This window comes from Vipera ursinii, assembly GCF_947247035.1.
Source record: "Vipera ursinii genome assembly, chromosome: 6".
Lineage (NCBI taxonomy): Eukaryota > Metazoa > Chordata > Lepidosauria > Squamata > Viperidae > Vipera > Vipera ursinii.
Genome location: NC_139515.1, coordinates 52,075,842 through 52,220,020, shown reverse-complemented (window position 1 = coordinate 52,220,020; position 144,179 = coordinate 52,075,842). Strand labels below are relative to the sequence as shown.

The following is a 144,179-nucleotide window of genomic DNA, read 5'->3' as shown; positions in this document are numbered from 1 at the left end:
AGATATGTATTTAAAATAGTACATGCTAGAGCAGGGGTGTCAAACTCAATTTCATTGAGGGCCGCATCAGCATTGTGGTCGCCCTCAGGGGGCCAGGGGGGAGTGGCCTACTGGGTGGGCGTGGCTAGAGTGCATATGGCCTACTGGGTGGGCATGGCCAGCTCTACATCGTTCGCATCAAGGGTGCCTATGGGGGCCTGGGCAGGAGTGGGACAGATCTGAGGGTCTCTGGCAGAAGGAGGGTCTCTGGGCCAGGGCCAAGGCAGTGGGGGCCATTCCCTCACTGTTTCCAGGATGGCTTCGCGGGCCCCATGAAACCACTTCGTGGGCCGGATCCGGCCCCTGGGCCTTGTGTTTGACATGTCTGTGCTAGAGGGAAAAAAATCATTCCAAATAAACTTACCTGTGGACTTTTCCACAACAAATTGTGGAGAAAGGAATAACAGAAGTCCAGACAGTTGAAGACTGACTTTTTGAAGTATGTGTGAGAAAAGATCTTTTGAAATAGCTTTTGATTATGGTTTAGCTTTTCATTAAAATACCCATTAAAGAGCTCAAGGTCAAGGTTAACATCTGAACAGGTTGATTGTGTTGTTTTAAAGACAAGCTGTAAAAAGTGGCTGCAAACCACTGGAGAGATGATTATAAGATGAAAGTTTAATTTCACACATACTTCTTAACTAAAGCAATAACCCACACTTCACTTCGGGGGAAAAATGATTTTTTAAAAAATTCTGGATTGAATAAAAATGATTGGAAAAAAATTCTGAACAAATTTTTTACACAGCTCTAATGTAGCTTTATAATAATATAGCCAGCTACAGCATCAGCATCCATTTTAGTTACTCATATCTATTTTGGCCCAAACTGAGATTTTGGCACTTACATTTAAAACATCAAATGGTCTGTCAAGCACCTGGAGTCTTAAAGGAGCATTTCTCTCAATACCAGCCAGCTTTTATTAATTGATTTCATTGGAGGCCTGATGAATGCCAATCAAACCCTTCCTTGACTTTTGTGATGTCCAAATGTGACATGTCTTGCCTTTAGATGCTAACTAGACAAAATGTGTTTGTAGTTAAACTACAGAACAGAGCTTTTTGTTATTCATTATTGAAAAAGAATACAACACCACAAACAAAGAGGAAATAACATTTTAAAAATATATTTTCTTATTTATAGTACCATGTAATTTTTACAAGCTGTTACAGCTGGATTGTAATATTAAAGAGTCTTTAATATTACAATGGTACCAAATGACTAGTCATCTTTGGAGGCTAAAATCTGTCTCTCACCGATACTTCTCACACAGGATTGCTATGGCTTTTAAATGGCATGTCATCAAACTCAATTTGATAAAAATGTCATTTGTCCAAGATAAACACCCTTAAATTTAAGATGTAGATGTAAAAAAAAGAAAAGAAAAAACATGCTATTATAAAACCTCTGAGAAATAGTGTGTAATGGTGTATACAATTTTGCATGTGGTCAGCTGGCTGCACTGATTCCTGCATACAGAAATCCCTGGGGCTTTCTCTCACAATTCCTAGACTTGAAACTTCACACAATTGGGAGAGAGGTCTGTTCATAGGTGGCTACCATCACTTTACAGGGTAAAATTTCCTGTTGGCAAACTTTACTGATTAATCTTGTAGAAACTGGCATATATAAAGATGTATTTATTTATTTATTGCATTCTGAAGGATACATAGTCAATGCAAAATTCCAGTAAAGTACAGTAATTCCGTAACAAACCCATCCTAAGATAGTACCACCAGTCAGCTTCAGCTCAGCCCCCAAACTGATGGAATAGTACTCCCTTTGCTTGCTTTCAGAATGCAAGGAGAGTTAGAACTACATGGGCTCAGAGAGAGAGGGGTACTACTAGTGAGAACTGCCAGTTGTCTATCCCCCCCTGCCCTGTCCCCCCTCAATCTCTGAAATAGGAAGATATTCTTATGAGGGTCTCTCTAGATCAGACATGTCAAACTCGCGATGTCATGTGATGTCGCACAATGTATCAGGATGGTTTTGCTATTGCCGGCAATGGGATGGGTGCAGCTTCCGGATGACACGTCCGGCCCACAGGCCAGCAGTTTGACATCCCTGTTCTAGATGGTGTGTGTGTGTGTGCGCGCGCGTACGTGTGTGTATATGAAAGAGAGAGAGAGAGAGAGAGAGAGAGAGAGAGAGAGAGATTGCATTTACTGATAAAGTGAAATGCTGTGTAGTTTATGCCCTGTAACTTGGCTGGTAGCAAGAAGTAAGTTGCACAAGAAGAATTTGATTAAATATAATTGTTATTAGTTAAACTGAATTAATGTTTAAAGCATTCCCCTTCTACTGCATAAAACTTTACAGTTTTTACAGTCAAAACATTTTTAAAGTAGTTTTTACAGTGTCACAGGTTGTTTTCCTTTATCATTTATTAGGCCATATTTAGAAAGATTTACTATGTCAAGAGTAATTCAACAATGAAGGGAAAGGAAGGATGGTTGCATTGATTCAACACTTTCCCACAGATGCTTGGCAACAGTGTATAACTCTAGCAGACAATGCTAATTTCTATACATTTATGTAGATGGGGAGACAAGATTCTCAATAATGACAATTCTGACAAAATGTACATGCAAAATTGGATTCATTTTGGGGCAAATGAAAATCTTTTAGCTTTTGTACAGAAAAATAATATGAAATGCAAATATTTAATCACAATTAATTTTAAAACTTGTAAATGTGAGAGATTGGAAAGTGAAGATCTGCAGAATTTACAAAACAAGAAAATGATATTCATGTTTCTAATAAAATTATATTTGGAACACAATATAATACTTGGCATGTAAGAAAAAGAAAACAATGAACAAATTTGAAGTAGTTGGGAAAACTAACAAATATAATTGTCTTGCTTGAGGCAGAATTGATTTTTTGAAAGTAGATTTAAATATATAGTTTGTTCAAAAGTTGGTTACATGAGGATACAAAAAGATTAAGGGATGGCTTAGGGATTGTTTTGTATGCTAGGATTAGGAGAGTTTGTTGTGTAGACAAAAACTGAGTTCCGTTACAAAAAAAACCCCTCTAGCAATATAAGGAAAGCAATTTAAAAACTCTTTCAAGTTCACAATTTTAATAGAAGTACAGAAAGCAGTTGGGGAAGTAAGAAGCCATCTGGACACATAAGAACAATAAAAATGATTAGAAGGGGGGGGGGAAAGAAAAGTAATTGTGTCTAGTTTAAGGAAACTCAAAATGTTGGGTAGAGAGTGACCTGAAGCTCTTCACTAAAATATTAGGGTGAAGTATTTTTACCCTCTTAGTCACTACTTCCTATTATCATCTTCTGTCAGCATATTTATTTGATTTTATTTTGCTTATTAATTTGTTTGTTTTTCAAGAAGCTCTAAGTGGGACAAGACCCAAGATTGGGATTGAAACAACAACTCAAATAACCAGGAGAATGAAGACTGCACTGAAAAGCAAAGTTCTCCTCTGCTAACCTTGCAGTCTACTGCTACCTCTTTCTGAACAGAAGTTTTTGTGTGTGTGTTTAGGACAAATGTGAAAAGCAGGATTAATCAACATTAAATGGGGTAATAAAAGCAGAAGAAAGTGGTACCAGAGAGAGGGTTTGTGGCCTTTAATGGCTTCAGCTCCAAAGGAATCTCAGCATGTTCAGCCAAAACAGAATACGTAGCCAGTTTCTGAGTGGACCAAAGATTGTTTGGATGCCTGCAGTGTCAACATCCTGGCATCCAGCAGACGTCTTTGACACCTGATTTTCCTTTTCCTGTATATGTGTTAAGCAAGATGTTCTTTTTTTTATTGAAAAGTTTTAACATACATTTTATCGTTAACAATCCCCCCTCCCCCTCCCATACCCATCCCTCCCTACCCCTCCCCCCTCCCCCCCGACTTCCCAGAGCTAAGTACAAGGTATAAAAACAAAAAAAAACAATCATAAACATCCATATGCTAACAACCATAAACTCTAAAATCTATCACTCTCTAGCTCATATAGGATAACTACAAACACTATTACTATTAAATATATATAAAAAAAGGAAAAAAGAAAAAGAAAGGAAGACTTATTCAAATGCTACATGAAACTTTTTAGTCCCATATTTGTTCTGGATATACTCAATCCATTTTCTCCACTCCATAATATAACGTTCTTGCGAGTGATCTTTCAAGTAAGCCGAGATCTTTGCCATCTCTGCCAGGTCAGAAACCTTTAAAGTCCATTCTTCTATAGTCGGCAGTTCCTCCTTCTTCCAATATTGACCTATTAAGAATCTTGCTGCCGTAATTAAATTCAACATCAGCTTAGTGTCCACAACCGTAGCATCTGTAATTACACCTAACAAAAAAAGTTGCAGACAAAACTTTATCCTTTGCTTGAAAATCTTCTGCATGTTCCACCAAACTTTTATCCAAAAGGCCTTAACCTTTTTACAAGTCCACCATATGTGAAAATATGTTGCATCTTCATCGCCACACCTTCAACACTTGGGCTGATAATTCGGATACATACTTGCAAGCTTCTTAGGATCTAGATGCCATCTATAAAACATTTTATAAAAGTTCTCTCTTAAGTTTTGAGCTTGTGTAAATTTTACGTTCCTCACCCAAATCTTTTCCCACGTATCCATTGTAATAACTTCTTGGATGTTTTGGGCCCATTTTATCATACAATCTTTCACAAGTTCTGTTTCTGAGTCAATTTCTATCAATGCAAGATATATCCGTTTGATATGTGCTGGACCCTGCTTTCTAATTTGTTTTATCAGATTTTCATCAGTCATTGTAAAACCAGTTTTCTGATCTTCTTTCCACCTGGCCAGTAGCTGAATATATTGGAACCAAGTTTGAACAATCTTCTCATCTCGCAAGAGACTGTACGGTTTCAGACACCAGACATTTCTTTCCAAACTTAAAATCTCCTTATACGTAGTCACATCATGTTTAAAACCAACTTAAGCAAGATGTTCTTAATGTATTGCGAACTTCCTCTCATAGATGCTCCAGCAAAGTTTACATGGCTTTATGTTGCTTTCAATATCTTTTAATATTTGCTTTCTGATTCATCCTAGGGAAAATCTTTGTTCTTGTTTTTAGTTGATAGTTTAAATGTATTGTGTTTTACTGAGTTTCTTACTGTTCTTTTATCTAAATTGCATATTTCTTACTACTAATAAAGGACAGTTGATAACTATGCCTAATAATAAATAAGCTAATGGAAGGCTAAGGTCAAGAAATTTTAATCTTTTCCTTCAGGGCCCTTATTTGTACTATCTAATGTTATAACAAAATGCTCTTGATAGCTTATGATTTTCAATAGCATTTTAAAAGAGTTTCTACTATTAGGGGTATTTTGCCTGTCTAACAGTTTTCTTCAGAGAAAATGCCTTCTTATATTTCCTGAAAGTGATATTAATTATTGCATACATTTCAGAATGCTGATCCTCTTGATGTATCAGAGATCTAACAGCAGTCTTAAAAAGGAACACAGTACACAAGGGAGGCAGATTACTTTTTCTTTGTAATGCATTTGCATCTTGTTATTCTGCTGTTCAATACCAAGGCTAGATTTATCCCTGCCAAAATACTGTATTGTCCCAGAATCTCCTGTAAAAGGTTTACCTGGATAAGTATTTTACTTCAAATAATAATCTTGTTAAGGTATTGAATGTCTGTGAATGATGATTTGGATTCCTAATGGAAGCTGTGAGATCAGTAGTTTAACAATTCATTTATATAATTTCTACATACAGATATTTCTTAGATTTTCATATAATAAAGATGAAGAATTCTGCCTCACTGCTTAAGCCATTATCTAAACATTAATTAAATGTTTTCTGTACTCTATTCCAATTAAACTCTATGATTTTTATGGCATTTAAAATACTGGGCAATTTATATAGTGTTACCTACTTAAGCAAGGAGTTGGATTAGAAGACCTCCAAGGTCTGTTCTAACTCTATTATGTATTCTGTAAAACTAATAAACACTACTTTATGTTAAATTTTCATATTACTTTAACTTTTCCTGGATCGCTCACTGTGCTCAATTTTTTAAATTCTAAATATTTATTTCAGGGGTCTTCAAACTTGGCCCTTTTATGACCTGTGGACTTCAACTCCCAGAATTACTCAGCCAGCATGCCTAAAGGAATCAAATACCTGGTTTCATTTTCCTCATTAGCATCAATGAGACCTTGCCCAAATGATATTCAATGTCTGTATACATAGCTTTACAAATTACTGTGATATGCTTACCATATGCTAAGCCAAAACTAAACCCGTCATACAATATTGTACAATAATCCATGAACATAGCCATTATGTTCTTGTACACTATTGGAATTTCAGAGAAATAATTTTGTTACATTAGATGATATTCACTGGATGACATTCATAACTGTCAACATAAATACAGTAGATTTTTCTGGACAACCAAGAATAGTTTCTACTGCATGCCAATGCAAAGAATGTTCTTTTGAATTAACACCCAAATTAATGCCAGACATAGAAAATCTGCATTTCTTTTATCAGTTGTCAATCAGTCTGACAGGTACTATTTTAGAAATTATTTCAAAGAAGGGAATTTAATTTAGTGAACTCTCTAGTGATCTGTAGCATTCCTAAGTTTCAATTTCATTTGAAGAAATCATGATGGAATTCTTCCTATAGGGCTTTTCAGTAATGCTACTATTCTCACAAAGGAGGAATCTGATTTCTCTAGTCATAAATGTAACGGAGACTATTAAAAGACCACTTATATTAATTTTGGGTTTGTGTAATATTTAATGTCTACCCAAAGGTAAATTCAAGTGAATTTACTAAGATTTGTGTTTAATAGTAGAACACAGTACCAGCCTTAGCTAAGTTATCTGATATTAATATAATATTAGAGAAATTTATTTATTATTAGATTTATTATTAGATTTATATACTGCCCTATCCCGAAGGACCCAGGGTGGTTTACAGGGCATTTTAAAATCACACCAATACAAAATACAAAGTTAAAAGACAATTAAAAGATTAAATTATCCCTGAAAATAAAACCCCAGTTAAAATTCTTAGCCTGGGCCAGAGAGCTCAAAGAGCCAAGTCTTCAGGTCCCGGTGGAATGAACGTAGGTCAGGGGCAGTCCTGAGCTCCACGGGCAGCTGGTTCCAGAGGGCAGGCACAACCACAGAAAAGGCCCTCCCCCTGGGTGTTATCCGCCAGCAATCTTTTACCGGCGGCACCCTGAGAAGACCCTCCTTCTGCGAGCGCACTGGACGAAGGGAACTTGATGCTGGCAGCAGGTGTTCCCTCAAATATCCCGGACCCAAGCCATTTAGCCCGGACCCAAGCCATCACCAGCACCTTGAATCTCACCCGGAGGGCAACCGGAAGCCAATGCAGCTCACGGAGTAGAGGTGTTACATGGGAGTATCAGGAAAACTCCATCACAACTCATGCGGCCGCATTCTGCACCAGTTGAAGCCTCCAAGTGGTCCTCAAGGGCAGCCCCATGTAGAGAGCATTGCAGTAGTCTAAACGGGAGGTCACGAGCACATGAATGACTGTGTGTAGAGCATCTCGGTCCAGGTAGGGTCGCAACTGGTGCACCAGGCGAACCTGGGCAAAAGCTCCCCTGGTCACGGCTCCTATATGATCTTCAAAATTGAGCTGTGAGTCCAGGAGGACGCCCAAGTTGCGAGCCCTATCAACGGGGGGTAACACCTCACCCCCCATCATTAAAGGTGGAATAGTTTGGTTAGCCAGAGATGCCGATACGCAAAGCCACTCAGTCTTGGTAGGATTGAGACGAAGCCTGTTTCTCCCCATCCAGACCTGGACCGCCTCCAGGCAACGGGACATCATGGCGAGGGCATCACTGGGTTGGTTTGAGGTAGAGAGAAAAAGTTGGGTATCATCAGCGTACTGATGATACCCCACCCCGAAACCATGAATGACCTCACCCAGCGGCTTCATATAGATGTTGAACAGGAGGGGTGAGAGAACCGACCCCTGAGGGACTCCACAAGTGAGAAGCCTCGGGGTGGATCTCTGCCCTCCCATCAACACCGACTGCGAGCAGCCCAGGAGATAGGAGGAGAACCACCGTAAAACGGTGCCTCCCACTCCCAGCCCCCTGAGATATCGCAGTAGGATACCATGGTCGATGGTATCGAAAGCTGCTGAGAGATCTAATAGGACTAGGACAGTCCTGAGCCCGCCAGAGATCATTCACCAGCGCGATCAGTGCGGTCTCCGTGCTGTGACTGGGCCTGAAACCCGATTGGTACGGGTCCAGATAATCAGTTTCCTCCAGGAATTTCTAATTTCCTCTTACTGCAATATTATAGATTGCTTTTACCAATTTAAGAAATTTCAAACAGGTTTCCCATTAATATTATATCCTTCCATTTGTTGACATGCAGTAGGAAAATCATCAGCATTCGGGTGTTCATTTGATAGAAAAATCTCCTTGTTTACCTGCTTTCTTCTATAGACTTCTTCTAAGCCTTCTCTAGTCCTCTGTATGATACAACATAAAATCTAATTTACAGTCATATTATTCAATGGTTGCATTATATGTTCACTACAGCCTTCAAAAGTGTTCTTATATTGAGATAGTAGGGAAAATTCCACCAGATACTACAGTGCAGTAAGATTAGAGGATGCACACCTGATGTAATTTTCCTTTCTCAGGATCCCTCAAAGATATGGAAATATAATTATGGCTTCAGAAGAACAAAAATAGCTCTGCTGTCTTATTACTGTTTTCCTGAACCTGACATTTGAAGATCTGCTGCACTAATCCAAAAGTACTGAGTCCTTAAGACCAATAAGTATCAATACTCTAGTTCTACATGAATTTGGTCAATCTACTTTGAAAGTCATCCAACCCCTCTTCTTAATGTTTTAAGAAAGGGAGGAAAAATTCTCTGTGTCATGCATGATTTCAGATATCTTGATCATCCCCTAACATTTTTCCCCCAAGGTAAAAAAAATCCCAAATATTATAAAGTTTTCTTGTAAGAAAGTCTTTTTAGTTCCTAATCATTTTGGTTGATCTCTTCTGCACTTTTTCCAGTTGTATTGTTCCAATTTTAAATTGATAACAATGTGAACATATCTGTTTTTTTACAACAGTATAATATTCTTGGTGACTGTATTTTTTATTTTCTTTTTTAAAAATGATATTTCATTATGCATTTTTGAGAAAGGGAAAAATAAATATGAAGATTTAAAAAACAGAACACAAAGTAAAAAAAACCAAGATATTTACAAGCATCATAGAATTAGGTTAAAAAATAGTATTTCATTAATTCATTTTAAATAACCAAATTTATTGTATTATTTAAATAAAAACCTTCAGATCATTATTAAAAATCTAAGTAATATAAATGGCAGTAGCAATAATCATCCCAATGTCAATCATAAAATGAATTTAGGAGTTAAATTGATATCCAAGCAGGTGAAGTTTTATTCTCATTTAACAGGTAAATTAAGGTTATAATAAGATATGTTAAGAAAACCCAAATTTTAGATGATTTCCAGTGCCACTTTGGATAGTGGGATAGGCAGCATATAAATTTAATAAATATATACTTTGAGTTAAATTCTGAGTCAGAATTCTTTGGACATCAAGCTGTAGAACTTAAATAGCTATTCCTCTGCAGAAGAAACTATATGTACTTTTTAATACAAAGTATAGAATATTCTTGCAGCAGTCGTTAATCCCTTTATTAATTATTCCTAGCATTGAATTTGATTTTTTTCACAGCTGCAACACACTAAATTAACATCTTCATTATAACTCCAAGATCTTTTTACCTGGCAAACTGAGGCATCCAATACTTGTTAAGATTATTCTATAATTATTATTGTGATCCTGATTCACATAAAGACAGTGATGATTATACTTCACTGTTTTATTCTTCCTTCTTGCTTATTCCACTACTTTCACTTAGAATTAATCCTTACTTATTTTTGCTGGATCACAAGGAACTTTTCTTTTTCACTGACATGATTTCAAGAATATAATCTATACTAACAAACCAAGGTACAACTCAATGAGTTTGATCCTTGTTTTGTTCATATTATGCTAGCTACCATAGATATTATTTTTCTAAAAAGGAACAGCAAATGTTTTCATTTTTTTAGTCACCACAGTTTTTCCCCCAGAATTGGAATAAGAAAAGGAAAAGGTTCTACTGTAGTTTTAAACCTGATGGGTAGTAACTTCCTCATCTACTCTTTAACTGGAGACTTAAAACAAGTATGTCATTGCCTTATTTCCTTCCTCTGTGAAGAAGGATCTGAGGTCATTCCTTAGACAGGCATATTTATAATCACAGAATACAACCATTTTTCCAGGGCATAATCAAACGATTCTGAACAGCTACTCTGCCAAAATACATAATTTGATAGTCAGTTGAATATAAATAAAAATATGCTGTTTGATAGGACTTAGCTTTTTTTAAAAGACAATATCACAATAGTACATAAATGTCTTTTCCAATAGAATGTTTTCTAATGCATTGAGCCTATAAATCTCAGAATTCAGTGGAGACTGAATTAGGATACACAGAAAGAAATAAGTAGAATATGCAAGAATCCTGTACAAATGAAGCATGTGGAGCAGTATTTAGGAAAGGAATGGGAAAATTCTCCTGTGGTACACATATCAAAATCTAAAGTAATTTACATAGATTTAGAACATACTGTACAACATATGTCAATGCAGTAATACAGTATTGGGCATTTAAAAAAAAACTTGTTACAATTCTCTTTTCACACGTGTGGATAGGCTGGTAAATAAATAGAGGAAACACTAATTGATAATACCTGAACCAGTATTTAAACATATACCTTATCTAGCAAACTTCACTGCAACTTTATTTTTTACAAAAATGATTGAGTCCAGTTAACTGAAGATTTTATTTGCTACCTTTATTTTTTTTAAAAGAACATAATACCATGCTGCATATAAAATCCTTAGAAATCTAAAATTGTATACAATAATTTTAAGTAAATTTAAAATTACTTAAAATCACAGTTGGTCTTTGTAGACATTGCATAATGATCAACTAAAATAATTTTAGATCTGATTTGAAATGTTATCTTCCTTTTCCAATTTCACATCCCAAAAATAAAAATAAAACCATTAGAATAATTAAGAACATGTGTGATTTGTAGCTTTGACATTACCAGCTATGAAAATAATTCCTGAAATGCAAAATGTGTGGAGCTCATATAGGCAGGACAATGTTCATATCCCTTTACCGTGGCTCAGGTTTTAAACATGAAGCAGGAGGGCAAAAGAGGAAAGTTATGTATTAAACAAGCAAGAACATTTTTAGAGCACTAGGTCCTTTTTCTACATTATCACATTATTGTGCTAGCTGGCACTCTCATTGGGCAGAATGAAGCAACCAGTTCAGTTGGCAGAGACTGTTTAGAAAGAAAGAGGTAGGGGAAGTTAAGGTTGACCTGTTTGAATCTCCTAAAACACGGTGCTGTTAAATGATGTGTTGCATAGAAAATATATTTTACATTTGCATTCTTGTCCTGCCTGACAGCTCAAGACGGAGGCTCCTTCTCATTTTCTCCTCACACCAACCTTATAAAGGAGGCTGTACTGAGATACAGTGATTGGCCCAAAATCACTAAGCTACATGATCAAGTGAGAACTTGAATCTGGGCCTTACAGTTCAGAATTATGCATTCATATCTACAAGCAAACAGGTCTATATTTATCCCTGAAGATACTTCAATGAAACACATAAGAAACAGACTGTCATACATATGCACAGTGTTCTGCAAAGAAGTTCTAGTCCCTTTGCCCAACTCTTGTACAGATAGTAAACATTACTGCATGACAGTACTGGTAACAACATGAAAGAGAAAGAAAAAAAGAAAGAAGAAAGAAAGAAAGAAAGAAAGAAAGGAAGGAAGGAAGGAAGGAAGGAAGGAAGGAAGGAAGGAAAGAAAGAAAGAAAGAAAGAAAGAAAGAAAGAAAGAAAGAAAGAAAGAAAGAAAGAAAGAAAGAAATCCCTCACACTGATAGCCAGTGATAGCAGAAGCTGAGAAACCCTTATTGCCAACCCATTTTCACAAGGTATATCTAGAATTAGGATCTCCCACCGTTTTTGTTTTCCTAATTAGCAGCAGCAGGGGGTAGGGGAGGTCATTTTCATTAGAATAAGAGAGAACTTCCTGCCCTCTGAGTGGGTGCCATATTGCTTATTCTCAGATCCCCCCCACTAAGCTGCTAATTAGTAAAACAAAAAGTCTGTTCTACCCAGTCTGTTCCTAAGAAATGTGTGAATTATATCACTAGGTGCATACAGAGATGAAAATTAAAAGAAAATATTGGTTAAAAATCCAGGGGCTGTATGTGAGTTTTGACATTTACAGAGGAAATAATATATGTACCATCTTTATTTCTTTAAGACTATTGTCAGTGAGTTATCACAAATAAGTGCCAGGAGAACAGGCAAATGACCGGGTTTAAACAATGAAATTTTCCCCACACAAGAATGCAGAGAAATGTTACTACTATAGTCAACATCAACATTCAAATAAATGTTTGGGACAAGAAATGGAACCCTAATCTTTAGTAAACACCAAAGTGCTACTATGCACCAGAGAATTTGATTCACAAGTATTTCAAAGTCTTCAAGGGTAAGAACAAACAAATTTCTGTAAGAAATCTTAGAAAATTAGTTATCAAAATATCTGTTTCTCATATTGTTTGGAAGATTAAAGCAAGTTTCAGCCAAATATGTAGATGTGGTTGGAATCCAGTTTCACCATCTTCCCTGGCAAGGCTATAAAGAGAGATGGGAAATGTCTGAGAGTGCATATATTTGCCATATAGGCATTCAGAAGCAAGTATTCATGTGATTTGGAATCTTTATGAGCATGAAAAAGAATAACATTTTAAAAATGTGGCTAATTTTAAAAAATGATTTAAGTGAAGTAAACAAAGCAAGTGAAAAATGAAAAATATCTAGAATTTTAAAAAATGAAAAATAAAAACAAATCCCTGGAATATGCATTTATATGAATTGGTATGTAATATGTGATTTTAAGAAAGTAAATATATGTTCCATTATTAGTCAGAAAGATGTTTGTACAGATGTATATTATCTTAGGAAAAATGTTGATATATCAAATAAATGGTGATATGATCTATATAAACCTGTATTTTATTCCTCAAGAATCTTTTTATCCCACTGTCAATGCTGTGACAAACTGAACTGAAGCCATTTTTCATTTTGTCTTTGTCGTCACATTTTAGTTTAGAGATTTTAGATGAAGGAGGGGGAGGGGGGATGTTAAGTTTCTCAGTTAACCATAACAATACATCTGTGTGAGAACCAAGGTCAGTCCTGATAAGAGTTTTAGTAAGTTAAGCTGGGAGGAGAGCCAAGTTTTGAAATAATTGGTGAATGTGATTTAATGCAGCAATTTGGGGTGGGAATTGCAGCTCGTTACTTTGTAGCCTTAGGGAGGGGATTTTAGTCTTGGGTTCACCTTTGTATGTGCCAATATCTTGTTTACTAAATAAAATGTTCTTTAAGGAAGAAATCCTTGCCTTGAAGTTCTTTTAAATGGTTTCATCTATCAGAACCATGACACCCACACTTCTGAATTCAAGGAATGATGGACTTTACAGAAATTTGCAATAACAAAGTGTAACTTCAGGATGTTTAAATTTCAGGCATAACATCATCATAATGTCTTAGGAAAAATAGACAATAAGCCAACAGCAGCAAACATTGTTAAAGATAGTTGGGAAGAATAACAGAATAACAGAGTTGAAAGGGGCCTTGGGGGCTTTCTAGTACAATTCCCTGCTCAGAGAGGAAATTATATCATTTTAGACAAATACAGTATTTGAATAATACCATAGGTGAACATTGTGTCTTTTTCATTATTGTCCACAAACCTATTTGTAGCTTAAATGGTGTGAAATGTCCTACGGCTTGACTCCCTTCAATTTTTATAGTTTACCTTTCTTGAAAATGGATGACCATGTGAATTATACTCGGCAGTAACCTCACATTGTTATCCTTATCTTATTTTAGATATGTAGAGGGTCAGCAAACTTCAAGGTATATTTTAGTTATGCATTATCAAAAGCTCTGCTTTGAAGTCAAAGCATCTTCACTTCATTTTGGAAACCTGAGGATTGTAGTATTTCAAGTTTTTGAAGTTTCAGGTTTGACACATACAATGCTGTCTATTTTTTTAACTTTTCACCCTAATTTTATATTGACAATTATTTTGAATCAAAGACAGTTTTTATGCAAGAATGCAAAATTGTTTTCCCAATAAAGTTGCTAAAATATTAGTTTGCAAAAAAGGTACTTGTATATATCAATAACTCTGATTAGTTTTTCTAGTCTAAAGGAGACATAGAGACATATAATTCTGAAAAATCATTAAAAGAGCCACAAGAATTTTTTTTGAGCCTTGGAGCAGTTATTTCTTTAGTCATTTTAATAATTTATGGCTGAATAGTTATTTCCTAATGTCAAACCTATGTTATATAAAGTAGGTTACTACAGTACAGAGCAAACTGACATTTAAATTGAAAGATGATATTTTCATTTCCAAAATAGGGCTAAAATTGAGTAAGAATTTAGCATTTATTGATAATCCCTAGATTTCTTTTATTTAAAAAATAGAGTTAAAAATAAGAACTCAGTAACATTAAAGTTGCTTGCTTTATAAGATTAAATCTGGCTACTCAGATTGATGTAAGTGCCATAAAAATAATACAAAATTGTAGATAATAAAATTCAACCAATCTGCAAATAATTGACATTTCTTTTTTAAAACAATAAAACAAGTTTCCCAGACCACAAATATATTATTAAAGTCAAGAATGTGTACTTATAATACAATTGTGCATTACAGAAAATATTATGTATATATTCTCTAGTCAAGTTGTAGCAGAAAGAAATGGTATAGTGCACAAAAGTTAGACATTTCAAAATGGATAGTAGTTTAATAGTTAAAGCATGAAATTAGTTCAGACTGTAGGTTGTTTGATGTTTCAATACCTGGCTCAGTTCATTAACCTGCAGATGAATGGAGTTTTAACTCATGGTGAAAATTGGTCCCCCTATGAAACCAATGCTATCAATAATCCAAACAAATAAAATGTATCACCAATAGAAGAAAAGATGGAAGTAGTTTATTAATTATTTAATCTTGATTCCCTTCAAGAGTCAACAATATGAAAAACAGTAAATATGGAAGCAGGCTCCCCTATATATTACTAGAAACCGTCGAATAATAAAAGCTGTTGAACAAATTGCTTTAGAATAGGTCTGTTTTGCTGCAGATATCTTAGCAGATATTAAATAATTATCAAATTATCATTGTATCATGCATGGTAGGTATTGCATTGAACTGAGAGATGGACTATATGATTTCAAATATCTTCCAACACATTCTCTGGATCTTCATATTCCCAGAAAAGACATTCCATTCAAAAACATATGTGACTATGTTGTTTATTGTAAAAAATTAAGTACATATTTCATCTTCAATCTCATCACTGACAACCACAAGAACAAACATTTTGCTATAAGTTCTTTTTCACTTAAAGCCTTTTTATAGGTATATAACTGATTGAATAGAAACAGAATACTCAGCTCTATGTGCCTGCTCTTCTAAAATTCTTATGCTTACCACATACTGTATTTTGGTAAACGTTGAGTCAGCTTTTCTTATAGAACTTATACTTAACTTGACCTGTAATGTGTTAGTTTAATGGAATCTAAAATGTGCCATATGGAACATTTTTCAGATACACAGAGGGAGAGAGGGAGATACAAAATGTGAATATACAAATAGAAGAAAGAAAACAAATTAGGCAATTTACCTAGCAGCTTTGATGAAAAGGAAGATAACTAGAACTTAAGCTTTCAAACTATCTATTTACTAGGCATACCTAAGTCTACTAGATTTCAGCTCACTCTCTCTTCCAACTTTGGTAATCTGTTGTGCCCATAGTGTTATCTGTGACCTTTATCTAGAGACCTCAGATGTTCTAGTCTTACCTACAAAGGGTCATCCAGTACAAATTATATTTAAAAGTGAGAAGAGGAAGGAGGAATACAGCTCATCTGACTATAGTTTTGCACAGATGATTCTACCTAATTGAAAAATGAAATGTCTGTAAACAAACAATTAAGCTCAGAGAGCACCAAGAACTATGTAGTTCAACCATGACATACATATATTCTCTTTTAATTTTTCATTTAAATTATAATTAATATTATTGGAAGACCTAAAGGACAAGGATGTAGATCAGTTTTCCTGGAAAACATCTATCTGTATGGCCACTTAGTATCCATACCAACTTGATGGTACATAATCAATTATTTTTAATTTCTGCACAGGCATAAAATTAACATATGAAAGGTTTGTACAGATTTGTGTATTTGTTGTGATTTTGTTCATCGGGATGATAATTTTGGGGTGGAATACATCAATGCCTTTGCTGTTTTATTTAAGCAACCTGATCTCCTCCCACAAAATAAAACTATTCTTAGGAATATTTCTGTTTCCCCTCAAGGATTGTGAAATGCATCAAAGCTAGAATCACAGTTTTAATTACTGAAGATACATAAATGTCTGCAGAAATTAAGATCTGGAACTGAACAGATGGCAATTATGAAGGATAATGAAGAATAAAGTATCGAGAGCCCTACTGAATGGCACGTTGTTACAGTGTTATAGCTTCAAATTATCACAGAATAATTATGTGATAAAATAAAAGTCCAATGTGGTGCAAAACACAGGACAGTTGCAAAGGAAATAATATCTGCTTTCAACAGAGTAATCTATATTAAACTTTTATCTGTGCATAAGATTTGTCTGGATTTAAAAAAAATAGCCTGAAAAGCAAACAGGTTTGCTGTTGTGTAACCAAATATGCTTTTCGCCGTTCACTTGGTTTCTTTTAACAGCAGGAACAAGTTAAAAAAAAAAAGTGGACATCCCCAGTCATCTTTTCTGTATTATATCCAGAAACAGATGATCTCTCTGGCTTACCTACGAGCAGTCAGAATGAATGAATCATCTGTTTGGTGATTTTTTATTTTTTTTTGTCAGGGACCTCCACTGTTTAAATGTTGCTTCTACTTTTTGGATTTGAGGAGAATTCCATTCAGGTTTTGCTACTATCAAATTGCATTATGAGTCATAATAAATTAAAGTTCTTAACTTTGCTAATCATATGGGGAATCACTTAGGGTTTTAATATTTATATATATTTTTATTGTTTTTATTGTGGGCAATAATTTAATTCTTTTTTAATTTTTGTATTTTTGTAGTTTTAAGATATGCCCTGTTCACCGCCCTGAGTCCTTCGGGAGAAGGGCGGTATAAAAATTTAATTAATAATAATAATAATAATAATAATAATAATAATAATAATAATAATAATAATAATAATAATAATAATAATAGTTGAAACTGGTTCTTTATATCCCTCCTGAAAGGATAATTTGACTTAAACAATTCCTTTGTTCTGTCTGCATTGCAGTTGCTCAGCGGGACATCTTTGACAGTCTCTGGTTTTGTTTTTGTGTGGTTTTTTCTCTGCTTTTCTTGGATGCCAAGAATTATAAATTGACATCCAGTTGAAATGCTGAGTGAGTGAAGGGATATGAAACACTGCTTTAAAATAGTATAAGTACATGCAGGTGTATGCTGTATTATTGTTTTATTTATACTTGTATTTCTTCTTCCTTTTTTCATTTGATCTTCTTTTTCTCTTGATTTGTCCTGTTCATTAGTTTGCTTATTTATGTCTGATGCTTGGCATAAATTTACATTACTGTAAAAGTAGGATTTCCATATGATTATGATGTTGTGTCAGAGCACCTATTGCTTAGATCAGCATAAATTGAGCTATTTAATATATTTGCTAATCAGTTCTAACAAGGCTTGTCAAACCTATCATCAAATGGCTTTCTTGGATGTGAGACTAAAAGACATTTTAGAAGAATGTGAAGTCTATTTTTACTGAAACCAGAGTAGAAAAAAAATGCTGTAGGTTGACTAATCTAACACAATCCCTCAAATTATCATATCTCTGTGTGTATTTTTGGGTTCACCTTTCTAATTAATTGACCAATAAAATTAATCTAAAATTGCATTTCAGATTTTAATGTAGTTCAGTCAAATGAGGAAATGACTACCTTTGTGGAAAAGATTATTTTTATGCTGTCAGAAGAGGGGAAAAAATGCTGAAACATTTAAATACATATCGGAAATATCAGCACCATATTAACTAGATACCCTGAATATTCACTGCCTAGAGTTACTGTTCTGATATGGGCAGTTGTTGATGTTATATAAATAAATAATTAAATCAATAAATAATATATTTATTATCAATAAATTTGAACTAGATACATTTTATGTTGACTTAGTTAAAATGATCAATATGTTTTAAAGTACTTTTGAGATACTCACTAGCAGAAGACTACTGCTAAGCTTGTAAGCCGCCCTGAGTCTTCGGAGAAGGGCGGGATATAAATGGAATTAAAATAAAATAAATAAAATAAGATGGAGACATGACAAATCCCACCATATTTCCCTACAATTGGTATTTGAAGCATGAGGGTAATGCTGCCCTAAAGATAATACTGATTTTTAAAGACGAATATTCTGTTTTTAGAATTTATCTAGACTTTCAAAGGGAATTAGAATTTATATAATTCTCTTTGAAAGTCATCAAAATTCATTATAAGTACTGGTTGTGGTAATGATTGTTATCCTTCAGTCAGATGACTGGATTAGCCTGGTCATATTGTTTTCTCCTATCTTATTTTTGTCTTCTATTTCTCCATGCAATATGTAATTTTAGATTCCCTTAGATACATTACTCAGTTGTCTCCTACTAGTCTTCCTCATAAGGAATATATCTGAGCCCTCTGATAATTTTGGTTGACTTCTGCTTTGTTCTCAGCTAGATTTGTCAAGTGCAATAATCAGAACCATCCAGTGTTCTAAATATCATGGATTTATATAAGGAAATAAATAGATTAGCAGTCTTAGAATAGAATATGCCATTTCACCAATGATGTACACGGAGAGTGCATTTCTTCATTGAACTAACCGCTATGATTGTCTATTTTTTTCCTGATTAATTTCAAACATCTTAGAAATGTCAGGGAGAAAAGAAATTAAACATATTTTGCTCCAATTGGTAACATTTTATACTTACTTAAATTGAACTATATTTGCCATTTGACTGACCATTCATAATCATAATAATCATAATAGTAAAGTTGGAAGGTACTTTGGAGGTCATCTAGTCCAACCCCCTGCTCAGGCAGGAAACCCTATACCATTTCAGACAAATGGCTGTCCAGTCTCTTCTTAAAAACTTCCAGTGTTGGAGCATTCACCGCTTCTGGAGGCAGGTTATTCCACTGGTTAATTGTTCTAACTGTCAGGAAGTTTCTCCTAAGTTCTAGGTTACTTCTCTCCTTGATTAGTTTCCATCTGTTGCTTCTTGTCCTGCCTTCAGGTGCTTTGGAAAGTAGCTTGACTCCCTCTTCTTTGTGGCAGCCCCTGAGATATTGGAACACTGCTATCATATCTCCCCTTGTCCTTCTCTTCATTAAACTAGACATACCCAATTCCAGCAGCCATTCCTTATATGTTTTAGCCTCCAGACCTCTAATCATCTTTGTTGCTCTTCTCTGTACTCTTTCCAGAGTCTCAACATCTTTTTTTACATTGTGGTGACCAAAACTGGATGCAGTATTCCAAGTGTGGCCTTACCAAGGCATTGCAGAGTGGTATTAATACTTCACGTGATCTTGATTCTATCCCTCTGTTAATGCAGCCTAGCACTGTTTTGGCTTTTTTGGCAGCTGCAGCACACTGCTGGCTCATATTTAAGTGATTGTCCACTAGGACTCCGAGATCCCTCTCACAGTTACTACTATTGAGCAAGGTACCCCCTATACTATACCTGTACATTTGGTTTTTCTTGCCTAAATGTAGAACCTTACTTTCAGGGGGAGGATGATTTGATGACATACTGTATTAAGGTATGAAATCAGTCTTGCTTAAGGCAAAATATGGTAATAAGCCCTGAAGCATGCATAGCAGTACAACAAAGGAAGATTACATTTGGATTATTGTTCTCTGTGACCCCAGGGTTTCACTTTATCTGCTGTACTACACACATCTCTGCCCTTTAGCAAACACACAGTTTTCTGTTAGTATTTCAAACATCATAAAAAACTTTTTTACATTTTTCTAATGAGTGGCCACTGCTAAATCATACCAATGCTACTTTGAAACCATCTCATTACAGTTACATTCAGCTTTCTATATCCTGGCACCCTCCCAGCTAAATATGGCAATTAGATATTCTTCTGGAATGATTTTTTTTATCCTGACCAAAGAGTGCTTTAAATCAAACTTACTTCATTATGAGTATTTTCCCACATCAAACATTTAGTGGAAGAAGAGAGGTACTCTAATTCCAAAGGAAGAGGAAATGTAATTGTGCTTGCATTCAAACTCCCATAGGTCCCTTTCCCCATAATAAATAAGACCTAGTGACTATGATTAGTAGTGCATTAGTAGTTCATTTTTGTCTTGTGGATAGTGGAAGGGGCTCTTATTTGTGCTTATTTCTCAAGAACATAGCATGTGTCTTCAACTTTCCCTATGTACCATCTTACACATAATAGAACAGAACAGAACAGAACATTTTATTGGCCAAGTGTGATAGACACATAAGGGATTTGTCTTCAGTACATAAGCTCTCAGTGCACATTCAAAACAACAAAGTAATAATAATGATGATATCAAGTAATAATCATCACCATAATATGCTTTAGATGGATGTCAATTTCCCAAATTTTATTTTTATTATTTTAGCTTCCAATAATTAACTCAGTGGGCACTCTAGCAGTTATTTATGCATTATGAAGAAGAAAAGAATAAATAATCACCAAATACAAGTCAAAAGAGAATGCTTGACTGCAGGGGAGATGGGCCTATAGGTTGGTATGCCTCCAAATGGTTTCTAGAGGGTGCTTGGATAATTTTCCAGCAGGTTAGCAGATACCTCCATGGTGGTACTTACTTGAGTTCTGAACTACTGAAGCAGCAAACACTATATGGTTGCTACGGTTGCTCCTGGGTAGTATGTCCTTGGGTGATAATTTCAGGAGATTCCTTGGTTTAATAAGAAAATAAAACATCTGGAATATACCTGGAGCAATGCTGAGAGAAGAAGAGTGAAAATGATTGGATGCAGGTATGAACTAAAATTTGAACCGACTGTTAGTAAAAGGGGCAACACATCCTTGTACATTACATCGACAGAGTGTCAGGTAGCAGCATTATTTAAGGTGACCTCTTGCCTTTTGGGCTGTTCACTGGAAAAAAAACTGGTGACATTAAGGATCAAATTGCTCATCTCTTCACTGAGTTAACTGCTGGGTGGATATGATCTTATGAAATGACGGAAGTAATATCCTGTGGGGCCATTTAACATTCTTATAGCCTGTGATGCCTCAGGAAGATCCTCTGTGGGATGAGCCAAGGCACCAGTAAATTAGAATCACACTTCTTCTGGATGATATGTGCAGGCAGGAGGACATGATAGTATGGGTACAGAAAGCAGCTGTATGCTGATGTCCATCAAACTATCCACAGTACACCCTTTTTTAAAAAAATGATCACTCAACCCAGATGCCCAGAACAATTATCTCACTTTTTTTTAGGTAAGATTGTTGAGATGGTGGTTGGGTTGTAACTACAAAAAATCCTGGATGAAATGGATTATCTGGATCCTTTCCAGTCAGAGTTCAGGACTGGATATGGGATGAAAACCAAACTTGTCACTTTTGTGGGTGACCTGTAGCAGGACCTGGATGAGCATGGGGGAACCCTCCTTGATTTTTTAGATTTCATAGCAGCAGTCAATGCCACTATTGTTGTTTCTTTAGCTGACTTAAGAGCTGGCATGAAAAAAGATTATTCTGTTTCCACTCTACCTGAATAGATGATTCTACTTGATACTGATTGGGGTAGAGAGATCAAGCCCGTAATAGAAATGAATTGTGTGTTTGTTAGATGTTGAGATGCTCATTTGGAGAAATCAAGGTTTGACTTTTTAAAAAAAATATCTTTAAATAAAAATTGGAATGGAAGACCCTTTAAACAGAGGATAGACATCAAATGAACCTATGTAGCTCACCAGTTTAGTACTTAAAAGTCTAGTTGGGACATTTTTGTTTTTTTAAAAAATTATTACCTAAAAATTCAATCAGTTTGCACATAAAAGTTCAGGTTATCTGTTGAAAATTATTAGCCCAGATTAATTCTCAGGACAGATCACTCTCACACATTTTTCCCCAGGATCTCCCTCCCTCCCTCCCTTCTTTCCCCTAAATAAAAATTTATTTTCATGGAATGAAAAATCTATTTCAATTATACATTTTATAAAAATAGAATCAAGTCATCATTCATTCAAGGTAATTCAGCAGATGTTTGTTGGTTTTAGTGGGAGATATATTGGAGGCAGCAGCTTTACGCTTGCCATGCTCTTTTCTGTTTCAGTAAACATGATGGCCTGTGTGATGACTGCCATCCATTTCCATAAAAGATTTTTCAGAATTCGAAAGAACTATACTATAGGAGATTTTGGAAAGCTCAATTAGTTTCTTTACTTCTATAAAATAGTATACTATGATAAATTTGTTGGATTTTAAAGTCTTACAAAAGAATCTTAAGATATTTAAGAACAAGATATCCTGGACTTCAATGTATAAAAAAATCAAAATCAAATTGCTTTTGCACTCAGAATTCATTACTCTTTAAGATAAAGATTCCCCCAAGTTCAGGTTGATTCCTAATGACCAATGGGCACACCCACACAGTTTTTATGACAACATGGTTACTGGAATAATAACCTTCCTGAGTTTTAGACTGATTTTGAATGTATGGAATTCAGCTTTTGCCAGGGCAAATCAGGCTTTATTAAAAATGAAAAATTATGGTATTCTTGAGTACCTCCTCACTGTTGGGGAGTATTTAATGATCCGTAGTGGCAGTTGTCAGGCAGGAATAATATACTATATGAATAATTGCAAGTTTCCTATAGAGACATGTTATTGTTTTTTATTATAGCTGAGTAAAAATATCAAAATCCAAAAGTACCATCTAGCAGTTATTTATATTTCTTTTTTTCTTGGAAAACATACATTCTCTTTCTCAAGAAGGTAGATAAGATTTTACAATTATATTGTGCTAAAGACTTACAGCCAAACATCCCATAACCTGATTCCTGCCCATCTGGATTCAAGTCTGTACTTGTAGAAATGAGAAATAAAAATGGCCAGAGCTCTTTTGGCAACACTGTAAACCTATGTAAAATGTTCCATTCTGCTTCAGATTCCAGATAAAATGGAATCTGTACATGGCATATCAAGAGGCTACAGTAGGTCTCATGTGTTTTTTATAACTCTTTGCACGTTCATAAATGAACCCCTGATGAGGGCATCTAAAGATCCACTACGTAGATGTGATGGAAACTTTGACTTTGATGTTGTACAACTTCAACGACCTTTGAAAGATATGAACATAGTCAAGAAATCTTATACACATTGTTCTTTATGTTGCACGGCTACTGGGAGAGTTGGAAAACTGTGTGATGGAACTTCTACATTCATGGAAAGCAACATTTTTAGAATCCTCGTTTGCCAACATGCAAATATAAACTAAATAAAAGTGAAGTATCTAAAACACAACATATATTATACAATACATAAATAGAACTCTTTAACCTTCCACAAAATTACACTGTGTTAACAAAGACCATATTTTCCTGAGAAGCAGCTGATTGTTAGGATAACACACTTTCAGCACAATAAAGGATCAGAACAAGTCTGTTTGATCTTTTTTTACAACATTATTTAACTGAGTTTGCGCTACACAATTATTCATCTTTTGATCTTTTTGTAAATAAGGGTGACCTTTTTTCCCAACAAGCATAGCTTTGCCTCAGGGTCAGAGAAGATCATTATAGCTTAAGACTAGGTGAAGAGCTTAAGCACTTCTTTTCCATAAAGGCTATGTCCATCTCTTTATCTTGGAATATGCTTACTTGGTAGAAAGCTCCAATGAAAGCAAGCATTTTAGTGAGAATATTTTCTGATTATATACTGTGTATCAATTTAAGTCTGAACTTTTAATTAATATTTCTTTAGCTTTATTGTTCTATAAAATTTGTCATTATTAAAATGATAGATTAAGTTGTTCTTATCACATATCCTTCCTTGGTCCTCTTAGATAAGCTATTCTAAAAATAATGAATTGGTGAAAGGTACACTGTTAATAATGAAGAGAAGAGAAGAGAAGAGAAGAGAAGAGAAGAGAAGAGAAGAGAAGAGAAGAGAAGAGAAGAATTCTTTATTGGCCAAGTGTGAGTGGACACACAAGAAATTTGTCTCTGATGCATAAGCTCTCAGTGTACAGTTTAGTAAAGACAGTGTAAATTGGTTTACTAAAATTATCTTCTAATCCAATTTGAAGACAGCTTAAATTGATGAGATCCATGCAATTTGCACTTTTCCACATGAAATGATTTAGTTAGGTAACATCTTATGTGATCTTATGTGTTACTTTTGAGCTTAAATGATAATGCAAAGAGCTGGGAGACCAGAGCAGTACAGGCATGAGCAATAAATATGATTTTTTTTAAGATAAAAGGTATTAGCTCTAACATGAAATCACAGGGTATCCTATGCTAAGTCATTTTCTGATTCTATCATCTGCAGTATGAGAATAGTAATCTTGATCTATATTATAGTGGAACTGGATACAGGACATACTTGACTTATCACATCTGAGCCCAAAATTTCCATTGCTAAGCAGAACAGTTCTTGAGTGCCTATTTTATGACCTTTCTTGCCACAGTTGTTAAATGAGTCATTGCAGTTGTTAAATTAGTACACAGTTGTTAAGTAAATTTGTGTTCCTTATTGATTCTGTCAGAAGTTTGCAAAGATGATCACATGAGTCAAGGACACATCATAAATACAAGACACCTTAGGTAATGATTAAAGATTGTGATTTATTGCTCAAAAATAAGCAATAGTATATTCAGTGGGGATTTTTGTACACAAATGGAAAGCAACAAATCATACTGTAGCTTAGCAAAATGTTTGAATCCATAATTACTCTAAGAACACCTAACTTCAAAATCTGGTCTTGAGTCTAATGACTAAAATGAGGTCATATAGTACACAATTCCCTCTACATTCCTATCATTTGACAATGCTAAAAAGCTCTTTGCAATTAATTATGATAGTCATCAGCCTAAAAGGGCAATTGGTGTGAAGCAAGGAGGACTTTTTTTGCAGTTCTCTTACTCTGGATTATATGCCAGGAAGAGAACAGAGAGGAAGATTCATTATAGGACTTTAAAGGTGAATTGAACTGCTCTTCTCAAGTTCTTTTAGAATTATTTTTTTTCTTAGTCTGTAGCACAAATAGTACAAAACAATCACGTTTTTTTTATTCTTTTTTAGGAAGAAGTCAAAGCTATTTCTGTTTCAACCAAATTACTTTCTCCATTTGACTTCACTGCTCTGGGTTTTGTTGCTCAAGATTTTTGAAGGAGAGAAAATTGGGAAACTGGATTTTGTTTAAAAGTGGGGAATAATAATAAACATTTTTTCTTTAGTTTTTCCTACCAGTTTGTCGCCACAAGGATTACTGGACACAAGAATAAAAGGTGTTTTTTTTTAAAAGCAGGCTATGCATGCTTTATTTATGATCGAAGATTTTCCTGAAAAATAATGGTCAGAAGTAATGGAAGTGCAGTAATTATACAGGGAAAAATGACCAATCCTAAATCTATTATTGTGCTATTGCATGAACTGAATTGCCACTTAGAATGTGTACATACTATTTATAATCAAGATTTTCTAATAATCAGAAACATATTTTAGGAGATGGGCCGATGACAGCTTTTCTGAAGCTAATCTTCATTGTTTGTTTAAATGAACTTGAAAGCTTTTTCTTTTGTTTGTTTGAAATCTTGGAATTCATCTTAGGTGATTCATGTTTCCTGCTTTCCTTGCCCTGCTTACCTTTTCCATGAAACTATTATTAAAAGTTTTGTGTAGCAGACCTTTTTAAAAAAAATTATAGGAGGATATTAAATTTTATAAACAATTAGCAATAAGCTGTAATAATATTATAAGCTATTGACATATCTGTCTCAATACATTCAACTTATCCCAGATCATTTTCATAACCAGTCCACTGCATGCTGAAACAGAGGTGACATATTTTTAGATGTGTGAGATTCCAAATTTCAGTTATTTTGGGAACCTGACAGATTAAGGAGGCCCACTTTGAATTTCCATGGCATCTGAAATCTCTAGTGCAGGGGTGTCAAACTCAATTTCATTGAGGGCCGCATCAGCATTGCGGTTGCCCTCAGGGGGCCGGGTGGGTATGGCCAGGGTGGGCATGGCCTACTGGGTGGGCGTGGCCAGCTCTACATTGTTCGCATCAAGGGTGCCTATGGGGGGGCGAGGCAGGAGTGGGACAGATCTGAGGGTCTCTGGCAGAAGGAGGGTCTCTGGGCCAGGGCCAAGGCAGTGGGGACCGTTCCCTCATTGTTTCCAGGATGGCTTCACGGGCCGCATGAAACCACTTCACGGGCCGGATCTGGCCCCCGGGCCTTGTGTTTGACATGTCTGCTCTAGTGTCTTCTAAACTCAGTGGAAAGAGGAATAGGTTGAGATGCTTAAAATAAATAAATAAATAAATAAATAAATAAATAAATAAATAAATAAATAAATAAATAAATAAATAAAGGTATTCCATTTGGATCAAGGCTGTGGAAACTTTTATTTTTTCCTGATGTTCAGACTGCATGGGGCATGTGACCAAAAAGGGGAAAGTCAGAAAATCCTTTTTATCTCTTTTTAATAACTAGAATCTTTTGGCTTCCTTATTCCTGTTCCACTTTTTGATCTTCTCCCAATCCAAATGAAATTAGGTCAAGGACTGAGAAAAGTCTTTTGCCATAAATTCCCCATTCAAAACATATATAATTCTTAATGATTCAAGTACAGAATCTTACATCCTGATATCTAAAGAGGATATACAAAAGAATAAAGCTAATACCTCACACTTCTATTACAATTTTATTATCTTATGATCCCTCAAATACTTTCATCAAATTCTTGTACCCCTGCATAGAAGGGCACCTACACTGGAATTTTGCCTTTGATGGAGAAATTAAGTAATTTCCCTAGCAAGGTCATTTATGAATATGTTGATACTGAACTTGAATCTGCTGTAGAAGGTTGGATATAATCTCCACTCTAACCACATACTATTTATTTGGTCTCAGCAGGCAACTGTGTATTTCTTACTAAATGTTCAGTATTCTGAAGTGGCTAATGTTTGCGTTGTAACAATGTCTTTTAGAAGTTACTATATCTGAACAAAATTTAGTTTGTACTTACTTTCTGTTATGAACATATTGTTTTCATTTTGGATGCTTTGTTGTCTTATGATCAAATATGGTCAGTTTAATATTTAAAGTTCATTCTGGTCACATCAGACTGCACTACCTTTCTCCCGAAGCTTGATCAAATGGGTCACAAGATTTTCTCCATCTTTTCTAAAAATACATTGTGTTTTCTCCCTAAAGTGTATCTTTGTCAGCTTGTGTTGAACTGAGCACTAGTAGTCGAGAACAGAAACTAGATAGAGCTATAGGCTGTTTTTTGTATGATTTCTATACAGGTTAATCTCCAATAAATAGCCACAGAATTGCTAAAAATAACCTTCCTATATAATATACAGCAGAATTTTTCATGACCCAGAAGAGAAGGTATAAGGAGTTGAACAAAAGTAATGTCCCTTAATTCAAATTTGATTCCAATTGTAATGTAAATCTAGATAAACTTGTGTAGGGTGATTAGTATAGCTAGTCAAGATTAGTGTTCTACGTGATTACAATATAATCAGAATTTTTCAGGCATTGACTCAACCTCTCCCTCCAAATCCTAATCTCTTTATGCATAATGATTTCAGCTCAGTGTGTATAGAGAGTTAATGTGGACCTGGATCTCCCCATTTCCAGTATAATACAACACCATGACCTTTTCTGCACCACAGTTTTCAGATATTTGTCTCCTTTGCATAAACTGAATAGAAATAAAAGCAGTTTATGAAATCCCTTTCTGAATTTCAAGCCCTTCCTTTGCCTTGGTCATGGTGATGACTTAATGTGCTGTCTGGAACATGTGTCAAAACCTCGTCTACGCCGAGAAACGCAAGCAAGCAGGAAAAACCACGACGTAGTACGGATGACTGCGAGAGTATCTTTACTAGCAAGATCTCCAAGCAATAACAAAGTCAGCGTTGGGAACCACTCGTCCCAACGCTTCTTTTAAACGTTGCCAATAATTGAATAACAGCCCCACCCGTTGCTCCACCCCTTCCCCGTGCAGACCAGCATCCGCCTGAACTGCGTAAAACCCCACCCCCCTATCCCGTCGCCCCACGCCCTGCTTCTTCCCCTGACGCCGAGGTCCATACAGCGTGAAGAAAGGTGTAAGTCCAGCATCCCCCTCTCCCGTACTCTAAAGTCCCTTTTGTGCTCCCCTCCACCAACTCAGTATTCTGTGCCACACCCGCAGTTCCCTGGCAGACTCCGTTGTCCGGGCGCAGCTGTAGAGCGCCCTACCCCGCCGCCGGTATGCAAGCGGCTGAAACATCCGACTGTAGCGGGTGCGGCTCTACAGGTCTTATGCGGCTGCAGACACTCGCTTTTGGCCACCGCACAGCTGACCGGGCTGGCGCGGCTCCAGTGTGTTCGCCTGAGGTCGCTGGGGCCCGCCGCACAGCTGATCGGGCTGGCACGGCCCCGGCGTGTTCGCTCGCAGACGCTGTCGGCCGCCGCACAGCTGATCGGGCTGGCGCAGCCCCGGCGTGTTCACTCGCAGACGCTGTCGGCCGCCGCACAGCTGATCGGGCTGGCGCGGCCCCGGCGTGTTCGCTCGTAAACGCTGTCGGCCGCCGCACAGCTGAGCGGGCTGGCGCGGCTCCAGCGTGCGCACTCGGGATGGCTGCTGGCCGCCTTGCAGCTGCTGGCCGTGGGCATGGCTGGCTCTCCTCCCGTCTGCTCCAAGTGCTCCCCCGTATCCCAGTGTGTTGTCGAGCCCGAGGGGCTCGACAGTCGGCCCCTCCTACCAAGGCTCCTCCTGGAAGGCAAGACACAGCAGTTATACATGCACCAAGTGGAGCAGCAGCTTCTTTTCGACTTCTCCCCAAGGGCTTACCAGGGTGCTTCCGGTGAAACACCTTAATTAGCCTAGGGGCTTGAACATTCGACTCCGCCACCCAGGATGCCTCTGTAACCGGGTATCCCTTCCAAAGCACTAGGTATTGCAGCCGCCCTCTTCGCACCCTGGAGTCAAGAACCTCCTGTATCTCATATTGTCCATCACCCACGGGCCCCGGCCCTACTGACTCCCCCCGGACAGGAACGGGGGCTGGTTTTAGCAAGCTGCCGTGGAACACGGGATGCACCTTGCCCAGGAATTTAGGCTGCCGGAGGCGCACCGTGACTGGGTTGATGATATGGGTGACCTGGAAGGGGCCTATGTACTTAGGGCCCAGCTTCTTGCTAGGTATTTGCAACCTCAAGTATTTTGTAGTTAAGTATACCCAGTCCCCAACCCCTGGGGTGTAGAACGGTTGGCGCTTCTTGTCTGCTTGGGCCTTTACGATACTGGCTTGCTTGTTCAGGGCCTCCTTGGTTGCCGCCCATGCCTTTCTGATTTGCAGCATCCACTCCTGGGGTTGACAGGGGGAGGCCGATCCTTGGTTGCACTCGGGAACGGGAGGGAAATCGTAGCCGGACACCACTGTGTACGGTGGAAGGCCAGTGCTACTGTGCACAGCATTGTTGTGGGCGATTTCCGCAAATGCCAGTAGGTCGGCCCAATCTGCCTGCCGATACGAGATGTAACTGCGTAGATATTGCTCCACTGCGGCGTTGGCCCGTTCAGCAGCACCGTTCGTGCAGGGATGGTACCCCGAGCTTAATCCCTGGGATGACCCAATAAACCGGAGGAACTCACGCCAAAACCTGGTGGTAAACTGCACTCCCCGGTCCGAGATAATGCGTCTAGGCGCCCCGTGTAAGCGGTACACGTGGGTTATAAATAGCCAGGCCAGACGCCGGGCCGAAGGCAAGCCCCTCACTGGGACAAAATGGGCCTGTTTAGAAAACAGGTCAACAACGGTCCAGATAACAGTGTACCCCCGGCTCTCTGGTAGGTCCACGATGAAATCCATCCCGATGTCCTGCCATGGCCGGCTCGGGTCCGCCACTGTCTGTAAAAGCCCCGCTGGCTTCCCGAGCTGGGGTTTGGCCATAGCACACGTGCGGCAACGCTGGACATAATCTTTGACCTGCCGCCTCATTCCGGGCCACCAGAACTGACGTCTGGCAAGGTGCAGGGTTTTCAGGAACCCGAGGTGTCCGGCCTGCTTGGCATCATGACACCTATAAAGCACAGTCTCTCGCAGGGTTTGCGGCACATACATCTTACTCCCATACCATGCCAGGTCACCCCGTCGAGTTCGCTGGCTTACAATGACCTCTGGCTGGTAGATTACTTAGATTACTTAGCTTCTTTATTCCTTCTGGACCAGTGAAATTTGTAAAAAAGAACTTTACCCACCCACTTTTTTTAAATTAGTGAGCAAGAAGAGGTAAATGGCAGAATTCTTAAACATTCCAAAAACACAAACAAAATCCTTCATTTCTTGGTTCCCGTAATGAATAGTGTAAAAAAAAAGGCACATACGTTTTATCATTGTTCCACTGTTGAAAATGTACAAAATAAGAAAAACAAAACAAAACTTGCAGTCACTAGGGATTTCAATGGAGAAGGCATTCACACCACAGTAGCCAACTGGAGTGGAAGAGTTTGTGTAGATGAAACTAAGGTATAATTTGTAAACCCAGTGCAAGATAGAAAACACAATTTTTTGATGCATAACCAGAGAGGAAAGACAGACAAGAAGAAGAAGAAGAAGAAGAAGAAGAAGAAGAAGAAGAAGAAGAAGAAGAAGAAGAAGAAGAAGAAGAAGAAGAAGAAGAAGAAGAAGAAGAAGAAGAAGAAGAAGAAGAAGTAGTTGGAAGGGACCTTGGAGGTCATCTAGTCCAACCCCCTGCTAAGGTAGGAAACCCTATGCCATTTCAGACAAATGGCTGTCCAGTCTCTTCTTAAAAACCTCCAGTGTTCGAGCATTCACCACTTCTGGAGGCAGGTTGTTCCACTGGTTAGATGTTCTAACTGTCAGGAAGTTTCTCCTTACCGTAGTTCTAGGTTGCTTCTCTCCTTGACTAGTTTCCATCCGTTGCTTCTTGTCCTGCTTTCAGGTGCTTTAGAGAATAGCTTGACTCCCTCTTCTTTGTGGTAGCCCCTGAGATATTGGAACACTGCTATCATGTCACCCCTCACCCTTCTCTTCATTAAACTACACATACCCAATTCCAGCAACCATTCCCTATATGTTTTAGCCTCCAGTCCCCTAATCATCTTTGTTGCTCTTCTCTGTACTCTTTCTAGTGTCTCGACATCTTTTTTACATCGTGGTGACCAAAACTGGATGCAGTATTCCAGGTGTGGCCTTACCAAGGCATTGTAAAGTGGTATTAGTACTTCACGTGATCTTGATTCTATCCCTCTGTTAATGCAGCCTAGCACTGTGTTGACTTTTTTGGCAGCTGCAGCACACTGCTGGCTCATATTTAAGTGATTGTCCACTAGGACTCCGAGATCTCTCTCACAGTTAATACTATTGAGCAAGGTACCACCTATACTATACCTGTGCATTTGATTTTTCCTGCCTAAATGTAGAACCTTACTTTTTTCATAATTGCATTTTGCTAGATAGTGCCCAGTGTTCGAGTCTGTCCAGATCCTCCTGTATGTTAAGCCTAACTTCTGGAGCAGACATGTCAAACACAAGGCCCGGGGGCCAGATCTGGCCCACAAAGTGGTTTCATGTGGCCTGCAAAGCCACCCTGGAAACAGTGAGGGAATGGTCCCCACTGCCTTGGCCCTGGCCCAGAGATCCTCCTTCTGCCAGAGACCGTCAGATCTGTCCCACTCCTGCCCAGGCCCTCATAGGCACCCTTGATGTGAACAATGTAGGGCTGGCCATACCCACCCAGTAGGCCATACACACTCTAGCCACGCCCACCCAGTAGGCCATGCCCACCCTGGCCATACCTACCCGGCCCCCTGAGGGCAACCGCAATGCTGATGCGGCCCTCAATGAAATTGAGTTTGACACCCCTGTTCTGGAGTATTGCCTATTCCTGCCAGCTTGGTGTCGTCTGCAAATTTGATGAGTTCCCCATCTATTCCCTCATCCAAATTGTTGATGAAGATGTTGAAGAGCACTGGGCCCAGAACAGAGCCCTGGGGCACCCCATTACACACTTCCTTCCATGTAGATGCAGTTCCATTGAGGACCACACGCTGAGTACGGCCTGTCAGCCAGCTACGAATCCATCTGGTGGAGATGCTATATAACCCACATTTTTCTATCTTATCAAGTAGTAGGTTGTGAACTACTTTATCAAATGCCTTACTGAAGTCCAAGTAAATTATATCTACAGCATTCCTCTGGTCCACTAGTTTTGTCACTTGATCAAAGAATGCAATAATATTTGTCTGGCATGATATGTTTTTGACAAACCCATGTTGACTTTTAGTGATGACTTTGTTTGCATCAAGGTGTTCGCTGATTTGTTGTTTGATTATCTTTTCCAGAATCTTCCCAGGTATTGAGGTCAGGCTGATAGGTCTATAGTTTCCTGGATCTATTTTTTCCCTTTTTTGAAGATGGGAACTTCATCAGCTCTTTTCCAGTCCTCTGGTAGTTCCCCAGTGCTCCAGGATCTTTGAAAAATATAGTTCAGTGGTTCTGAGATCATGTCTGCCAGTTCCTTGAGAACCTTGGGGTATACCATCTGGTCCTGGTGATTTGAACTTGTCTAGGCTGGACAGGTGTTCACTTGCCATTTTTTTGCCTATCTTAACTTGCGTTTCTATTCTGTTTTTTATGGCACTGGTTTTGGTAAGGTTGGACTGTTTTTTCCCTTTGTGTAAAGACAGATGCAAAAAACGAGTTAAATAGTTCTGCTTTCTCCCTATTGCTTGTCACCTTCTTGCCACTTTCCCCCACTAATGGACCAATCATTTCCTTAATTTTTTTCTTGTTTTTTATATGTTGAAAGAAGCATTTTTTGTTATTTTTGACTTTGGTCGCAAGCCTTAGTTCATTTTGAGCCTTAGCTTTCCTCACTTCATCTTTGCAGGCACGGGCTATTTGCTGATATTCTGACTTAGTTATGTGCCCCTCTTTCCAATTCTTATACTTGTCCTTTTTATCTTTCAATTTATCAGAGAGTTCTTTATGCAGCCATGCTGGTTTCTTTTGAGAGGTGTTATTTTTCTTCTTTGTTGGTATTGTACTAGACTGGGCCTTTATTATCTCACTTTTCAAAATTTCCCAAGCTTCTTGAGTTGTTTTCCCCTTTAGGATTCTCATCCACGGAATTCTTCCCATGGTCTCTCTAAGTTTATTGAAATTAGCTCTTTTAAAGTCCAAGACTCTAGTCTGGCTTTGTTCTATTGCTTGTGCTTCCAGAATGTTGAATTCCAATATTGCATGATCACTTCCCCCCAAGGTTCCTGTGGCTTCGACACTTTCTATCATTTCATCTCTGTTAGTGAGAATTAAATCCAATATGGCTAATCCCCTAGTTCCCCTCTACTTTTTGGGAGAGAAAGTTCTCTGCTAGGTTTGTCAGGAATCTGTTAGATCTTCCACTTGGTGCAGAATTTGTCTCCCAGTTGATATCAGGGTAATTAAAGTCCCCCATTACTATTGTGATGCGCTTCCTACATACCTTAGTTAACTGACTAGCAAAAAGTTCATCTATTTCCTCTGCTTGGTTGGGCAGCCTATAGTATACACCTATGGCAATGTCATTTTCCCCCCTTTTATATTGACCCAAATACATTCAAGTTTACAGTTTTCATCAGACAGACTTATTATAAGATATAACTGAAGTGGATTGAGAATAAAGTCATGCATTCTGGTCTTCCAGTACTGGTAGATAGTTCATGCTCATGGTGGGGGAAGCTGAACTGCGGATATGCTCCATATTGATTTAGAAATAGCTGTGGTCTAAATAGTTTTGGAAAGTTTCTCCCAAAATATGCCAGGTCAGTCTTTGAGAACTCTAGTCTAGAGGATTTGCATGTGGTGCTGAGATAATAGGTGACCTTATTTTAGAATTCCTGCTTTTAAAGTTATGTGCTATACAAAGATATCATTGGAAGTTTCTACATTCAGTGTCTACTTAAAATGGCTTCTGCCAGATTTTAGTTCCATTTGATATATTGGCTCCTGCTGATTTTAAATATTCTGTGTTTTAGTGTGGTTAAAGTGATTTGTAATATAATAAATTAATCATTTAATACTTTGGCATATTTATATTATAAATTCTTAGCTTTAGATTTAAGTTACACCTGAGACACAGATTCACTAGTGTAGAGATATTAGAAAACATTTCTCACTTAAGACTGAGACCCCTTCTATGTTAACGAATGACTCATATTTATTTATTTATTTATTAGAGCTATAACCTTCTCAAACTCTAGGTAGTATACACAGTACTCCCTTTTCCCTTTGGCAATGCCTATCAAAGTTTGTGATAAGACTGTTGTAGGATAATATATTTGGAAAATTTTCAGTACTAAAAAGCACTCTGAATTTAGTTCTTTAAAGATCAGGATTTATCTTTGGGCTTCTTCAGAACATTAAACAAACAAACAAACAAACAAATTATAAAATATAAACAGTGTTCAAAATGATCATAGACGCAAAAACCTTTATATTTATCAATGCAAATGAGATTAAAGAAAGAAAGATAGAATAAATCAATGCTATTGGGCTCTGAACTTTATTGTTATATTATATTAAGGTAATGCTGAAAGACTGTGGAACAATATCTAATTCTAAGAATCCATTTCAACCAACTTTAGTTCCAGTAACTTCAATGGGAAAGATTAAGTATCACTCTTTCTCGCAGTCCTGATGTGGCAGAACTTTGTACTTCATTAAACAAAAAGAATGACAGGATAATGACACTGATCTAAACTGTCTGCAGAATGCAGTTACTGTTCATTGTTTGAATGTCCTACATGCGTCATTTAAGTATTTGTGAGAACAGAAATATAGACAAGTGATGTATAATGTGACAAAGATTACATGGATTGGCTGGGCATCAGCACCTACCCCAGGCACTTCCATATGGACATTCCGCAGGCCTCACATTCAGTCAAGACCTGACACAGAGTGACACAACTCCTTGCTAGCTTTATTCTTCTAACTTGTTGCACCTGAATTTAATCACTGTGACAACACAGGATATTAGCAAAAGAGCACAAAAAGTCTCTGAGGTCACATACCCTTTTTTTAAAAAAAATCCCTTTTGATAGAAATCAATGCCACATTAGGAAAGATTTCCAGAGAGATAATAGTTTCCAACAAATACAGCAGAGAGACTTGTAATAATACCTAAAGAACTAATAAAATTATTTTTGCATAAGGTTATTTTGTTTGTTCACTCCATTGTTATGCCATTAAATCAATTATTGACTCATGGCAGTTTATTTTTTTCAGCAAAAAAAAAATCACGAAAGGCAACTATGAAAAGTGAATAAAAATCAGTATGAACAATAAATACAAAAAATGTACAATATAAAAACCCATAATAAAAATATCCTAAAAGTGAAAATATAAATCACAGAAAAGGGAGGATATAAAATAGTTACCTCAACAATAGAGCAGGGCTTTTCAACTTTTTCACCCATTGTACTACTTTTAGGATAAGGCAATATCCGAGTACCACCAGTCACCCAGCAAGGTGTCAAAAACTTGACCAAAAAAAAATAAAAATAAAGTACAAGTAGTCCTCGACTTACAACAATTCACTTAGTGACTGTTCGAAGTTACAATGGCACTGAAAAGTGAATTATGACCATTTTTCACACTTATGACTGTTGCAGCATCCCCAGGGTCATGTGATTTATATTTGGATGCTTGGCAACTGATTCATACTTACAACATTCAGTGTCCCACGGTCATGTGATCAATGGCCAGGTCATCACTCTGATTGTGGAATGCCTGTGTTGGGGATCCATGGGTCTCTGGTGGAGGGGAGTGGGACTGGGACTGGGATGGGTGCCTTCCCTCTCTCCCATTGTCCCTCCCTCCCTCCCTTCCTTCTTTCCTTCCTTCCCTCTCTCCCATTGTCCTGTGCTACGCCGCCCAGATCCCAGCCTGGTTTTGGCAGGTAGCGGCGCATTCTCATCCACACAGAGTGGCCGGGCAAAGTAAAACCACTGACATCATGGCCCTGCCTGTGCATGCACAAAGGCAGAGGAGAGCGCATGCGCCTCAGCCTCTGCACGTGCACACAGGCAGGATGGGGATGTCACCTGTTCACCTCCTGTTTTCAGGCACGTACATTACGAACCCGCTACTTCTCCCAGTCATTTTTCCCCTACCAGAGCCCAGCGTTTGAGCCAGTTCCCCAATCCTCTCCATGTACATCGTTCTTCCCATAGCTCTCCCCAGCGCTGTCAAGAGATACCCATTTCTGGCCACATTGCTACCGTTCTTAAGTTACATTTGCACCCGCCCGAAGGAAGAGAGAGACACTTTTCTCCCTCCTCCAAAGGAAACAAACCCGCATCGCCACCAAGTCACCCTTCCTTCGGGCGAAGTAATCTCTGGACCCAACGTTGAGACTGTTTTAGCCTGAAGCAGAGAATCGGAGAGCTGTGACACTCTCACCGTTTGGATTCTACTTTTACGCCCTGGGAGCAGCTTGCCTTTCAAACCTCCGATATATAACAGAAGGGGAAACCCGCTGCAAAGGCACGTCTCGCAGAGTCTTTCCCAAGCGATGCCTGCGCTGCACCACTGCAGAAAAAGATGTGCTGCATTTCTCACCAGTGCAGGCAGCCTGGGTCCTGTGAGAGGCCGAGTGAGAATATTTTATTTTTTATTTTATTTATTTTTTTATTTTTATTGCATTTATATCCCGCCCTTCTCCGAAGACTCAGGGCGGCTTACAAGCTTAGCAGTAGCCTTCATTCCATGTATATGCCTGCTTATTAGGGCTTTCACACACCCCCAAGCGGCATTATTACAAAGTCAGCTTAATTGCCCCCAACAATCTGGGTCCTCATTTTACCTACCTCGGAAGGATGGAAGGCTAAGTCAACCTTGAGCCTGGTGGGATGCGAACCTGCAATAATTGCAGGCAGCTGGTGTTACTTAAGGAGGCGTTAGCCCACTGCTCCACCAAGCAGCCCTTGGGTTTTTGCTGTGGAAAAGTCGCAAGCACTGGTGTCGCCTGGGCTCCTGCCTGGCTCACTTGCTTGCGGAAAAGAGGCTGCTTGCTAAATGAGCTGGGCAGCAGCCCGGGATCAGCAGTTCTGAGCGTGATTCCTGAGCACAACTCAGCTGATCCCGGGCTTCTGCCCGGCTCACTTGCTTGTGGAAAAGAGGCTGCTTGCTAAGTGAGCTTTTCAGCAGGAGCGGCTGTGAAGCCCTGGGCTCCCAGCTGACTGGCAGCCCCAAGAGAAGGTTGCTGATGCTTCTGGCTGTTCGGTGGCGTGGGGTCACCCACCGGGACTTCCAGCTGGCTGGCGGCATCGGATCCAGAGTCTCAGTCTCCCAGCTGATTGGCAGAGCAAAGAGTGGCTGGCAGGCCAGGTAGCCAGGTTGCTGCATGGATTCCCCCCCCTTGGTTGATTGTCGAGCCCGGGGCTTGACAGCCGCTCCTGCTCGAAAGGCAGGGTTCGGCAGCCGGCAAGGCCCTTGCGCAGGGCTCTCCCGGGGGTGGCGGGCCAAACGGGGACTGGCCTCACCTTCTCCATGCTAGAATGGCACCCATGGAGGCAGCCAAGAGCAAACAGGGAAAGGCCACTCCTGCTCGAAAGGCAGGGTTCAGTGGTCGGTGAGGCGCTCACACGTGGCTCTCCCAGGGCTGGCGAGTGATGGGGGAGGAACAGGCCGATCGCCTTACAGGTACCTGGGACTCCGACGCGCCTTCCCGGACATGTGTGCCCCGAAGAAGCACCGATCAGAAGTCAATCTGGTTGCTGCACAAGAAGTCCCTGGGGAGGGCGGGGCCTCGCTCTGCGCCTACGCATGCCCTCTATAAGGCTTCTGCAGGCCACTGCCAAGCAGCATGTTTTCTGGCAGCAAGTGAGCTGGGAAGGAGCAGAGTGTGGGGGGGAGGAGGAGGCAGGGGGAGTCGGGGGGGAGGAAGGCGTGTACCACCAGCCAGGTCCTTGCATACCACCAGTGGTACACGTACCACTGGTTGAAAAGCCCTGCAATAGAGCCATCTGATCAGGTCCCTGGTCACCTGGAGACCCAGATGTGACAATGTAGCAAAGACCTGAGAGTTTTTCAGAATACCAAAGGGATATAGCTAGTCTAATTTTGGGTGGAAAAATGTTGCATAAGGCGGTGCACTGCAGCAGTGAAGGCACACCTCCTAAGATCATCAAATGAAGTTCCCTGGCCAATGGTATCCGCAACATGCCTACTCTAGTGGGGTGGATGTATAATAAGGAAGAAGTGGTCCCTCAGATAATCTGGTCTCATGCTATGAAGGGCATTAAAAGTTAAAACCAGCACCTTGAATTGAATCCAGAAGCAACCAATGCAGGTTTCAACCAATGAAGAGCTCTACTCTAGAGGTACATATAACTACTTGTATACTGTCTACTGCATTTTTACAACAATAATCAACAATAAAACATTTAAATTCACCATCAACATTTTAAACATCTATTGTAAGACTATAATAGAAGTCCCTTGGGCAAACTTAATCAACTAACAAAAATAGTACCTATCAAGTGGTGAATAAAGAGAGAACATTTAGAAGTGGCTCTGATAGATACCTGCCTAATTTATTGGTATATAAAAATGTGGACTAGGTGTAGCACAATTAGACTTGAAATATTTTGTAATTTCATCCAATCTCAACAAAATAGTTTAAGTCTTCATGTGGTGTTTATTTTCTGATAGGACTGACAGTAAGGCACTTTAGCTGAATTTGTACCACCCTCTCCACAACATTTTCTAAAAAGGGAAGGTTGATCCAAGGAGGGTTTCTTCAGATAAGATCATACCATAGCTTCTTTCAAGGCTGCCAACAAAGGGGCATTAACAATTTCCTGGATTCAACCAATCATGTCTCCATCTGTTCTCCAAAGCTTGTGTGAATCATCAGTTGCACTAGGGGGAAAAATGCCATTTCAGTGAATACTGTCCACAAAACTGATATGAAAGCAGTTTGATTTAAAATCTGATTCAGTTACTTAAACAGGAAGGAACTTGCATTACATACCTACCCTACTTCGAAGCAATTTCAGATGATACCTGGAAATCTATTGTCCTTGGAAGGAAAACATGGAAATGAAAAAAACACTGTTTAATAAAAGATTATGCAAACTGAACCCAGGTGAGAGTTCATGAGTTCACTTCAAAAGTTTCCTGCACCTATTATGTTTCTAAGAAAATCCTTTTGACCATAGAATTTCTCAGAGGGCAGAAAGTAGGCTCTCTATTTCGTTTTCAGACCCAGTTTAGCACAGATTATTCTTTGTTGCACATACTGGAGTGGGGTGAATATGTGCAGGAGAGATCATACATTCCAGCATCACAGCTTCCAAAATGGACTGAGAATTATTTGAACTACAATCCCTGGTTCTATAACCCTGAGCTATGTCCTCAGGGACTATGTGAATCCTATTCAAATACATCATCAAAATGCTAATGGCTGTTAAGTGCCTTATGTCAGCCTTCAAAAGGTATTGTTTCAAGGATCCCAGAAATCTCTGTAAATCTATGTCAAGAAGGACTGATAATTGGGACTGAAACAGATCTGGTGAAGTCATCTTGACCAACTCCTCGGCTTGTTACAAAATACTTCCAAGACTGAAGTTCTTAAGACAACACATACATGCTTTTTTCCTTTTTGCTTTTGGTCATCCCTGAAATACAAATGGGAAAAACCAACAAAGAAAGAAATCATGCTTTTCGAATAACATACCAAATAGATAAAATAAAATGGATTAAATAGATATGTCAGTAATGAAACTGATAAAAGCCAGGGGATGCTTCAGGAAAATTAGTTAAATTTTTGATATGCACAATATGAAAGGGTCATATTACGTTCATATATAGAGGAAGCAAAGAAGGGTGAAGAGCAAAAAGGTAAGGCAATACGATACTGAAGGCGAAGCAAAGGGATTACTTATTTCAGAAGCAAAGGTTAAAGAATTGTCAGAATCCAAATGAATAATAAATTCATTTCTTCTGATCTGAAACTGTTCCTCCCAGAAGTATGATCACTTCCCACCATCTTTTTCATCAGGAATGCATCTAAAACTAACATAATTTTTGGATCTGATTCTGGGTTCTGATTTTTCATGTTGGTTTTGTACATTGCACACAGTCACATTAGGGCAGTTTATAAATGTTGCTAGGCAAATAAATATTTTTGCATGCTTTGAAGTACTTTATTTAATTTAAAAATATTTAATATTTAAATAGCAACCAGGGAGAAGTAGTGATAAATAGAAAAGTTTTTAAAATGTACGCTTCCATCTCATCTAGAGGCAATTCTGAGCAGCTTACGAACATTAAAAGGTAAAGGTTCCCCCGCACATGCGTGCTAGTCGTTTCCAACTCTAGGGGTCGGTGATCATCTCCGTTTCAAAGCCGAAGAGCCAGCACTTGTTCAAGGATGTCTCCGTGGTCATGTGGCCAGCATGATTGGATGCCAAAGGCGCACAGAACGCTGTTACTTTCCCACTGTAGTGGTCCCTATTTTTCTACTTGCATTTTTACGTGCTTTCGAACTGCTAGGTTGGCAGAAGCTGGGACGAGTAACAGGCGCTCACTCTGTTACGCGGCACTCGGGATTCAACCCATCCTAACCCACTGAGCCACCGCGTCCCTTTATACGCTAAGAACGGAGTTCCGGCACCTTTTTTGGATGGAACCTTGTAGGGTAGGCAACGTGGTTTGTATGACATGTGTGAGTTCCGGCACCTTTTTCTTTTACAAAAAAAGCACTGTATATATATATATATATATATATATATATATATATATATATATATATATATATATATATATATATATATATATATATATATATATATATATATATATATATATATGAGGCCCCAAACATGGGGCAAATCTTTATTTCCTGTTTTCAGCCTATCTTGAAGGCTATCGAACAGGCAGTAGTCACACCGGACAATTCATATATTTGTGTAAATTACTAACAAAGAATTAAAGGGAAACTGAGATGCATTTCTGACTCCTTAGTCGTCCTCAGCCAGCCATACCCTTCTGAGATTCGAACCAGGGCTGATTGCATATGAGGCAGTGTTATTTGCCTCTAAGCCACAAGGTCTCTCTCGCTCTGTTAGCTTTTTTTTTCTGCAAGGGAATATATGTTTCAAATGTTAACTATTTAGATTACCTTGCTAGGCTTACTGATCATTCAGTAAGAATACTTCAATCTCCTTATTATGAATGGAATATATCAGTGCAATTCCAGAAGACACTTTAAAAGGATATGTGAAAAATACTCTATATCCATGTATTCATTCCATTCATATGAAAGGTTGACATATCAGGTAGCTGTCACCCTAATAGGAAGAATGATCCAGGCTAGGGAGAATAACTTTCTATTTAAGGGATACAGAAATTTATAGTAGTGATTGAAGAGTCTCCATGGGCAGAGAGCAATTTGTCTGTATGATACATGGGAAGGTTTCATTCTTGAATGTCTATGGTTAAGTTCTTCTAGGATTTTTTCTAGACTGAAAGCAAGTTGGCATGGTAGTGCCTGTCCATACTGTTTCAGATCTTGGATGATTTTTGCTGCTACTTATTTCTTTCCAAAAATAGCCACGTGCTAGGAAAAGTCTCCATTATCAGAAGAATTGGCAAGATGGACTATAAACTCTTTGGAGTTCCCAGATCTCTAGATTTTGCCCAAGCATGCCTTCAAGCAATTTGTCAATTAATACTTGCTTGATTCAGTTAGTTAGGCAGAGAAATACAAAAAGATTTTATTTTTTATATGTGCTAGTTTAGGCTGGCTGACTGCCTTAAAATTATACGAAGTTTAAAAATATTTTGAAGAACTGTGCACTATATTGCACTGCACTGCATTAGTATTAGCTTTAACAGTTTTACTCCTGAGATAGCTGCCATGAAAGAGAATAGGAATGAAAAAATGAAAACAAGTCAGATTTTCTAAAGAAATTCATAGAATTAAGTCACTTCTAGGAAACTGAATCGGGAGTATGCTGAATAACCTGTATCGTCAGTGGCCCAACTGAAGTGCAGGGGGGAAAAACAGATATCAAACACAGTTGCCCCAATAAGTGTTCTAAACCTGTTTCAAAAGTGTAGGATTGAGAATGAGTATATCAGCTTATCTAGTTCCACTCATGTTCTTGCTGAGAACCTGTAATCTAAAGAAGATGGTATTTTCAGTCTGCAAATACTCTGATGGTGAAAACCCAAGAGAATAAATGTCCCCAATATTACATTTATACTTAAAACTCATAAGAATCATAAGATAATAAAATGTCAGCCAGTAACTTGATTAATAGTATAACAGCAGGCAGACAAGATATTCAACCAGTCTCCTTCACTAATTTGTTTGCATGTATGTTTCTGCATATGTGGTGTGTACGAGTGTGTGTGTTTTAAGTACATAAATTATTTTCAAATCTGTGCATCTTGAGTATGTGCCAATATACTGCGGAAATCTCTTAATTGGTAGAATGCACACAACAGCATTTCACCATACAAAATACTCTCTAGATTAATGGTCCAGCTTGCACAGAATAGTGTAACAGAATAACAGATGGAAGGGACCTTGGAGGTCTTCTAGTCCAACTGTCTGCACAAGCAGGAAGCCCTCTGCCACTCCAGACATGTGGCTGTCCAGTCTCTTCTTAAAAGCCTCTGGTGATAGTGCACCCACAACTTCTGAAGGCAAGCTGTTCTGAAAGCAAGCAGTATGTATAAATATACTGAGGATAAAACTGGGATTGGTTGTACTTATGATGAAGTACCAGTGGGTCAATAATGGGTGGTAGAGCCCCATTATTGGAAGATTGCAACTTGAACTGCAAGAGAAATAAATGATAAAGGAAGTAAATGAATGAATGAAAAAAAAATGAAAGAAAAATAGTAATGCTGGATGTCTGTAACACAAAGGAGAAGTTTATAAGAGGTTTGAATGAAAGTAGTCCGAGTTTGAGGAATGGAATTGATAAAACATGCAGGGAAGTGAAGCCTTTGTTTTAGGTATGAATGAAAAAGGCAACACATTGCTTGTCAGAAAGTATAAACTGATGTCATCTAGATAGTTGTGGGTTTGCATGAAGGAAGGCAACATAGCTTGGCGACAGTTGCATGTTCAACTCCAATGAATGGTGATGATGGAAGAACCAGAAAAAAGTTTTTTTTGGGGGGGGGAGGGGAATGTGTCACATTTTGAATTAATGTGATTTGAGGGGAAAATGAATCTGCTACTGTATGAATGGGAATCAGATGTGAGAATACAGAAAAATTAATCATGTCATTCAGAAACTGAAGAATATACAAGACTGGTGCTTTAGCTAAGAAGCAGGCGAGACAGCGAGTTAAACGGGTTAACTTTTATTCCGAACCAGGCAAACAACAGAAGAACATGACTCTTATTTATACTGGCAGCTGTCAGTAGGTTAGCCAATCAGGGCTGAGCTGGTTCCCGCGCTGTTCGTCTCCTCCAATCGGAGCCGGCAGATTTTGACAGCTCGGAGCTGTCAGTGGAGGCGCGTGCAGAACTGTCAGTCGGTTGCGCCTGCGTAGTTCTGTCCGGCAGCTTTTGACAGCTGTCAAAAGCTGCCGCGGCTTTTACCTCAGCCCTGTTAAACTCTATTACAATAATACCTAACAATGTAAATAATGAATACATAACGATGTGAATTATAAGTGAATACATAACACCCCTTACCCCTCCCTCTGATTGTGTTGATTTTTCCCCAACTGTTTCTTTTTTGGGTTTCCCCATTCGAAGTCTTGTAAGTAGGCGGGGGGTCTTTTTATCCTTTCGGAGCGCAGGGGGGTCATCTCAGCTGGTTGTCCCTTTTTCCCAGGCAACTCGAAGACTGGTTCAGGGGTCAAGGGGCATGGTTCCGTCGTTTCAGCGTCGTTTGGTGTGGGGTCTTGAAGTGGTACATTCTGATCGGGGGGGTTGCGGCGTGAAAGTGTTTGCGGTGGGGCTTCTGCCTGCATTTCGTCGTTCCCCCTTTCCCCCATATTTTGCGGGCTGCGCTGCCGGAGTTGGTCGATGTGTCTGTGGATGTGGGAATTGTGTCCTGTGTCTATGATGTATGATAGGGGGCCCGTTTGTTCAATGACAACCCCCTGTGTCCATTTGTTGCCCCCCCGTAGTTTCTTGCCCAGACAGCTTGCCCTGTGCTGAGAGTTCTATGCTGGAGGGGCAGTTCTGGGTCTGGAGGGGATCTGTCAGGATGTAGACGGTCTAGTCTGGTAGTTAATCTTTTGCCCCAGCGAAGCTCTGCTGGAGACTTTCCAGTAGTTGTGCATGGGGTGGTGTGTTGTGATAAAAGGAATTGAGCCAGTCTACGGTGCCAGTTGCCGGAGATGATTTTCCGCAGTGCCTCTTTGGTTGATTTCACCATCACCTCTGCCAAGCCGTTCGTGGATGGGTGAAATGGAGCCGTGGTGGTGTGCCTAATAGAGTTCGCCGTTGTGAAACTCTGGAATTCGTAGGAAGTAAATTGGGGGCCGTTATCGGAAACTATAACATCTGGAAGTCCATGTGTTGTGAACAACCCCCTTAGAACTTGTACTGTGGCTGCTGAAGTTGTGCTAGTCACTGGTGCCACCTCCAGCCATCTCGAATAGCTATCCATGACTATTAGGAATGATTGTCCCTGGAATGGACCTGCATAGTCTATGTGGATACGAGACCAGGGTGTCTTTGTAGTTTCCCATCTGTGTATGGGAGCCTGTGGCTGGGCGGCTCTAACAAGTTGGCAGGAATAGCAGCTGGCTACATGTGTTTCAATGTGTTTGTCTAATCCTGGCCACTAGACATAGCTTCTGGCCAGAGCCTTCATTTTGACGGTCCCAGGGTGACCTTCGTGGAGGCTCTCTAACACCTTGAGTCTGTGTTTGGTGGGTATGATTACCCTGCTGCCCCATAATAGACACCCCTGATGGGTGGATAATTCCTTTTGCTTTAATATATAAGGTTGGAATTCTGGGTCTGGGGGTGTGCATTGCCAGCCAGACGTGACATAGCCTAAGACTCTGCCTAAAATTTTGTCTGCAGCAGTGGCTGCAGAGATGTCTTTAACAGATAATGGGCATTCTGGCAGGTCTGAGATAGCCAGTATCCTTCCAGCTGGTGCTGGGTCTGGGTCAACTATCGGTTGGGGCAGTCTGCTAAGGCCATCCGCATGGCCCATGGATTTCCCTGGCTTGTATTCTAAGTTGTATGAATAGGCTGACAGAAAGGTAGACCATCTCAGGATGCGGGGAGATAATATTTGTGGGGTTAGTTTGTTTACTGTAAAAAGTCCTAATAGGGGCTTATGGTCCGTAAAAATGGTAAAGGGTCGGCCGTATAGGTAGTCATGAAACTTTTTTATGCTAGCCACTATAGCTAAAGCCTCTTTGTCAATCTGAGCATAATTACGCTCCGGTTTTGACAGCGTTCTGGAATAGAACGCTACAGGGGTCTGCATTCCTTCCTTAGTTAAGTGGCTTAGGACCGCTCCGATGCCGTAGGGGGAGGCATCACAAGCCAGACATAAGGGCAGCTGTTCGTTAAACAGGGCTACTGTTGCATTGCTGGTGAGTAAGTTTTTTAGTAGATTAAAACTTTTATCATGCTCAGATGACCAGTTCCAGGGTTTGCCTTTATCTAATAGCCTGTGTAAGGGTTCAGCAATGGAGGCTTTATGAGGCAGGAAGGTATGATAAAAATTAACTAACCCTAGGAAGGCTTGAAGTTCTTGTTTATTTTTAGGGGTTGGTGCTGTTTTAATGGCTTTAATTTTTGTTTCAGTGGGGTGAATTCCCTTAGCATCAATTTTAAATCCTAAAAACTCTGTTGAAGGCACCCCGATGGAGCATTTGTCTCATTTTAATTTGAGACCAGCCTCCCTGAATCTAAGGAGCACCTTTGTTAATTTGTCAGCTAGGTCTTTCTCTATTCCCCTGCAATTAGGATGTCGTCAAAATATGGACAGACCCCGGGGATCCCTTTAAGTGTTTTTTCCATGATTTCTTGAAAGATCCCCGGGGCTGCAGAGATGCCGAATTGAAGGCGGTTAATTTTAAATGCTCCTTTGTGGGTGACGATTGTCTGAGCTAAGGCGGTGTCAGGGGTGACAGGCAGCTGTAAATACGCCTGCGCCAAGTCTAACTTGGCAAAAATGGCGCCTGACTTAATGGCCGCGAGGATGTCTTTGACAGCCGGGACCGGGTAGGCATGGGCATTTAATGCGAGGTTGAGGGTCGCTTTATAATCGGCACATAATCTTATTTGGCCATTTGGCTTAATTGGGGTCACTATGGGTGTCTCCCACTCTGCCCCTTCTACTGGTTCTAGGACTCCTAAGTTAGTTAATCGGTCTAGCTCAGTTTCTATTTTTTCTCTCAAGGCGAAGGGAACTCTTCTTGCCTTGATCCTGACAGGCATTACATTAGGGTTTAGTTTTAGCGATACGGGCGGTCCAGTGTACTTCCCTAGCGAGCTGTCAAAGACGTCCGCGAATTGAAGGCAGACGGATTCTAAGTTTGACAGCTGAATGGCGTTGACGCCTGTCAACGCTATCCCTAGTGCCTCGAACCAGTCTAGTCCTAGCAGGCTGATTCTGTTTTCCTGGGTCACTAGTATAGGGAGGGATCCTTTAAATTGTTTGAACTCCACGGGGACGGAAGCCTTTCCCCGGAGTTTAATGGGCGTTTTCTGAAAGTCAGCTAGGCAGAGTTTGGTGGGTCGAAGGGCGGGCCGTTTTCTACTTTGGTTACAAATGTCCCTGTAGGTTTGCCACGAAATGAGTGAGTTGGAGGACCCAGAGTCCACTTCCATCTCACAGGGGATTCCATGAATCAGAACGTCCACCTTGACTTTGGGCTTAAGAGTGCTGTGGACTGTGTATTCCCCCGCCCTTCCCCTTACATTAAGCACTAGGGGTTTGGAACTGTGCCTGGCTCTGGGTGTGTGTTGGCTCATACTTGCGGGTGTCACCTCCAGTTCATGCAGATTTTCTCGGCTCCGGCTGCGGCACACGGCTTTGAGGTGACCTGTCTTTCCGCACCCATGGCATTTGGCACTGCGGAACCGGCACGTTGCTCTCGGGTGGCTTCCGCCGCAGCTGGCACACTTAGCCCTGTTTGTCTGGAAGTTAGCGCCCCTCTGATTGTTGGCAGGCCCCCCTCTATAGTTGCGTTGCAGCCTGAGCTTTTTGAACCGCCGCTGTACCGCATCGATGTCCATGGAGACATCGTCATCTTCGGGACCGCTGAACCCGCCGTCCTCCTGGTGCACGGACCCACTGGGCCCGCTGTCAGGTGAACGCCGGTTGTCACTGTGGCTGTCCTCGTATGCAATGACTTCCCTCGCTACATCGGTCATTGTCATTTCTGGCTTGCCGATCAGCTTCTTCCTCAGCCGCTCGTCTTTGAGCCCTATGACGATCTGGTCCCGGATTCGGTCTTCTAAGTCCGGGAACCGACACTGCCGTGCGGCGTGTCTGACCTGGGTTATGAAGTCATTTGCTGGCTCGTCAGGAAGCTGTAGTTTTCGGGTGAAATTTACCCTCCAGAAGAGTTCTGACTTGATGGGCATGAAGTATTTACTCAGCCCCTCGGTAAGATCGGCGTAGGAGATAGTGGCGATAGGTTCAGGAGTGAAGATTCCCACAGCGGCATCATAGACAGTGGGCCCGCTGAGCCAGAGGAGGGCGGCTGCCTTGGCCCGGTCGTCCGTAATCTTCTTTACCACCAGGTATCCTTCTACCTGGCCCAGATGAGATTCCCAGCCTTCTGGGTGGCGGGTATTGAACTCTCGAATGTGGCCATGGTTCGTCATGCTGTCTGTGAGCCGTGGGTGCAGCTGCTTGCGTTAAATGGAAGTTTGGCTTCCGAGTGACTTCAGCGAGTGACTAGCTCGGGCTAAGGGAAAATATCTCTTCTCCCCTTAGGTAGTGACTTCAGCTTAGGCAAGCAGGCATCCCATCCTCGTCGCCAGTGCTTTAGCTAAGAAGCAGGCGAGACAGCGAGTTAAACGGGTTAACTTTTATTCCGAACCAGGCAAACAACAGAAGAACATGACTCTTATTTATACTGGCAGCTGTCAGTAGGTTAGCCAATCAGGGCTGAGCTGGTTCCCGCGCCGTTCGTCTCCTCCAATCGGAGCCGGCAGATTTTGACAGCTCGGAGCTGTCAGTGGAGGCATGTGCAGAACTGTCAGTCGGTTGCGCCTGCGTAGTTCTGTCCGGCAGCTTTTGACAGCTGTCAAAAGCTGCCGCAGCTTTTACCTCAGCCCTGTTAAACTCTATTACAATAATACCTAACAATGTAAATAATGAATACATAACGATGTGAATTATAAGTGAATACATAACAACTAGTAAGTGGTCAGAATCTGTTCAGAAAAAATGTCAGTTCTGAATTTGAATATAATGAATTAAATATGATGAATATTTAAGCATAAGTGTATTCATGCATATACATGGCAAAGGAATCAATAAACATCTAGGCCGAGTGTGTATTATAAGCATGATGAGAGGTTCTAAATGTGGGACATATCATTTTTAAAAAATAATTTCAGGAGTGGACCTTGGGGGGAAAGGGCATGGGGGGATAAGGAAAGAAGTGAAAGTAAGTATTGAAAGTAAAATTTCTGCAAGAAACCTTGAGTTCTGCCTAAAAAAAATAATTAGAAGGGAGATTATTTCCCAACAAACTGAATGAAAAGTGAATATAAGGAAAGAAGAACGTTACAGAACATGTTTTTGTGGAATTACACTTACAATATGGGAATTGTGGAAAAATATTTTACGGACTGATGAAGAAAATGAGGATGAATGCATACAAAGAATGATTATTGCAAAAAAATGAGAATGAGGGAAAGATTCTATTTATTATGTGGATGGAGAAAAAAAAGTGCAAAGACTGTAAACAGATCGAAGGATGGTTCGTATTTAAAGAAGAAAAAATGCAGCCTGATTCAGATGTGACTAAAAATATGATTCAGATGTACTGTAAGTAAAAAGGATTTTATGATTTATTTTAGAGCACTAAACAAGAAGCGTCCAGCAGAGTAAATGGAACTGAAAAATAAAAATGTTGAAATGGTTTGCAATAAATCTTAGGGGAGAGAATGCTAGAAGAAGCATTTTAGAGATTTATACTGAAATGATAATGATAATTTATACTGAAATGATAATGATACATCAGAGTAGAATTGAAGAAACCACTAAGAATTAGTACTGGTAAACCACTAGTACTGGGGGGGGGATGGATAAAATGGAGAAAAATATTATGAGAGCATAAAAATGTTAAACAATGTTAAGGCAAGTTCTAATGCAAACTTTTATTTATTATGAATGCTTTTATGTAGCTTCAGTCATCCAGCTCCACACATATAGGTTTAGGTTTAGGTTTATTCAATTTCTATACCGCCCTTCTCCCGAAGGACTCAGGGCGGTTAACAGGGCATATATAAATAACAGTACAAAAATTAAAAAGAAATTAAACCAATGCCCAATTAAAATACAATGACAATAAAATAGTAAAAAACCCATTAAAAACCCCTAATATTCCCCATCAGGCCAGACCAGCTAGTTCAAATAAGTGGGTCTTCAGCCCGCGCCGGAAGGAGCGAAGGTCCGATGCCATCCAGAGCTCAACCGGCAGTTGGTTCCATAGTGCCGGAGCACCCACAGAGAAGGCCCTCCCCCTGGGGGCCACCAGTCGACATTCCCTGACCGGAGGCACCCTGAGGAGGCCCTCTCTGTGGGCACGCACAGGGCGGAGGGGAGTTGACGCCGGCAGCAGGTGGTCCTCGAGGTATCCCGGACCCATGCCATGTAAGGACTTAAAGATCATAACCAAAACCTTGAACCTCACCTATGCTACACATAACACTGGAATAATTGAAAATCTCTACAGTATGGATAGATAAATAGTATATAATACAGCATATGCTAAAAATATACTTTGACCTTCATTATAATAGTTGAAAAAAGTTTTGTCACTTTTCCAAACTTGAGATTTAAACTGAATGTGATGGATTGTTTTCATGTTAAGAGGCTATTCACTATTTTACATTTTGAACAGTATCCGTTTTGCTATATTATTTATTGTATGGAGATTTGCTCTATAACTGTGAACATAAGCAAACAGATATGTTACAGGATCCAATCTGGGTCAGTCACCAGGACCAGAGCTTTAGTCTTCCAAGCTTTCAGACTTGTGCTGGAGCCGATGCTGCATCTCCGGTCCCAGTGACCGATCCAGATTGGATCATGCAACATTATCCTGGAACATGTATATTTGCCTTCATTCAAAACAGTCATGTTATTTAAGGCTAGTGATATAGGTGATATAACAAGAGAAACATTAGAATAAATGCTCTATGATTTATAGTTTTCAATAAGTGAAGATAACATCTCTGCCCAGTAAGAATCATTACTGTTCTCCATACAGATGGAAAAGTAGTAAGAATGACTGACTAAACTACAAGGATTTATTTCACATGCCTGGAAGTTGATTTGTAAATTTCTGATTGAAAGCATTCAAGAGGTAATGCTGAACACAATTTTAAAAATGCAGTGCCACTGTATTCCAGGCAGGAATACACAGACCAGTTTTTTGCTCTTCCACAAACCCCCGAAAGGTTGAGTGTTAGAATATGCACCATGCTTATTGCTGCATATCCCATAAAGGCAAAGCCTCATGGGTATGTTTATAGGTGTCCCTGTTTACAAGTATATTAATTTCTATCCAAATTCATGTCATATTTTTGTGAAGATTTATTCTTTTTGAACCACTTTATATGTTCTCTAAGTCCTGAGCTGATGGAGGAAAGCATCTCATACAGCAGTGACAAAGGAAAAAAGTGTTGTCTTAAAAAAATAAATCTCCTGGTGCATTTTTCCAGGACTATTATGCTTTTATCAAGGAAGATTAAAAAAGGAGGCAAAAATGCAGCTACTTTAAAATGTGAAACTGCTATTGCAGTTAAGTTTAACAATCAAATTGTGTCTGATGAATGACAAAACATTCATCTAACATTCATTCATTTTATCTAATAAAGAAACATTAAGGAATCTTATCGGTATAAGAAACATCATTTGTGATTTTGAAATGAAGTGCTTCACTTCTGAAGCTTCACTGTGCTTCATTGCTGAATATCTCTCCATATAAGAAGAGAAGTTAGGGAGAAGTGTCAGAAAAAGAGGTCTTAGGAACAGAATCACCAATTTGGAACTGTGCTGATAACAGTTTTCAGTTTTATGATAATGCAGAATTTACATTCATGTTTTTTCCTGGTGACATGAGCGAATCACTGAAATAGAAGGGTCTATTTGTAATTGTCTGTTCCTGTACTAGATCCAGGGTGGTATAAAGTGGTGCATTGCATGGACATAACCTGAATGTGGGGAAAATTACAATTAACTACCATTAGCATCCACCTGACCTACCAGAACGGGAGGGCAGGGTATGTTACAGGTCCCCTCTATTGAGGAAGTCCATCTCCTGGGACCAAGAAGAAGGGCCTTCTCCATGTTGGTTCCCTCCCAGTAGAACATCATCCTGATAAAGATAAGGTTGATCCCCACCTTTTGAAAAGCCCTGAAGACATGATTTTGCCAATGCACCTAAGCCCCGCAGGGTGATACAGAGCTCATCAATTCATTTGTTTGCTTGTTGTCAGCAGGGGGACAGGGTTTAATAGGTTTTGTATCTGGAGTTTTACTTTGTAAGCTACTTAGAATCACTGTGAGTTGATCGACCATATAATTTTTTTCTTAATAAATAAAATAATATTTAAAGAAATATAGAGTCCTTGACTTATGACCATAAGGAAAGCTGCTTATCATGGTCATGATAGTCATGAATCATGTCACCTACATGACTGGCCCTATTTATGACCTTTTTTTTGCTTCTTTTAACTACTGAATGCCACAGTAGTTAAGCAAACCACTGGTTTGCCAAAGGCTGTAAGAAAATGCCACGTTTTGACAATACCATTATTGTAAGCACAGCATGTGACTGAGGGTCATTGTAAATGGCCATAAATGCTGGCCAGTTGTCAAGTGTCTTGACAGGTGGCCGCATAACTACTGGGGGGGGAGCTATTTGGAATGTTGCAGGTACTTTGAACATTTGTTAAGTGAATGGTCATAAGTCAAGAATTGCCTGTAGTCTCATGGGATATTCTTATATTCCCTCAGATGGCTCTATACTCTTTGGATATATGTTCCCTGGTGGAACAGCTCCATTCACAATGTGTCTCAGACAATTCCACTAGCATAGTCTTCAGTGGGATAAACAATCCATTTGGGTTATGAAACTTCTATCAGATCCTTAATTAGTAAAACAAGAATACAGCACTGAGCTGTTCCAAAAGGATCAAGAATGTTCCAAAAGGATCAAGAATATTGCAACAATTAAAAAAAAGCTTGCGAAGAACCCAAGACAATGGTAATGGAATTTGAAACCCATTCTACATTTATTTCCATAATAACATAATAACATAAAGTAAAATCTTCCTCAAGTCCATCTCAAGTGCTAATGGCTTCATGGAGCCTTCGCACATTTTGCTTTCTTGGATATTTTTCAATGTCCTAATACAGCCAACATACCTGAATCTCCCCCATCCACATAACTATGGACAACTCTGCTTAGTTTCCAAGATTAGCTAGATGCTACAATCTCTTGTGGCATTGTGGGCTTCCCCCCCACCTTTCTATAACCGTGACAGAACCGTGCTCTGATAACACTTTTTTTCTGGTGCGTCCTTGTGATGTTGGCTTTATCCCATCAACAGCCCCATGGTGACACACTTTAAGGCGTCCTTCACTATAAGGTAAAGGTAAAGGTTCCCCTGCACATGTGTGCTAGTCGTTTCCAACTCTAGGGGCCTGGTGCTCATCTCCGTTTGAAAGCCGAAGAGCCAGTGCTTGTCTGAGGACGTCTCTGTGGTCACGTGGCCGGCATGACTAAATGCCAAAGGCGCACAGAGCGCTGTTACCTTCCCACCGTAGTGGTCCCTATTTTTCTACTTGCATTTTTACATGCTTTCGAACTGCTAGGTTGGCAGAAGCTGGGACAAGTAACAGGCGCTCACTCTGTTACATGGCACTCAGGATATGACCCGCCAAACTGCCGACCTTCTGATCAACAAGCTCAGCGTCCTAACCCACTGAGCCACCGCGTTCCCTGTCCTTCACTATACCAGTGTTAAATTTGCATTTTCCCTTGGACAGCGTCCAAAGTTTGCCTTAAGTAAGGTGTGTAAAATGCTAGGAGGAAGGTCAGGTGACTCGAGCGACTGGGAACAGGGGAGGAAGAGGGTGGGGACAGCAAACAGCACGCGGCATAGTTTTCTGCCTACTCAGTGATGCGTGGATACCAGTTCAAAGCAGGCAGTGGAGAAAGGCTGGGACTCTTTCTTTCTTTCGCTTTCCCTGTCGGCGTTTATATACCGCAATTGTCTGTCTGGTCCTGCTTGATTTCGTTCTCCTCTTTCTCCGGGCTCCTCCAGCGCTCCACTTTCCCCGTCCCCTGACAAGAACTCACACAGAAGGCGTGTCCTCTCGGGGCGGTTGCTGCCGCTGCGGAAGGCAGCTTAAAGCTATAAAAGAAGTGATCGAGTGCCGGCTTGAGCAGCATTTCCCGCCTCTGCTTTCCTCCGAAGGACTCGGAGCCGGTGCCGAATAAAGCAGCTGGAGCGCCGCCCGCGGTGCTTGGGGGCGAAGAGAGGGCCAGTGCACGGCAAAGCCATAGAGGGCGCTAGGCAAGCCTCAATGCGTGGTCTAGCTGCCTTTGCAACATGCTGGAACTACAGATCAGCTAAAAGGAGTTTGCACACGACTGTTAGAGCTGGATTGCAGCGCTCTCTTTCCTTATGAAGAAGACACAAGTGAGTATCCAGTGAAGAAGTTTTACATCCTGGTAGGGACTTGGTGGTGCTCGTGATGGTGGTGGGGATGATACCCCATGATAAGTGGATAGACTTATACAAGGCGGGCAGGCGGACGGGATGTGCGCTCCGCGGGGAAGGATGAAGGCACCGAGTGTCCAGGCAAGTGGAAGTTTGGCGGAGAGAAAAGAGCGGGTTGCCTTCCATAAGAGCCGGGCGAGAGATCACCTTCTGCCTGGTGCGGGTTGCCTTATAGCAACGAGGCTGCCGAGTTTCTTGCAGAAGAGTCGCTAACTTTTCCTCTCCTCTTGCGCGTGGATTGGCGTGGCGAAGCGTGGCAAGCCTTCTTGAACCACCCTCACGCTTCTATTCCACGGGACGAGGCATCCTGGTAACGACGGCCCACTCTATGGCAGAGGGCAAAAGCATTCTTGAAGGCCATTGGGGCTGGTGATGGTTTGTCAAATCTCTCCTTTCCTTCCCTGTGAATACTTGGTCGTTTCCACCTGATAGGATTCTAAATAAGAAATAATTCTTTACAGATAGGATGAAACGTGCAAATATTAGATCAATAGGTAAATTTAAAATTGCTCAACACCAGACAGAACTAAGGGGTAGAACTATTGCTTCTTTTAATAATCATGCAAAGAGTGCATGTTTGGGGTACCCTTTCCCCTCTGCTTTTATCTATCGTTGACCCCTCCCCCCTTTTTTCATTCCATATCTAACCCGCTCCTTTCTCTACAATCTATTTTGTGCCATAATTTCTTTCCATAACAGGATTGGTTGTAGAGTAGAAGAGGAGTAGCAGTTGAAAGATGATTGCCCAGAATAACAAGGAATTGCTGACGAGAGTGAGCTAAATGTGTTTGGGACCCTAAAAGAATGTTTAACCGGTCTCCCTTGCAATAGATAGATGATAAATTGATACATAATAGATAGATGGAATCTCTGAGTGTTGTTGCCTTGCCAGTTTTAACACAGCAATGCCTTTTTCATCCCACCAATGTTTTCCTAGCTACTTTCTTTGGAATCTCCTGCTGTCTTGGCTCATAAGCCATTTTGGGTTCTTCCAGATATAAGGAATGAAATGAAGGGATTCAAGCAATGAGATCTAGGTGGGATCTCCTTGCTTGAATTCATTTGGTGTCATTCAAACAGAAACAATGAAATTAGATTGTTTAAATGGGAAAAGTTGTGAAACAGAAAGTTCCTATATTTGGGGATCAGTGAGGTGTACAGAAGTATTAATATATCTTTCTCATAATTTGAGATCTTGCTACATCTGGAATTTTAAGATGTGATAGCTCAGGTAGATTGAAGAACATCATACCAGAGTCCTGAGGGGGAAAATTGCTTGGTGTAGTCAATATATATTTCGTACAAATTATAGTGGTGGCAGTTGCTACTTAATTTTGCTTAGTTTGTGTATGCTAATGTCTGCTCAGAATGGAAAGTACCGAGCTGTACTTGGTATGATGGAAAGGGTTTCTTTAAAAGGCAAAAATGTTACTTAAAAAGGAAGGCGAATACAGTTCAATTTGCAAGTTGTTGTTTCACCCTACAGTTCCATTTTGCACATGTAAATATGACTTTGAAAGTTACCCACTGCAGAGCAGATTACTGAAGCTGGGATACTGATTTACCCTAAAAACTGATGCGGTAGTCTTTGGTGGGTTCAAGAATTCTTTTCTGTGGCTTATGAATCACCTTCTGACCTACCAGTTTTCTTCTAGTCAGAATTCAGAGATGTAATTAAACAGAGAACATTTTTTAGGAAAGAAAGAAAGGTAGATAGTTGCAGACAAATTTTTCTGATCTTTCTATATTGTGTTAGCTGATGGGGAAAAAGGTCAGGTCTCTGGTGGGGAAAAAGATCAGGTTTAATGCACTTTCAGAAGTTAAAATACAAGAAACCAAGATAATGGTTTATAACAGGATAACATTTCACATTTAAGACAAGTGGAAACAATCTTGTCAACAGTGTATTTCTCCTTGTTCTTTTCCTATGATGCACTGTGAAGAAGTTTTCTTGCGGATTTAGGTTGTCATCAGGTTCTCTGTATTGGACTATCTTGGGGCCTCTTCAGCCTTTGAGGGAAACAGCCACTGCTCCATGCTACCTTAGCCATTGTTTTGTACCTATCAATCTACTCTATTATTCAGACTTCTGTACTGCTGAAAGCTGGGGGTGGGGGTGGCAGGAATGGGGTGGGAAGCAAGTTGAATCTTCTTGTGTAGGAATTTTTCATTAGAGTTGGTATTAGATATTTAAATTCAGATTTTTCTTCTAGAAGTTTTGGTTTACTGCAAGTCCATCTATATTTCTGCTTAGTAGCATAAATTATGGCTATAGCAGCATGCATACTTACTATGTGTTAACTCTTAGATTTAATCATTAGCAATGCATTGGATGACCTGACAGAAAAATACTTACGTATGTAAATGTATTTTCAACTGGATATTTGATTGCAGTTAGAGATTATATAATTACCAACATTTAGAATTTGATTGTACCAATTCTCATTGGGATAATTGTGATGATGTAATCTTGTTGAAGGATTGTTCTGAGGAGGGGATTTGCACAGTTATATGCAACAGTAAATGAATACTAATATAAGAACCAAATCTGTGTAATTGTTGCACTAGAGAAGGATTTCAAAGTAATAATGACTATAAACATGCATTTAATTTTTTAAAAAAGCAACCCAATTGATAGACATTTTTTACTGTCACTTAAAGGCAATATTTCATAATATATGGGGAAAAGTACTTTTTAGAAGTGTGGGGTTGATGGCAACAAGTTTGGAGATCACCAGGCAGACTTAGAAATTTGACCTGCTGGCTAGACATGCAAACTTTAGGAGACCTTAGCAGTGGAAAAGAGCTAGAGGCAGAAAGAATACAGCTTTCTTTTGCTGAATGGGTACATTCATTGCCAGCAGTTATATGACCTTCAGGGCTTCTCTGGGAGGACAGTCCGAGTAGTACAGCATTTTTGCTGTTGGAAGAGACTTTTGGAAATAATGAAATAGATGGTGCACAAAATCCTGGGAGAAGCCAGCAATTTATGGAGGCATAATTGTATCCTATTCTCAAAACATATGTTGCAAGGGGCCAGTATCCATTTAGCTTAGACTTAGAGCCATTCAAAGTAGGCTTTTGTGGAGTAGATTAAATGAGGCTATTTTTTTGAAAAGAACTATGTCCCTATGCATAGGGACTGATAAGCCTATATAAATTCAATTCACAGGTTTATAAGCATAGCCCTCATTTGTTAGAAACAGCAAACACAACAATCTACTAATCAGTGTTGCTAAGAGAGTTTAGAAAATAAAATGAATACATACAAAGAAAGACACAGGTGAAGGACTGGTAAAAGTTGCTGTAGAAATCAAAAGGGCTAAATTGAAAATATAAAGAATTTTAGTTTGATTTTTGTCTGAAGCTGATGTTTGCATGCATACCCAATTTTTCAGTCATCCTTTTAAATTTCACAAACCATGGTTTACATGTTGATTACTGTAAGTCTTGTTAATAGCTTTATATCTGGATGTGTTTGCAGAACTCAGTTCAGATAGGTATTGTTGTTGCTATAAGTACTTAACTGTAGGACGTACAGCATAATAATACACATATAGAATTATTTGTTGTTTTATTTATATCTTACCTTTATTATTTTTAAAAACAGTTCAGGGCAATGAACATATCTTATACTCCTTTCTTCCTCCTGTTTTCCCTACAACAACAACCTTTTGATGTGAATTGGGCTGAGAGAAAGTGACTGGCCCAAGATCACCAGCTGGCTTTCATGACTAAGGCAGAATTAGAACTCATGGTCTCCCACTTTCTAACCACTAGACAAAACTGGCTCTCAGTATTGATGTATGCAAAGTGAAGTTTCCTTGGGACAAATGGATCTTAACTAGACTTTTGTAAGAGTTGGGGTTGAGGAAGGGATTCTGTGTAAATTGGCACTTCCCTTACATATTGCTTTGTTTCAAAACTGAAACTATTTCATGGACTGTATCTTTTATAACATTGACAGTAGTGTTAGTTTGGTATTTTTGGCACACTATTCTTAGTGTTTAAAACAAACATCAACCATTTTGGTTGCTGAAAGACTTGAGCTTCCTGTATTTACTAGCATGTAAATGATTCAGCTCTGTGATATGAACTTATACTTCTACAGTTTAAGTAGAGAAATTTGGTAGTTGAAGTTGAACAACCTGCTTCAGTAAAAATGAAGTTGAGATTTAAAAATGACACCCATTTCAAATAAAGCATATTGATTCACTTCACCTATCTTCAGTTGTGTTTTGTTGGGAAGCTCCATATTGCTAGTGGGTGTTCTGTAATTTGCAAAATGCCAAATCAGTAAATTTAAAGGCACCTAATGAGAGATGGAATAAAGGTTATATTAACAGGGAGTTTTATTCCCACACTTTTCTTCCTTGAACTCAAAGTATACTTTATTTAGTTAGTCTAATGAAACTAATAATAATCTATTTTAATATAGCATTTCCTGGGAATATTTATCCAAAAATCTTTGCATTGCCCACTTAAAGATTGTTAAGTGTAAATATTAATATTATTATGTTTAGATTAAAAAATGAAAATGAATCCAAGAGGGATGGTGATCAGCAGGACAATTGCCAGAATTGCAAAATGCCATGCATACAGTTATCACAGAGGAAAAAGTATGCAGGGACAGTAGATTTCAGCAACAACTGCTGTCTTTTGACAGATGCATGCTTCAGTACAAAGTACATAATATATAAACTATGAATGTGCAGACAGGGAAAATAGTTTAGCCAAGATACGGTACATTGCATATTAAAAGCATATTGAAATGTTCTGACAAACTCTTTTCTGAATTTGTCTGACATATTCAGAAAGGAGGATTAAGAAAGTAATAAATCTATTACTGTTTCTGCAAATTAAGCAGGTTTTTTTAAAAAAAGACTATCATATAAGATTTTCTGATCATCTGTTTTCTTAAACATATTGATTGCAATATTGGTAATAAAATGCCAAGTAGATAAATGTTTGTTCATTGTAATTTTCTAATGGTTTAGATTTTGTCATCTATTTGCCTCCCTGCCTATCTATCTATCTATCCATCCATCCATCCATCCATCCGTCCATCCATCCATCCATCCATCCATCCATCCATCCATCCATCCATATCTTCTGTCTGTCTGTCTGTCTGTATATGTATATGTATATCTGTCTGTCTGGCCATCCATCCATCCATCCATCCATCCATCCATCCATCCATATCTTCTATCTGTCTGTATATGTATATGTACATGTACATGTATATGTATATATATATGTCTGTCTGTCTATCTATCTATCTATCTATCTATCTATCTGTATATATCTATAGATATAGATATAATCTAGCTAGCTATCTCAGGTAAGAAAGTAAATACTTTATCAAAACCTTTCCTCACATTTTAACCTGGTAAGCTGCTTCTTGCAATGTAGATAATACTACAGCACCTCCTAAGAATTGTTCCTGCTGATCTTGTTTATGCTTTAAAAATCCCTGAATATCTCTTTTTAAGGGCTAGGGTATTAGGAATTATAAATTACATTATATATGTGAAAACAGCAATTTCTTATGGTGTAAAGGTTTGATTTTGAAGTATAGGGAAGGGAACTGAGTATAGTAAAGACATGGTCCAATTTCTCAAATAGAGTTCAAGAGAATTTAAAGAAAGCACAATAAGTAAACAAGGTTGAAATGAAAATAATTATAGAATTGTGTAAAATAAACATCTACCAAGAATATGGAAGGATTTCAGAATGCAAGCTTCCTTCTGTACCATTTCCCCCCCCAAGAGAGATCTTTAAGATCTGCTAATATGTTATTTTTGTCATGTCATTTGGTGTGTATCAGCAATAATTTAAGCATATTCATTATATTTGTATCCTTTTTCTTGAAGAATAGCAATTCTCTCCACAATAATTATGTTATACTCTACCAAAGATTATTTGGCATTAATTTGTTAATTTCATTGCATTATCTATCTATACTTCTGTTTGTTTTCTTTCAATGTAACACTTCCTTTTATTCCCATGTAGATCCCACTACTTTTTCTTTGCCTTCGGTTTAAATGTTTGCCCTCTGCATCTGGAGGGCTGTTCATGGAAAAACAGTGATATAAAAATAGCTAATATATGTTTCTAGTTAACTTAAATAACATGAAAGGGGGTAAGATGGCTGCACAGACCTCAAATTGCCAAATAATTGGAACTTGGAGGTCTCTGAACAATGAAGTTCTAGTTAGTCAACAATGAAATTCTAATTAACCATTGTAGAGTAAAATATTGTTCATTGCTCTGGACTGTTTATACTCACAATCTCATGCATGCATATTTTGATCCAAAGAGACATGATACATTCTCCTCCAGCAACACTCATATTTAGGGAGAAAGGAGGTTTCTCTTTCAGCCAAATTGTCTGACCTCTGTCCAAGCTTCAGAGGTAAGAGGTTATTGATCTCATCTTGTCCTTCTCAAAGGGACCTAATGTATGCTTACTGTTCTTCAGTGGCTCTGATAACCCTTTGCCACTCTCCTTGAATAAAGCAACTTTATAGAATTAATGTATTATAGGACTCATAAATCAAATTCTTGGCAACAGCCCAGAATGATTCGACATTGCCTTCTTCCACATAGCAGCATTACAATTTCCAGATAGTCTCCCATCCAAGCTTTAGTGACGTTGGGCCCTCTTAATCTTTCTGAGATTAGCAAAATGGCTGCATCTGAACTAATGCATAGGTCTATATTCCCATCTCCTTTTTTACTTATGGTTGTTACAGCGAAATATTATTTTATGATGATGATATTAAACTATCTAACTTTTATAACTGTAATTAATGTTGATGTTAAAATAACGACATTAATTAGTTTGCCTTACAAGTAATGTTACAGGCAGAAATATATTCTTACCCACAATTTAAAAATTCTTCTATATAAAGCTGTGATTTATATGTGGATGTATGTTTTTAATAGAATAAGGTTTAACACCCAGAAAATGGAGAACAAAGCAGTTCAATTAGATTGCCATAGCTTTCATTCATGAGCAACTAGGAGTAAAAGTTAATAATGTTGCAATCTTAACAAACAGCCATAAGGCAGCATAACTACTGACTATATGGTTTCTGCAGGCAGAATTGCATAAGCTCATATATAATCATGAACCACACTGAATAGCAGAGAGGGAGGAAGCTGCAAAATATTTCCTCTTCTTTAACCACAAGTTATGCAAACTAATTTAATTAAACCCATTTGCATTTCTATGCCAGAAATTTTTAATTTGCTTTTAACTTCAAAGTGCATAAGAGTAGAGATCAGTTAAGCAATGCTAACACTACATTTTCTTTTTCTTTTTGGTATTCTAAGTAAAATATTTCAGCTGGCGAACTGTGTGTTACCAGCTTATTGCATCAGAAGACCTCATAATAGAACTTTTTAATATTTAAATTACCAAATGTATCCTACTGACTGGACGGGGGCTCCCCTGGCCCACAGACAGGCCTACTCACATTAATGCTGGTTTTGTGGAGTGTAATAGGCTGCTGGCTAGGTTTTTGTTTGACTCTTTTAGGAGTTTGGACTTTTATTAGTGTTTGGGAGCTTTGATATTTGGAAACATCATGTGGCTGCATTGTGGCTGCAACAGAGATTGGTGCAGTGCAACAGGATTTGGGGTTACTGGTTTGATTAATTTTTAAGCTGCTCTGTTTATGATCTGACTTTGGGAGGAGTTGTGGAGGAGAAAATTGGGGAGAGCCAGATGATTATGGTTGTTCTTTTCCCCTGGGTGAGAGCTGGTGTGTGTGTGTGTGTGAGTGAGTGTAAGTGGCTCCCTGCCTGGTGGGTGAGAATGACCCCGGAGGATGGTGTTTGAAGGTTGTATGGATAGAGGGTGAGTATAGAGGAGATGAGAAGGTGTTTGATGTGACCTCTCTTATGTTGCAGTAAGGAAATGGTAGTGACTTCAAGATGCTGAGAATACATGTCATAGCACCTGTTGGGTTCACCTTATCCCTGGATGTTCCTTAGTTGAAGGGGGTTCCCCTTTCAGATTAGATATAAAAGAGTTTTGAGGATGGAGGATGGCATGACTGGTGAGGAAGGCAAGGTAGGGCAGTTTATTTGGTGGTGTCAGATAAATGTGGCACATGCCTTTGTGGGGAACACATCCTCAGTATTAAGTACTGGTCTCGTGTTCCAGCCCCTTGCACTCAACCCATTTCCCTAGTCAGGAAATCTGTGGATACTTGGATTTTATGCTGCTTCTTTTAAATGCCAGTTCAGCCTATAATAAGGCTTGCCTTAGTGCTGATCTGATCCTTGTGAAGAAGGCTGGGGTCCAGCTGGTGGGGTTAGCTGGGTCTAGCTGGTTATTGAGTGTGATGCCAACTTAGACTACAGAGACAGGAAGGGGTCTGGCTGTTGTCATCAGAGAATGTCTGTTGGCCTTCAGGGACATTGCTGCCCAAATGCCTGATTGTGAGACCCTTTTAAAAAGTTGGGCTTGAGTGATCAGGTGAGACTACAGTTGCTGTATGAGCCTCCCTACTACATACTAGCAGTTATCCTGCCTGAACTCCTGGTCCTCACTATGTAGCTGGTGTTGCAGTTCCCTGGGCTTATACCTGTAGTTTTGGGGAACTTTTCGATCTGTCATTCCAGGAGGGTGGGGGTGGAGATATCTGTCTGAGGGTCAGGTCATCCAGTGTTGAACTAGCTTGTCTAGACTCATATCCCTCTATAGGTTCCTCCTCCCAGTGACTGATGGGCCTAGATGAGCTTCATAAGGAACTGTAGATTATAATTGAAGTACTGGTGTGTAATTCTGCTGATTCCTAGTCACTTCTTGGAATAGAAATGTGACTGAGGCTTTGGACAGGATTATGCCCCTGTGACCTCTCCTGACCTGTGGACAGGCAAAGATGTCCACAGGTCAGGAGAGGTCACAGGGGAATAATGTTATATGGTGGAATTGAGAGGGATGAAACAGATTAAGAAATAACTAGGGTACCATTGGCAGAAGACAGAATGAACTCAACTGGACATGGGTAAGAGCTGGTATTATCGACTACTTCAAGGTGATCTGTGCAGCAAAGTGTAAATACTTATCCATGCTAATTGCATCTGCAGTTAATCACCCAGTTACCCTCTTTAAAGAAATTCATTTTCTTCTGGGGAAGGCATATATAGAGGTCTACCTGCTGGGGCATGCAGAGGCTGCCTAGTTTCTGGAAGACAAAGTTGCTTGAATTAATTTCCAATTAAATATCGATGCGGCTGCTGATCCAGTGGAAGTGTCTATTGCAGATTCTTGCCCATTTGTCTGGGAATGGTTTAACCCTATTGCTCTTGAGGAAGTGGACAGGACCTTAGAGAGTATGACTGCAACCATCTGTGTCTTACATCTGTGTCCCTCCTGGCTTGTAAAAGTTTCCTGGGAGGTGGCATGTGAGTGGATTCTGGCAGCGATTAATGCATCTGTGTGGGAGGGGGTTGTTCCCCAGCCTTTTATGAGGCTGTGGTCTCCCCTCTTCTTAAGAGACCATAGCTAGACTCCATCTTATTTGACAATTTTTGTCCTGTCTCCAACCTTCCCTTTTTAAGGAAGGTTCTGGAGAAAGTGGTTGTGTTGCAGCTCCAGATGTTCCTGTATGAAACAGAGTATTTGGACCCCTTTCAGTTGGCATTCAGGCCTGGATATTGCTTGGAAATGTCATTGGTTCTACTTTTTGTTGATCTCTGATGGGAGTGGGATGGGGGTAGTGTGTCTATCCTCACTCTACTTCACCCCTGGTGGTCTTCAACACCATTCATATTTTTCTGAAGTAGCTTCAGGGGTTGAGAATGGGAGGCACTGTGTTGTCTTAATTCACTTCCTTCCTTTAGCCATTCTCAGTCAGTGTTGATAGGAAGGGAAAAGTCTGACACTCCCCTTCTCCCGGGTTTGATACTTTCTCTGCTTCTGTTTAACATCTACATGAAACCGTTGAGTGAAATCATCATCATTGCCTGAGATGTCATCAGTATGCTGATGATACTGTGATGGAATATAGTAGGGAGATGAATTCCCAGGAAGGAGGAGGTGAATTCCAGATGATATTTATGAAAGAAAGTGGATGAAGACAGCCCCTCCCTACCCCATATATGTATGTACCCAAAGAGCAAGACCAATGAAAACTTGTTACTTTTAGAAGAAAGCAACAATCAAGAGCAAAGCCTCATCATCATTGCCTGAGATGTCATCAGTATGCTGATGATACTGTAATGGAATATAGTAGGGAGATGAATTCCCAGGAAGGAAGAGGTGAATTCCAGATTATATTTATGAAAGAAAGTGGATGAAGACAGCCCCTCCCTACCCCATATATGTATGTACCCAAAGAGCAAGACCAATGAAAACTTGTTACTTTTAGAAGAAAGCAACAATCAAGAGCAAAGCCTCGCCTATCTATCCTAGCAACTCCAATGAAGCCCCTCTAGAACTGAACAATCACTTTCATAGCCTTCCCCTGCAAGAAAATATGCAGATACCCACAAACCCACAAAAGAGCATTCAGCAATAGTTTCAAAAAAGGAGGCATAAGCCAGCATTCCTGCGACAGGATGAAAAGTATCCCAGACTTTCCTAAGGAAAAAAAGGTGAATATTGATGATAGGAGATTCAATTCTTAGAGGAACAGAAACTATAGTCTGCAGATCAGGCAGTCAATCTAGGGAGCAAAAATCAAAGATGTAACTGAGTACCTCACTGATTGCTACCCTTTTGTTTTCCTACATGTGAGGACCATTGGTACAACAATGAAACAATAACAAGATATTACAAACATCTAGGGAAGAATGTTAAAAGAATTAGGAGTACAAGTGGTGCTTTCATCTATACTTCCAACAAAAGTCCAGTGAAGGAGCAAAGGATTTTAGAAACCATTGGCTTAAACCGGTGTGAACAGAACTTCGACTTCCTAGACCATGGTCTGCATTACCTACATGAAGGGCTACTGGAAAGAGTTGCACTGCACCTCACAAGAACTGGAAAGAATATATGCAGAAAACAACTGGCTCATCTTATCAAAAGGGCTTTAAACTAAAATTAGGAGGAGGGGGTAATCTTCATGATCTTTAGAATTTAATTCCAAGGAAAAACCAATCACATAAGGAGGTAGGGAGTAAAGTGAAAGAAGAAATAAAAAAAGAAAAACATAAGGAAGTAGAAAGAAAAACATAAGGAAGTAGAAAGTAATGGAAAGGATGGAAATTACAGTTACAAAGTAGGAGATACAAGAAACATACGCAAGACCCATAAAGGACTCAAATGCCTATACATGAATGCTCAAAGTTTAGAGAACAAACAGGATGAAACTTGGTGGGATGAAACTCATGACTGGAATGAACAGATGGAAGGATACAAACTATTCAAAAAAAACCCCAACCCTAACAAAAGAGGAGGTGTAGTTGCATTGCATTATATATAAAAGATTGCTACATCTTTACAGAAATCCACAAAACCAAGGATAAAAACCTCCTAGAATCCAAATGGGCCAATATAAAAGAAAAAATAACATTGCTATAGGTATATACTACAGGCCAAGGAAAAGAAATAGATGAACTCTTTGCTAATCAATTAACAAATGTATGTAGGAAACATGCCACCGTAATAATGGGAGACTTTAACTACTCTGATATCAACTGGGAGACAAACTGTAGCAAGCGGAAGATTCCTAAACAACTTAGCTGACAACTTTGTCATCCGAAAGTTAGAGGAGGAAACTAGAGGAAAAGCTATACTGGACCTAATTCTTACTGATTGAGAAAAATAATAAAGAGAGTTGAAGTTGCCGGAACCTTGGGCGAGAGTGACCATGTCATATTGGAATTCAATATAATGCAAATACAAGCAATAGATACAGTCTTAAACTTTAAAAGAGCTGATTTTAACAAACCGCCGAGTCCTTCGGGAGAAGGGTGGTATAGAAATTCAAATAAATAAATAAATAAATAAATAAATAAATAAATAAATAAATAAATAAATAAATAAATAAATAAATAAATAAACTCAGAGAGAGTCTAAGAAAAATTCCATGGATAAAAAATCCTAAAGGTGAGATTGATTGGTTGAATGATCCAAGGACACAGGTATAGGAACAGAATGTGAATACCCACCAAATACCCACCAAAAAGGCACCAAACTTAGAACTGTTACCAAAACAACTAATTTGAACTTTATTGGACACTAGCAAGATGACCAAGGAGGGAGGGACAAGGAGGCCCAAGGAGAAGGGGAAAATATCACCTTTGCACAGGAATCTTCAAATCTGGCTTGTCCTACACTGTAACCGCTTGGCTTAATAAAAGTATGCCTTTCACTACAAATGGATTGAAATGGACCTGTACCAGGTCCAAGCTGGGACAGGTATGACAGGTTCTGTTTTAGGGGTTTTTGGTCCACAGAGGGTTACCTAGTTTGGCCCTGGATGGGGTTGCATTGCTCCAGATGGACTTGCAACTCCTGCTGAAGGAGCAGGTGGCACTTGTGACCGGGAAGGCCTTTGTGCAACTGTGGTGGTGAATCAGCTACACCCTTTCCAGAACCAAAAAAGCTCCTCACAGTCATCTATGCCCTAGTCATCTCTCACCTTGACTACTGCAATGTGCTTATAAATGGGACTGCCATTGAAAGGTATCTAGAAATTTCATTTGGTTCAACATGTGGCAGCCTACATGGTTTTGTGCAGATCTAGCTTGGCACATGTGTCAACTCACTTGCGGGAACTGCATTGGTTGCCAATTTGCTTCTGGGTCCAATTCAAGGTTTTGGTTGCCATCGTTAAGGTCCTACATGACTTGGTGCCAGATTAGTTGAAGGATTGTTTTTTTCCCAATTATATCTATCCAATCCACCAGAGTGGGGAGGTACGGTATGTTATGGGACCTCTCTATTAATGAGGCCCATCTAGTGGGACCAATAAGGGCCTTTTCCATTGCTCCCTCCCTGTGGAACATCATCCCCACAGAGATAAGATTGCCCTCCACCTTGACACTCTTTTGAAAAGCCCTGAAGACATGGTTTTGCTAGTTGGCCTGGGGACCCCAGACTGATACAGACCCCATCAAGTGGTTTGTTTGAGTGCTGTCACTCAGTGGGGGAAGGGTTTATTAGGGTTTTGTATGTAGGGTTTTACTTCTATAAGATAATTGGAGTCTCCATGAGTAAGTTGGGCAGTCATATAAATTTTCTTAATAAAAATAAATAAATCTACTGCTGTAGTTTTAGACTCAATAAGTTTATTTTAAATTAAACGTAGTTATACACATTAATAAAGGAAGAATGCTAGCTTGATTTTAGTTCATCCTTCTGCCCTTTCCTTCATCTCCAAGGAGAGCCACAAGAAGTGATAATTTTGTATTGTGCGCAGCTGCTGAATTGCAGTCTTTCCCTATAATTTTACTGACTACTGTATATGTTGCCTACTGTTACTTCTCTGATTTGACTTTACTCCTGGTGATTTCAAGGACACACATCGGTTTTATTTATTTTTGTGTTGAACATATCAACTGTCTCAACACATTGTCTCTAAAAATATTAAAGTGCATGTGTGTGTCTCTCTCTCTCTCGGTTTGTCTCTCTGTGTGTAGTATATATGTGTGCTTCAGGAGCAAAAGACCAGGGCTACACTTCAAGTTCTAATTAAACTGATTTACTATTCTTGGCTATGTACAACAATCTAGTCAACTAACAGTTCTCTGTGTGGCTGCCACTTCTGGAAGTCCATTCTGGGCCTGGGCAACAAAAAATTAGCTACCGGTTCTGCCGAAGTGGTGCGAACTAGTTGAATCCCACCACTGGTTAGCACTATTTTGTCAGTAGATAAGTTTAATGGAATTCAAGAGGGGTTGCACTTGTGATAATATAGAAACTCTAGACTAGGGGTGTCAAACTGCCGGCTCGCGTCACCAGGAAACCACGCCCACCCCATTGCCGGCAGTGGCGAGCAAGCTGCGAGTTTGACATGTCTGCTCTAGTCTAGACTGATTCCTTTTTTGACTCCTCCCCCAGGCCTTGCCACTCTTTATCTCTCTCTCACACACACACCAAAAACCAAAGAATAAAATCTCAATATCAAACTGAGATCACAAGTTGCTCTTCTCCAAAGGCTCATTTTAAGAGTTTTCCTAAATGACAGCAAAGCCAGGTCCTGTGGATTTTGAAGGGAGCATGTATTATCTCACAGCACACAGGCAGCCTCAGAAAAGTGACATTTCCAAGAACTTATAAGATAATATAATTTTAACAATGGAATCTGGAGTATGCTATACTGGATTTAATAGGACTATCAAAATAACTGGAAAGAGATAAACTTACACAAAACCGTGCTCTGAGCCTAAAGAGATCTTATGGATGACAATCACCCCTTGAATTTCATCCCACAGGTGGCTGGCAACCAGTACATATCAAATTGAATTAGAGAGCACACATAATCAGTTGTACTATTGTTGCGGTGGTTGTCCCTTTTGAAAAGTCTTCAAGATTAGCCCATATAAAGTGAACTATAATAGTCCAACTCTGTGATAACTAAAGCAGGAGTGACTGTAAGTAGTGTATATATATTGTAGTTAAAAATTTGTTTGCCCATGTGGCAATCTGGAAACCCTATTTGGCTGCTTAAAATGTGTATTTCACAACCTAGTGCCCTTTGGAAACCTTGGGTTACAACTCTCATTCCCACACCCTGATTGTCAATATTGTTTAAGTATAATGGGAGTTCTGATCCAATATTTCTGAAAGACACCATGTTGGGGGAAATCCTTGAGATTGTTTCTCATTATTCTATGGCATGTGCCTTCTATGTACAGTAAGAGAGATTCCAGACTATGCTAAGTACTTTGGAGGGTTATGTCAGGTGGAGGCAATCAGATCCACACTTGAAGAGGAGTTCAATTAGCTACTTTATTACTTATGCCTATTTCACAGGAATCTTTCCAGACTGGCAGTTTGCACCTGGGCCTGACTAGATAAGGTTCAATGGCATTGGGGTGGTGGTGGTGGAAGGTGTTAGACCTTGCCCTCTTGTGCCCTCTTGTGTTAGTCTTTCAGACTAACTCCCGACTTGACTCCTTCCACCACTCAACCAGTCTCTTTCTGATAGGTTAGTTTAAAATATTTTGGATTAAAATGCAATACCCTCAGATAAACGTTTTCACTTTTTAGATGTCTCAAAATTGTTGCTACAGTTTTTCTCTCTTACACCTGTTGGGTTTTCAAGGACATTTACCAAATATCAATTATTTTAAGACATCATGTTCATTTTAAATGAACCTTATCTGTTCATTTTAAAGTATTTACTTCCTTAGGACACATTCAGAGAGATGAAACTAGTTGTCCCTTGTTCTTGAATTTCTTTCCTGTGTTCCACCAGCAAAGTCAGCCTTTGTTAAACTCTGTATCTATAACTTCTTGCTCTAAGAATACCTTATATTCCAATTCCAGTTATCCAAATTAAGATCCACTTTAATTCTTATACCCAGAGCTCCTATACTTTTTAAAGAATAATTTTATTAGGAATTTTAATTAGAATAGTATAAACTAATATAAAATAACTTTAGAGAAGAGAATTAAAAAAATAATATAATAAAAAGTGCAATAAAAGATAAAAAGAAATTAGAAAAAGAATATAAAGAAAAAGAGGAAGAGATTTATAAAGAAGTGACTTCCAATTGTGGTTCCAAATGTCTTAGATAGCTTTAGAACAGGGCTTTTCAACCTTTTCACCCATTGTACCACTTTTAGGATATGGCAAAATCTGAGTACCACCTGTCGTCTAGCAAGGTGTCTTCTGGGTGGTTGCAGTAGGTTTTGGTCACTTCACATGACCCTGGGACACTGTGACCATCATAAATATGAATCATTTGCCAAGCATCTGAATGTAAATCACAAGACCTTGGAGATGCTGCAATATTCCAGCTTATGGGCGCTTCTTCTGGGCTCAGAAGCACCAGGATCAGCACCGAGCTCTAGCTGTAGCCTGGCACTGATCCTGGCACTTCGGCTGAGCCCTGACAGCCCCGAAGAAATGCTGATCCTGGCACTTTCATTGAGTCCTGACAGCCCTGCAGCTCCAGCCGTCTCTCGCTCAGGCTTGTCCGGTGCTGCCACCAGTTCAGCTCATTCCCCTCCCCTGCTACCACTTTTCTAGGATGGTTGCATACCACCTGCTAGTTGCCAATGTACCACAGGTGGTACCCATACCACTGGTTGAAAAGCCCTGGCTTTAGAATACTTAATAGTGATTAAAAAAGTGAAGTTTGTGAAATTAGTGTCCTTTAAAAGTTTTCACTGAGTTTCTACAGCAGGACTGATCCTGGCTCGGCTGTGGCTTGGGGGGGTATGTTTTTCAGTGCCATTGTAACTTTGAACAATAACTAAGCAAACTGCTGTAAGTCGAGGACTACTTGTACTTCATCACTTTTTTCCTTTTTTTTTGGTCATCAAGTTTTTGACACCTTGCTAGGCGACTGGTGGTACTCGGATGTTGCCATATCCTAAAAGTGGTACAGAAACGTTCTTAGAAATAAAAATGATACTGAAAGCTTGCACTTTGGTTTGTAGCTTTCAAACTTTCGTTTTGTATAACTAAAATATTTTTTAAATATAAAAAATCAGGTAGAACAAGAAGCCTGACTGTTTCCACAGAAAGTGTCACTATACATTTTGATGCTTATGGGGACTAAGTTTGGGATCCAGACTCTATACTAGGGCTTTTCAACCAGTGGTACGCGTACCACTGGTGGTACATGAGCACCTGGCATCGCCTTCCTCCCCCCTGCCTCCCCCTGCCTCCTCCCCCCCACACACACTCTGCTCCTTCCCAGCTCACTTGCTGCCAGAAAACATGCTGCTTGGCAGTGGCCTGCAGGAGCACTATAGAGGGTGCACGCAGGCACAGAGCAAGGCCCCGCCCTCCCCAGGGACTTGTTGTGCAGCAACCAAATTGACTTCTGATCAGCGCTTCTTCGGGACACACATGGTACCTGTAAGGCAATCGGCCTTCTCCTCCCCTATTGCCCACCAGCCCCAGGAGAGCCCCACGCGAGCGCCTCGCCGGCCACCGAACTTGCCTTTCAAGCAGGAGTGGCCTTGTCCTGCTTGCTCTTGGCCACCTCCACCGGTGCCATTCTAGCATGGAGAGGGTGAGGCCGGTCCCCGTTTGGCCCGCCACCCCCAGGAGAGCCCTGCGTGAGCGCCTTGCCGGCTGCTGAACCCTGTCTTTCGAGCAGGAGTGGCTGTCAAGCCCCGAGCTTGACAATCAACCAAGGGGGGGGGGGAAATCCATGCAGCAACCTGGCTACCTGGCCTGCCACCTGCTCGTTGCTCTGCCGATCAGCTGGGAGGCTGAGACTCCGGATTTGAGCCGTGGACCAGAAGAGAACACCACTGATCAGCTGGGAGGCTGGGACTCTGGATCTGAGGCTGCCAGCCAGCTGGAAGTCCTAGTGGGTGGCCCTGATGCCGCCAAACAGCCGGGAGTGTCGGCAACCTTCTCTCACGGCTGCCAGTCAGCTGGGAGCCCGGGGCTTCACAGCTGCTCCTGCTTAAAAGCTCACTTAGCAAGCAGCCTCTTTTCCGCAAGCAAGTGAGCCGGGCAGAAGCCCAGGATCAGCTGAGTCGCGCTCAGAAATTGCGCTCAGAAACTCTGATCCCGGGCTCCTGCCTGGCTCACTTGCTTGTGGAAAATAAGCTGCTTGCTAAGTGAGCTGGGCAGGAGCCCAGGATCAGCGTTTCTGAGCGCAACTTCTCAGCGTGACTCAGCTGATCCTGGACTCCTTCCCAGCTCATTTAGCAAGTAGCCTCTTTTCCGCAAGCAAGTGAGTCGGGCAGAAGCCCGGGATCAGCTGAGTTGCACTCAGAAATCACGCTCAGAAATGCTGATCCTGGGCTGCTACCCAGTTCATTTAGCAAGCAGCCTCTTTTCCGCAAGCAAGTGAGCTGGGCAGGAGCCCAGATGACACCAGCACTTGCAGCTTTTCCACAGCACAAACCCGAGGGCTGCTTCATTCCCACTCAGCCCGAGCATCGCTTGGGAAAGACTCTGCGAGACGTCCCTTTGCAGCGGGTTTCCCCTTCTGTTATATATCGGAGGTTTGAAAGGCAAGCTGATCCCAGGGTGTAAAAGTAGAATCCAAACGGTGAGAGTGTCGCAGCTCTCCGACTCTCTGCTTCAGGCTAAAACTGTCTCAAAATTGGGTCCAGAGATTACTTCGCCCGAAGGAAGGGTGACTTGGTGGCAATGCGGGTTTGTTTCCTTTGGAGGAGGGAGAAAAGTGTCTCTCTCTTCCTTCAGGCGGGTGCAAATGTAACTTAAGAACGGTAGCAATGTGGCCAGAAATGGGTATCTCTTGACAGCGCTGGGGAGAGCTATGGGAAGAACGATGTACACGGTGAGGATTGGGGAACTGGCTCAAACGCTGGGCTCTGGTAGGGGAAAAATGACTGGGAGAAGTAGCTGGTTCGTAATGTACGTGCCTGAAAACAGGAGGTGAACAGGTGACATCCCCACCCTGCCTGTGTGCACGTGCAGAGGCTGAGGCGCATGCGCTCTCCTCTGCCTTTGTGCGTGCACAGGCAGGGCCATGATGTCAGTGGTTTTACTTTGCCCGGCCACTCTGTGTGGATGAGAATGCGCCGCTACCTGCCAAAACCAGGCTGGGATCTGGGTGGCATAGCACAGGACAATGGGAGAGAGGGAAGGAAGGAAGGAAGGAAGGAAGGAAGGAAGGAAGGAAGGAAGGAAGGAAGGAAGGAAGGAAGGGAGGGAGGGAGGGAGGGAGGGACAATGGGAGAGAGGGAAGGCACCCATCCCAGTCCCAGTCCCACTCCCCTCCACCAGAGACCCACGGATCCCCCCCCACAGGCATTCCACAATCTGAGTGATGACCTGGCCATTGATCACATGACCGTGGGACACTGAATGTTGTAAGTATGAATCAGTTGCCAAGCATCCAAATATAAATCACATGACCCTAGGGATGCTGCAACAGTCATAAGTGTGAAAAATGGTCATAATTCACTTTTCAGTGCCATTGTAACTTCGAACAGTCACTAAGCGAATTGTTGTAAGTCGAGGACTACTTGTACTTTATCATATTTTTTTGGGTCAGGTTTTTGACACCTTGCTGGGTGACTGGTGGTACTCGGATATTGCCTTATCCTAAAAGTAGTACAATGGGTGAAAAGGTTGAAAAGCCCTGCTCTATACTATCCTTGCATCAGATTAACATTCTGCTGGTAAAGAATCTGCAAACCGAGGTTCAGATTGTACAGGATATTAATATTAATCTCGGGGTTTTTTTCACATGAATTGTTAATCTGTCCACTAGAACAAGATTATAATTTTTCTGTTGGCATATAATCCCATATAGCTCTCTGCCCAGAGACTCCAAGTCATTTCTTTTTCAAGTGTTGATAAATTATGCTACAGAATGGTTTTGCTTCTTTATTATAATTTAAAGTGATATTAGTGTGGGAGGACTAAGGAGTGTGACATTTCTATTCTCTTAGCCAACTGGACCCTTTCAACTGAAAATTCTGCATCAGTTCTGAAATGGCATTATAGGATCATAGAATTGGTAATTATCACAAAGGTCATCTAGTCCAATTCCATGCTCAATGCAGGATCCACTAAGCACTCTGATAAATAACCACCCAACTTTTGTTTGAAGGCCTCTAGAGGAGAACTCACCCACATCATGTACTACTGGACATCAGCTGATACATTCAGGAAATTTCTCCCAATGTCTATCCTGACCTTCATCTTCCTTCTAGTCCTGTACTCTGGGGCAGCAGAGAACAAGTCTTTTTTCTCTTCTGTGTGACAGTTTGTTACCATACTTCCCCTTAGTCATCTTTTCTGTAGGCTAAAAATATGCAAATTCTTTAACCCGCTTTTACTTCCATATTATTTGGCTTGGTTGTGCTATCAGATATTTGAAAGAGGAAAAAATAACTTTGCAGCTCCCAGGTGAAATAAGTAGGGATGAAATTGACAGGTTTCTTATAGTTTTTCCTTCTGTGTGGCAGGAAGAAGCTGTCTTATTTCTAACCACAAAGATACTAAAATAACAGAATGGGCACCATAGTTTGCCTTGTAAACTTGAACCTTTCATCCTGATATCACATGCTAATGTATAACAGGTAGCGTTTGTGTTGCAGTGTTGTGGTGTAAGTTTCCCCCCCCCCCCACTTGTCATCTGGCTTTTACCGATCAAAGTGTCTTTAATTTGCAAATTTTCTATAATATATTCAGAAACATGTTTAAAACATAAATATTAAATAATAATGCTGGTGGCAGGTACTTTATTAAAAACAGAAGGTCTGGATGATACTTTTATATGTGAAGCTGACATGTATTTCTAATGAAATATAGATTGTCCTTGTTTAATGACCACTTATTCAGCAGCCATTCAAAGTTTTCATTTTTACATTATTACCCAACTCATACTTCTGTTTAAGAATTGTTAGTAAGATTTTAAGATTTCTTACTAATTAAGCAAATTAACATTTCGGTTTGCAAGATTACATGGTTTATATCAGAAGGTTGCTGAAGTTAAGCAATCCAATTTAGAAATATTTTCTACACCAAACAGAAAGGAAAGGAGAGAGATGAAATGTATGTAATTTGAATGCTTAAATATATGAAAGGATAATTAATCATTTTATGTACTTATTGATAATATTTCTCCACCCATTTGGTCATCCAGTGCTCCATTGTTAGATTTTGGACAGAATCTGAATTATTTTATGGGAAGAGAGACCAACTAACTTCAACCACAGAGAATAGGATTGCCAACCGGAGAATAAAAATAACAAAGGAAATAATAACCTTCTTCCCCCAGGTAGGGACTGAAGAGTATGAATAATTAATTGTGTCTCTTGCACAAGAAGAATACATGGAAGCTTATATTGTTACCATCAGAAGATTTGTAGTAGGATGGGAAAGAATCATAATAGCTTTACTTGATAGTTCTTTATAGGCTCCTATTTTGCACAAAATAATTGCCAACATTACTCATTAAGTAGATAAAACTTGGTTGTAATCTGTGGACTATTGACTCAGTCAAGTTTGCAGCGTGACATCAAATAAATAATTATTTGAATCCGCTAGAATTCTTTCTTTCATAACCAAGGTAAATAATGGGTGGCATACATGCACATTCAGTACAGTTACCTATATTATTATGGTTTGTTGTACAATCATCCAGAAGTTTATACTGGATTTGGCACTTTTGTTCACCTATCAAGTCCTTCCCAAGAATCTGGCTTAGGCAGATGTTGTTTCATGATGTTAAAAGTAGAATGGAAACTATAAAGTCACTGTTTACAATTTTCTCTTGATAATTTTGACAGTGCTATTGGTATTCAAGTGGTGCTCCGGATGTTTAAAGATTGCACCCAAGGCATCTATTACTATTGGTACTACTTTTGCTTTCCTTTCCCACAGTCATTCTATTTGCAGATTTTTGAATTTTGTGATTTTTTTTTCCAATTCTTTCTCTTCTCTTTGGCTATCTCCTCAGGTACCATAACATTCAGACATTTTTGCATTTCTTATCAATAATAGCTAGTTTGGGGTTTTGTGGGGTAGATGCTTGTCTGTTAATTGTAAAGCATCAGAGCAATTTTTACAGAACTAAAAGCCCTGAATAGGAAGACCATAAAAATAATTGCATCCCAGTTATTCAGTTATTGTAGTTGTGCTGTACATAAGTTGGTTTGTTTTTTGCAGTGATCTGGTGTTTGCATTTGATATTACATTATTGGCATTTTTAATGTTTGTGCTTGCTGTTTTGGGGAACAAGCTTCAATACAGACACTCTTATTCTGTTATTTTTGTGTTGTACTAGATGCTCGGTGACTTTGTTTAAGTTCTTCTACCTCTTTAGAGAGTTTTGTTCTTTCTAAGGCAGAGGAAAGGTTTTTTTGTTCTGCTAAAGAGATATAAATTGTTGTTTTCTTAGTTTAACATGTACTGTAGATATGAATAAATATGATACTGGAATATTAATGTGTTAATGGCAAGAAGTGGGGATTAAGGAAGACATCCTTAATGCAGAGGTTCCCAGCCTTTTGGGCACCAGGTTACATGGAGATAAGTTTTTCTGCAGCCTAGAGGAGATATGGTTTTGTGTGCTGCCTGCATCCTGTGGATGGGGCTTTCCTTGTTTGTGTGGACCACTTGCTGGCATGCCATGGTCCGGTATTGGTCCATGGACTGGGGGTTGGGGACCCCTGCCTTAGAGGATGTTGCAATTAAGTTATTTAGATCAAACTTGGGAACATGAAGTTTCTCCTACAAAAGATCTATTGCTGTAATCTGAATCTCCTAATTAGATGCACATTAGGGTTCTTCTAGGATTCTCTCATCAAGTGTCCTAATAAAATATGTACTTGTTTGGATCTTTTCTGCATACACAGCTGGGAAGAAATGCTATTTCTGTCACTATTGATGAGAAAAACAATTTTAAATGCACAGTAATAAAAACAATACTCTCAGGCAAAACAATACATCACTATTATTTGTAAAACATTTACAAATTCTAAAATTTGTAACTATAATTTATTATTGGGGCATTTTCTTAATTTTATGGAGGGAGGAAATAAGAGGAATTATGTTGGAGACAAAATGTGATATATCTATATATCTATATTTATAATGTCTATATATCTGTAACAGCTATATCTATTCACCAAAAGAGTAATGACAACATCTGTTGTTTATCGATGATATCAGTATAACCCACCAGAATTTCTGTGATAATAATGATAATGGAACAGTTGCTAGTTTAAGATGCTTTAGCATCTTATCTGTTCCAACATTTAAAACAACAGTTTCTTCTTAATTTCACACATCCTTGTTGAAAACATATTCCAAAACTATTAGCAGTGTAAAATTTGGCATAGTTTCCTGGCAACTTTAGAAGCAAAGAACTTTTAACTAGATTAAATTTATGGAAGACGTCTTGTGTTTTCTTTTCTGACATATCAGTTATCTTTCAGAGATGTTTGTTTCTTTCAACACACCATTTTCTTGGGTTCACTCAAATTACATCCAGGATGTTTAGGATTGCCACAGAGCAGGGTTGTATGGAACTATGTTTTGATTTTTTTCCCCCTCTGTTCTTCTGCTCCACAATGCATTGAGTGTTTTCCATTTAATGTCACACCAGGGACAAAAGTCATTTACTTGTGTACGCAAGTACTTCCTGATATTTCTGTGAAGCTTATTCCTATGAAGCAAATTGCCTAACAAATACAATATATTGCCTGGAGGATTCACAGACTAGATAACAGTCATCTGTCAAGCTGCCTGCGGCTGCGCATACACACTCAGCCAGAGCTGTCAAAAGGGTTGCCACCAGCTGGAAAAGAGGCTCGGCTGACAGCTCCCGGCTGTCAGAGCTGCCGACAGCGGATTGGTCGGAGCCACGCGGCGGGAGAATGCTATGTTATGATTGGTTGTTTGCTTGTCAAAGTTAGTCGGTGCTCCCTCCAAATAAAGGTTCGAGAAACGTGCCTGCTTTCTCGTGGTCATTATTTCACTACAAACCAGAAACACTGAATCAACAAGAGGATATGTTGCAGTTGGAGAAGAGACTGATCTCAGTTTTTTAATATAATTATTATATAGTTGATTATGGCTGAATAAAAACCAGTATGGTGTAAGGATAAAGAGTTAAAGGACTGTCTTCAGTAGTCTTTACACCAATCACTGTCTGTAAAACAGCTGTAAAACAGAATCTGTAGAACAAAGTGCAAGGTGCTTCTGGTGCTTCTCCATTTCTATGAGCCTCTGTTATCCTGCTGCTGCTTCTTTTGTAGTAGCTATGCCCATATACAGTAGTTGATGGGCATAATTTCCCAGTGGAGAGCAAGTTGACTCCCTTGGCTTTAACCATTCAAAAACCTTTGAAAACTGAGTTACTGCAAAGGCCTTGTGAGGTTAACTGCCAAGAGTTCCACTGATGGTTCCAGGTAGAAATAAATAAATGTGAACCTTGCGAGATGGCATTCCCTTGTCGCCAGATCTCTAAACTTGTTGGAGACTGTTGTTTTATCCTCACCTTGTGAGAAGCATATAGCTGGACTACTTGTGGATCAGCTGTGGTGATGCAGTGGTCAGAATGTAGTATTGCCAGCTAATTCTGCCAACTGTCAGGAGTTCGATCCTGACTGGCTCAAGATTGACTCAGCCTTCCATCCTTCCGAGGTTGGTAAAATGAGGACCCAGATTGTTGGGAGCAATATGCTGACTCTGTAAACCACTTAGAACCTTGCGAGATAGTTTAGACAAGAAGCATACCCAGAAATAATAGGTATAAGTATTTCTTTATTGTAATATTACATTAAGGGAATCTTGCAAGTCTGAAAGTTTATCTCAGGTATACAGTATATTGATAAATATTGATAGTGAGATGGGTGGCATATAAAATAAAAAAATAAAAAATCTCTCCTGCCTTGCCTTTACAGTTCAAGAAACAAGGGAGGCTCCCTTCTGAAACTTTGCTACACCTCCATTCCTTCCATGGACTCAGCAGTTGTTTGTCTGACCATTGCCTAATCTGTGGCTCTTGTTCCCTTGTCTCCCCAGGTCATTCCACATATCTTTACAATGAACATGTAAGCTGTCTTTAACTTTTGGAGAAAAGATGGGATATCAGACTATATATGATGTCCTGTTGCCTGGAGGCGGTCCGGGTCTGTATGGGGAGGAACAGGCTTCGACTCAACCCTGACAAGACTGAGTGGCTGTGTGTGCCGGCGTCTCGGGAAATTCAGAATATTCCATTGCTAATTATGGGGGGTGAGATATTACCCCCCCATAGATAGGGCTCGTAACTTGGGTGTCCTCCTAGATTCACAGCTCTCCTTGGATGATCATATAGGAGCTGTGACTAGGGGGGCCTTCGCTCAGGTTCGCCTGGTGCATCAGTTGCGGCCCTATCTAGACCGGGATGCCTTGCGCACAGTCACTCATGCACTCGTGACCTCCCGTTTGGACCACTGCAATGCTCTCTACATGGGGCTGCCCTTGAGGACTACTCGGAGGCTCCAGCTGGTGCAGAATGCAGCCGCGCGAGTGGTGGTGGTGGTTTCCCGATACTCCCATGTAACACCTCTACTCCGTGAGCTGCATTGTCTTCCGGTTGTCCTCCGGGTAAGATTCAAGGTGCTGGTTACAACCTATAAAGCCCTAAATGGCATGGGTCCGGGTTACTTACGGGAGCATCTGCTGCCGGCATCAACTTCCCTTCATCCAGTGCGCTCCCACAGAGAGGGCCTCCTTAGGGTGCCGTCGGTCAAAGAGTGTCGACTGGCGGCCCCCAGGGGGAGGGCGTTCTCTGTGGGCGCGCCAGACCTTTGGAACCGTTTACCGGTGGAGCTCCAGATGGCTCCTGACCTTCGCTCCTTCCGACGTGACCTAAAAACATATTTATTTGAACAAGCCAGCCTGGTCTGATGGGTTTAGAGGTATTTTAACATTTTGTATTAATTTATTTAATTGGGCTACTGTATTTAATATTTCTTTTAATTTTTATATATTGTATTTTATTGTATTGCCCTGTACACCGCCCTGAGTCCTTCGGGAGAAGGGCGGTATAAAAATTAAATTATTATTATTATTATTATTATTATTATTATTATTATTATTATTATTATTATTATTATTATTATTATTATTATTATTATTATTATTTAGGCAGTTAAATTATGGCCTGACTCTAACCTGAATTAAGGGATTGCAGGGTCATAAATAATGAGTTTATTGTTCCTGTATATGAATTTTCTGTTTAAAATACAGAAAGAAAACCACATATAGCACAGTGACATACAGTATGTCATGGTAGCATCCTAAAAAAGCATCTCATTGCTCCTGATATTCTTCTTTTAAATCTTTAATATTAACAGAATATCATTTTTAATTGAGAGAGAGAGAGATCAGTACAAAGATTATTTTACTAGGTATTAAAATTTATACATCACTCTAGCACTTGCTGCATCCAAACAGAACTATTTAGGGCAGCTGGAATCAATCCGATGAAAGTTAGTATAATAAAGCATTACAAAACACTGCCAATATTTGAAAATATTTAAACTCTAGCAAAGATTTAAAAAATGGTATTATAATATATAACCATATAGAATATCTTTGTTTTGCTATGATAGAAATAGATTTATAGAATGTCTTCTGATATGGCATATTCTTATACAGGGCATATAAATGAACATGAAAAGCATTTTTTGAATTGCTGTACTCCTTGAATTTGTGTAGAATATGATATCCCTTGATCTAAATATGGGGTATAGCCATAATCCTCAAGTATGAGAAAGAGAAGAAAACAGTTTAGATATTAAAGGAAATTCCTAATTACTTGGGAAGCTAAGCAATATATCTTCAATATGTTCTACACATAATAAGCAAAATATGTTTAATATGGTAAATGTCATTTTATGATAAAGATTTTGATTTTACCTTAAAGCTGTCATTTTAAACTATAGAACTGATATTTTTCTTCTCTACCACTTCATTTATTGTTGAGTAAAAGAGGAAAGTAGACTTTTCATAAAGAGCACACAAAAGCTTAATATAACTTCTGGTGATTTGTAAAATGTTTCCTCTTTAGTTTATGAAGATTGAGGTAAATTAACCCTCATTGAATTAAATCAGACTTTATATTTGAATGGACATGCATAAGATCCAATGATCAGATGACAGATGCATGGTTTTTTTGATAATTTTCTAAGATGATGAAAATTAAGTATAGAAGATGAACTTTTAAAAAAAGAACGTAAGAAGTGGGCAAGGAAGAATTTAAAGGAGCATCATGACAGTGTGGTCTTTCTATGTACATTGCAACATCAAACACATGCTCCAGAAAGACATAGCTTGAAATGCAACATTGCTTAGGTCATTGTTCAGTCCCCATGAAAGCTGTGAAAACCTGTGGATGCCACTGCATGAAAAAAAAATATATGAAGCAATGCCCAAGCAGCCTAGTCACTGGACTTTTCTGGATACAAAAACTACAAGATGGCTTTATGTTTTAGCTATGCCAGGTGTAAGCAGTTAGATCTTCCTGAATTCTGGTATGTTCTTGTCCTTTGACACTTCTGGAACTGTTCAAAGAGGTAGTTCTTGAATATTTAATGATGGGTCAAGTTATGATGGCGTAGGAAAAAGTGATTTATGGCCTGTCCTCACGCTTATGACTTTTGCACCATCCCATATTCACATGAACAAAACATCAATTGGGAAAGCTGGATTTGCTTAATGACCATGTGATTTGCTTAATGACTTTGGTAAAAATGGTCATAAAATTGGGTCTGGTTACATGATGACTCACTTTATGACCATCTCAAATTCTGGTCCCAATTGTGGTCAAAGGTTGAGGACTACCTGTAATATGCAAACCTACTACTTTTTATCAGCTGTGCTTTTTTCTGAATCTGAAAAATGTTCTGAAATATAAACCATGTAGTCAATGGCAGATTATTAGGCTTAGGTGCCAGGTTTATCTGTTAAAGTTCACTTGATGTGGTTGCCTATATGCTGTGTGATAACCACTTATATTTGAAGTGAAGTTTTTGTAGAGTACTTATCACATAGAAAATAGAGTTCAGTAGCTTAATGACCTGGAGATTATGTTTGTGTCAGTGGTTTGAGTCCTAGCACCACATGGTGGGATGAGTTCCCTTCACCCACCACATGGTGGGGTGAGCTCCCTTCACTTGCCTCACCTCGAGTTATGACCACAATTGGGACCAGGATTTGGGATGGTACCTAGCAGTTCAAAAGCAAGTTATATGTGAGTAGATAAATAGTACCACTTTGGTGGGAAGATATGCCAGCACTTTGTGCAGATGGTCAAAATCCTGCTAGCATTGGATCTTCCTGATTGTGATGCCCATTTGTGAGGTGGCTTTGGTGACAGGAGAAGGCCCCTGATAACACTACAGAATACCGTTTGTCTTTCTTTCTGGTGCAGAGCTGGAAAGCGCACAATCAAAGCACAGTATCAAAATCTAATTATAAATCTAGTCGTATAAGTATTCCATGATAAACTTTGATTACACTTTTTTTCCATCTGTCTCAATTCTACTCTTGACATATTGCATATAGACATTATTCTGCAGAGATTCCAACTGAGTCCCAATCTAGTACTCTATCTTAAAATTTGTGTCTTTTAATTTATTTTAAGCCTTTTTCTACTCTGTTTGGGGTCACAGAAAATTTGCCTCTTGATACTAAATTTCAGCAGAATGGGCTTTATTTTAAAATTCTTTGTTTGGTGTGTTTGGACAAAGTTTAAGCAATAAATAGGTACTTTATGCATTTGATTTCTTTCTACAAACTCTCAGAAAAGCTTAAGGTGTTAATTTTGCCACATAGCATCTCCCAGGAGGAAAAGTCTAGTTATTATAGATGACCATGTTCTTACCTGTTATATAACTCCTACCATTTAGCTTAATTGAATAAATAATCCTGTATTATGTTATGAATTACTGATAAACCTCCATAGTCCATTTCTGTTAGAGTGGGAATTATGTAAACACGTACTGTATGTGGCCAATTAACATGGATATTTATGTACTGTATCTATTTCTACTGTCTTCATAATGAGCTATGGTGGGGCAGTGTTGGAATGCAGTATTGCAGGCTTACTCTGCCTACTGCCAGCAGTTCAATCCTCACCAGCTCAAGGTTGACACAGCCTTCCATCCTTCCGAGGTTGGTAAAATGAGGAACCAGATTACTGAGGACAATATACTGACTGTAATCTGCTTACAGAGGGCTGTAAAGCACTGTGAAGCGGTATATAAGTGCTATTGCTAATGCAAGCAGTGCAAACACCTTACAGTGCTGATAAAAAAATTTATTATTACAAAAATGAAAAGAAGCTAGTTATTTTGATTTTTTCCCAACTAATTTTTGAATGTATTCCCTGCACTTTTTTTCCTAATTGTGCAATTTGCTTTTTTAGACAGGGCAGTCAAAATCATAGGCATTATTCTAATTTCAACCTTATCCCAGGTTCCTGTGGAGGCACTAAAGTATGGTCCCTTGGTAATTTCCTGATAATTCCATGTTTGGAATTTGCCTTTAATTTAAGCCATAGCACAACAAAACAAGATATGTTTTTAAGACAAGTCTTTCCCAATCCATTATTATCAGAATCTATGGGGAAAGGGTATATTTTCCTTTTTTTTCCTGAGGTGATGGCAATGTTGATAGATTGAAGACATGATGAAAGTTTTAAAGAGACCACTTTTAAAGTTACCACATTTCCTTTGGAAGCTTGCTTTGGTTTCTGAAACTATTGCCATCTAAGTCCACTTGTTATTTAACACTTTATAACTTAAGAAAATGGTTTTATTTAAAGAGCCAAAAAGGAAAAAAAAATCTCTGAAATGTATTTATATGTAGTTATCATGTAATTTGTCTTTACTATATTCACCAGTTTCTCTCTCTCTCTCTCTCCTCAGACTTGGATTATCACTTGCTTTTATCTTCAATTGCTCCTACTTTATCCTCTTGTTAAAGCCCAACGTCCCTGTGGGAATCCGGTGACAGATGATGTAAATGAAATTGCAGTACTGGTAAGTGGTTTCTTTCCAAATTTCTCACTAAACACTGCATGAGATGAAAAGAGATATGCTTGGCAGAAACATGGAAACTCTTTTTTTTGGCTTGTTTTAATTATTAGTTTTCTGTTTATTTTTATCTTTTTAGTGTAAAAAAAAACTAATAAAATTCTTATTTTTAAAAAAAAAAACAATGGAGAAAGGGCCCTGAAAATCATTATAAAATACATGGGTTTGTTTGAAACCATAAAATAGCTATAGTGTTTCCCAAGGACACTTGTTTTGCCTGCCTATGAATTCGCTTCTTAAATCTGTGGTAGGGCCATTACTAAATTCTCTTCAACTCTAAAATATAAGGAACATTTTCTATGCTTTTAATCATTGGGGGTAAATATATATGTGTGTGTGCCTATCTTAAATAATACAATGAAGACACTGAAAATAGAAATGTCCCTTAGAGAATATTCATGGCATAAATTGGAACCGGAATCTGGATTATTGTGCAATCCTCCTGGATTCACGGCTGAATTTGGAGGATCATCTAACTGCTGTGACCAGGGGGGCCTTTGCACAGGTTCTCCTGGTGTGCCAGTTGCACCTCTTTTTGGACCGAGATGCCCTATGCACGGTCACTCATGCCCTTGTCACTTGTCGCCTGGATTACTGCAATGCTCTCTACATGGGGCTGCCCTTGAGGTGCACCTGGAGGCTTCAACTGGTGCAAAATGAGGCCGTGCGGGTGCTTATGGGAGTATCTCGATACTCCCATGTTACACCACTCCTGCGCGAGCTGCATTGGCTTCCGGTTGCCCTCCGGGTGCGATTCAAGGTGCTGGTAATTACCTTTAAAGCCTGACATGGCTTAGGCCCGGGGTACTTGCAAGACCACCTGCTGCCAATGTCCACTTCCCATCGCCTGGTTCGCTCCCACAGAGCCGGCCTCCTCAGGGTAGCATCGGCCAGGCAATGCTGGGTGGTGACCCCCAGGGGGATAGCCTTCTCTGTGGATGAGCCGACCCTCTGGAATGAATTGCCTCCTTCGATCCTTCTGCCGTGACCTGAAGACATGGTTGTTCCAACAAGCGGGCCTGGACTGATCATGGTTTTTAAATTTGGTATTTATCGGCTTAAATTGTCCTTTATTTCTTTATTTATTGTTTAATTCTTTTTAATCTTTGTATTCTATGTTTTTTAATTTTTTATTGTTGTGAGCTGCCCTGAGTCCTTAGGGAGAAGAGTGGCATATAAATTTAATAAATAATAATAATAATAAACTAGTCATTAAGCAAAACCATGTGACTGTTTTGCTTAATTATTGCAATCTCAGCACTCTGTCATTAAGCAATTTCTTGCATCATTAAGTGGACAGTCTCAGGTAAGGAAACACTGGAAGGCTCTAACAATGAAAATCCTCTGCAAGTTAGATTTTCAATGCCAAAGAAGAGAGACATTGATGTACTGCCTGACCCAAGCCTTCCTTACATTACTTCTACCTCTCTGCTGCGGTATCTGCTTAAATCAAGCATGCAACTCCTTAGGAACAAGGTGTTTGTGCTGCCTTGAGGGGACGAGGGGGAGAGGGCCCAGTGCAACTAAAAATCCTCCCCGCTGAAATCCAAACAGAAAACATTGACTTTCTGCGGAAGCCGTCATGGGAGATTGTGGGGCACTTGGGAACCTCTCATAAGTGTGAATGGATTGAGAAATGCCCACGTGATGGAGGGAGAGTGGTGCAATGTTTTGCAATGGTCAGAATTGCTTTAAGACCCTTTCTGAGGCCCTTGTAACTTTAAACTCTCAAATGACCCGTCATAAGTTGAGAACTACCTGTATGAAACTCATCTTCTGTAATTTAGCTTCCTTCCCTTTCTGGGCCATTTCTTATAGCCAATGCCAATATTTTTTTGCTTCATAAAAGATTGTACACTTTCATCCAAGGTTATAAGTGGATGGAATGAGTTGGGGCTGGAGAATATATTGTGATCATTATTTTCTGCTAAATGCTACCTTGGGAGTTGTTGCTCTAAGAAAAGGCAGAGGAATGGAACAACCTTACAAAGCATGACTTTCAGCATGCATTGTGAACGATATGCATATGCAAATGGCATATGAAGGAAAGTCAACATCATTGAACATAGGCAGTATAGACTCAGTGAAATATTGATGCAACTTCCAGTACTTAGGTCATACATTATGCAAGCACAGCCAGTTACCTTTTTTCTTGGCATGCTGTCAGTCCCTTTCTTGTCAGAAAAAGTCATCGAAAGATGTGATACTTTTTTACAGAAGTTGTTTCATTCCTGCAGCAGTCAAGACCCAACAAGCCAAAGCAGATCAACTTGTCTTAGGCTGTGACCTGCTAAAGATTTGATCCTTCCTTTCATTACATGCTTTCCTCAACCCATCAGTTTCGAAGCAGTTCACAAATCCAAGTTTCAGCAACTCCTAGCAAGCTGTCTTTCCCATCAGATAGCATAAATATGAATATGTAATATGAATGTGCAGATCCATCAACTGAAAATAATTAATTGATTGGAATTTTAAAACGTTCCTTTTGCATTTTGTGGCATGTAAATAATGCTAGTTTAACTATCAACTGCTTCTTATTAGAAGGAATGGTATCTTATAAGGCTCTTCTAGAGCTTTGCCATTATTTAAGCTAAAAAGTTGGCAGGCATCTTATGGCATTGGAAGACACAATGAAACATAAATATATTTTGTCATTATTAATAAAATAATCAGTTCACTTTGAGTTTAAAGCAGAGCATGCACTGCTGTCAGCAAAAGTAGGGCAAAAAGATTAAAAAAAACTAGTAAAAATTGCGATGGGGAAAAGATTAGAGGATTAGAAAGAGTATGGGACTAGGAAATTCAAACATGATATTTCTACAATTTGTCATTAAATCCTAGCATGATGCCTCTGAATTTTGCAAATGAAATAAAAATGGATGTCACAGCAAATATACTGCTATAGTTCAGTCAGTATTTACATAAGTAATTCTAATTTCATGAAATTTTCTCTGAATAAGACAGCATGTCTTTTCAAAAATCTAAATTTATTGCAAGGCTTCAGCTATGTAATATCAGTCTCTCTCTCCTCTCCTCCTCTTTAGTAGTTATTAAAATGTTCATACTCCTTGAATTTGTAATCTTGGCTACTTAAGTTTTTTTAAGCTGTGCATGAAAAGAGCGTAACAGGCTTTGATGCCAGTAAAGTAGGTTATATACATAATGCATGTCAATTCTTGTTGTGCTTCTCGATCTGGAACAGATTTAATCTTCACTGACCTTCTTTAAAGAAATACATGGTTGCTGACATTGTACAGCATCTAATCACTCTGAAGATACTGAATAAAGAAAACAGGAATTTTTCTTTTGCTTAAAGTGTGGCTGATGTTGGACCTGACTAAGGGTCCCAAATGTTGTCTGAATCTGGATGATTATTTTGACCATCCCACCATCCTTTTGCCTCTCCTCCTGAAATCTATATGAGGAAAGGGGTTTCTTCCAAATCTAAAAGATGGTTTTGAAGTTGCCTCAAAATCCTGGCTATTTCCAGAGCTGTGAACCATAGTTTTCTTATTTGGGGAAAAAAGAAATTACATTTGGTGCAAGATTTCACAAATGATTGTATGATATTATTGAGGCTACAAGTCAAATGTGGATGGGACCCGGGACTAATTTGGATGGAATGAGTTTCAGAAAGTAAAGCAATGAAATCTGGATCAAGTCAGCATGTGTTTCGTGTAAAAAAGAAGGGAAAGGAAAAGCATCTATACAATGCCTATGCTATATATATATCATACAATTTGTTCTTGAGTCAAAAAGATATAATACAGAATTATTTAGGAACTGAAAACTAATGCAAGATGCCCTTTTATTTTAATGTAAAACTTTCCTCTCTTTCCTTCTCTCCCTCTACTGGAAAGGGAGTTGATCTAAAAGCAAACATTGTGCTGAGTAGACCTACTTTGGGACTTACATTGGCAACTTACATAATCATTGATATACCTGAATTTACTTTAGTTCAACTAAGTCTGAATATAATTTAGTATTTGATTTTGCATTAAAGTCACATGCAGATTCTGAATGTGCTTTTGATAAATTATTCTACATGTATCCATTTCTAAATGAATTAAAATGGATTAGTTAAAATGGAACATGAAATGATTAAGAATATCACTACTTTTTTTAAAAGAGATTTTATTAGTTTTTTCCCCCCTTACATACATATGTTAGTTTTTCAACCAGGGTATAGTACGGGTTCAAAAGCGCTAATACATAGTCAAGTCCTAATCTTTGGTTCTTTCCTCTAGCCATTTGTAGAATGACTCCCAGGTTTGGTAGTACCGTATTCTGTTTCTTCTTAATCTTTCAATCTCATAGTTAATCTGTCCGTTCCAATATTTTTTTAATTACTCCTTCCTCTGGTGGTATTCGTTCATTTTTCCAGTATTGCGCGAAGGTTATTCTTGCTGCTGTTGTAATGTGTAGAACCAAATATAAAGTTTGTTTATTAATCTTTTCTGGTATCATACCTAACAGAAAAAGTTCAGGATTAAATTCTACATGTTCACCCAACATTTTTTTCTAACCAGGCATCTTATTTTTTTTCCAATAAGCCTTTGCTTTACCACATGTTCACCAGATATGATAATACGTGCCTGAGTTATGTTTACATTTCCAACATCTGTCTGGCATATTTTTAAACATTTTTGCTAATCTTGCTGGTGGCAAGGGCCATCTATAAAACATTTTATATAGATTTTCTCTATACAAAATTGACACTGTCAATTTATAATTTCTTTCCCATAATTTTTGCCATTTTTCTAGTTCTATATTACAACCAAAGTTTTTCGCCCACCTTGTCATTGTTTCTTTAGTTTGTTCACTTTCCATCTCCAAAATTAACAAAAAATTATACATTTTCTTAATTAGTTTCTCATCAGAGGTTAACAATATCTTATCAAATACAGTTTGTTCTTTACAAAACCCATACAGTTTCAGATCTTTTTCATATCTATTTTGCATTTGTAGCTGTGCCCACCATGACAGGTTGATACCGTGATTTTCCAGTCCTTGTCTTGATTTTAATGTCCCACCAGTATTCAGAATATCTCTATATGTCCAATTTTTTTCAAAGTCTACCAAGTTTGGATGTGAGAAAGCTTCCATCATTGATAGCCACCCTGGAATTTTTACATATATTTTAGTTTTAGTTTTTTCCCATACTGTTATCAAAGCATTTCTAATATAGTGATTTTGGAAATACTTATGAATTTTATTTTTCCCATACCACAAAAAAGCGTGCCACCCCAATTGTATATCGTGTCCCTCCAAATATAACAAACTTTTATTCCTGAGAGTTATCCATTCTTTCACCTATGTTAATACAGATGCTTGATAGTACAAAGCCCACTCAGGTAGCCCAAAACCTCTGTTTTCCTTAGCATCTTGCAACGTTTTCATCTTTATTCTAGCTTTCTTTTCTTGCCAAACAAACTTCGAAATTAATGAATTTAAATCTTGGAAGATTTTTTTCTCAAGTTTTATTGGAATTGTTTGAAATAAAAATAAAATCTTTGGCAATATATTCATTTTAACTGTAGCAATTCTTCCTAGTACTGGCAGTTTAGACCAGGGGTGTCAAACTCAATTTCATTGAGGGCCGCATCAGCATTGCGGTTGCCCTCAGGGGGCCGGGTGGGTGTGGCCAGGGTGGGCGTGGCCTACTGGTTGGGCGTGGCTAGAGTGCGTATGACCTACTGGGTGGGCATGGCCAGCTCTACATCATTCGCATCAAGGGTGCCTATGGGGGCCTGGGCAGGAGTGGGACAGATCTGAGGGTTTCTGGCAGAAGGAGGGTCTCTGGGCCAGGGCCAAGGCAGTGGGGGCCGTTCCCTCACTGTTTCCAGGATGGCTTTGCAGGCCGCATGAAACCACTTCGCAGGCCGGATCTGGCCCCCGGGCCTTGTGTTTGAAATGTCTGGTTTAGACTTTTACAAGTCTAATTTTATTTGTTTCAATAGCCTTATATAGTTGTCTTCTTTTATTGTTGAGCATTTGGCTGATAAGTATATACCCAAATATTTGACCTTTTTCACTATCTGTACCTCTATTGATTCTGACATTCTTTTTTTTCTTATCTGTAAGATTCTTTACTATTACCTTAGTTTTTTCTTTATTTATTTTTAATCCCGCTATTTCTCCATACTGTTCTCTTTCCCCACAATTTAGGAATCATCTGCAAAGGTTCTTCCAAAATAAATACTAAATCATCAGCAAATGCTTGTAATTTATATGTTTCACCCTTTATCTCCAATCCTTTAATTTCTGTATCTTGTCAAATATTTCTATTTAAAACTTCCAAGGTGAAGATGAATAATAGAGGGGATAGTGGGCATCCTTGCCTTGTGCAAGAATATCAGTACTTTTGATATCAATAGAAATTGACAAATCTTGTAAAAAGTTCACAGTCCTAGTAAATGTGTATTTCAAAGTAATTTTACTGTGTTTTCTTTTTGTTTGAATATCACTTGTTTGACAGGATTAAGACATGTAAATAACTTGATCTTGCTAAATAGTAGCTCTTCCCTTGAGTGACCTATTTTATTAATTAGACAAATGGGTCTAGTATAACAATTTAAATAGGAAGATATGTTACTTTGATTAGGTACTAGGTGAACTCTACTTACCAGTTAACAGGGATCTTATTAACACAGACTGATCCTTAATTGCATATTAAATCAACTCATTCTTTCTGAAAACTGTTGGACAGTACCCAAGAAGCCAAACTCTTCTCTAGCATCTATTTTGAAGGAAAAAAAATCATGCCTGAAAAAATTACATTTTAGATTGCAGATGAGCAGCCAAGTGTACAAGCTGCATGTAGCCCCCAGAACTCTAATGGCCTAGAAAGCTAAACCAGAATAGACATAACCATAATTTTCAGACCCATTTTCATTTTACAGAATTTTGTTGGATTGTTTAAAAGTTAGAACTGTATCACTTAAAAAAGGAAACAAAGCCATTTTTGAAAGGCCCAATATAAATTAAATTAAATGAATTTCAAGGCAAACCCCCTACTGAACCTTTCGCCTAGCTCAAAATTAAAATTAAAAGAATCTGGAATGTTTGCTCCTACCAACTCTGCTAATGTCATGACATCACTGGGTCCTCATCCCCTATAACTTGTAAGCAGGATATAAAAAGAAAATGTTGCTCATTCTTTTTCTAGGGAAATAGGTTAGTAGAGTAGGAGTGTTTTAAGTTTTAGAACTACATACAGCAGTTATAATTTAGGATTTATAGCAGTAAAGCATGATTTGTTTTATTTTTTTAAAAAAAAACATAATGGCTAGGTTCCCACAATAGATTAAGCCATAAAACATGAAGAGCCAGTGCAGTGTAGTGGTTAGAGTGTGACTGGAAAAATATAGGTTGAAGTCTACCTATAGCCACAGAAGTTTATTAGGGACTTGAGACCATTCATTCTTTCTCAGCCCAAGCTACTTCCCAAGTTGGTGGTTGGAAAGAAAAAGTAAGAGGAGAGAATATTATACGTGGTGTCTTTAGCTCCTGAAAAGATAAATATCTGTCTAACACATAAATAAACCAGAATGACCATGTGCATATCACATAATCAGGCACAAATCAAATTCACTGCATTACGCCATAGTAGTTGCTTAGAGTTACTTGATGATCTTTCAGTTCTCTGTGCAATCATCAATAAGATGAGCTTGTTTTATGTCCAAACAGAGATGAAGCCTACTAAATAATAATCTCTGATTTATAGAAGCAATTATATAAGAATGCTACAGTTAACAGGACCTGGACTAGATTTGTTGGAAACAAATTTTGCCAGCTTAACCTTATCTCTGACAAGGTTGGAAAATATTGCAGTCATAATGCACCTGGACTTAGGCAAAGTCTTTGACAGAGTGCCTTGTGATATTCCCCTTCATAAAATGGTGAAATATGAGCTACCATACCTCTGTTAGATGGTTAAATGAACACATCCAGAGGGTGTTCATTACTGGCCCCATTTAATCTTGAAAAGAAGATTGGTGGAGTGCCACAGGCTTCTGTCCTGGTCCTTGTGCTGTTCAATATTTTTATTGGTGACTTGGGTTGTTTCCTCACCCATTTATAACATTTGCAGATGACTCATACATTTTAATGAAAGGGAGAAGATTCAAAAAGTTCTGGATAGACTTGAATAAATGACTGAAATAAATAGGATATGTATACATTTATGCATCTATATAGGAAGAATGTAAGGCACAAATGGGGGGGGGCTTCCTGGCAACAGTACCAAAAGGATTTGGGTTATACTGGATGACCAAAAATTAAACATGAACCAGCAGTATAATAGAGCTGCTAAAAACATAAATGTTATCTTTGGGACATTAACAGAAGATAGAATCAAGGTAACAAGGTGTAATTATTCCATTTTATACTGATCTGGTCAGATCCCACTTGGAATATTGTGTTCACCACATTTTAAAAAATACAAGAACACATTAGAAAGTTTTTAGAGAAGGACTATCAAACTGGCGAGGAGTATGGAAATCAGGTTCTGTGAAGAATGGTTATAGGACCTGCATATATTTAGATTACAGAAAATATTACTGAATCAAATTATGATAGCAACTTTCCAATTAGAATATGAAGGCTTTCAAGAAGGGCTATGGGAAAAAGGAATGGGACAACTTGTTGCAGCAGCTCAGCATGGTCAGTCACTTCTGCCATCTCATTGCTGCCAAGTCACCGCAGGACAACTCCACATGGCCAACTTGCCATGGAGACAACTCACTATAGGTGGCCAGAGGGAGAGTTGGGTGAGTAAATGAGCAGGTGGGAAGAGTGCAGAGTGGCCTGCCATGCCAAACTCCATGCCTTAGTGGCTGGGGAACAGTGGCAGTAGGGCAGGTTGGGCAGCAAGGAGGTGGTGGAGACTGAGGCATCCCATTTTCACATACTCGACTGCTGCCTCTGCTGCTGCCACTGCTGCTGCACCATGCTGAAGAGGCTGAGGACACCGGCAGCCATGGGCAGTAAAGTGGTGGCAGAGGCATCTCATTTTCACATCCCTGTTGCCACCGCTGTCCCCAGCATCTGTGTCCCAGAGCTTGGTGCGGCAGCAGCAATGGTGGCAGAGGCTGTGAAAATGGGACATCCCTGGCTACTGCTGCTTCCCTGCCACTCATCCTGTCCACTGCCACCACTCCTGACCTCTTTTGCACAGCAGCAACCTCAGAGTGTGAAAATGAGAAGCTCCTGGCTGCACTCTGCGCTCTGCCCATCTGCTGGTTTGCTCACCTGCCCGCCTCTCCCTCCAGCTGCTTGTGGCAAGTTGTCCCCACAGCGAGTTGGACATGTGGAATTGTCCTGCAGCAATTTGGTGGCAGTGAGTTAGCAGAGGTGAGTTGGTGGTGCCAAGCTAACCGCAGCAAGTTGTCCTAGACCCATGGAAAAATATACTGACCCACTACAGCTAAAACGGAAAAACAAGCCATTGTGAGACTTAGATCATGTGCTTCACCTCTTTCTCTTTCATAGGCAGAACAACTTCAGTTTGAAATTTCACATACAAGTGACAGCTGGACAAATCATAAACCAGAAGGAAGCCACCTAGTGCCCTTCATCATTCACAGGAGCAAAGGATTAAAACATATATAGTCAAAAATACCCGAAAGGGAGATTTTCAACAAGGAACTGAAAAAAAATGTTTGAAAATAAATTTGAACTGAATCAGTTGGCTGGTACATAATTCATAAAAAAAAGGTCAGGATTTAAAAAATTGCATTGCTCTGTCATGCACGCGGCATGTCAGGTTCCCACAGACATGATTGGACTTTATATGCTTAGCTATATTGCCTTCTCTATTTCATTTTTTTTCCTTAAAGAGCTAAATAATTTTTTGTGTTCTTTGTTGTCTGTAGGTTGGAAATCTTCCAGATGATTATATGATAGCTCTTAAATATGTCCAGAAGACGGACACATTGGTATGTAAAGCTATTTGAATTATTTCAAAACATAAACATATGCAGCATCAATTATTTTTTGCTTTTCAATTTTTGGAAGTGCAGATTGTGAACTTTTTAATTCAGAGATTTTTCAAAAGGATATTCTTATAAAATTATATTCTGGCCAGAGACCATTACATTCCTGTTGGTAAATTAAACTTTTCCATTGAATTTCTATTAAAATTTAACATGCTGCATTTTAACAGGTTTTTCCCCCCATATATTTTATTTACTTGAAATAAATGTGTACAAAGGAGCAATATAATTTTAATTATTTGTATATACATATTAATTAGGTGAGTGAATGACTCAACCTATCTAAATCTTCAGTTATATAAAATGATTATTTTCCCATGATAGATGAAACAGGAAATCTTTGATTTTATGCAGTAGGAATATTGTAAGATTTTTATTCCTGCATTTTTTTTGTCTCCTCTAACATTCCAAACATTGGGTGTGTTGTTATTGACATACTCACAGTATTAATCAAGAATTCAGTTTTGTTCATCTAATTAAATTGTAAAGTACATAATATTATAAATGGTTTCCTACCAAGTGTCTAATTTTTCCTGGCCAAAAAAAAGATATAACTGCAATGTTCTAAGGTTGTTTCTTTGCTGCTAATTAAAAGCCTAATTAAATCTACTTGCTGGCAGAGAGAATAATGACTTTGCATGTGTGAGAGAGAAAGATAGTCATCTTCTTTTTAGTAAATACTCAGAAACATTTTGTGAAGACCTTCAGGGTTATTTGCCATATAGGGGAAGTATTCTATGGTCTTAGAAGCTCCGCCAGGTACAACTTTGGAATCATTTTAAAAAAAAATAGATATGTAGTGCTACATATCTAGAATCATAGAACCATGCAGGCACAGTGGTTAGAATGCAGTATTGCAGGCTAATTCTGCCAACTGCCAGCAGTTCGATTCTGACCAGCTCAAAGTTGTCTCAGCCTCCCATCCTTCTGAGGTTGGTAAAATGAGGACCCAAATTGTTGAGGGCAATATTTTGACTCTAATAAACCACTTAGAGAGGGCTATAAAGCACTGTGAAGCGATATAATAAGTCTTAAGTGCTTTTGCTATTGCTGCAACACTTCATTGAACAATTAGGTGGGAAAGCCATATAGGATAGAGATCTCAATAGATGCTCAATAATATATTTTAATACTAATAATACTAATACTAATAATTTTTAGATCTAATAGTACTTTTAAACTGAGTTTGATGTTCATAATTGAAAATCAATGTCCTGCTGCTTTGGTACTATTAGGATTCACACAGTGGTGTAAATCAAAATTAGACAAATCTCATTATGACTTAGTGTGATGTATGAACACACTTTGTGTTAGCAAAATATGTTCACTGTTGAGATGAACCAAATCTATATATAAATGAAGCAACATTGTTAATGCATAGTGTTTTTGACATTTATTTTGTATTCCTGACATGCAACATGAAATGCATCTGCTGACAGTCACAGATTCATGCACATTAAGGGCAGTTGAATACTAGTTTAGCAAAGCACAAAATAATGCTGCCCAAGGCAGATTGGGTTGAGGTAGTTTATAAATGCTGGGTAGATAGAAAATAAATAAATAAACAAATAAATGAAACAATGTATTGAACTACTTTTATAATTGTACATTATTAAAGCACGCACAGAATATAATATCTTTTTTTCCCCTTTGTTATAATCTCTGACAGCCTTACCATTGTTGGTTGCATTTGATGGTCCCCGAATTGTTAAACAGTCTAAATAATCTTCTCAATAAATTTAAAGAATTTCCAGATATGTCAAATGTCTTGAGTAATTATTCAATTATCAATAAACTAAGGAGGATCATCATTGGTGTGATGGCATGCTTACCTTCTACCACATATAATAAGGTAATAATCTAAAACTGAACTTTCCTCTATATTACTAAGTATCCTTTGACATTAATGTATAAAGAATGGATGACTGTAACATAAAGTTTTTGCAGAGATTACCTTGCTAGTATAATAAGCCAAACATTCTTTATGACTTTATATATGTAATTCCTTCAGTTATTTATATATTTAATTATATATAATTTCTTCAATTTTTATATATATTTATGTATCATATTTATACCCTCCCTTGTGTTTGTATGATTGTGGTGGAACATAAAAATAATATATAAAGAATTCTTGCACGCAATTTAATTTCTTGTAGCCCTGTATTTTAATAAATATGTCTGTGTAACATATGCACATTATTTTATACATACATTTGATGCACTGAAGCTCTGACAAATTTATTAGAACGTATTTCAAATGTAATCTCTGAGTAGCAAGCATAGCTCGCACTGCTAATAAGTCTGTGGAAACAACAGTATATTGCTTTTCATAGTAATAGGTGAAACAGAAATTTGGGAATAAGCATTCCCCAAGATACATGCCAACCCATTTTTTATGTATAATGATAAAAAAAATGATATTGTAACATAAAGAAGCTACAATGACTAAAGCCAGCTTTAAACTTAGCTGCTCTAGTTTGCAAAGTAAAGCAAACCAATTCCTGGTTTAGTATTTTAATTGTGTATTTAATATTTATCCAAAAAAAGCTTTTCAGTTGAATATGAATTTGCATATACAGTTTTCACCTCTGTGTTTTTCCCACTTGTAAAAAATGTATTCACCTAGGAAGAAATTCCTGCCCTAAAACCTTCCCTGCATAGTGATAGACTAGGTGGCCTTATTTTCTTAAAAATGGGATTCTGTCCTCTTTCTCAGAATTATAGCCAACATGATCATCTATATGAAGAAGATAAATTTGTTCCAGAAGAGTTCTTTAAGCACTTTTACAGCACTATTGAGGCCTACAAAAACTTTTCAAAAAGACCAGAACAAAGTGACTGCATTCTTCCCTCAACAACAGAAGCTTCTCCAAATGGTAAATGCTCTTTTATATATAAAAAATATCCACAAATGTCATGAATCACCTTTAATGGATTGGTGCCAATTCAATATGAACTTGTATTATACAGGCTAAATGTAACACAATTATAGCTGTTTGGAATAGAGCCATCTAGAAATATCAGTAATAAATAACGCTTTGAGTTTGTTGAACTGTACCCTGCTTTACTAGGGCCCTAAAGACACTGAGCACGTCATTTGGAAAGAGACAGATTGGGTTTGAGAGCCAAGTGCTGCACAACTGGGTGAGCTCCTGTTACTTGACCCAGCTCCTCAGCATATAAGCATGCTAGCCACATGATCATGAAATGTCTTCGGACAATGCTGACTCCTTTACTGCTCCCTAGAGTCGGACATGACTGGACAGGAGAAACCTTTACCTTTATCTTTTAAACAGCATAGATATGTACTTCAGACTTCCTGCATCAATATAAGGAGATTGGAGAGAGAATCAAAAGCATGTGGGCACACATATAGGAAAGCATAGCCAATGTGGCCACCTGTATCCCTTCCCTATTCCAAGAATAAGGGATAGAGGCCCTCTTCCCCTCTATTCATTTCAGTCCTCATACATTACCCTCTTGATGATAGCCAACAGCTCTGCTTTTGACCAATGCAAATAATTAGACCAGGATCATAGTGGGGAGAAGGGATCAAAATCTTTCTACACCGTTGACCCCATTATTCTCTAGAACCTTAATCAACATTTAAAACTCATGACGGCTATTTAATTTTTAAAACAAAATAAACCGCGCAATAAATTTATTTACCTCTTTACATCACTTTTATCCCAGTCTTCAATTGAGAAGGTTCCTGAAGGATTTGCATGCAGATTTTTGAAAGATCAGCCTTTCCCCCAGGTTTTTTATCAAAAAGACAGGTGGCTAGCACAAAAATGATGGTGACACAATGTTAGCTTTTCCAGTCTGACTCTTTGATATCTAAAAGATTTCTCACTGCAACTCCATAACAATATATCTTAGGGACATAAAGCAAGCATTCAGGATTTTATAGAATGGTATATTTTTAGAACACAGAATATAGGAAATTTAGCTGCTCTGTTTCCATTATAGTTATTTACTTCTGATCACATAAACCTTTTTTCTGAATTGTCTAAATGGTATAAAGCAGTAAAAAAAAAGTAGTGTCCCTCCCCCCCACTCACCCAAATGGGCCCAGCTTTATTGCAGTGGGAAACTCACATGCGGCTCATGGATCAGGCTGGAAAAGAATCATGCCGGGAATCCTGTACTAGATGATCCCAGGCTTTCATTCTGTATTATGCAACTTCCTATCTGCTTAAAATATTAAAAAATGACATATTCTTTCTGTCTCAGATTCAAGCACAGAGCCATTTTTATTACATCCTGTTGCAGCCAGTTCCCTTAGGAATGATAGCAGTAGCAATAACAGCAACAGTAAGTGTAAACAATTGTTATTCAATATTGTCATATTAATTGGGGAGGTGGAGAAGAAAAGCAGCCGTATTGTACAAACTAGTTCTGCATCATCACGATGCATTGGTTAAATAAACTTTTTTGCCACCAGAGAAAAGAAGCAAGTGGTAAACATGTCTAATAGCACTCAACATTAATATTCCTTCTCAGCATGAAGCCTAGAGTTTGGGGAAGAAGCACATGGTTCTGCTTTGGTTGGAGTTAAATTTTGGTAATTAGAATTGTAGGACTTTTATAGAAAATGGAAAATTGAAACAATGTACATAAGCTTCTTTTAATTATTTCATAACATACCCCTGAATGTCATTTAGTGGCCTCAAGTAACTAGCAGGAGGTTACTTCTCCTCCTTCCCCCTCCCCCCACCTTCTGCTTCAGCCTGGGAAGCATTACATTATTAAAGCTTGATGAAGCTGTGATAGAAATAAAAAAAAAACATGTTTTTTTCTAGAGTCTAAGAACAAATATAGTGCTCAATCCCATTTTTTTTAATTAAGGAGCCTTGGTGGAGCAGTGGGCCAATGCCTCCTTAAGTAACACCAGCTGCCTGCAATTAGTGCAGGTTCGCATCCTACCAGGCTCAAGGTTGACTCAGCCTTCCATCCTTCCGAGGTAGGTAAAATGAGGACCCAGATTGTTGGAGGCAATAAGCTGACTTTGTAATAATGCCGCTTGGGGGGGGGGGGGAAAGCCCTAATAAGCAGGCATATACATAGAATGAAGGCTATTGCTAAGCACATTGGTTTGTGCTTAAATTGTAAGCCGCCCTGAATCTTCAGAGAAGGGCGGGAATAAATGGGATTAAAATAAAAAAAATAAATACTAGTTGGGAAGGTGAAGAAGCTTCTTTATGATTTTAACATTTACTGGATTATATAAATCACAAGATGAAGTGGACAAGGAATCCGTTTCTTTCATTGCCATATTGTGAGCCCCTAATCTGCCACTTCAGTTTACAGTCTGGGATAAAGTATAGGGTCAGGTATACAAGTGATTTTCTCTAAATATTTCATAACTAAGAAACGAGACAGGAATATCACTAGATTCAAAGAAAACAATAAAGTGAATATATATAGAATTTTGACAAAGACCTAGTTAACAACCGACAAAATGAAACTTTAATTCTAACAGACAGCCATGAGAAAGTTAGTAGATCCAGATATCCTACTCCAAAGAGATTTTTTAAAATGTGTTATGATACTAACTGCTAAAAATCACCTTCTAAAGAAGAAAATTAGAGGATAAACAAGAAATTAGGATAGCCAAAGAAATGACATGCTTATATTACTGATCACTGAAGGAAAGCATTGTAAAATGAACAAACTAGAATTTTTAAAAATGTAGAAGAGCCTTTCAGTTCTTCCAGAGTATCTGGTCTTTGTTTGATGGGGAATAACAAATGTTACAGAGAAAACAAAATTATTTTGCCAATTTTTCAGATCTTGTGACAGTATTAATAAGAATGTAGTTGGGATGAACAAGTAAAATTTTTATACTTAAGACTTGCAAACCTACTACCTGTCTGATGGAATCAAAGCAACAATAAAATTAAGTGACAACCATCTAATGGATTCATACCTAGTCAAACAGCATAAGAATATATACCGTAGTTATTTTTCATAATGGTAAGAATACAACAGTTAATACTGCACAAAGAAAAGTATTAATTAAGGCAATTACAGTTACCAAATCTGGGCTAGAGAAGTCCTGACCCCCGCACCATATCATAGCAGAATGAGTTTTATGGTTGCCTTTTGTGCTATCTAGCAGTTAATCTAGATTTTCATAGCCAAGACCTGGCACACATAATAAAAATATACATAATGGATTTGGTTATAGGCCTAAATGGTTCAAATTTGATATCCATATAAGAAAGGGAGCAATTGGAACATCTGTCTGCAATTCTGGAAAGCCTTTGTTGATCATTGTTGACAATGCTGGATTGATTGATCATATCTAACTTGGTATAAGGCTATGTTCTCTAGACCTACTATGATCAAATATTTAAGATCTTCAACTTTTATCTTCTAGAGTTGGTTTATTGAGTATAAAATAATGATCTATGAATTATGCAGGCCTAAAATATCTGTTCTGCTTGCTTAAAGTTTCCTGTTGGAGGTAGCATGCCTGAAGGGTCAAAGAAAAGTTCAAACAATGTTGGATAAATATGCATAAAAGCAATATTTAGAAATTTAGATAAGTTTATAAGCTATGAATTACCAAAGTGTATTTACAGTGAAGCTAACTATTTGGCTTAAACAGGAATATGCAGAATTTTTCAGTTGAAGTAAAATGGGCAATAAAATTTTATAAGTGACAGGTAGTTTGAATGAAAACATGTATAACATGAATTGAAAGGGGCAGTATCCTTTTAGCATTTTTAGTGGCTGCTTATCTAATTTAATACTGGCTGGAATTTGATTTCAGTAAGATTGAAATGTTAAGTGTTCATCTGTAGATAACTAATCAGAGCTAAAATGCACAACACAAATTTAGTCTTACAAAAAGCTAAATTAAAAAGTTAGCAGAATTGATATAATCCTTGTAGGTATACAGAAGTCTGAAAGGGACAGCGTATTCTGAAGCTAATTAGTGAAAGTACCAGTTGTATAAATTAACATCTTCACAAGGGCATTTATAAACATGGCTATTGCAGTAGGGCATATCATTGGAGCTTATAGAAAGATATGGTGCTGAATAGTGCAGTGAACCATTCATACAAGAGAGTGCAGAGGGTGAATTTGGTCCATGCATCTCCAGCTTTGAAAAACAACGGTTGAGTAGACAGATTGTATGCTAGGTGTGTGATCTTTGTTTTTTTAAGAGCCCCAAAATTGGTCCTATAATACAGAATACATGAAAAATAAAGACTTGCAACAAAATGTACTAAAACAAACCTAAATCCAACCCTGTCCGTATGAGTGATGTAGCCCTATTTATTTTGCCTTTTTGTCCTATGTGCTGTATCCCTTGGCACTCTTCTTCCAAAAAAGTCAACAGACCTTCTAATAGTATGTATACATATTAATTTTGGGTGATTAAATAGTATCCTTTGTATGCAGTTTTGAGACACCATACACTGCAAGGACTAATGTGCAAACAAAGTGAATTATTCAAACTAATTATAAACTGTACATCAGAATGCATATATGTGTGTATGTGTGTTTATATGTGTAGAGAGAGATATTATTAAAGAATTATGTATTTAGAAAACACATGCTCATTTAACAAAAACTAATAGTATGCATATCCCATCTACTCTAGTTACTTCCATGTTAGGATCCAATATTAACTAGATGTTAATACTTGCTAGATTTAGAGTTCTTGTCCAAGAATATGAATAAGAGGAATAGTCTGAGAATCTCTAAACTGATGACAAAGAATCCAAATGCATTCCAACCATGTAATGAGCACAGGTATAATGGACTGCAGGAAATCTCAACATACTTACTAGTTTCTTACAAATAAAGATAGCCAGTGATTATTTTTCTTGTTTTCCAGATATTTCTAGTGGTAAAGAGGATGAAACTCAATCTGCAATTCTGTTATATTATCAGGATTAACTTTAAAGTTTTTTGCTAAATGAACTGTAGAAACCTAAAGCCATCAGGTGTTCTTTGCAAACATAGTAGATAATTAGGTAGAAATCACTCAAAAATTCTGTCTCTATATCTTAGCTGATGGCTATCCATCATATCTGTCTTTACTTCTTTCTCACCAGATCTTATTTTGCTATGGGTTACACATACATGCTTATGATGCCTGTCCTACATACAAACCACACAAAAATATGGGAAGCCACCATACATAGATATAGGAGCTGAGTCGCACCAAGATTCCAAATTAAAAATACTGCCAGAAGCAGAATAAGAAACATATTCATTGCTGTACAAATCTGTGCTGATCATGATTGGCACAATGGATTTCAGATAGGCAGCAGGTTGCTGCTTCTTTTAGCCATTATTGTAGACCACTGTACTGGTCTACAGCAGGGCTTTTCAACCTTTTTACCCATTGTACCACTTTTAGGATATGGCAACATCCGAGTACCATCAGTTGCCTAGCAAGATGTCAAAAACTTGATGACCAAAAAAAAAAAAAGGAAAAAAGTGATGAAGTACAGGTAGTCCTCGACTTACAACAGTTTGCTTAGTGACTGTTTGAAGTTACAATGGCACTGAAAAAAGTGCCCCCCAAGCCACAGCTGAGCAAGACACCTGCCTGCCCGCCCGGTGGTGCTCTTCCTTCTGTCTGAGGTTTTCATTGTTGTGAGCATTTCTGTTGAGGATTGGCAGCGGGGGTGGGATCGGGGGGCGGTGTTTGGTTTTTATTTCCCCCATCTGCTGGGTGGTTGCAGCTGGTTTTGTCACTTCACATGACCCTGGGACACTGTTACCATCATAAATATGAATCAGTTGCCAAGCGTCTGAATGTTAATCACAAGACCCTGGAGATGCTGCAACATTGCAGCTGATTGGTGCTTCTTCTGGGCTCAGCAGAAGCATCAGGATCAGTGCCGAACTCCAGCTGGAGCCTGGCGCTGATCCTGGTGCTTCCACTGAGCCCTGACAGCCCTGCAGCTCCAGCCATATCTCGCTCAAGTTTGTGCGGTGCTGCCACCGGTTCAGCTCATTCCCCTCCCCTGCTACCACTTTTCTAGGATGGTCGTGTACCACTTGCCAGATGCCAATGTACCACAGGTGGTACCTGTACCACTGGTTGAAAAGCCCTGGTCTACAGTAATGGTTTAGCAGCCAACAATTTTAATGTGTGTGGATTTCAACATTCAGCATTTCCTTAATCAGCATGCTGGCTGGTGAATTCTAGAAATTGATGGCCACATGTCTTGAGGTTGCTAAGGTTGAGAAACACTGTTGTAGGCTAAGACTTAGTATAGCTTGTTTTTCAAATGTTCTGATGAGCAAAAGTGCCCCAACTATTGTGGCCAATGGGACTGCTTTTGCTAATAGTACTCTATTTCTCAATGAAGAGTGTGTATGTGTGTGTGGGGGGAAATCCTTGGCATTTTTCAGTTCATGCTGCTCTGGATCTTGAGAATTCATATCTGAGAGCTTCTAAGCATGTTTTTATGATAAATTATGTGGTCTGTTTTAAATGGGGAGGGGAAACTTTAGCTGAAAATCCAGCCAAGAGAAAATGAGAAGATAACTTGGTAAGAATTTCTTTGCAGATGGTTACATGAGATTATAAAGTTGCCAGAATGTTTGCCTTTCCCAAGTGAAGTGCAAATAAAGCTGTGAATTTCAGGCAGCCAAATACTTCCTAATAAAACCACAAACTACTTTAAAGGTATCATTTACAATGTTAGGACTAGAAAAGTGTTACCAAATGTATGACTCACAAGCTTAACATTGTTACCCTGGAGATGTTGTTTTGTTTTAACCTGTCTTCATTAATCCAAATTGTTTTTAATTCCAGAAGCAGAATTGGACTTCCTCAGTAAGTCTAGCAATCAAGTATTGAGCATAGCACTTTCATCATTGATGGCTTTTGTCTTTGGCTTTGTTTTGGGAGCCATATGCTGGAAGGTGAGAAATATCAAATATATGATTGTTTAAAGAGGATACAAATTGAAGTATCATATATGCCCTTGAGAGAAGTACCTTGGTTTCCTGTTAAGCAAACATATCAGTAAACCATCTTCAGACAGGATTTGTGGAAAGGATTTTTTTTAACTTTCTATATTTTTGGAAAGCTTTATCATTTTATTTCCTTTCCCTTCCTGTCACCACCCTGTCTAGAGGCAGATGACTTATTGGCAGAGGACAGTTCTCCAGTGTGGAATTAGATTCTCCAGTGAAGAGGAATAAGTATTGATGTAGAATTGAATGCCAGTTTGGGATTGGCAAGAGTAGTGTGATTTCATAGACTTGAAATGATAAATATTTTTAAAATGATGCAAAATGTTCTTAAAGCTTCGATGATTGCCAGGCCTGGTTGATGTAGTGAATATTATCCAGTAGAAGACTACTGGAACATACTTTTAGCTAATCCATACGATTAAGACTATAAATGTTCTATAACATTTATAGTACTAATTGTGTGGATTAGCTCAGAGTAATATTACTTTTCCCAGCATCAAACTGTTGTGATCTGAGCTGAGTGACAACAGAAACATACTTTTAGTATTTCATTGTTTTAAAAAATGCAAAAAATGATTATATTTCATTTTTCTACATTACTATAAGGCATGTTTTGTTATTTTTCTATAGAAAAGGACCTGCAGGCATATACTACAAATTCACCAGACTACACAATCTAACATCAACCAAGAAGATAATGAGATAAGGTAATTTAATTCAATTTTGAGTTCATTGTCTGCTAGGATACTGTTTCCTCAATTTCAATATATGTTTTGGAAATTTTGGTCCTGAAAGATTCTAGGTAAGATATGTAGCTCATGACCTGTGTTAGGCTTTTGTAAAGTTGCAATTCTACACAGGTTTACTAGAGAATGGCTACAGAATGGGGCATTCCTAGTATGCAGGCTTTATAAAATTGCAAACCAGAGAGCTTAGAAGTCTGTGTTGTTCACAGTTCTGTTTTCTTTTAAGTCTAATTGATACATTTTCCTCTGCACTTTATATTCTTATATTCTAAAACCTTATTTCCATATAAATATATTTTAAAATACGTAATTGTGGAACGCTCTTAACAAATAAAGGCTGTTCTCCCTCTGAAATAATTTTTATAATTTCAAAAATGGATTTGTCAGAAAAGACTGAAAAAGCACTTTTTATTTCTTTTTCAGTATGTTGCAGCACAAAGACAAATCTCTTCTACAAGTGTAGCTGTTTCTTTTTTATATATACACTGTTACTGCTTCACGTCTAGGCAAGTATTGAAACAGAACATTTGAGTTTATATCACTCAGGGGTGTCAAGTGACTAACTGTCTGAACTTCCGTAGTAATTGTTTCAGGGCTTTCTCATGTAAACCTATATACATACCATCAGAACATTGACATGCTTCCTCATGGACAATAGACCCATAGTCTATAAAAGAAATCTCCCTTTTTGCTTTCTTTTAAATAAGCATTTAAAATGACGGCTTATTACATAAATATCTGAGCCTTTTGCACTGGGACACAGGGACAGGCTCTGCCTCTTGAAGACTGGAATTTCATCTTGTGCTGGCGGGTTTCCCCATCATTGGCCTCTGCGTAGCTCAGCTATGATGCAGAAGGAATTCCTGTCACTTTCTGAGCAGCTTTGGCTTATTTTCAGACCTGCCCATGGGGTATCAAAGTAAAATCTCAAATGCTGATGGACTTACAGCCAATTGTTCAGTGACTTTTGGAGTTACAATGGGGCTGGAAAAAAATGGACTTACCACCTGTGCCATAATTACGTGACAAAAATTCCAGTCCTTGACAGCCCACCCACACTTACATCAGGAGCAATTCAACTGCCCCCATCACCTATTTCCCTTCCCCCCATCATTGCCCTTTTGGCTGGCTTCTATTCTGCTTTGCAAGGCAGCAAGCAGCCTTAGAATGACATGGCTCTGAGGCTTCTTGCCACACCTCGAGAAGTCAGAGCCAGCCCAGCCTGCTGTAGCAAGCATCAGAAAGCCCAGTTGTCTTTGCTCCCCAGCCTCAAGCGCTCCCTACCGTAACCCAGCAAGTACCAGGAAGTATTCATTTGCCAAACTGCCTTCTCTTCCAGTTTCCCCCTTCGACCTTTCACCTTTTGCTGCTTCGTTTTTGGATCCAGCCTCTCAAGGGAACGTTGCCTGCTTTTCTACTTTTTTTCTCTTTGTTCCAAAGACAGTGCTTCTTTGTAAAACTGCACTGTCTTCATAAAGCTGCAGTCTCTTTCCAAAGGCATTCCAAAGACAGCACAGCTTTGCAAAGACAACACATCCTTCAGAAAGCTGCCTGTCTTTCTCAAGGTGTTCCAAAGATAGCTCAGCTTTATGAAAACATGCTGCCTTCTGAAGAAGGACAAAGTAGGAAAGTAAGAAAGGTTCACTGGAGAAGCTGGGTCCAAAACAGAGACAGCAAAAGGTGAAAGATCCATGCAGGGAACTGGGAGAGAAGGCAATTGGATGAATAAATGCTTGCTGGAGTGGGCTGGGAGTCATTGAATGTTGCTGATGCTTCTTGGTCAGACTGGGGAATATGTGGGGCTGGGGAGAGAAGGTAGTAGTTAGAGGCAGACCCTTGACTTACTGAGACATCGGGTTGGTATGGATCAAGCCCAGTTAATGACCCAGAATTCTGGCTAACAACCACACTGGGGAGCCCTGGGATTGCCATTACAAATAGTTGCAATTACATGACATCTTGCTTTACAACTGCATCAACTTACAATAATAATTTCAGTTGTAATTGTCATAAGTTGAGGACTACACATAGCATGTAAGAAAGAGCAAGCTACTATTTGCATCAATTTACTATTGATACAGAAATATGCTATGAACATTTTATCTCTGACATTTGAATATTTGAACATTTGAACTGAACTGCTAAGTTTTAATATAGGTTTAGCTGATGCTTTAGAAAGGTTTAAACAAATTGTCTAAACATACAGATAGAAGACTAAAGCCATGTTTTGATTGATTAAATGCATATATTATGCACATGTGTTCATGCATCTGCACCCACATACAGAACCCACAATCATTACTATCACCATATTTCTATTTTCAATTCTACTCTGCCTGATCACAAACACCAATTTTCTATAAATTTCACTCTCTTATTTCTTTTGTTTCATGTTCTTTCTCTCACGACATATCATGTGATTTTCTCCCCTAAGGTGGCAACACTTTATCACTATATCACTCACCATACATTCCATAGAAATTGATAAGATGTTCAAATGGTAGAAAATGTAATTGATATGTTGCCAATAGTTGTACCTGGTAAGGAAAATATGTAAGATCTGCCCTGGCCACCAGAGTTTTCACTGGGAGGCCTGTATCGTGCAGGTAGGGGAAGTCTTTCTCCTATAACATTCTAGGTCTATAGACTGTGCTTTGTTAGGCAGGAGTATCCACAAGGTATGGTCAAAAAAGCCAAGTTGGGGGCCACAAAAATATAATCAGAATTTTTTGTGTGTTACACATAAAATGTGCATAAAGAACCAAAAAGGTTTTGATAACATTGTTGTGGTCATCATCTTTTTTTAAAATCATACCCTGTGATTAAAAAAAACCACAACCTACCCTTAGGAGTGATGCTTAGCTCTCACTCTGAAGATGCTGTCTTTAGCCAAGCCTTTGAAATGTCTTCAGTCAGTCAGTCATTTGGAATTCCAATTGCCTTACTTTTATATTTTGCTTTATGTGTTTTAAAATACATTGGTAGTTGCTTTTAAGTATAAAACAAATGAAAAGGAGGGTGGCTGTGGGTTGAATAAAGGATTCCTTCATTGTTGCGATTCCTTCATTATCAAGGCAGCCTATGCAATTTCTATGTGAAAGTATTTTCTACTAATATGAAAAGTTGAACATCTCTCACTAAAATAGCTTTTGAGATATTGAGACTTTAAGCTTTTTCCTCCCTTCTCTTTCTCCAGGCAGCTAACAGTTCTAAGTTTGCTTCATAAATGAAGCAGCTTTAAGCATATTTGTATTGCTTTTGGAGTGACAGACTGAGTCTGCATCTGTTGCTGTTGCCCATGACTCCATATTCACACTATAATGCTGTGGATAAAAGCTGTGCTCCTATGAAACCAACGTGGAATTCAACATCATCAGAGAAAACAGCCTACAGCAAAAAGGATTACCACTTTTAATGCTGATCAAAGTGTATCTTTGCACCTTGGATCTGCAGTGGATTTTAGCAAATGCAGTAAGAAGAATTAAGTGATCCAAGATATAAGGAAGTTTGTATTGGATACACAAATGGAGACTATGAATCGAAGAAATATACGGAAATGGACAAAAAAAAGGAAACTTCCAGAAATGTATATGTCTTGCAAATACGTTTATGCAATGGACTAATGTGCTAGTTTTCTTTCATCAGTGGAACTGGGTTAATAATGAGAGAAAGTTTCATTTAATATCAGATACAGTAATTTCGAAAGATATAAGTGGAGTTTCATTTTGTGTCAAAAATTTTCTACAGTTTGACAATGTTGTTAATGTCTGTTCAGTAGAAGTGATCTAAATGCAATTATTCTAGGTTGGCCCATTGATGGTTGTAAGGAAGATTACCAGTTATGTTCCAGTACAAGAGGGGGCGGGGGGGGGGGAAGCAGAATTATAAATTGTTACCTGGGATAGAGAACTATCATGAAACTGAATCAAAGTACATAAACTATTCTTGATACTAGCAGAAATTAGGTCCTCTCAGAGATAGCAAGTTTACTTTAACTTTTTATATATGTCCTTGAATATTCTGAAATGAATTTTAAAAGCAGCACCCATTATATCATTTTGAATTCTCTTATCAATTATTATTCCTTCAGCTCAAGTGGAATGAATTATTTGTCTAAATATTTCTCAGCCTTTTGATAATTATAACAAAACTGTGGACAATAATTTCCAGGTTAAAAATTACCAGTCACAAAGTTTAATGGAACACTAAAAATATTGAAACCTGTATATAATGTTAAGTTATTTTATTTCCTGAAAATGGATTTGAAGAATTTTATTTTCTATGAAATAGTTGGATTGCTCTACATTCCAAACTACTAATCCAATAATAAGTTTAAACTATTGTAAGTTTAATTAAACTATTGTTAAATTTTCTTTCATGGTGCATTGATAAAAAACTGCTTAATAAATGCTTTATTTAAACTTCCACATTTTCACAGATTTATTTATTTTCATATTTGTCACAGTCTCTTAGAAAGCTATGTAACATATTTAAGACTGACTAAAATAAACTTGGATTTCTAATTTTGGCTAATCTTGAAACAAATGCATATGGCCTGTGTCAATTCTCTACTAGGGAGATAGGGCGAACGATTTGGAGACTAAGGCATAGAACTGCTCTATTTATTAAACGGCATTCTCATCGTACCAGGCAGTGTTTTAATATTGAATCTAAAGGTATAATTCTGCATATCAACAATACTATATCATAGTCAAATCAAATTTTTTAAAGATCCAGGTATATTTTTCCATAAGCCATTACCATAATATTATTGTATTAGAAATAGTCTTAGAAATTGAGTGGCATAGAAATACATTTAATAAATAAATAAATGGAGAAATTCTCTGCCAGTACTTTGCATAACACCTCAGTATTGGTGCTTGCTTAGTCAAAGACTTCCATTAGCTTTTTGGTATTATTGAGCAAAACAAATTCTTTCATTGCTATATTACTAGGAACAAATATTTTCTCTTCAGATAGCTTATGATTTTTTTAAAAAAATTCACAATATGGAGATATGTGAAAGTATACTATTTTTTTAAAATGGGTATTTCCGATCACTCCTTATGAATTTCATACAGAGCGCATATGATGTTAGTATTTTATGTGGAATGCAAAAGAAGTAATGAGGAATAGCTTAATGATACCTATTTCAATTTGTTTGTTTTGACCCATCATTAATACAAATGTATCAAACATGTCTATTATTTTCTCAGTATCATGAAACTCTTCAGATAATACTTTATATAATCACTAAATAAAAATACTTTTTATTCTTTTGCATATTTGAAGCTATGATTTTTACAGTTAGGTAATAATTTCTCCACATTCTCTGTAATTTTTATTCAATTTCATATTGAATTTATATATATATTTTACAGGGTGAAGAAATCTGATACATGCACATAAATATATATATATATTTAACATATATATATATATATGTTAAATGTTTGTTAAGTATTTAGAATGCACTTGCTTGGTCCCAGACACGGGACAAATCTTATTTTCTGTTTCAGCCTAGCCCAAGGCCATCTACAGGCAGTAGCCACAGCAGTGGCAGCTCATATTTGTGTAATTTTTTTTTGCTTGCTAACAAAGAATAAAGGGAGACAGATATGATCATTTCAAACTTATTTGTTCTGCATCTTAAGCAGTTGTTTTAACCCCTAGGCCACAGGCTCTCTCTCTCTCTCTCTCTCTCTCTCTCTTTGTTAGCTGAGGAGAAAGGGAGATATGTGTTAAATGTTTGTTAAGTATTTAGAATGCACTTGCTTGGTCCCAGACATGGGACAAATCTTATTTCCTGTTTCAGCCTAGCTCTATCATGTTTTCACTTTTTTTAAAAAAATTAAAAGCCTATATCTCTTCCAGATAAGGAAAGATTTCTCAGTTTCTCTTCTAAACTTTTCCTACCTCAATAATATAATTTTGAGAAAAGGTGGTCTGGATTACTTCCATATAGAAAACACTTTTTTCCCTATACATAGATAACCATTTCACAAGTTGCATTGGGAAATGAGTAAAAGTAAGTAAAAGAAAAGTTAGAGTAAGGACTATTTCACGTGAACATGTCCTGCCATCTTTCCTTGTTGGGGGAAAAAAAAGGATATTTGTCAAGCCCCACCTAGCTGAGCAAGTTTAAGGAAGCAAGAACTCACAATTGTTTCTAAGGCATATTTAAATGTTGTCTGGAGTAAATACAGAACTTTGGAAATTATAAAATGGATTTCACATCCTTATTTTTGTTGGTCATTAGATGTTTCTCTTCTTGACCATGTCAGCAATGACAAAGTATATCAACAAGTGTGTGTTGCTCCAATACCTGAGAAAATGTGGGAGAAATGCCTATAGTGATATGACCATGTCCTATGAGCAGCACCCCGCACTTTTGCTTGTATTGCCTTCCACTTTAACACAGATGGCAAGCATCCACGTGGAAGGCTGAAGCAAAGATGGCAAGACACAATAAATGCAGATATGAAAATTGCCCAGCTGGACCTGGATGCTGCATTTGATCATGCAAGACTGCATTCGTCAATCTGAAAAATGAACACTGCACTTGTGAGAATAATGCTAGGAAGATGATATTTATAGTGAGCGAATGAAAGTGGCATCTCTTTAAATTATTTGAAATGCTTCTTAGGTTTCTGGGCTAAGTTGCTATTTATGATTCACTTTCTGCCTTTTGATTGTTTAGGTCTCCTCTACTTTCCATTCCTTTCCCAGCGCTCCACAGTCTCCCATAGTGTCCTTGTCAAAGGAAAATGTGGGGTGTGTATCAGATTGTGCACCACATGTTCCAAGCATGTAATCACAATCTAGATTTTCTTGGAAGTGATAAAAGATTAGCAAATTTATTTTCCTAAATTTCTTCAATGCAGTTTGTCTTTTTGCAACAGCTGTGTGTTTCATGTAGCGAGATATGAATTGCTTCTGGATTCATCATCAGAAAATAGATTTGGACTAAAGTTGGTGCCAAGGGGAGGAGCCCAGTATTATGTCTATTAATCTGAAGTGTAAACAGATGAGATTGGAAGAAAAATGACTGAATTTCCTTTGTAGGCAAGGGCCTCAAGGGTAGAACAAAGAACATATGGGTCAGAAACTCAGTCAGTTACTGAGCACAAGAAAACATTCAGTGGAGTTAAGAAGAAGCAAAGCATTTGCTTCCTACTACTAAATTTCCTTTGTGTTTTACTTGTTGGGCGTAGTGTCTTTAACTCAACTTTAACAACTTGGATAAAATAAATAGCTGACTCTCTAAATAAGTGTCACACTGTTGACTTGATGATCTTTCTGATTAATTCCACAGAAAAAAGAATTCATTCACAAAATATATACATTATATTTTTTTCAGACATGTGTGAGAGGTTGATCTTTTGGCCACACTCAATCACAGAGCAACGTTCTGTCTTTTTTGGCAAAGGGAGGCATTTTCTTGACCTCATGAAATAAGATCCTTGCTATTACAAATATCTCCTACCTCCTACCTGATGCACACACTGTAATTGTAAAGTAAGCCCAATTAAAGAAATTAAGAAGAGAATATTTGTTTTGTGTCCATTTTAAATTGATTATTGCAAACACGGCCAAACAATTTGCATGTTAGAAATTATTCTCACTTATTCAGTATAATACATGTTACTTTGTGATTTTTTTGCATTAAATCTGTCTTGTTTATTCATTTAAGCAACAGTTCCAAGACCATAATTCATAGGCTGTGTCTATGTGTGTGTGTGTGTGTGTATTCTACACTGATGATATTGCTGTGGTTTTTCCCTTTGCACCTAGCTCAAATAAGAGAAAATTAATGCATTTTATTGAATAACTGATTATATAGTACTTTTTCCTTGCTACTTCTCATACTTCAAATTGGAATTTTTAAAATACTTTTAAAACTCATTTTTAAGGTCTACCTTTTACTGCTAGTTTTTAAAATATTTTCACTTGACTGTGTTGCAAGAAATTATAATGGATAATTGTTTTAAATACACCTTTTAATATTCTATGTTTATATCTTTGTATAAGAGTAAAGAAAGATTATTTCATTTTTTAACTTTTACTTTCTCCAGGAGATCAGGGCAGGATATACAGTTGTTGCCAATATTTTATTTCAGGACAAGTTTTTGAAATAAGTTAGGCTAAGTGCTCTTCCAGGCAGAGATGCAGTCCTTATGATAGAAAATGACAAACCTTTTATCAGACATTTAACTGATAAAATGATGTTGTGCCTGAACAGTTACCATGGTAAGATTTCCTGGAATATCTTTGGACATTCACAAACTATCTGCTGAGAAGAAAATCAATTTTAAGTAGTTAATACTGCAATACAGGAATCTCACATTTCAGTGCCAGTAGGTGTCTGCAGGGATGTTTGGCCAATAACTGAGCACTGATTGGTTAAAAGTTCTCAGTCCTCAGATATTGGAAGAACAACTAGTGATTGACTATTAATTTAGTGTGAGCATGACTCACAAATATCTAAACATAGCATCTTGAAATCTGTAAATGTCAAACCACTTTGGATGATTCATGGCTGCATTTTGAGGTACTATCATCTGGCAATGAAATGTGGTTCATTTTACAGTACTCTAAAAATTACTAGCCCAAGATGACTTTGGGCAATGATTCAATCCCAAATTTCTAGTTTACGACCTTTTTAAATAACGATGAATTGGATATATCGCTGAATGTACCATGACCCCAACAGGGATCCAGAATTAAGCACTAATTGACCTGAACCACCCAAAGCATCCCCGTCACAAAACATTTTAATTTATTTCCATGTAAAACAGCAGTCTGAGCTTAGGACTTAAAATATCCTAATTGCAGAGCAGTTTTTCCTGCCTTCAAAGTTAGCATAACATTTTGTTTTATTTTGAGTTCCGAAAATGGTGAAAATGGAACGCTTGGAAATAGGAAAGGACACAGCATCTGAAGCCTGAAAAGGAAGGCAATATTTGAAAATAATTCTGAAAATTAACTGTAAAAACTGCAAGATGATTGAGAATTATGCCTCAGGAAAGGAGGTCCGGAACAAGCTAAGACAAATATATACATGCTCAGAAATGAGCAATAATATTTTGATGTTCAGAAAATTAAATCTGAAATCTGAATACCACTGTATTCAGAAAATGTCAAAAACAGTGTGAACCTTTTGATGATTTTATCAAAGAACTCTTATTAGGATCATTACTGGAAAATAAAAATGCATTAGAGTTAATCCAACTTTATGATGAAGTTTCTCTTGAATATGTAATTGCCAGAGTGGGGGTGTGCCAGCATGATTTGAACATGTAACTGAGGGGAATTTTCTAGAACAGCTAAAAGGAAGAAAGGTAGTTTCACATTATTATAATAAAAGAGGATACATTGAAAGAAATACAGACATTATAAAACTAAGATGCATAAAACAGAAAAGATAATAAGGTCCAATATCTTTATGTAAAAGTCAAACCTGCACAGAAAGTACAAAAACAATGAACCATACACAAAGAAGTAGCATTTTTATTAGCAGATAAATTCTTATTTAATTCTAAAGGAAAAACATTGCTGGATAATTATATATCAAATCAATATGTCTGCAACAAAAATAACCCTTGCCAAGAAAAAAAAATAATTTAGCAAATGGAAGGTTAATGGATGTAAATGAAAAAGGCAGTTTTCAGTGGAAAAGCCTGATAAATCATAATGAACACAAGCATAAAATAGTTCAGGAAGCATAAGGTATGCCTGAACTGGATGCAAATTGGTCTAGTGGTTAAGGCTTTGGACTAGGACCAGAGAAACCTATAAGTCAATTCTGCCTTAGACACAGAAGTCAAAGGGGTGACTTTATGTTTGTCCTTGCAAGAAACAAGAAACCAAAGTGTGACAGTTGCCTCAGAGCAAAGATAAAAGGATTTTTTTTTCAGATTTAAATTCAGATAAGCCAGCTAACCATTGGAACTTATTTTTTCAGGCATTTGTGATCCATGCCAATCAAAACAAACAAAAATATTTAGTAACCTTAATAGACTCACTCAAAGTATACTTGTATCTATTTCTTATCTAACAAAATGAAAATGTTTAAGAAATTCATACCGTACTATGCTTATTTTGAAAACAAATACATCAGAAAAATAAAGAAATTAAGGTCTGATAAAAAGGTAACATGTTGCAACTGGGAGTTTTTAAAAAAATTGAACAATAAATGCAGAAAACATAAAAAAAAAGTTAAGTTAAAGCATAGAGAAAAATAAGGCTGAAGAATCAAAGCCTGTTAAGCATGCCTGAAAAAATAAGTTCCAATGGTTAGCTGGCTTATCTGAATTTAAATCTGAGTTACATGATCTGGTACAGGTTTTACTCTAGGGGATTCCTCTCCCAGAAAGCAATCTCAACCAGACTTATTTTATTATTTCTGGGTGAAATCAGATCAGGTTGGCCCATTTCTAGAATTTAGTATCAGGCACTTGAATTAAGTTGGGATTTTGCATGCTGCTACTAAACAAATAATTTATTGTAAATTCACTGTATTGCTCTTTTATTGAGTTTTGCAGCTCAATTAAGTACATTTTAAGTCATTACTTCAATTAATTCAGTTTGATTAATACCCGTATATACTTGAGTATAAGCCGACTCGAGTATAAGCCGAGACCCCTAATTTTACCCAAAAAAACTGGAAAAAGTTATTGACTCGAGTATAAGCCGAGTATAAGTATAAGCTTGGCCCCTTCTTAGCAACATATCTATATTCTGTGCCACGCCGAGCCGCTCGTTGACTCTGGCAGCATCCCGGAGCTGGCTCGGGCCGCGGTTCGCAGGGTCCGCTCATCAGGCTGCCAGGCTTCCTGGCAGCACATCCCGCAGGGAAGGTCTGCTAGGGAGGCGGCAGTCAAGCGTTGTTTCCCTCCTTGTGCGTGTGTGTGTGTGTGTATGTGTGTGTGAGACCTGCGGGAATGGCTGGTAGAGGTGGCGGCAGTCCGGCGTTTACGTTTTTTTGTGTGTCGAGCCCCGTGGGCCCAACACACAGGAAGGGGGGGAATGCCGGAATGCCGCTTCCCTACCAGCCATTCCCATGGGTCTGACACACACATGCACACACGAGGGGGAGAAACAACGCTGGACTGCCGCCGCCTCTACCAGCTCTGCAAGCATCTGCCGCCCCTTCTCTCCGCTGCCTGTTCCGAACGAAGGGGCGTCCCTTCGTTCGGGCCAGGCTGCTGAGAGAAGGAAGCGGCAGAGCCTTGCAGAGCTGCTCCCTTCGGCTCCTCTTTGTTCAGGCCAGGCAGCGGAGAGAAGGGGCAGCAAAGGCTTGCAGAGCTGGTAGAGGTGGCGGCAGTCCAGCGTTTCCCCCCCTCATGCATGCGTGCGTGTGTCAGACCCGCGGGAATGGCTGGTAAGGAAGCGGCGTCCCCCCCTCCTGTGTGTCGGGCCCACGGGGCTTGACACACAGAGAAACGCAAATGCCGGACTGCCGCCACCTTTACTAGCCATTCCTGCGGGTCTGACACACACACACACATACACACGCACGAGGGGGGAAACAACACCGGACTGCCACTTCCCTAGCAGACCTCCCCTGTGGGATGTGCTGCCAGGAAGCTGAGAGAAGGGGGCAGAGGGGGCTTGTAGAGCTGGTAGAGGCGGCAGCAGTCCAGCGTTGTTTCTCCCCCTCGTGCGTGCGTGTGTGTGTCAGACCCACGGGAATGGCTGGTAGGGAAGCGGCATTCCGGCATTCCCCACCTTCCTGTGTGTCGGGCCCACGGGGCTCGACACACAAAAAACCGCAAACACCGGAGGAGCCAAAGGGAGCAGCTCTGCAAGGCTCTGCCACTCCCTTCTCTCAGCAGCCTGGCCCGAACGAAGGGACAGTTCTTTTTTTTTTTGTTCACTGGAGTATAAGCCGAAGTGGATTTTTCAGCCCAAAAAGTGGGCTGAAAAATTCGGCTTATACTCAAGTATATACGGTAATTTACAAGATAATTATATTGGCAATGAAAATAAAATGAAAATAAAAAATCTCATGCAAATGCACCACATTTCTCCTATGACTAAGACAAAAGAACAGAAAAAAAGTCATTTTGTTAAGTCACTGGCTCATTAAGAGTGACACATTTTCCCCCAGATCACAAGGAGGGTTAGTGGTGAGCACATCACCACATCCATTTCACCACCTCCTCTGCAGCCGACTCACCACAGGAGTTCATTCTTGGATGGCCCTCTGCCGGCACTCCTCCTCCGCATCCTTGTCCCAGGCAATTTGCTGAGGGACACTTGTCCCCAGCCTATTCATAGTGTGTGACAAGTAGCCACGTGTTCCAGCAGTCAATCCATTCACTGAAAGGTGGATCTGCCTGCTGCCTTGCCACCAATCTGCAGCATTCAGCCAAGGGGCTCCCTGCAACAGCATGGAATGTCTGGAAGGCAATAGCAATAGCACTTAGACTTATATACCACTTCACAGTGCTTTACAGCCCTCTCTAAGTGGTGTATAGAGTCAGCATATTGCCCCCAACAATCTGAGTTCTCATTTTACCGACTTTGAAAGGATGGAAGGCTGAGTCAACCTTGAGCCACTCAGAATCGAACTCCTGGAGTAAGCAGTGGGTTAGCTTGCAGTACTGCATTCTAACCACTGCACCACCATGGCTCTTTGCCATAGCTTCACCATCCCAGCCCCCTCCATGCACACAAAGCACAGCAGGTCATATTATTCTGCTTCTTGCCAGGAGAAACAACACATTGCTCCCCCCCAACCTTTCCAGTTTCCACTTCAGAAAGCCAAGCAGGTGGGACTGTGTCCAATGGGAAGGCAAAGGCCATCTTTCAGCATGCAGATTGACTGCTGGGACATGCAGCTACTTGTCCAATACTGTGAATTGGCCAGGAACAAGTGTCCTTTGGCAAATCACCTGGCATGACAGTGTGGGGGAAGAATGCTGGCAAAGGGCCATCAAAGCACTTGCAGTGGATTGGCTGTGGAGGGTGGCCCATTGTGAAATGGCCATAGCCATGTACTTGTCATTGTCCCATTCTGTACAATAAATCATTTGGACAAGGAAGCCTGGAAAAGACAGTGACTGTTTTAATGAATAGTAGAGACTACTTGTTCAAAGTCTGAAAATATTGTGTGAATAATTTTTGAAGCAGGCCCAGCCTCATTTATAGTATCTTCCCCTCCCACAATCCCTAACCTCAAGCTGTATCTTACCACCCTAGTCAGTAATGGGGAAAAAAAATCAGAGGCACACAGAAGAGATGTGGGGAGGGGGGAGAGAGAGAGAGAAAGAGGAAAAAAAATAGAGAGAAAAAGAGAATTTATTTTTTTGGCTCAGGATTTACCATTCAGAATCAGAAAAAGGAAAATAAAGCTATCATATAATTTCCAGTCGGGTAAGAGATAATTAAAAGATGGGTGGATATTACAATGTCTCTAAACTATCACATCCTTATCTAAAATTATCACAAAATGACAGCAGTATAAATCAAAATGAAACACAACACAACAAAACAGAAGTTTAGTTAAGTATGTCAACTGCATAGCCTTGCTGCTGAAATTAGATAAAAAGCTTCCTTATTCATTTTTCATTTAAGCAGATTCAGCGTTTTCCACTTCTGCAAGTCAGCTCTTTAAAACCCAGAGGAATATGCAAAACTATGTGTCTCTGTCAGAATTTTTTCACACTCAGAATCCTACATTTTAAATAATCCATGCTTGGTGGAATAGTAAAGGCTAGTGCAAAAAAAGAAGAAAGAGGATTTGAAATATAGGCTGCAAAAAGAAAAGTTGTGTATCAAATGATTTCTTGATGGTGAATATGGCGATTTGTTACAAAAGAAATAATAAAGAGCAGAAGATCTTAAATACCCTTTTGTCACAAAGAACCAGTGACTAAACACTTAAAAAGAACACAACAATAATAAAGAAAAGACTTCACTGGATACTTCAGGAGATGGAAAATTAATTGCTGGAAATAAAATTATTTATTTTATTTATTTATAAAATTTATAGGCCACCCATCTTACCTCAAGGTAATTATATAGAATCAGAAAGTTGTTATTTCAATTTTCCCAGCAAAAAAGTCCAGCAAAATGATATTCCAAAAATTAAATTTATTTATTATTTATTTATTTATTAATTTAATTTGTATACTGCCCTTCTCTCAAGAGACTCAGGGCGGTGAACAGGGCAATACATAAAAATTAGATACAAAAATTAAAATTATTTAAAACATGATTAAACAATGCCCATAAATTAATACAAATTTAAAATTGAAGTCATTTATAAAAATCCCACCCCATCCCATCAGGCCAGGCCAGCTTGTTTAAAGAGATAGGTTTTAAGATCGCGCCAGAACGAGCGGAGATCGGGCGCCATCCGGAGCTCAACCGGAAGATGGTTCCATAAATCCGGTGCACCCACAGAGAACGCTCTCCCCCTGGGGGCCACCAGTCGGCATTCTTTGACCGGTGGCACCCTGAGGAGGCCCTCTCTGTGGGAGCGTACTGGGCGGAGGGAAGCTGACGCCGGCTGCAGGTGCTCCCCAAGGTATTCTGGACCCATGCCATGAAGGGCTTTGTAGGTCATTACCAACACCTTGAACCTCACCCGGAAGACAACTGGCAACCAATGCAGCTCGCGGAGCAAAGGTGTGACATGGGAGTATCGGGAGACTCCCAGTACAACTCTCGCGGCTGCATTCTGTACCAGTTGGAGCCTCCGAGTGGTCTTCAAGGGTAGCCCCATGTAGAGAGCGTTGCAGTAAACAAGACGAGAGGTCACGAGCGCATGAGTGACCGTGCGTAAGGCATCCCGGTCTAGATAGGGCCGCAACTAGCGCACCAGGCGAACCTGGGCGAAGGCCCCCCTAGTCACAGCTACGATATGGTCTTCTAAGGAGAGTTGTGAATCTAGGAGGACTCCCAAGTTGCGAGCCCTATCTACAGGAGATAATGACTCACCCCCCATAATGAGGGGTGGGATATCCTGAATATCCTGAGATGCCGGTACGCACAGCCACTCAGTCTTGTCAGGGTTGAGTCGAAGCCTGTTCCTCCCCATCCAGACCCAGACCGCCTCCAGGCACCGGGACATCACGTTGAGGGAATCACTGGGGTGGTTTGGGGTCGAAATGAAAAGTTGGGTATCATCAGCATACTGATGATACCCAACTCCAAAACCACGAATGATCTCACCCAGCGGTTTCATGTAGATGTTGAACAGGAGGGGCGAGAGGACCGACCCCTGAGGAACTCCACAAGCGAGAGGCCTCGCGGTCGACCTCTGCCCCCCTGCCAACACCGACTGCGAGCGTCCCAGGAGATAGGAGGAGAACCACTGAAGAACCGTGCCTCCCACTCCCAATCCCCTGAGACGCCGCAGCAGGATACCATGGTCGATGGTATAGAAAGCCGCTGAGAGGTCTAATAGGACTAGAACAGAGGAGTATCCCCTGTCCCGAGCCCTCCAGAGATCATTCACCAGCGCGACCAATGCCGTCTCCGTGCTGTACCCGGGCCTGAAGCCCGATTGGTATGGGTCTAGATAATCCGCTTCATCCAGGACCAGAGGGAGCTGATGCGCCACCACACTCTCAACAACCTTCGCAAGAAAGCGAAGGTTGGAGACCGGACAAAAGTTATTCAAAACAGCCGGGTCCAAGGCAGGCTTCTTGAGGAGAGGTCTCACTACCGCCTCTTTCAAGGCGGCGGGAAAACTACCCTCACTCAGAGAGGCAGATATAACCGCCTGGAACCAGCCTCGTGTCCCCTCCCGGGCTGCATAAACCAGCCAGGAAGGTTTATGGTTTAAATATATTTACAAATAAAATATTTGAATAAACCACTAATTTTAGTCATTATGACTTTTTCCATATGGACTGGAAATTGTCATGAAAAGTGGAGGGACCATCTATGCAGAAATCTAGAACAGTTTTTTTCTTCTGTTCAATCATGTCCAGGTCTTGAAGACTGCCTGGAGAAGTCCCTGCAGTTTTCATGGCAAGGTTTTTCAGAAATAGCTTGTTATTGCCTCCTTCTTAGACCTAAGGAAAAGTAACTTTCCCAAGGTTTCCCAGCTGCCTTTGTTTGTAAGGTGAGATACCCAAAGATGCTGTGGTAAGAATGCATCCCCCTCACAATCATTATTATTATTATTATTATTATTATTATTATTATTATTATTATTATTATTATTATTATTATTATTGTTGTTGTTGTTGTTGTTGTTGTTGTTGTTGTTTTTGTTATTGTTATTTAGATTTATATACCGCCCCTCTCCCAAGGGACTTAGGGCGGTGTACAGGGCAATTAAACACTATAAACAACACATAATATACAAAAATTAAAATGAAATTAATCCAATAGCCCTAAACAATAAAACACATTCTAAAATTTAAAATTTTTAAAATTTAAGATCTAAAGTCCCAGTCCCTCAGTCCAGGCCGGCAAGTTCAAATAGCCAAGTCTTCAGGTCGCGGTGGAAGGAGCGAAGGTCGGGAGCCATCCAGAGCTCAAAAGGGAGCTGATTCCACAGGTCTGGCGCGCCCACAGAGAATGCTCTCCCCCTGGGGGCCACCAGTCGACATTGCCTGACCGACGGCACCCTGAGGAGGCCCTCTCTGTGGGAGCGCACAGGACGATGGGAAGTTAACACCGGCAAAAGGTACTCCCGTAAATTGCCCCCCAAATCACAAGAATAAAATTCAGGAAAAGAAATACAGTAACAATATTTTACTCATGAAACCCTCAGCTATTGCAAAAATCAGAAACATTGAATCAGGCCTGTTGATTCACAAAGAGAGCTCAATGGAGATACTAGACAGACTAAAGATAACGGGGTAAAATTAATTATGTTTGTTTGACAGGATTAAAACCCAAGGAAGTCAGTATTTTAGACCCACTGCTAGCCTTTGTGAAACAAGCTAAACAAATCTAACAACAGAAGCATACAAAGCAAACCTTCAAATTATGAAATTTATTTATTTATTTATTTATTAATGGGACTTATATCCCGCCCTATCTCCCGAAGGACTCAGGGTGGCTAACAACAAAACATATAATAAATACAGAAATTAAGATAAAATTAAAGGCCTCTGTACAATAAATTAAAATTAAAAATTAAAATAAATTAAAATTAGAGTTAAAAATTGTAAACATAATTAAAATCCCTGTCAGTCCAGGTCAGCCAGGTGGAAAAGGAGTGTTTTGAGGCCGCGGTGAAAGGACTGGAGATCTTGGGCCATCTGAAGCTCAGGGGGGAGCTGGTTCCACAGGGCTGGTGCTCCCACAGAGAAGGCTCTTCCCCTGGGGGTCACCAGCCGACATTGTCTAGTCAACGGTACCCTGAGGAGGCCCTCTCTGTGTGAGCGTACTGGGCGATGGGAATTCGTTCCCGGCAGCAGATGGACCTGCAAGTATCCCAGGCCTAAGCCATGTAGGGCTTTAAAGGTAAGTACCAGCACCTTAAATCTCACCCGGAGGGCAACTGGTAATCAATGCAGCTCACGCAGGAGGGGTGTAATATGGGAGTATCGGGGTGCTCCCATCACTACCCGTGCAGCCGCACTCTGCACCAGCTGAAGCCTCCGGGTGGTCTTCAAGGGCAGCCCCATGTAGAGAGCATTGCAGTAGTCTATATGGGAGGTAACGAGTGTGTGGGTGACTGTACGTAGGGCATCTCGGTCCAGAAAGGGGCGCAACTGGTGTACCAGGCGAATCTGGGCAAATGCCCCCCTAGCCACGACTCCAATATGATCTTCAAAACTGAGTCGTGAATCTAGGAGGATGCCCAGATTGCGTGCTCTATCAACGGGAGGTAACATCTCTCCTCCTATAATCAAAGATGGAACCTCTTGGACTAAACGAGATGTCGGTACGTAAAGCCACTCAGTCTTGGCCGGGTTGAGCCGGAGCCTGTTCTTTCCCATCCAAATCTGTACCGCTTCCAGGCAACAGGACATCACATTGAGGGCATCACTGGGTTGGTTTGGGGTGGAGATGAAAAGCTGGGTATCATCAGCATATTGATGATACTTCACCCCGAAGCCATGGATGATCTCTCCCAGTGGCTTCATATAGATGTTGAACAGGAGGGGCGAGAGCACCGACCCCTGAGAAACCCCACAACTAAGGGGCCTAGGGGTTGACCTCTGCCCCCCTGCCAACACCGTCTGCAAATGGCCCGAGAGGTAGGAGGAGAACCATCGCAGAACGGTGCCTCCCACTCCCAACTCCTCAAGACGACGCAGCAAGATACCCTGGTCGATGGTATCAAAAGCCGCTGAGAGATCTAATAGGACCAGGACAGAGGAATAACCCCTATCTCGGGCCTGCCAGAGATCAAATGTTGTAAATTGTGTAAAAATTCCTTGTACTAATTGAATCAATTTGTTGGCTGTCCCAGAACTGCATGTTGTGTTGCTTCTGACCAATTAAAAGCCTTATTTTCGAGCTTCTGTCTTTGTTCTTCATTTCCTGAGGTGTGTCTGTTCCTCCGAGCTGGGGACCCGAGCCAATTTCTTCTTTGTCTTTTAAAAAAAACATCTTAAACATCAAACTGGCTCTCAAAAACCTCACCATGTCATGGTTTGAGCACACAGTCTTCTGATCAGAACCTGCATTTACTAGAGCAGACAGCAAGGCTCCATTGGAAAATACTGCTTTGGTGACTGGATGCCTGTTGACCTTCAGGTGTTAAAAGCAGAACACCAGGGGAAATGACACTGTCTGAAGCAAGTGAAGAGCTGAAGAAGGTGTATGGGAGAGGGAGTCTACAAAGATTGCATCTGTCTGCGTGCACCCAGGATGCAGAAAAGAGGAAACCCAGCTCATTCACTCAAGACATTTTTCCAGTGAACATTGGAAGAGAGGATTTCTTACCACGAGCTTTAACCAGTATTTAAACAGTAATTGATAGATTACATTTCATCAAGTCAGTGTCAGTTCTGACTGACTACATAGCTAGATTTTTCTTCAATCTGGCTTCAGTTCTTCCAACACTGCACTCAATGTCACTGTAACTGAATGTATCCATCTTGCTATTCCTTCCCATTTTCCAACATTTCAGAGTCCTCTGTAGAATGAGGTCTTCACATACTATGTTCAAAGTATGATAACTTCAGCCTAGCCATGTGAAAATTCATTTCATGATCGAGTATTTGTTTCATTAGCTACTATGGTATCCTCAGGAATCTTCTCCAACATCAAAATTCAAAATCATCAATATTGTTTCTATCTTATTTCTTCAAAGTCAAGGGGATTTTTTCTATAAAGCACCAGGGGAAATCTTTATTGAACAATTCTTATCTTTACAGACATGACACATCCCAGGATCTACCTTTTTCAAGCCTTCATTACTATTCTACCAAATGCTACTCTGTGGAGTTGCTTTGGTGTTGACAGCTGATCATGCAGCAAAGGCTGTCTAGTACTTCAATTATATTCAATGTCAATTAAGTCTGGTTGTGTACCTATCGCCATTAGTTTAGTCTCCTTTTGATTTAATCTTAGATCTATTTTTCTTCACTGTTCTGCTTGACTTTCATTATTGGGGTTATAGAACATTTGCATTTTAGCTGTCAAAATAACGTCATCAGCATTGTGCACATTATTGAAATTTCAACAATAAACCAGTTTTAAATCATTCTCATGTTTTTATGTCACTTATTCTGCATAAAGTAAAGGTAAAGGTTCCCCCGCACATGCGTGCTAGTCGTTTCCGACTCTAGGGGCCAGTGCTCATCTCCGTTTCAAAGCCGAAGAGCCAGCGCTTGTCCGAGGACGTCTCCGTGGTCATGTGGCGGGCATGACTAGATGCCAAAGGCTCACGGAACGCTGTTACCTTCCCACCGTAGTGGTCCCTATTTTTCTACTTGCATTTTTACGTGCTTTCGAACTGCTAGGTTGGCAGAAGCTGGGACGAGTAACAGGCGCTCACTCTGTTACGCGGCACTCGGGATTCGACCCGCATTGCCTAAATAAGGCAGAGATTTATAATGTTATCTCACTCCTTGGTCCTGCATATTCTGTCCAAGATCTGGCATCTAAACCTGTGTTCAGATTTTGCATAAAAAACGATGAGATGTTCTGGGATTCCAATTTGTATAAGCACATTCCAATTTTGAAACATAGCTATCCATATTCTAGTTTCTACTTGCGAAACTAGTATTCTACTAAATGATAAAGAGGTACAATTAAACTTAACTGAAATTCAACCATGCACAATCAAAAGGGACAATTATAATTAATTTATTTCACAAGAGTGCTAAGACCACCTGTATAACAGGAAACAAAATCGATTCTATTGACAGAGGATCTGGTTGCATTTATATACCTTCCGCTCTTGATTATATTTTCTAACAGTGAAACATCAAAAGATAGGTCAGTCATAGAATCCAGCTAGATATCCATATCCAACCTGTTTGGGCAGTTCCTGACAGGTGTACTTCTATTTTAATTGGTTACCCTTTATTCATTTATAATCCCCTTTCAACTGTTTTGTTGATATTTCCATTGTGTTTTATATTATTTGATCTCTAGGTTTACAGCATCCCTTTCCAACCATTCTTTTTATACAGACCACTATATCAATATTGAAAGGTTTTGTGGATCCCTAAGTAAGCAAATCTTTTAAAATACACTCCCTCTTGATTAGGATGGATAAAAGCCATTTATTTTTAGATTCCTGTTTTCTGAAATGTGTAAAATGCATAGATTTTTGGTAAAGAAAATCATTTTACAAATAATAATGTAAATATTAAATATGATACATACGAAGAACATGAGATATTGTTATCTTTGTCATAACATATCATTTTGTCCTTGCCACACAAATCACTTGGAAAAGACTTTGCTGTGTATGGCTTACCGGTAAAAAAACCCCCACAAACTTAAGGGAATGTTACCTAGCTGCTAGATGAGCTATTACTGTATATTTTAGTGAAGCTAAACAAATAAATGAATAGGATGTTTTTTATGCACATTTCTATTGATAAATTAAAGTAAGTTGCTATTCATCTAGTGAATGAAGCTAGTTGATAGGTTAGGGACTGATACAATAGGAAATATAGGATTTTGAAGTCACTGACTGGGCAAAGAGACAATGATCTACCTATTATCCAAGATAATGACCATGGTTACCCCCCCTTTCAGACATTTATGATTTCCTTGGAATATTGGGCAATCTAAAAACAGATATCATTCAATAGCACCTTATCTGTCTTCCAGCAATATTCCAAGTTAATGTTTTGTCAAGTGTCAAATAAGCTAAAACCACCAGAATCACTTTTGATGGAACAGCTGCTATTCCTGATAAATAACTTCCTATTTCTTAGCAGTTCCATCCAGAACATCCCTTCCTTCAAACAGGAAGAAAGCCCTTTTGATAATATGATTCATTTCTAAGTAGACCACATCTGGAAAAGCATTGCATAAATATAAAATACTTTAAACACTTTAGATACATAGACATTAAAGTGTTAATGTTTTAAACTAATTATCATAAGTGCTGCCCCTGCTCCTGCCCATCTAGCAGTTCGAAAGCATGCAAATGTGAGTAGATAAGTAAGTACTCCTTCAGTGGGAAGCTAACAGTGTTCCATGCGCCTCGGTGTAAAGTCATGCTGGCCACATGACCGTGGAAATCTCTTCAGACAACACTGGATCCCTCAGCTAAAAAAATGGTGATGAGCACTGCCCCCTAGAGTCAGACATGACTGGACAGGAGAAACCTTTACCTTTACCAGTATCTATAACACATGGGTGGCTCAGTGGGTTAGGACGCTGAGCTTGTCGATCAGAAGGTTGGCAGTTTGGCGGGTCAAATCCTGAGTGCCGCGTAACAGAGCGAGCACCTGTTACTCGTCCCAGCTTCTGCCAACCTAGCAGTTTGAAAGCACATAAAAATGCGAGTAGAAAAATAGGGACCACTACAGTGGGAAGGTAACAGCATTCCGTGTGTCTTTGGTATCTAGTCATGCCGGCCACATGACCACGGAGACGTCTGCTGGCTCTTCAGCTTTGAAACAGAGATGAGCACTGGCCCCTAGAGTTGGAAATGACTAACACGCATGTGCAGGGGAACCTTTACATTTACCGTTACTGTAACACATGAGAGTTATATTATTTATATGTTTATGTCTACATTTTATAATAACTACATTTTAAAACTGGTATTATTAAAACCTTGATATTATTTTAAAACCAATTGACACAATATTTTGCTTCTGCAGACATCAACCTCAGAGGGGGAAAAAACTGTTAAAAACAAAGTTTGATTACAGACGTTTTATACTCAATAGGCTATGAAACATACAGGTAATGGTCTACAAAGACCTTGTACTGCTTGGACGATTAAAAGAACAGCACCCTTAGATTGAGCTGAAATTTTCTATAAAAGGAAAGGAAGACTTTTGTTTATTTGCTCTTTTTTCTGTTTGGCAGTACAATGGTGGGAGATGATTTGTTACAACTTTTCCCACAGACCAATCCCTGGGAGTACATTGCTAATGAATACGTGTTCTCATGATTCTACAGAAATAGTATCTTTGCATTTTTTCCCCACTTAAAATTATTAGGCTGGACTCCCTCCAGCATTACTTTTGTGTAATTTCCCTTTGTTACTGATAATTTTAGGAAGCTAACTCAACAAAGCTAATTTATTCTTTATTATTTTCAGTGATGATATGAAAATATAGTCCTCAAGAGCCAATGGAGTTAATAGTTCACATTCACATTCAATTATGTGAAACTTTTTATTTAGTCTTTAAGAGGGTGTTTTTTAACTCCTCTTATGAAGTGTTACAGCTTAATACAAAAAGCCCTCTCTCCACCAATCATGTTTAATCTAATGCACAAAAAGTTAAGAAATATTTATATAGCTTTGCAAGTCATCTATCAGCTCACTGGCACTAATATATACAGTCCATGAAATAGGCTGCACAACAGCAGGAAGTCTTGGTACATCCCAGAGCCATTCTAGAGTCTGTCGATTGTCTTCTAAAGCCACAATAATGTTAGCTGTTTCTACCACTCATCCAAGACATAAGCAGATTGCCAAAGTTTTTTTTTAAGCTACTCTTTGTCCGCGTAAGAGTTTCATGCTCTTTCCTGTGAACAAACTATTTCTCCATAAATTACTGTTTTAGGAATGAAACATAGGATGTACTAATTTTAGTTCAGTCATTTATTATGGGCCATGAGCAACATAAGAAAACAAAGTCTGAACAATGACAAATTGATTGAATACAAATGTAATATTCATATAACATCTGCATTAAAAGCATCAAATATTTCCTCCTCCATAATTAACTAAGACTGAACAATAAGTGCCCTAATTTTACAAGCCACACCATGGAATATGGTAACTTAAAGTATAAGGTTGTTGTTAGAATCTCAGTGAAGGAAAGAAACCTGAAGTTTTATGTCCTGCCAGAGAAGGAATATTAACTTTACAACAATCTTCCATTAAAAAATCTGTTTGCCATTTTAAAAGCCTCCTTTAAAGTTCAGAGACAAAGAAACCTTAACATCTATGTGTATTAATAGAAATCTATAATGAAGATGGTAGAGTTTTCCATCCAGCTCAACTTCCTATCTTTCTTGTTATCCAATGAAAGAAAGAAAAAATTACACTATCCAATTAATTACAGCAACTACTAAGCTATGATTCTTTCTGGTGCAACCTAAGGGTATATGGGAGACAAACAGTTAGCTTGTGAATCTGAAAATCCTCAGCTATCCCTAACATAGAGATTGCCGGCGGGTGACACCCAGGGATAGGGCCTTCTCAGTGGGAGCGCCTGCCCTCTGGAACCAGCTGCCGGTGGAGCTGAGGACTGCTCCCGACCTCCGATCATTCCGCTGGGGCCTGAAGACCTGGCTCTTTGAGCTCTCGGGCCCAGGCTGAGGAGAAATTCATTTTAATTGGGGTTTTTAATAGTACAGGGTTGATTTAATATTTTTTAAATTGGGTTTTAACTTTTGTATGGTTGATTTTTAACTCCCTGTAAACCGCCCTGAGTCCTCAGGGAAAGGGCGGTATATAAATGCAATAAAATAAATAAAATAAATATTTCATCCAAATGTGAAACCAAAGGTCTACCACATTTACCACCTTTTATTATACACACACACACACACACACACACACACACACACACACACATACACACACACATGCACATACACGCACACACATATATTATTGGTTTTTTACAATAACAATCTCCAGTGCCTGGTGTACAGCACGTTGTCTTGATTTATATATTCGGGAAAAAATAATAATTAATTAACAGTCAATAATTATTGATCTTGATAATTCGATAATTAGTATATTAATTAATATTATATTGCTTTGATCTTCCATTCTTCCAATTGTATTCTCCTTCTTCAACCTTAAACAAATATAACTCTTAATATTTTCAATTTTGTTGTTGTTGTTAGCTGCGAAGTCGTGTCCGACCCATTGCGACCCTATGGACAACATTCCTCCAGGCCTTCCTGTCTTCTACCATCTTCTGGAGTCCATTTAAGCTCACGCCTACTGCTTCAGTGGCTCCATCCAGCCACCTCATTCTCTGTCGTCCCCTTCTTCTATTGCCCTCGATCTTTCCCAGCATTAGGCTCTTCTCCAGTGAGTCCTTCCTTCTCATTAGGTGGCCAAAGTATTTGAGTTTTAGCTTCAGGATCTGGCCTTCTAAAGAGCAGTCAGGATTGATCTCCTCTAGGACTGACCGGTTTGATCGCCTTGCAGTCCAAGGGACTCGCAGGAGTCTTCTCCAGCACCATAGTTCAAAGGCCTCAATTCTTTGGCGCTCAGCCTTTCTTATGGTCCATGTATAAATGATTAAATATAGACATTTTTTCATATTTGTACAGATAATGATAATATCTATGTATAACTTTTTATCAGCTTATATTATTCTTATAAAAATCATCTCATTAGTTCACCATGCATTCTATTTTCATGGTTTTTGTTTAAACTTAATTTCCCCTTTATATTCAATCCATTCTTATCAGTCATGATTTTCTCAATGCTAGTCATCTAAATATCCATTTTTTTCCATTTCAGTACCCCATCCCAATATTTTCATATTTCATGTGTTATAAAAATACTGTACTTTATCTAACTTATAGCATCTATGTATAACATTCTTTCTGATCAACTTATATTTCACTTATGTTTATAAAAGTTACATCATTCCAATATTTTTACATTTTATATATTGTAAAACATACTATACTACCTAAATCTCTTATCCCTCTTGTTATAGGGCCCCTTTATGTTCAAAGTTCTCTATTATTTTAACCATATTCAAACAAGTGTTTGCTCATGTAATACTGCAACTGGTAGGGCGAGTCAGTCTTAAATCTGTCTCTAGCCTTCTTCTTTTGTCAAGTAGCTTTCCAAGTTGATATATTCTACTTGCCCAGCGGTTCCTGTGTTTTTGTAAGTATTGTTGGGAATAAAGAAGATAAAATAGGTAAAATATATACTTTCTGTCTCCCAAACTCTGATGATTCTCCTGGGAATTCTATAGTCCATTCCATTTTTGTTGTTATATCAAAGTCTTGTAGATTTTTTCCTGTTTGTATTAAATTGTTGTTCTTTTCATTTGTAGCTTTATTGATTTGATCATGTTCTTTTAATTTGTGTTCTGTTATCTGATTTGTTTGTTCCTTCGCCATCATTTTCTAGGTGTTTTTTGATTGTAGATTTAGGCTAGAAATGTGCTTATGTTGTCAAAGTTAGTTTTGATTTCCTCGTGGTTTAAACCTATTGTCATTTGCATCTGTCATAGCATTGCATACATTTCCTCTTGAAAAGTATTTATCTTGCCTTGAAATATTGGTTCTGGAGGTCTTTGATGTTCCAGGCTAAATCCTTCAGGGGTAAATATTGAATGTGGTGGTATGTCATTTTTTGATAGTTATACAATATCCATATTGTCTCCCCCCTTCAAATAGTCTTTCATCAATATTTTAGTCTCTATAATTAGTAGTACAGGCAATATTTTTGTAACAGTTTTTTATTCAGGGGTCAATTATTAATCAGTCAAAGTTGCAATCCAATATGTTTAGCCACCTTAAGTCCTTCCTGTAAATCCTCCTCTAAAAGATTACCCAAAAGCCAAAGTTTTTCTTATTCTATAAACAATTCTTACATTTAGACAATAGACCAGGTTTTTTCCCCAGACACTTTTTAATCTTATAGTTGGCCCCGCTCTTTCTGTTCCCAGCTGGTTTCTTAAAAGTTATTTAAAATTCAAGTTAACAAATTATTCTTTGTTTCTGGGCATCCTGCCAATTTCTGAGTCATTATTGTTAGTGTTCTGTACTTTGAGTCTCCACTAGGTGTCAGTAGGTATTTATTTTCCAGTTTTTCCAGACAAAAAGTTATTATTGTTATATATTTTTTATAATTTCATCAAAACTTTTTAGGGTATAGTATTAACAGTTTTTTTAGCTTCTAGATTTGTCCAGACTGTAGTATTTTAAATTTAATTTCAATATATTTCTTTCCTCCTAAGTATTAATTCGCTGCTTCCGTCAATGAGGGAGTGGGGATATAGTCCCCTCTCTTCATTTTTGGAGGTTTTCTTGCTTTGGGGGTCTTTCCCAAGGATTCAGTTAAAAGATAGAAGGGAGAACATCAATGCTATCACCAGTTCCAAGCATGCTGTTCACTGATGTTCTGGTTCATGCTCTTGGACTTCGACTGCATATAGCTTGGGCTAGACACTGATGTACAGCTAGATGCTGATGTACAGCTACCCTTTCTCCTGTTGGGTCAGAGGGCTTCCCCCATCATTTTGTGATCAATGGAGCACCCTTCTTTCATGGTCACCTCTTCATGGCAACTTCAGACCCATTTAGGGTCCCCCTGGCAGGGCGAAACTGGCCGTGGGGAGCGGAGCTCTGCTATTTCACAGCCATGTGCTACAGCACAAAACCAGAAGTCCACATTTACCACCTTAATTCTCACAGGAGCCAACTTAATCTTTCAGGAAACAATATCCGAGTACTATATTTGCATACTTGTGCTGTCCAGTGACTCATATTTAGAGAACTAGCAGTAAAGAGGTTAGCCAGTGATTGATAGATAATACAGTGTTCTAATCCCCTCCCCCTCTCTTTCAATCTCCATTCTGACTGTTTTGGTGGATCATAAGCCACTAATAGTCCAAAGCAATAGTGCAAAAAACAACCAGTATACTCCCAGACTACATCAGCAAAAGGGTAATATCAAGATCAAGAGAAATAACCACTCTTCTGTGTTGAACAACCATATCTAGAACATTACAAACAGTTCTTACTATATTTTAAGAAAGACATTGATAATAAGAGCATGTCTGGGGAAAGTAACCATAAGATAAATGGGCTGGAAGGAAAAAAATCTTAGGAAGAATGATTGAGATGTTGAGTACATTTGGTATGGCAAAGTGGAAATGCCAGAAGATCTATCATAGGGACAAATGGAGCAAACTTGTTCAGAATTGTCCCAGAAGACAAAGAAAGAATGGTTTAAGTAACAAAAAAGTTAATTTTGGTTGAACGTCAGGAAAATTACCCTAATGGTAAAACTTTTTGAAACAAACTATTTTGAGAGAATTTGCTACAGGCAAGAGATTGAAATAAATATTTAAGATGTTTTCCAACAAACATATTTTATGAGTTTTTTTTTTACTTTAATGAGATACTACTTTTATTGTTCTTAAAAAGATGTTTTTAAAACTGAGCTTTCTTCAAAATTAACGTTGTAGTAACAAACACCAAGAACAAGAAGATAGGATGAGAAATGGCTCCATTCAGCTTAAACATTTAATTCAGTTATGCTTATTATTTCAAAACTGTCTTCAAGCATATCCTATAACTATTTAATATAATTAAATAAAACAAAGTAACAAAGAGATAATTATATTTTCATGTTCCTTTGTGAACATTGATCATTAAAAAAATCCATAAATATAGCTCAGTGATGCAATATAGGTCAGTGATGCAATTATACATGCTTTTCATTCTAATACAGATTGGCTTTCCATTATTGTATACCGTCAAATACCAATCTTGTATATCAGATCCAATTGGGTCTTTCCAAAATTAGCAATTCCTTGATAAGCTGCAACCATAAAATATATTGCTAAAAGTTTGTGCTTTGCATATGCATTTAACAATAAATACAAATTTAATAATTGAAGGATCTAGCTATTTATGTTTGCATAATTTCTTCTGCTTATTTAAAGATATATTTCCTGAAATTTATCTTTTATCATTAGTGGTAGTTGATACTCCTTACTCTGCATCCTCTCCATCATGTTCAGGAAATACTTTTGTTAACAACTGAGATTTGCAAATGTGTATTGTGCTATATATGGAAAGCTTTTTAATATGCACTGAAAGAAATTAGAAAATGACTTTTTGGTGGTATTTTACTCCAGTTTTCTAAGTAATTCTTCTTGAAATACTCATAATTCCATTATGTGTTTTACATTTTCAAGGAAAGTGCTTTTGCTGCTCTGCATTTCTAAATTAAGGTAAACATTCAAATATTCTACTATAACTATTGATACACAGGTGGTATATATTTGTTTTTATGATATTGCTTGTTTTTATATTTGTTGTTTGATTGTGAGATGTAACCCAGAGTCACATTTTGTAAGATGGGTGGCTATACAAATATAATAAATAAATAAGATGAAAGTACTCTTTTTCCCCTGCCCTATCCATGCTCTATTTCTGTTCAAGCATCAGATTCTGCTTTCTGTCAGATCATAATAATGTTATGTGACTATTTGATAACTGCACACATCTGGATACAAGAATCTAGATAACTACATAGGGATAACAAAGGACTTTTTGTATTGCTTTGCTACCATCTAGTGGTCATCCAGAATGTTACAAGTCAATTATAATACACTAGTTCAACTATTTGAATGTAGTTAGATGGATGGATTTATATATGTATACCAAATGTGTTTTTACACACACACACATATTCCACAATTATATACAATTTATGTAAGCAAACATAAATGTCCTCTGATTTATCCATAAATTATAATACCTTCCCATTAAACCTGTTGCATAATCAAATTCATAACAATGATCCAATATGGGACAGGAATATTTGTATTATTATTCACCTCTCTGTCCTCCAAAAATTAGTCAGTGAATGGTGGAATTAGAGAACTGATGCAACAAAACAGATAAATATACATAGATTTAGATCTATGGTCTTTAAATTTATCTGAGATTATTGCAGATAGCTTGGGATGTTATTTTATTTCGAAACATTCATTACTATTTTATTTCGTTTACATTTATTTCATTTGTAAAGAAATTAAGTATCATTCTGCAATATGATTAGATTACGGGATTTATCTGGCCATGTTAAAATTATTGCAATTTAAAGGGTTAAACAATTACAGTTTTTCATGGAAGTGCTAATGAGAGTATGATACTGCATATGTGCACCAAACTGGAATGGAAGGAACTGCTTCAAAAATGATGGAGTCATTTGAATTCTTTATCTGCTGTTTAGATAGTGTGCAGTATTTTGCATATGCCAAAGAAGGTGAAGCAGCACACCAGGTCAATTTTAAATTCAGCCTTAATGTAAATAAACTTCAGTGGAATGAGGATGAATACGCCTCCCACTTGAGAAGAAACAGAGAGCAAAACTGCTAGGGGAAAAAAGCCAAAACAGTCCCCATATATTAGGGGATACCTTTGGCTAGCTTTGTTGACTGAGCCCTTGCTCAGATTTATAATGTCAGACCTACTAAACATGCCTCTGCCAAAGAAGTGTCATAGTGCCTGAGAACCAAGGACATTTTACAGTAGAACTAAGGGAGCGGTGAAAGCATACTTGTGAAAGGAAGGATTATTCAGCAACTGCAAAACTGTAAAAAAAAATATGTTTATGGAGATCAGATGAACTTTGCCACTTTGGAAGAAGTTTGCAAGCACTGGTCGCTTTTTGAAGTAACACAGAATGTAGGAAATGTATTATCTTGACTAGTTGAATTCTGGCACACTAATCTAAACCCAATTAAAAGACAGATTCAGAAACAATGAACAACAATAATTTTACATTCAGAAATAATGTTTTTCATGCTGTCAGAGCTGGAATGAGTCCTAGCAAATACAGTGCATATAAAGATATAATTTCTTCTGCTTAAAGTATCATAAATGAAAAATATAAATTGGCAAGTATAGATTTATATAATTAAAATTGGGTGTCTAATAAGATCATAGTAAAGACTGGTGGCACAATTCTGGAATTTAGAATTAGCTCTCTGGACTATTATGCAATGTTTTATTTGACAGGGATCCCAAATTACCATTCAGATGTATTGGGTAATACTGGCAGCAACAAACAGCCCAGATCATTAATGCCCATCTACTCAGTGGACTGAAGACCTGATTGTGCTTGCTACTTATGAGCAGATTGCCTATGGACACAGACTTTATATGGACAAGTATAATACAATATGGGACTCATTTATGTAAATATAGTATGTTAAAAAAAGTGTGAGAATTATGACTTCCTGTTTGGCAGCCGTCGGGACAAGTCGGGAAAGTCAGTGCTCGGCTTTCCAGCTTGGTTTTTCTTTGTCTACCGACCCTTAAAGGGTCAGAAAGTTGCCCTGGAGGGGCAATGAAGGAGGAGGAATACTTCAGGAGCTCAAATCAGGGCTCCCCCGATCAGAGCGAACTGTAGGACCCTCTGGAAAATGAAACGAAGGGAAAGGCTGTTTTAAATCTTTGGCCATAGGCATTTCCGGCAGGGAGCAAAGGATTATAAAGCAGCAGAATTTCAACTGCGTACTGAAGCTGGGTGAGCAAGATGTTTACTTTTCTTCTCTTAGAGGACTATAAATGTTGATCCCCTGATTGGAAAGAGCTGGAATGTAAAGAAACCCCAGAAGATTTACAAGCGGCGAGTAATTACACAGGGGAAAGAGACTCTTTATTAAAAATACTGGACGTTGATAAATAAGCCAAGGAGGACATCTAGTGGTGAAAAAAAAGAACGAACTTTTTGCAATATTCTTTGTTGACTGAAATTTAACCTTGAGAAAACAGCTGCAGGTGATAAGGCTACTTTGTTATGAGACTAGAACTTAAAGTTACTTTTATTGAATTTGACCAAATTTAAACAGACGTTGTTTTGGCTATATGACTGTAAACTTCAAAATGACTTCATCGAATATTACCAGACTTATGAAAAAAACTGCTTCTGCTCCCTCAGTAGGACAATCCAGTCCTACAACACAGGGATATATTGAAGCTATGTTGCAAAGAGAAAAGATAAATACAGTTCAAAGTGAAACACAGACTTCTTTAAAATTTCTTCAGGATCTTATGTTAAAGAATCAAGATACTTTAGAACGGAACCATTTAGAGATGCAAGAGAATCATAGAAGTACACAAGCAACATTGGAGAAGTTAAATGAAGAAATTGTGGATATAAAGGGAAAATTTGAAACTCAAAATCAAATGATAATAAAAAATCAACAGAAGATACACAAGATTGAAGAAAAAGCAGATGATAATGACAAAAAGATAGAAATGATATTAAGAGAAAATGAAAAATTAGATAACGAAATTAAGATTTTAGAGATGGCAAACGCGGAACAATATTTAAGGTTCCAAAATATTCCTGAAGATAGAGAGGAAAACATAGAAGAGGTGATTATTGACATCCTGGAGGAGGCTCTGAAAGTGGATCGAGGGGGAATCCAACTCAAATTAGATGGGATATTTCGCTTCAATTCAAGCTATGCAAGAAGAAATAAGTTACCAAGAGAAGTACATGTATGGTTTACAAGGAAGTCAACAAGAGATGAAATATTACGGAAAGTAAGAGATGAACCAATACAATATAAAAATAAAGAAATTGTGGTTTTTAAAACAGATACCCAAGAGAGTCAGAGATTCACAAACACAGTACCATTTTTTGACTACTAAGTTGATGGCTAATGGCATAAACTTTAGATGGCTGATGCCAGAAGGCATTTTAATAAATTGAAACAATACAAGATATAGACTTGATTTGATTTGGAAAGCAGAAGACTTTGAAGAGAAGAATAGGTCAATCTTGGATTAAGGAGCAAAAAGAGGTCAAGGGGAGAGTAAAGAGTAGAAACCAACAAAAGAGAAGTGTCGGGCCTCGGCAGCCCGACACACGAAGGGGGGCCCCTCCACCCCCCCGGCACACCCGGCTTCCCTCCCACCGGCCCCACCTGGTTCCCGCATGGTCCGGAGCGTGCAGAGGCTCGCAACGCTCCCCTCTTCGCCTCCGGACGCGCCGCGGCTGTTTCCAGCGCCCGGCGGCGCGTCATCACGTGGCTCCCCGGCGAGGAAGGCTCCGGGACCCGAGCCTTCTCTTCTGGCGCGTCCGGATGCGCCGCAGCGGCAGCCCTCGCCTGGCGACGTGACTACGCGCGGCTCCCCGGCTCGGCCGGCTCCGGGGCCCGCGTCGCCTCTTCCGGTGCTCCCAGACGCGCCGCGGCTGCCGGCCTCGCCCTGCGGCGCGTCTGCGCGCGGCTCTCCGGCTCGGACGGCTCCGGGACCTGCGCTGCGGCCTCTGCTCCCTCGGAATGCGCCGCGGCTGCTGTGCTCGGTCGGCGGCAAGGGTGAGCAACGGACCCCGGCCTGCAGCCTGCCCGGTGGAGGCCTGAGCCGGCTCAACGTCTCTGCGGCCTGGGAGGACTCCGACGCCATGCCTGCGCGGGACTGTGTGGCAACGCCGATAGAGGATGGGTCCCTCCCCCCTATGGTGTCCGGGTGGCTGGGTGACAGGGGGCTTCGGGGGTGGGTGCAGCGGGGAGTGGGTGAGGGAAAAGGGCACGGTGGTGGCGACACGTTGGGAGGGCCTTACCTGCCTGAGCGACGGGCGAAAGGCCTTGTAGGGGAGGGGTGGAGAAGTTATAGGGAATGGGAGGGCGGAGGCATGTTTGGGTGGAGTTTGGGTGGGGTTTTCGGATGTGTATATAACAGCGTTGGGTGCAGATAGCAGCCAACGCTGGCTTTGTTTCTCGTCGCGGCTATTGCTCTGAAGAATAAAGTGCTTCTAGACTGCAGCAGAAGTCTCTCGTTCCTGTGTTCGGCACCTACCCTGCTTGTTGCAGGACGAGCTCTGACAGAAAGCCAGCGTTGGCTGCTATCTGCACCCAACGCTGTTATATACACATCCGAAAACCCCACCCAAACTCCACCCAAACATGCCATACACACGAAGGGGGACCCCCACCGCTCACTACAACCTATGATGGGCATCCCGACCGCCTGGCCATGTTCCTAGGGCAGGTGATTAACCATCTGGACGGGTACGCCCATACCTATTCATCACAGTGGGCGATGGTGGTGGCGGTCACCGCGTGCCTTCAGGGTGAGGCTGCGACCTGGGCAGCGGACCTCTACAGTGACCACGCCCGTGAGCTCGGGGACATGGGGCTGTTTTTGGAAGCCCTACGCGTCCGCTTCGAGGATGTATCCCGCTTACATCGCGCGGAAGCCGAAGTGTTGGCCATCAGGCAGCGAGGACGGCCGGCAGAGGAGTACGTGCTTGAGTTCCGCAGGGTTGCGGGCAGGTTACGCTCGTGGCCCTGCGCGCTTGCTGGTGCACCACTTCCGGGCCGGTCTTGATGGAGCTCTCCGGCGGGCATGTGTGGTGCGGGGGGTACCTGCACGGCTTCAGGACTGGTTCCGGGTGGCGGTGGCAACGTCGCCGCGGCCAGGGCAGAAGCTTGCATGGACCACTACATGCCAGCGGGCTTTTGAGGCGCTCAAGGCGCAGTTTGCCAGGGAGCCCGTTCTGCAACACCCGAACCCTGACCTGCCCTACGTAGTACAGGCTGATGCAAGCGACGTGGCTGTTGGAGCTGTTCTTCTGCAACGGCATGCGAAGGGAGGATTGCGGCCCTGCGCGTACGCCTCCAAGAAGCTAACGACCGCGGAGAGGGCTTGGGCTATCTGGGAGAAAGAGGCCTTTGCGGTCCGCTGGGCCCTGGGGACCTGGAGACACCTTCTGGAGGGGGCTAGGCAGGCAGGTCATTACGGGTTCGTGAAAACCCTGCATCTGGCCCGCCGCCAGTTCTGGTGGCCAACCATGAGACGGGACATTGAAAGCTATGTGCAGAAGTGCCGCATTTGCGCGACCACTAAGCCCTCTACCAAGAAACCGGCAGGCCTCCTGCAACAGGTGGCAGATCCCGTAAGACCTTGGCAGGACATTGCAATGGACTTTGTGGTTGAGCTACCGGAAAGCAGGGGATATAACGTGTTGTGGACAGTAGTAGACTTGTTCTCGAAACAAGCCCACTTCATCCCCTGTAAGGGATTGCCCTCGGCCCGTCGGTTGGCCTGGTTGTTCGTCCAACATATCTATCGTCTCCACGGGGTGCCACGGCGTATCATCTCCGACCGTGGGGTCCAGTTCACGGCTCGGTTCTGGAGGGAGTTCGTACGTTATATTGGAGCAACACAGGGTCTGAGCTCGGCGTACCACCCAAGCACGAATGGAGCCGCGGAACGTGCAAACGCGGCAGTGGAGCGATACCTGCGTTGTTATGTGTCATACCAACAGTCCGAATGGGTGGACTTGTTATCCTTCGCGGAAGTTGCCTACAACAACGCAGTGCATAGCAGCACTGGGTTCTCCCCCTTTAAAGTGGTATCCGGTTACGAGTTTGTTCCTATCGCAGGGTGCGATCAGGGGGCCCCAGCATCCTGCACACCTGGGGCGTGGATGCACCGGTTGGAGGAGGTGTGGGGGGTGGCTAAGAAGGCGTTAGAGCGAGCAGCAGAATCATACAAAGAGCAGGCGGACAGGAAAAGACGGCCGTTAGCACCTCCCAAAGTAGGTGATCTCGTCTACCTCTCTACAAAATACCTGCGGCTGCAGGTGCCATGTAGAAAGCTAGGACCCAAATACCTCGGACCCTTCCGAGTTATACAGGTAATCAATCCCGTCACCGTCAGACTCCGGCTACCTCCTCTACTTGGAAAGATACACCCCGTTTTCCACAGCAGCCTGCTGAAGCCTGCTACGACCGCCTCCGCGGCGGCAGGGGAGGGTGGCCCGGGACCTGTACAGGGCAGTCACTATGAGGTACAGGAGATCCTGGACTCCCGGAAACGTAGGGGGCGGGTGCAATACTTGGTGCTCTGGAAGGGGTACCCCATGGAGGAGGCCACCTGGGTACGGGAAGAGGATGTGTGTGCACCACGCCTTCTCCGTGCTTTCCACCGGAAACATCCGGGGAAGCCGGGGGAGACCTCGGGGGGGACAGTTGCTCACGTTACGGATCGCTCACCTCTCTCTTCTTGCATTCCAGGTGGGCCCCTGGTAGAGGGGGCAGCATGTCGGGCCTCGGCAGCCCGACACACGAAGGGGGGCCCCTCCACCCCCCCGGCACACCCGGCTTCCCTCCCACCGGCCCCACCTGGTTCCCGCATGGTCCGGAGCGTGCAGAGGCTCGCAACGCTCCCCTCTTCGCCTCCGGACGCGCCGCGGCTGTTTCCAGCGCCCGGCGGCGCGTCATCACGTGGCTCCCCGGCGAGGAAGGCTCCGGGACCCGAGCCTTCTCTTCTGGCGCGTCCGGATGCGCCGCAGCGGCAGCCCTCGCCTGGCGACGTGACTACGCGCGGCTCCCCGGCTCGGCCGGCTCCGGGGCCCGCGTCGCCTCTTCCGGTGCTCCCAGACGCGCCGCGGCTGCCGGCCTCGCCCTGCGGCGCGTCTGCGCGCGGCTCTCCGGCTCGGACGGCTCCGGGACCTGCGCTGCGGCCTCTGCTCCCTCGGAATGCGCCGCGGCTGCTGTGCTCGGTCGGCGGCAAGGGTGAGCAACGGACCCCGGCCTGCAGCCTGCCCGGTGGAGGCCTGAGCCGGCTCAACGTCTCTGCGGCCTGGGAGGACTCCGACGCCATGCCTGCGCGGGACTGTGTGGCAACGCCGATAGAGGATGGGTCCCTCCCCCCTATGGTGTCCGGGTGGCTGGGTGACAGGGGGCTTCGGGGGTGGGTGCAGCGGGGAGTGGGTGAGGGAAAAGGGCACGGTGGTGGCGACACGTTGGGAGGGCCTTACCTGCCTGAGCGACGGGCGAAAGGCCTTGTAGGGGAGGGGTGGAGAAGTTATAGGGAATGGGAGGGCGGAGGCATGTTTGGGTGGAGTTTGGGTGGGGTTTTCGGATGTGTATATAACAGCGTTGGGTGCAGATAGCAGCCAACGCTGGCTTTGTTTCTCGTTGCGGCTATTGCTCTGAAGAATAAAGTGCTTCTAGACTGCAGCAGAAGTCTCTCGTTCCTGTGTTCGGCACCTACCCTGCTTGTTGCAGGACGAGCTTTGACAAGAAGACTCAAGGAGCAACTGCACAAATAAATGAACAGAAAGAAGAAGACCCCCAAAAGGGGGAAGATGAAGGACCTGTCAGAGAACAAAGAACTACTAGATCTGTTAGACCGAAATATAAGTAAATGGAAATGGATAAAGAAAGTGGAATTTTCTCAGTAAACGTAAATGGACTGAACTCTCCAATTAAAAGAAATAAGATTTTTAGGAAATTACAGAAATTGAATTTGGATATAATTTGTTTGCAAGAAACACATATAAAAGTACAGCATTATAAATTATTGGAATATCCAAAAATTTGAAAACTTTATTATGCATCAGCACAAAAAAAAGAGGAGTAGCTCTATATATTAGAGAGACAATAAATTCGAAAATGGTATATTCATATGAAGAAGGAAGGATCTTAATGGTAGAAATCTATCTGCATCAAAAGCAAATATTATTAGTGGCAATTTATGCACCGAATAACAATCAAGAAAATTTTTATAAAAACTTACATGGAAAAATAATAGAAATGGAGTATCAAAATATTTGTTTATTAGGAGATTTCAATGCAATAACAGATGGAAAAAATGATTATAAAAGTAACAAAACAAAGAAAAATGGTAGAGGAAGATTACCTAAGACATTTTTTGATATGGCGGAGGAAATTGGAATCCAAGATATTTGGAGGGAAGTGAATCCACAAAAATTACAATATACTTTTTACTCAAATAGTCTGAAATCTTGGTCAAGAATTGATATGATTTGGATGACTGTTGACTTGAAAATGCAGATCATAATCCTTTGAAAATGACTTGGAAAGGAACACAAAAAAGGCTAAGATGGACTTTAAATTGTTCCATATTAAAGGAAAAAGAATTTATAGAGTTAACAAAAAAGAAATGGAACTCTTTTTTAAAGAAAATAAGAAAGAAGATACTACAATACAAAATCTATGGGATACAGCTAAAGCATATTTCAGAGGTATAGCTACATTGTATATGGCAAGGAAAAATAAACAGAGAAAACAGCAATATATATTATTAAAAAAGAATTTGGAAAGTTAGAATCAGAATTGCAAAGGAATCCACAAAAAAGACTTTAACAAGAGATATGGATATGATAAAACATAAATTAAATTTGTTAGATTCAGAAAAAATGGCAGAACAGATAAAAAAGAGCGAAGCAGAACTTTTTTTGAAAATGCCAACAAGCCAGGAAGATGGTTAGCCTATAAACTTAAAAAGCAGAAAGAAAAAAAATGATACATAATTTACTGGATGGGAAAGGTTATTTACAATATAAAAATGAAGAAATAAAAAAGATAGTTAAAGAATTTTATAAGGAATTGTATGATAAAAAGGAGACTTCAAGAGAGAAAACTGTAAAATACTTGAAAGATAGTAATCTTCCGAAGATTTCAGAAACATTTAAAAATATGTTAGATGAAGGAGTTACAATGATGGAAATAACAGAGGCTATAAAGAGACAAAAAATGGAAAAACTCCTGGTCCAGATGGACTTCCAGCAGAGTTATACAAAAGTTTACAAGAGATATTAAGTGACCCGTTGAAATATGTTTGTAATGGACTTCTACTAGAAGCTAAAATGCCGATGATATGGATTGAAGCAAATATTACCTTAATACCAAAAGATGACTCAGATTTGACCCAGATCAAGAATTATAGACCTATCTCATTGCTTAATGTGGATTATAAAATTTTTACTTCAATAATGGCGGAGAGTCTGAAAAAATATTTGGTTGAATTTATACACTTGGATCAAAATGGCTTTTTACCAAAGAGACAAATCAAAAACAACTTAAGAATGATAATAGATGTATTGGAATACTATGAACTACATCCAGGGAAACAAACGGCATTAATATTTTAGATGCTCAAAAGGCATTTGATAATATTTCATGGCAGTTTTTGATTCATCAATTACAAATAATGGACTTTGGAAAGAATTTTATAAATATGGTTAAAACAATAAATAATAAACAAACAGCCAAAGTGATTGTGAATAGTACTGAGAGCTTTGAAATAAGGAAAGGCACAAGGCAAGGATGCCCTCTATCCCCTCTGTTATTCATTTTCACTTTGGAAGTTTTAAATCAAAATATAAGACAAGATACAGAAATTAGAGATTTGGAGATAAAGGGTGAAACATATAAATTACAAGCATTTGCTGATGATTTGGTATTTATTTTGGAAGATCCCTTGGAGATGATTCCAAAATTGTGGGGGAAATTAGAACAATATGGTGAAGTAGCGGGATTAAAAATTAATAAAGAAAAAACTAAAATAATAGTTAAAATTTTATGGATAAGCAAAAAAGTCGAGTGTCAGAAGTGACAGAGGTACAGATAGTGAAAAAGGTAAAATATTTGGGTATATATCTATCAGCTAAGTGCTCAACATTAAAAGAAGATAACTATAGACTTCCGGTGGCTCCGCGGCGACGGAGGGAGCCTTCCCGGGCTGCCCGCGGCTCAGCTGGTGTTTTTTCGCCCGAAACAGCGCCGATCAGCTGTTCGGGCGAATCTGAAGCCCCCTCCTCGGGAGAAGAGGAGGGGGTGAGCCCCCAGGTGGGGGTTGAGTTCGCCGGGGCCACCTGAGCTTGGAGCTTGGGCGGCCGAAGGATTGAACTCCCCCGTAGCCTGGGCTGCTCCCAGCTGACCAGCGTCTCTGCTCCGGACTTTATGGAGCAGAGCCAGGCGTCTGCGACCATCCCTGCTTGAAGGAGAGACTATGAAAGGGAAAGAGCAGGCAGAGCAGTACAAGAGGGAAAGATGAAGAGATGAAGAAGATTTTATTTTACTCTCAAGCTTGATGGACTTTGCTTAAAACTTAAAGTGAAAGTGCGTCACAATTGTAAGTAAAAGATGGCGGCGAAACCTCCCCCTAGAACTTTTCGGAGTGCTGGAAATTCTCCGGTGCAACAACAATCATTGCTGCAGGCGTTGCATT

General features: G+C 39.4%; 1 protein-coding gene across 2 annotated transcripts; it reads left to right on the top strand.

The window, feature by feature from the left end:
* The first annotated feature begins 53,949 nt into the window (after nucleotides 1–53,949).
* KITLG (KIT ligand) lies at nucleotides 53,950–109,275 on the top strand. Of its 2 annotated transcripts, XM_083366382.1 has the most exons (11): nucleotides 53,950–54,432; nucleotides 84,017–84,130; nucleotides 94,060–94,122; nucleotides 95,849–96,031; nucleotides 96,899–97,058; nucleotides 98,419–98,499; nucleotides 101,530–101,547; nucleotides 103,976–104,085; nucleotides 104,770–104,846; nucleotides 105,309–105,395; nucleotides 108,086–109,275. In XM_083366382.1, the coding sequence occupies exons 1-10, from the start codon at nucleotides 54,418–54,420 to the stop codon at nucleotides 105,346–105,348; spliced, it is 861 nt and encodes a 286-aa protein (XP_083222508.1). In that variant the 5' UTR covers nucleotides 53,950–54,417; the 3' UTR covers nucleotides 105,349–105,395; nucleotides 108,086–109,275. The 2 variants fall into 2 exon arrangements, with proteins under 2 accessions (XP_083222508.1, XP_083222509.1); XM_083366383.1 differs by lacking the exon at nucleotides 101,530–101,547.
* The last annotated feature ends 34,904 nt before the right edge of the window (nucleotides 109,276–144,179 follow it).

Excerpts from the sequence above, each read along its gene's own strand:
- KITLG (XM_083366382.1), top strand. Across the intron at positions 104,086-104,769 it reads TGGGAGCCATATGCTGGAAG|AAAAGGACCTGCAGGCATAT; the intron begins GTGAGAAATATC and ends ATTTTTCTATAG. Across the intron at positions 104,847-105,308 it reads CAAGAAGATAATGAGATAAG|TATGTTGCAGCACAAAGACA; the intron begins GTAATTTAATTC and ends TTTCTTTTTCAG.